Source organism: Glycine max, chromosome 6 (genome assembly GCF_000004515.6).
Source record: "Glycine max cultivar Williams 82 chromosome 6, Glycine_max_v4.0, whole genome shotgun sequence".
NCBI lineage: Eukaryota > Viridiplantae > Streptophyta > Magnoliopsida > Fabales > Fabaceae > Glycine > Glycine max.
This window is the reverse complement of record NC_038242.2, coordinates 4,846,220-4,990,398: the sequence shown is the minus strand read 5'-3', so window position 1 is coordinate 4,990,398 and position 144,179 is coordinate 4,846,220. Positions and strand designations below refer to the sequence as shown.

Here is a 144,179-nt window from a genome sequence, read left to right as displayed (position 1 = left end):
TATTATTTTGGATTTTTCCTTCAGGGAAAATATATATAATCTAGGTTTTTTTTGGACAGAATATAACTCATTTTTTCTCATATAATGCAAAAAAGATGGTGTTAGCATTATGTTAATTTTTTTTATTGTTGATTATGTTATTGATGTCAAATAGTTTTTACTCGAAGAAATTATGACAAATCTTTCTCAGAACCATAAATAACATTATACTAATTTTGTACCACTACTACTTATTTTAGGAATGGAAAAAAAATATGTATTTGGTTTTTATATTTTTAGTCAAATTTAATCTTAATTTTATAGTTTTAAATAGACTAATTTAGTCTCAGTAGTCTATATTTTAAAAAATAGGTGAATTTAATCTTTGCGTTAATAATGGAAGAATCAAATAAGGATTAAATTTAACTATTTTTTAAAATATAAAGATTAAATTCACTTTTTTTAAAGAATAAAAACTAAAATGATCGATTTGAAATTACATATACTAAAATCCAACATGTACTAAACATATTATTAATTTATTGCAAAATTAAGTAGCGAAGAGCTGATGAAAGTATATCAGGCAACTTCGTAATAGACGAACAATATTATTTAATACACATTTTTTTTGACTTATTTTAGATAATAATTTCCCTAATTTTTTTATAATTTTAAGAATTTTTTTCTGTGAACTAATTTAAAGTAAACGTATTTTAGTATATGCATTTGCACGTGATGAATCTTTATGTTTTATATAATTGAAATTTATTCTAAATAAATATTTTTAAATTTATAAATCATTATAATTAAAATTCGTAATAAATAAATATTTTTAAGATATAAATTATATTTTGAATTTAAAATAAATAATTTAATAGTTTATGATGTGATGCATTGTTATTTTTAATTATTGATAATTCTTTTAAAAATTATAGAAATTTAATTTAAAATATAGATAAAAAATTGAAAGAGATAAATAGTTAAAAAATATATAAATAAAGATAAATAGACAAAAAAATAATTTAATTAAAAAAATGTCAGGCTGCTCCACAAACCTCTAACCAACTTTTATATATATATATATTCGTATTTTGACATATTATCTTATAAATATACCTATGTTTTTTCAAAATAAAATAAAATAAATATATCTACATCAATTATACTATAAAATAACATGCATATTATCTGCATCAAATATTGAATACTATAATAGTTTATTATGCACTTATCATATCTTACTTTTATCCGACTCTTTTATCTATCTTATCATATCATACTATAATTTTTTTTTTACCAACAATAATTACACATTATGAACAAAATTAATTTTTCATTCAATGAGTTAAGTGATCTCTAACATTTATGCTATTAGTTAAGTGATCTCTAACATTTTTTTATAGCATCTCTATTAACATACTTCAAAACTTCAATTATGTTAATTGACTTTAGGAAGAAATATAATATGGTAATAGAGGCTGTCTATACGGCTATACCCATTTTTGTTGCTTCCGTGGCTCTTGGTGGGTATCGAAAGCTTCACACTTGATAAGTAATTGGCTGATCGACACTTCAAGCATATACCTTATTTTCGAAGCTATCCAATTCAAGATATATTATTTGACGAAATTAAGCAGTGAAAAGCCAGGAAAGTATCAAGCAATTTCCCCTTAGTCAATGACCGATATTATCAATACGCATTTGTTTTGAATTTTTTTTTTTAAACCAAAGAGAGAATTATATGATAGGATTGATAATAAAAGTTTCAAGGAGGAATAAGATCAAAGTAATGGTCATGGCTAGAATACAATCTTAATGTCCTTGCAAAGAGAATGAACGACCATGATGTTTGAAAGTAAAATAAGTTTATATCTCTATGCATATATCAATGATAGACACAAACTCGGTATTATCTATGTTGTGATTGGAAATGCTGTCAACAACTTGTTTACACTCCAATTCAATGACAACATCTTTTTACATATTAAATATTAAGAAGAAAAAACTTCTTTAAAACTATTCTAAAATAAATGTTTGCTTAATACCAAAGAAATTGTTGCTATGCCAAGTATAAAAAGAATAAAAATGCATAACAATATTTAAGCTGTTAATTTTTTTTAAAAGAAAACACTTATTAGGTATTATATTACATATTTTAATTAAAGGTTATTATAAACATATCAACCAAAAAATATATTATAAACCTATGTCAAGATTCTCTTTCATCTCATTTTCATTGCATTTTCTTTAATTTTGTATTTTTTTTCATCACAGCTGGTAGCATATCTGTCTCTACTTGTTTCTTCCAAGCAAATTCCCAACCGATCACCCAACTTCAATAGCTTCCTATTGAAGGCGTTTATGTGTTGAGTATTTTCCATAAATTAATCATTTGAATGGGTACAAGTTTCTTAATTAGAAAATTCTTATTCATTCCCTTCTTTGCGTGTATGCGGTAGTTTTACCACATTTTTTTATTCATATGGGATTATTTCTATAAAGGAGTAAGTAGGACTTTTTAGTGAGAGGTTATAATATCTGATATAACTTATAACTTTCTGAAATCGTAAATAATGATTTTAATTTATTTTTATTTTATTTATGACTTTAAAGTCATTAGTTATTTTTTTATTTTATGATTTTGAAGATGTAAATATTTTTTTTTATATTTTACGATTTTAAAGTGGTAATGTTTTTTTTTTCACGCTTTATTGTATTTTATTTTCTTTTGTTTTTAATTTTTTAAAAATTTTACATAATCTTTTTTATTTAATTATTAAATATTATTTTTATTTAAGATGTTGTATTTTTTTATGATTTTATTTAATGTGCTATATATATTTTTTTAACGTTTTTTATTTAAAATATTTTATATTTTTTAATATTATTATTGGATGTTGTTAATAGTAAATTCCTTTATACAAAATAAATAATATTATTTCATAAATTATAAGTTAATATTAATAATATTTTAATAGTTGGTTTAAAATTTTAGTTTTTAAAATTTAAGTATTTAAAATAAAACAAATATTCAAAAAAAATATTAAATATCATTGAGTTACTTTTTTATTTCATTTAAAAAAATTTAAATTCAATGAAATTATTAAAATATGATCTAAATTTTAAATATACAAAATATATTAAATAAAATAATATTAAAAAAATATATAACACGTTAAATAAAATAATAAAAAATATACAACATCTTAAATAAAACCAATAACAAGTAAAATTAAAAATATTTATTTAATAATTAAATAAATAAAATTATTTACAAGTTTATAGAAATTGAAAACAAAACTGGCCGTCTATGCCTCTTAAACTTAGTAGCATTTTATATTTTATTTGTAAGAAATGAGCATAAATGAATTCATATATCTATATCTGTATATCGCGGCTAATTGGTGTAGCTTTTTATCACTGCGGCAGAATTAAGCATAAAGATGTACAAGGTAGCAAACGCCTCAGAATACCTTGTGATCACTGGGGTTGGAATCACAGACATAAAGCTTGCAAAGAAAGCATGGGTTCTCCCAGGCCAGTCATGCACCGTTTTCGACCTCTCTCCGGTGAACTACACCTTCGAGGTTCAGGCCATGAGCGCCGAGAAGCTCCCTTTCATTCTCCCTGCAGTCTTCACCATCGGTCCCAGAGTGGAGGACGAAGACAGCCTTCTCAAATACGCCAGACTCCTCTCCTCCCACGACAAGCTCTCTCACCATGTCAAGGAGCTTGTCCAGGGCATCATCGAGGGTGAGACGCGTGTCCTCGCTGCTTCCATGACCATGGAGGAGATTTTCAGAGGCACCAAATCGTTTAAACAGGAAGTGTTCGAGAAGGTTCAGCTGGAGCTTAACCAGTTCGGCCTTCTGATTTACAACGCCAACGTTAAGCAACTTGTTGACGTGCCAGGTCATGAGTATTTCTCTTACTTGGGCCAGAAGACTCAGATGGAAGCTGCCAACCAAGCCAAAGTTGACGTGGCTGAGGCCAAGATGAAAGGAGAGGTTGGATCGAAGCAGAGACAAGGGCAAACGCTTCAGAATGCTGCCAAGATCGATGCGGAAACTAAGATAATATCGACGCAGAGGCAAGGAGATGGTAAGAAGGAGGAAATAAAGGTGAGGACAGAGGTTAAGGTGTTTGAGAATGAGAGAGAGGCTGTGGTGGCAGAGGCAAATTCCGAGCTTGCAAAGAAAAAAGCTGTGTGGGCTCAAACGGCGCAGGTGGCAGAAGTGGAGGCCGCCAAAGCTGTGGCTCTCAGAGAAGCGGAATTGCAGAGAGAAGTTGAGAGGATGAATGCTCTTACAAGGACTGAGAAGCTTAAAGCTGAGTTCCTCAGCAAAGCAAGTGTTGAGTATGAAACCAAGGTTAGATTCTTTCTTCTTAATTACTTTGTGTTCACTAGTTAGACAAATTAATTATCTGCAAGGATCAAACATTCGTATCGAAGAAGATAAGCAAAATAGTTGACTTCTACTTCAGAATATGACGTTGAAAATTGTGTATATACGTAAGAAATGTTAGCTATATATATACGTACTATTTATCATTGTCAACGATGAAACCAAAGAGTAGGAAAAGCATGTATCATGTATCCATGGAAATTGTGGAATATGATAGGTACAAGAGGCAAACTGGGAGTTGTACAAGAAGCAAAAGGCGGCGGAAGCAATATTGTTTGAGAAGGAGAAAGAGGCGGAAGCGCAAAAAGCATTAGCGGAGGCAGCATTTTTCAGTCGGCAACAAGAAGCTGAAGCAGAACTATTTGCAAAGAAAAAGGAGGCAGAAGGGCTTGTGGCACTTGGGCAGGCCCAGGGGGCATATTTAAAGACACTTCTTGGTGCACTGGGAGGCAACTATGGCAACCTAAGGGACTACTTGATGATAAATAGTGGCATGTTTCAAGAGATTGCCAAGACTAATGCCGATGCAATTCGTGGACTTGAGCCAAAGATTAGTATTTGGACTAATGGTGGAGATACAAATGATGGCTATGGAAGTGGTGCCATGAAGGATGTTGCTGGTGTCTACAAGATGTTGCCACCTTTGTTTAAGACAGTTCATGAGCAAACCGGTATGCTGCCACCCGCTTGGATGGGAACCCTGCCCGATAATGGTTCTTGAGCCTCTGCTTATTAATACCTCCACATCATCAAATGTGTGCTGCTCGCTTTTCCTCTTTTTTATTTTGCCGATTGGATGCATGTTTTGTAAATAAGGTTTCTTCAAGCTCAAGCTATCAAGCTTCTGCATTGCTGACAACTTCAGTTATTTACATTCGTTATCTTTCTCAACAAGTATAATTAGTCAACCGTTAATAAAAAGAAGAAAAGAGGTATCATGAGAGTAATAAAGAAATGAATCTCATTTTTCATAACAGAGGAAACTGTGATGACTTATCTACAAAACCCATAAGAAAATAGAAATGCAACAACACTTTAGCACTCAAAATGCAATTTCATCCTCAATTAACTTAAATATATTTTTAGTCTTTTAAATTTGAGTTACTTAAATATGTTTGTGGAATGTTAGTATAATTGTTTTGTAAAAAATTCCAATGTAAAAAGAATAGATATGAGTAGTAAACTTTATTAAAAGACAATTGATCGAATAACTTCCCGCATAAAATTATTGTACATTAACTTTAACTTTTAAGTAATATGATGATATAGAATATGTACATAATAATATATCACAAAGGATATTAAAGGAACAACGGTAAAAGCTTCATGCAGTACACATTAGGGAACGAGGTTTGAATCTACCAAAATAGGTTTCAATAGCTTTGAATGAAAAATAATTTCAAACAAACTAAATCCTCTCGAATCAAAAGAATTAGCATTTAGTCTTTTGGTATATTTTACTCCAAAACAGAAGTTAAGCCTGATTTTTCTGACAAGAAAATAAAACGTATGGAATGAAAATGAGAGACACCTTTCTCCCATGTAAGACATATATGTACATGCACAAACAAACTTGGTTGCAAAAACAATCATTTCATTATCCACAAAAGAGAGGAGGTCAATCGATATGTACACTAGCTCACTAAGAATGCCATCAATCTTTGATATGCTCACATCCGTGGCCAAACTTGACCATAGACATCTTTCTTGTTATATTGCCGGTCCCGAGACCAGGGGATATCAGCAGAAGGAATCAATATTAAAAGACATGAAACACGAGTCAAGCCATTTAGACATACGAGAAACAAGTGAGCGAGGGGTCACGACCTAGGGAAGAATAAGGCAGGGGAGGGAGCTCGTAAGGCAAAGGTAGAGGGATAATAAACTTCAGATGATGAATGCATACTCTCCTTTTTCAGCCCAGTTAGGGTTACTAGTTTTGTTTTCTTAATCTCAGAAGATTCTCGGGCTGGGCACTTATCCTGCAATTCTTAGTTTGTTAGCATGAGTCTCTCTTTCCCATTCCCACGGTTAGGGAGGTGACCGGAAGGTCCTTCCTTCTCCCTCAACAATTGAAGTTAAATCAGGTCAAGCATAAAAACCATCAAAGAGCAAGGATGTGTTTGCTACCTCAGATAGTGTAACATTACTGGTACAGGAAAATACAGATCCACGTTGTTTGAATAATGATGGTAAAAATAGCACTCCCAGCTGTAATGAAATGTTTATAAATATTTTTCAGTGCGACCTTTGGAGAACAGGATAAAATGTATTTGATTGCAAATGCCCCAAGTATGATAAGAAACAAATTAAAAACAATCAGGGTAAACACTTTTCTTGGCATCTTTAGATTCTTGTATGTCATTAGGCAAGGTTTGAAAATCATGAAGCTTGCCAATTCTTGGGTGTGAGCTTTCAGATAATAACAACACCGACAATCAGATAACATGACATACCTCATGAACGAATCATCAACTGAGTATTATTCTTCTGGAGAGCTCCCCAGGCAGCTTTGCTAAGATTAGGCGAAGTTAACATGAACCAACTATTTGGGAAAAGGGTATTTCCAGATAACTATCTACAGCATGACTTTAGCAGTGCAATGCCTGACCAAAAAATTTAACAAACATAAAAAGTTGAAAGGCATATAATAGTTCTGATGGAGCTCTTACGCAAGACTCTGATTATTGTGAAGAAAAAGGAGACAGAGGGACTTTGGGCACATGGGCAGGCCCAAGGAGCATATTTAAGGACACTTCTTGATGCATTTGGAGGCAACTACGGCAGTCTGAGGGACTACTTGATGATTAATAGTGGCATGTTTCAAGAAATTGCCAAGACTAATGCAGATGCAATTCGTGGACTTGAGCCAAAGATTAGTATTTGGACTAATGGTGGCGAAGCAAATGGTGCAAGTGGTGGCATTAAGGAGGTTGCTGGTGTCTACAAGATGTTACCACCTCTGTTTAAGACAGTCCAAGAGCAAACGGGTATGCTACCGCCAGCTTGGATGGGAACCCTGCCTGACAATAGTTCTTAAGACTCTTCTATTACCAAATCTTTTTTTTTTTTTTATTTTGCCGGTAGGATGCTTACTTTTGTTGGGACATCACTACGTACAAGATTTAATATGCATCAACAAAAAAGTACAAAAAGTTTTCTTTTGTTAAATAAAATGTTATTTGGTTGTTTGTGCGTTGTGAGACATTGAATTAGGTTATCAACACGTATTTAATGGGAGCCTGCTCATTAACTCGAGAACTTGAAAGGCATCCTGCAAGATACAGCCTCTCACGGTAAGTTCAGTATTCAACATAATATAAGTGATCTTCTCTCATACAACTACTGTATATTCAATACACCTTTATCAGAGATCCTCTCACACAAGTAGTTAGGTGACAGTGATACATTTACAACTTCAAAGAAGCTAGTGAGGGAAGATGGAAGAAGGAAATAAAAACTAAGAATAAAAGTAAAAAACCGTGGTACCCATAATTAAGCCAACTGTCTCTCAAACTGACTTGATTATGCAACATGGTCATGCCATGCGAATATTTATATGTGGCTTGAGGATGTAATTGAAGGGCATGGCTGATCAATCAATTTCAAGGTCATAATAGATAAGGAAGGTAAAGGAAAATACTACGTAGAGTTCAACTCGTCTCTGTCATTAATTAAATCCCAATAAGTTGGTTCAATATATACAACCTCACGTAGCTGGCTAGACTCGTTGATCTCACAAGGAAGATAAATTGTCAAACCAAAATAGGCACTACAAAGATTGACGTCCTCATTCCCCGTGATTTCCCTTAAACAAGCAAGTTTACTTTTCCTTCAACTGTCAAATAACCAAGATGAGCGTATTAAATAGCTTCATTCTTAAACGAAAACTTTTTGTCTTCTATATGTGCTAAATAGTTCAACAACAAATGCCCTGGACTTGCACTTCAAAAGAGATTACTCCAATAAGGTGAACAACATACAATTTCTTATCCAGCCGCAACTGGGTACATATTAGGGAACAAACAACAACCTCAATTGCAAATGTTTCCATCAAACTTGAACCTGTATAATGTTTAACTATTTTGGATTTTGATGCATATATAGGCAAAGAGAAGCATCAAGTATTAAAAGTCTTATTAGGCCTGCAGCGTATATATCGAATAGATTTTTCATCTCTTGCGTAAAGCCCTCGGTTTCACAACGACACAACCCTCTTGAAAAAACTTCTTTGCCTCCTTGTGTCTAGGATGAGGGAATAAGTGCATGAAGAAAATGCTCAACGACTCATCAGGAAACAATGCCAATTGCCAATATTATTTCCGTCTAACTATTTTCATAACTTCAGTTTCAGTGCTGATCTTTTCTCGCGGTACTTAATTATTTCTCTATATAATAACGAAGCTAATTTTCTTTTTGCGTATCTAATTAGACTACATGTTAATTATTTTTATCTATTAAGTTTAAATATGTTTCTATACCCAAAAAATTAATGTTTACCAAATTTATAAGAAAAAATAACTGATTTCACACATATTAAGAAAATTAAATAATTTCATTAAGTTGTCTCAATCTCTATTAAAGAATATTTTTTCTAAATTATCCTTAAAATTTGATATCAAACATAAATTTTTTTATTAAATGAAGAGTATTTTAAAGATAATCTTATTAAATATGTCAAAGTAGTTAAGATTTACTTATATTTATATTTGAAAACAAAAAACATTAAAAAAAATGTCTATAAAAAAACAATAAATGATACTAAGCTCAGTCTCTCCTTAAACAACTTCTTAATTAAGAGCTTTGTGGAAGAAATAAGAGATCAATTGAAATGGAATTAAAATTCAAGAAGTCAATCTTCAATTTTAAAAATTAATTGAAATGAAATTAAAATTTATGATATTTATTTATAGAAATTTAAATTTTAAAAATTGATAAAATTGAAGTTTAAAATATCTGCTTGCAGAAGATAATGACTAGAGGATTGATTACTCTATTCAGATTTTATTGGATGCAGTGGTCCAGAAAAGCCCGATAATTATTCCTTGGACATAATACAAACGTTGTCGATTGTTCTAATGGACAGAGTCCGACGTTTCATCTCTTTCCCTTAGCCTATCTTCAGTTTTTTGTTACTACTCTTTTTTATTGAAGATTTTTTTTGTTAATACTATAATGCACTCGCTCCCTTTATCTACTGATATTGTTATTGTTGCTAGGCTTTTGCTAGCTTCCTATATATTATATACAAAAAAAATTAAAAAATTGAAGAATGTTTTGTTACTGTTGCTTGGTGCTAGCATCCTATTATATATATAAAAAAAAAATTGGAGAATGTTAATCACTATTTTTCAGACTACTAAGTTGAGAAATTTAAAGAAAAAAGATCTTTAAAAAATAACATTTAATTTTAAAATAATTATTTTTTTTTCTTCAGTGGTTTTAAATATAAAAAGTCCTCCTTAAAAAAAACAGTTATTTTTTAAAAGTAAGTAATTCTAAACATATAATTAGACAAAAAAAACTACTTATTTTTTTTACGAATTACTTAATGTTCTTATTGCTGTGAATTATTAATATTACTTAATTAATTTCTATATAATAAGTTTGGCTATCAAAAGTCAAGAGAAACAAAGTGAGTGATACAAATAGCACATGGGGTCTGCAAGAAGCAAGCTTTACGAGGCCCAAAAGAAAGGTTGCACCTCCAGCTTACTTAAGGGAGTACGTCCAGCATGGGTAGTAGATGCCTCATGCATCATGCATCGTACGTCGAAGGCATCAGGCAATAGGTAGTAGGCTTGTGTGTGTGTGTGTGTGTGTGTGCTTCCTTCGGAATATAAGAAAAATACTAGAAAAGTTCCCTCTCTTCTTCTCTCTCAGAAGGCTTGTCTTGGTCCTTGAATTTCAAGACGTAACATTTGGTGTTTTCATTGAGAGCCCAATGGCTATCTTCCATGGATGTCATACTAGCTCCAGCCACTGCAACCCACACCACCCGCCGAATCACCCCTTCACATGCCATCCTTTCCACACAGCTATCCACCAGCAACCATTTCTGCAGCACCTATCCCCTTTGTTTCCGCACACCCCTCATCCTTTTGTACATCCAGTTCAATTCCTTGGGATTGATTTTGAGAGCACCCACAAAATGTTTGCTATGCTTGTTCGATATTGAGGGAACTCCTCCTTCATTTCAGCAACCACCTCTGTCCCTTTCATTTCAACACCCACCTCGAATGACGGACGCTGAACCTTCTCCCGCGGGCGTGGACCGCCTCGAGGCTGCCATGGCCAAATTTGTTGTAGCTCAACTCCGCCTCGAATCCACACTCGATACCCTTCTTCTAAAACTGCCTTCGAGAATTAGTCACCAATACCAATCTTCTTCCTCCGTGCAGTCACCACCGTCGCCTCCGCCTTCCAGGCCAACTACGCCTTCATGCCTCGTACCAATGCAACACAACCAATCACCCTTGCCGACTCCGCCGCCCATACCACCTCCGTCGTCCATGTCGAATCCACCTTCACTCCACGCACTCATACAGCCGCATCCCACACCCTTGTCGGCTCCACTTTTCATTGTGGTCGTTCCCCTCCTTGCTAACAGCAACCCCCACGCGTCCTTCAACCGCCGCTAGATCACCATTTCCCAAGTCCGCAAGGAGTATCCCAGTCGCTGTAAGGAGCTCGACCACTCCTTCCTCTTTTACGCTACTAGCGACGTTGCAAAATGGCTCGATTTCCACAACACTAATATTCATTCGCTCATTCCTTCACCCATTTTAATTTGGGATCTCGGTTCGAATTTGAAGCCATATTTTGAAACCCAACTCCTTGAGGACAATGTATTTTTTATGGGCTCGGGAATGATACAAATAACACATGGGGTCTGCAAGAAGCAAGCTCTACGAGGCCCAAAAGAAAGGTTGCACCTCCAACTTACTTAAGGGAGTACGTCCAGGGTAGCAGAGGCCTCATGCATCGTACGTCGAAGGCATCGTGCAGTATGTAGTAGGCTCGAATCCACCAAATTGTGCCTTTTAGTTAGTGGGAAATAATAGGAATATCATTCTGTTAGGATATTCGAGATTTGCACTTATCTTTTCGTTATTATTGTCGGGAACTTGTCCCCGAGTATCACACTATATATGTATGAAGCGCTTCCTTCAAAATATAAGAAAAATACTAAAAAAGTTCTCTCTCTTCTTCTCTCTCAAGAGGCTTGTCTTAGTCCTTGAATTTCAAGACATAATAGTGAGTCAAGAACGACATTAGCTTAAATAACAAAGAAAAAAAAAATCTAATTTTCTTAACGAATTCAGTATAAATTAGTTTCTTAATTTTACTAGGTTTATCAAATTATCAACGGAAAGAGAGGGATTCGAACCCTCGGTACAAAAATTTTATCAGTTGTACTTTCTTTTTTTCTTCTTCCTTTTTTACCATGTGTATTTAATTTAGTTTTTAAAAAAATATTTTTTATATGTTTTTGTGAGTTTTTTTTATGAAACATAATAATCAACTATTAATAAAAAGGGAAAAGCTTTCCTGAATTATGCTCTCCCACTTCATATCATGTAAACAAACTAACGAGATAGTTTGGGTATACGGCAATTTAAGCAACTTGTTTTGGTTTCCACACTAATATTGTTAGGCTAGACATTAGCCAACCTCTTGTTATACTTACAAATAGCCTCTTTTCATGTTTTATTTTTTGTGATAATTAGATGAGTACGGTCTCTACGTGTAAAATAGTTTTATAATATTAGTTCTGTGTAAATTTTTTTTTACTTTTTTCCGTATAATCATTTTTCTCTGATTAACTTCTGACATTTTATTCATTCATCTGTATAGTTGATTATCATTAATTGTTTGTTCTTTTGTATTGTAATATTACATGTCCTACATAGTACACTTTGATTAGAACGCTTATTAATTGAATAATTAAAAAAAATACTCCTCTTTTAAAGTTAGAAAACGTTTACTATTCTCTTTAATTTATTTTTATTTATTAGTTTTAGTTAAATTTAAAAATGTTGGTGTAATATAAAAAAATTAGTTCGATCTAGATTTTTTTTTGTGATCAAATTGTTTCTATATCTATATATTAATCATCTCACCCAATTTATTTATTTTTAATCGATCTCACACAAATTTTGTAAAAAGTCTAGTTTGGCTTTGGAATAAAACGTACAAAAAAAGATTAATGAATGTATCCAAGGAGGTGCAAACGAATGATATATAATGTAAATTATCTCTTTTGAAAAAGGAAAAGCATTGATATATAGTGATATCAAGGGAGTCGAAACTTATCCACATAATATGTAAACAATAAAAAAAATCATTTTGAAAGGATAAACAATATAAAGATCTGTTCGGCTCCTAACTGTCGATTAACAGACGCCACATAAGCCCCAGCTTCTGTAATCCGCGGTGGGCCGGAAAACGTAGTATTCATGTTTCTAACAAATGCCCAAGACGACAAACCTGCAGATAACTTATACACAAGTTCACCCGTCTGTCACAATCGGCAAAGAACAGTACAATCGAAACTCGACACCTCAGAAAGTAAGTCATCACGATCACCACGTGACATAAAATCATAGGTCCTTATAATTTTCAGAAGACCGCTTCGGTCACAAACCAATGCCTCGTATATTTGATCTACGTAACGAGTTCACTTATTTGTTTCGTATATCGAAGTGACAGTCTCTCTCTTCGTGCATGTGCATATATATATATATATATATATATACACACACAAATTTCACATTTGGTGATTGATTCATCAATCATTGTAACTTTTGGTCTTTGAAGAATGGCGGGGACTCCATCAAGGCTTGAAGAAATTATAGCTTCACTTAACTGTTTCCGTGTGCTCTACGCCCCACAAGGCCCACATCGATATGAATCGCGTGGGGAAGAGCAAGAAACGTTGGAGATTCGTCGAAAATGGTTGCGGAAGAAACTAGAGAGGGCGATGAAGGTGTTGTCAGAAATTTTGGTGTGGCCAAAGAAGAGTTTTTCTTTGCGGAGGTTGAGGACGTGTATTAGTGAAGCCAAGGAAATGAAAAGGAAAATGCAATTCCAGTATGATCCCAAGAGTTATGCGCTTAATTTTGATGATGGATCAATAGAGGAGGATGATGGTGTTTTTCTTGATTTCTCGGCTCGGTATGCATGTCCATTAGGGATAAACAAGCTATATTTGGAATGGGAGCACAGTGAAGCTTAAACATTCTTAATTGATTAATATTCCTGGGGATTAATTACCCAAGCGTTATTGTTCCTCTTGTAATTTTCATAATCAAATAATGTGTACATATATAGTTATATATAAATGCTTTTTCTCTTCTAATTCATTTGTTTGGGAGTCAATTTCTTCTTTTTCTTAAGTTGCAAATTGACCATTTGATCAATTACCCCATAAAATGCTTCTTCTCAACAGAAGTAAAATGCCATGACTAAACGCTGCGAATCATGACGAGGATATTCTAGGGAAGGAGGGAGACGTTTATGATTAATTCCTTCAAATGTTCCGTTGGCCAAAAAAAGATTGGATTAATGTGGTAAATCAATGATCCCACTGGAAACATTAAAATATCAATTGGAACGTAATAATAGATGATAAATATGTCAGCATGTAACAAAATAATAGAGATAAGACTTGATCTAACGTTCAAATTGACAAGGTAGGAGATTAAGAACGCAGTTTGTTATAACTAGTTTTTAGTTTGTGCATTATATAAAATAAATTTATATAATTAAAAAATATTTTTAATATATAAACTTTTTTACAATTAAAAATTATAATAAATAAATTTTTTTGAACATATAAATTATATTTTAAGTATGATATGTGGTTTAGATAAGGATTTGTCATACAAGATTATTTTTTATTATTAATAATTTCTTTTAAAAATCATTGAAAAACTTCAACTAAAAAATAAAATTAAAAATAGTAGGTTGAAAGATATAAGGTTAATAAAATCGAATATAAGATCCAGTATAAGTTAAGCATAGAAGGATAATGATTTGAGATGGTAGAGAAATAGTTTTTTTTTTGGACTAGTATTAAACCAAATTAATTTTTATTGCAGTAAGTAAAAAAAAAAATGATTTTGAATTCAAAGCATCATTGTTGAACCTACAGAAAAAATAATAACCTGTGTGTTTAAAAAAGCATATGGTGCTTGACAAGCAAAGTGTCCCAATACATATTTTATCAAACACGAACCTTAATAAGCAAAATTGGTTGAAGCAACTCTTTTGAGGTGGCCTTGCATGTCTTTATGATACATTAGAATTGTTTTGGAAGAGGAAGTATGCGTATGTGTTACCTTGTCTTTGTTTCTACATAGTAGGTAAGATTTGATTGAACTTACTAAATGAGGTAAGGGAATAACTATTAAAGGTCATAGATGGACTAAAATAATTTCCCGGTTGTACTGCATGACAATTGACAAGTGTTTGAAACACATAGGTGAAGACAATGTATTGCTGGAGTGGGCGCACTGAATCTCTTATGTCCTTATTGTCCTCTATATGCTTTGGGTTACGTTAACCATATATCATTCCAGGGTTGGGTTTCAAAGGGCCCAAAGGCTGAACCCAAGAGAAGACTAACGCCTAAAAACAACAACTCAAGTGTTAAATTACTCACATTTACATATATTTATTTTAAGTTGTAATTTCATTTTTTAATAAAAATCGTAAAATATCCCTTATTGATCCTTTAAAAAAATTATTACTTTTAATTTTGAAACACGATTTTAATTCTTTTTATTGATTTAAGTCTTAAAACTTGTCTTCTTCAATTTATTTTATCAAAATTGTGAAATTCGACCGATGTTAGGACTTAAAAAAATATAAAAATGATGAAAATCGCATAAAAAAAGTCTTACAAGCAACCAAAAATTGAAAAATCTTTTAAAACCAAACAAAAATATTACTTCTAAGATTCACTTTTCGTATAATTTTTATCTTATTTATATTTTATTTGGTGCAAACATCAAGTTCAATCCTATAGTTTTCATATAGTTAAATTTAATGGAAAATTTTCACGTATTGAATCAATAAAAAATTGTGCCAAAATTGAAAATAATCATTTTTTTTAAAAGTATCAACGTGTTATGAAATAATTATTTATGGAACTATTTTATAACTTTTAATGAATAAGAGATTAAATTATAACTTAAAATAAAATTAAGGGACAGGTGAGTAATATTTCAACTCAAAATTATTTGTAAAAGATTTAAAATTCTTTATAAACTAAGTTTTCAAAATTGATCTTTGTTTGTGGAAAAATATAAGTGTAAAACTCACTCATCTCTTTAGAAAAGAAAATGTAATTTTTAAAAATAAAAGAAAAGAGAGTATAATTTAAACATGTCTAAGAAAAAGAATAGTATATTATTCACACTTCATTTTAAAGAATTATTGAAGAAATTAATATTACAAAATTAATTTATATTTATATATGGCATTTTAAAACTGAATTTAGAAATATTATTTCCATTTAGATGTTAAATTAAATATTCATTAGTCTCACACCTATCCTATAATCAATTATAATTAACAAATTTTTAAAGTATCCATTTAATTCAAAATTAACTTTTATACGTACAACAATAATTGTGAGAAATTAAAAAAAACTTACACAAACACGGCCAGTTACTATGATATTTGCCTTCACTCTACAAAGAACATATCACTCACGGGACCACTTATAAAATGCAGTAATGCCCTGCTAGCAAGACTGCAAGAGCCATTTTTTTCTCAAAAAAATAAAAATAAAAATATTTCCGTTTGCTCTGTCAGTCTGTCTGTTCCACCCGAACTTTTCCTAACTATAAATACGTCTATAGGCACTGTCATAATTCATAAACCCACCACACCAACATTTACCCTCCAACCAGAAATTCCTATGAATTTATGAACTCTGTTTTCACCTTCCTAATTTCACGAAGTTATTCCATGTCTTGATTATGACTTCACAATCACTTCAAGGGGCAACAAGCCTACACCATGCCAACTCACCAAATTTCCTTTCTACAACAATATTCAACTCTATATTCCTCCTAATAGTTGCTGTATTAATTAAACAAAAAATTATTAAATGCTTCCTACATTAAATATATTTGCTTTCATTCAATACTTTTCTTTACTAGGTATTGGAAGAATACTTTAAGAAAACAAAATATCCAAGCTCCATGTAAAATAACCATTTTAAGAATAACAAAAAAAAATAAAAAATAGTACGATTGAAGGAAAAACGCTCAGATTATTACTATACACCCACAACCCCTCACTATTATATATATTTCACAAACATTAATGAGACTAAAAATATGCTCCCATGGAGGTACCCATTTTGATATCGGTATATAATTCCTAATTGAACTCCCTAATTTTGATGCATCACCGTACTACAGGCTTTTAATCCTCCACATCTGTGTTTTAGGCCTGTTCCTTGAGCAAAAACAAAATCTGAACTTTTTTTTCTATCATTGACTTTACTTGAATCCCTTGCCATGCACCATGATTGACCGCAGAGACATACTAACAGAGTACAGTAAGGGATTGGTTCTCGAGTTTTCCTCCATTTACGTGTACTGATCAGCACTATTAAGACCTGCATTACTTCTTTTTAAACTAAGATTGGTGCAAAGCTCATGCAAAATATAAATTAGTAAAAGCACATCTTTTAATATGAATACCTTTTGCGCTTGCTCTTCAAAACAGTAGAAGTTGAGGGACTGCTATGCCAGTTCCTCTTCCTTTGATTGATAAACCAATTATTGATCTGCTTTAACTGCAAACCCGTTTCCTGCACCAACCGTGCCTTATCCTCCTCCTGAAAAAACATTGAAGAATAAATTGTGAGAAATCATTTAATATTAATTTTGAAAAAGTCAATTGTTAAATTCTTCTGTAGTAGCTTACTATGTTCATTTGGTCAATGGTCAATAAGTGCAAACATGTGGACTGTCTAAGTGCATAGACAAATTGTGTAAAATCATTAATCCTTATTTCTTCTCTTTGAATTTGTAGCACAAATATGTACAAGGACATCTTTGTTGTTATTCATTAAATTCGTTCAAATTTGTTTGAAAGGGATTTCCTAAAAAAACATAGTAAAGTCTTGAGTTCTTACCGTAGGATAAGGCCACTTGGAATGTGATTGCCACCAAGCTTTAAGGACAGAGGTCGTGTCACCAGGAAGTTTCCCAGCTCGTCTCTTACGTAAAATTTCCTCTCTTATGTCCACGATTTTATCTTTATAACCCTACATAATAAATTAAAAGATAAAAAACATTGAGGTCAATCACATGGGAAGACATTCAAAATGATGGGACTTTTAAAAGCTATTAGTAACATTTAATCTCTAACCTGTTTCAATTCGTGCTTCAATTCATGTCTTACACGTTCCATGAGGGACCTCTCATTCTCTGTGGGAATAAGAGGACCGAATCCCATGCTATCAGGACCATCCAAAGCACCATCAAACAGATTGGCATCACTATCTACTTGCTCATCTTCGTCATCAGACATTGTTGCTCCCGTACCTTCCCCGGGTGAAACTCCTGTTAAATCATGCACCATGTGATAAAAAAAATACCATAACTTTAGTACTCGTCCAATTGCAGAAAGAGCTGTTTTATTTGTGCATAAAAAGTTAGCTAATCTAACCAAAAGGCTCATGACTACGTAACATTCAAAGTGCACGATAGTTTGGCATAACGTGCCAAAAAATATGGACAACTGGGCTATATGCACTTTAAAGTCTTCAATACTTTCTTCAAATACAGAAATTGTCATCATTCTATCTGAGACAATAAGTGGGGGTTTGGTATATTCTTTGCTATTTGGTTATATATGTTTCAATTTTAATAAAGTTAAGAAGCCAAGATTTGAAGTTTCCCAAACCCCCCAGACTTTTTTATAAGTGAAAAGATAAGGAAAATTGAATCCCTGTAGCCATGTTCCTCTTAGTCCAACAACCATTAAGGACTTGCATATCATTTATTGTTACACTGAAACTTGCAAAATATTGACTGATGGTTGACCTTGTAAGAAAATTTGAACATGAGGTTACAGCTCACGACAGGTCAAATCCCTGATTTTGAGAACTTAAGTACCCTCAGTCTGAATTAATTGCCAGAAACGACTCTGTCCCAAGTTCCTGACCCGAGACCGTATAGTTATTAGTTAATAGTTAATCGCAAACATACAGCAGCAGCAGCACATGTTACGCCTATTTTCCTATAAAATATTTGAGATTTCTTCCCATTAAAATTGTGAGTAAAAACTTTAGAGAGCCCCTTTTTTTTATAAATTATTGCAGTTTTCTAAAAATTGGTCATAAATAACTAAAATATTGTGTTTGGGAGAGTAAATTACAGGCTGGTTCATTGATAGCAGGAACATAATTGAAGTAACTTGAATCAAGTTATTTCCATTTTATCATGGAAGGGCAACTAACCTTTATTAGTTTATTTTTATGTTGAGATGCAAAAATCACTAAAAAGACTATCGTTGTACCTGTTAAACTTTGTAAGGATTGCTCGATCTCCCAACAAGCCATGACTGCTTCCATTGCATGGACCCGGACATGCTGTTGAAGTTGTTCTTTGAAAGAACAGAGCAACAGAACATAGTGGGACTGCAGCAACAAATAAGAAAATATAAAAAATTGTAAGTTGTAAATGTATCATAGCAGATAAGCTCTATCACATCAGAAATCACACACCATGAACTAGGGGTTATATTAATTCAGATGTCAAATTCGGCATAAAAATTAGCCCAAAAAGTCAAATTCGAACCACTTGTTTCCAATCTATTTAATTTCAATTAATAACCATCATTCTTCATCTGACTTAATTTGAATAATTTCCTTCTCCATGAAAGTATGCATTGAGCAAGCAAGGAACATGTCTGTTTCACTTTCTTAGCCGAGTAAACTTTTCACCGCAAGCACGTTCTGTGGATTGTCTTCAAAGACAATCCACAAAACGACATTGAATTCAAAGCACGAGTTTAAAATTAACCACAAAAGAAGAAAGTTCTCCATTGCACCCACGGAGAAGAAGAAAAATAACCACAAAAGAATAATAACTAATAATTTATATTTAATCCGAGGAAAGAAAAGAAAAAAGAAGGAAAAAGAGAAGGGTGAAATTAAGAAAAGGAAAATACCAAGAACTGATCGAGTTCTTTATCGTCGCCAACGATGGCTTGTCCGAAGGCAGAGTACTTGGCGACCACATTCTGGGACTGTGCGAGCTGAGCGTCGATCCTGGGCAACTGGTCGACCGGCGTGGCGATCCGCAAGCACGCCACGTGTGCCGACAGAAGCTGTTCGTACAGAGGATGCGTTAAAATCTCCGCCTTCAATCTCGCATTCTGCCAGTTCAAGAGGCCGTCCACCGGCGCCGTCTCTCCCTTCAAATCTCCGGATTCGGCGCCTGCGCCGGCCACGTCATCGATGACCTCGCTGTGGTTGCGGTTAAGGATCGGGCGGGCCTGCCATTGGCCGGAGTCGGAAGCGGAAGTGTGGAGGTTGAGGAAGTTGGTGCTGTTGTTGCTGTTGTTAGCAGCGGTGTTGGTGGTGGTGGTGGTGGTGGTGTGGGTGTAGTCCGTTCGGAGAAGGGCGTTGTTGAGCCAATTTGGCGCGGGTTGGTGAGGATCGGAGGCAGGTTTGGAGGCAGGGTCGGAGAGCAAGGAGTTGTGAGGGAGAGTATGGTTATGGTGTTGTTGTTGGTCAGTGAAATGGTGAAGTGGAAGGTCTTGGGGGTTATGGTACGCCATATACTTAAAACGAGAAAGTAACTTCTGAAAAGGTAGCAGCTATTGGTTCATGGACATGGTGAAGTGAAGGATTGTACTAATCTACTAGAGAGGAAAAGAGCCTCTTGTGAGTTACTACTGCCAACGTTATATTAATACTTACAAACAAGATTCGAGACATGAGGCGGTTTTCAGTATTTCTCACACTGGTTTTCCGCTTATTACTTACTAATTCCGGAAACTGCTTTTTTCTTTTTTCTTTTTTCTTTTCAGCTTGCCCCTTCGTGCATTCTTATAATACACCTATCCGTCTAGACTTGGTTAAACCAATTTCAACACTTTATATTCGCTTCCGGTTAGAAGTAAATTTTATTTTATAAAGTAATCTATATTTTTTTCCTCTCAAAATAACTATTATTTTATACAGACAAAATATTAATGAATAAATAACATAGAATATGATACTTGAGATCATTTTTTTCAAATGAAATACTTATTTTAAAACAGAAAAATCTTTTATGAGTTTAATTTTTATAAATGAATTTAAACATATTTTTTGCAGTAACATTGCTTTCATATGAATAAAACTGCACTTGAATTTTTTAAATAAGTTCTGTGAATAATAAAAATAATTACATACAAAATTTTTACTAAAAATAATTAATCGGATTTATTGAGATAGATTAATTATTGATAAGATGAGTACCGAATATATCTTACATTTCACATTAATAATATGATTATTAAAAAAACATATTTTTGACTTCAAAGGCCTGAAGTACATTGTCAAGAATTGATCTGTCTTCAATAAAAGTATATTGCATAACTTTTGAGAGATGCATTTTAAAAGAGGTTTGAGTCTATTGGCCAGAACTTTTTAGATAATTTTGTAAAGGACATTACATAATGAAATGGGTCCGAAGTCCTTCATGGAGGTAGGGTGGTTGTGTTTGGGGACTAAGGCAATGGTGGTTCTGTTTATTTGAAGGGGAAAGGTACCTGTCTCAAGCCAAGAAATACTTGTGTGGTACATTTCATGACCACAAAGATGTCATAACTTTTTGAAAAAAACTGGGTTGAGACCATCTGGGCCAGGTGATTTGTTAGAATCCATCTGAAAGAGTGCGAGTCTAAATTCTTCCATAGTAAAATGTGGTAGTAGTGAGTCATTGTCATAAGCAGAAGCACTGACTGGAATTTTATTGATAATTGGAGGAAAATCAGTAGTGTTGTTCCTCTTGGAACAAATTGTTGAAGTAAGAAATTGCAACATCACACAATTCATTATGACCAAAAACTTGAGCTCCATTATCCTTAGTGAGGGATTTTTTCCTTGCACTAGCAACTATATGGAAATATTTGGAGCTAATATTTTTTTTCTCCATCTTTCAACCAGAACATTTTTGCTCTCTGGCGCCAATTCATTGACCTTGTCGAATTTGGCAACTATATATGTGTTGTTTGATTGACGAATATACTCCAATTCCTTCCTGCAATCATCAATTTGGTCTCGGAATTTGTGTCTAAGCTTTCTCCCCCGAGAATTCATTTCAGCTAATCAATTTACAAATTTGGAGACAAAATCATTCGATGCATTGTTGGTCCACCTATTTCGAACAATTTTTTCCAATTCGGGTTCGAGAATCCAAGAATTCTCAAATCTGAATTTTTTGAGTTTTCTTTCTTAGAGCATTGTTGAGATAGATGAGGATTGGGGAGTGGTCGGATTTTGCTAAGATTCCATTGGTAAGCTTGAAGTTAGGGAATATGTATATCCAGTTCATCGTTGCTAGGCCTCTAACATGCTTATCTTCCATGAAATCATGTTTTCCCCGTCTCCTGGCCCAAGTGTATTGGTGACCCTCCATTGGCAGATCGTGGAGGTTGCAGTTAATGATTGTCTCTCGAAATCCCCTTAGAAGCCAAGTTGGGTGATCATTGAAATCTGCAAAGATGCACCAAGGTAAAGAAGTATCTGCTACTAAATAACGAAGGAGGTTCCAAGACTCCCTCCTTCTTTGCCTTTCTAGGTAGCCATAGTAGCCAGTCAATCTCCAAACTGGTGAGCTTGCCTCGTGAACAGAAACGTTAATGAAGTTTTGCGAGAAGTTGATAAGGTTGCAATCAAAGGGTTTTGTCCATAAGAGAACGAGACCACCACCTTGACCCACACAATCAACTAAGAAACAGAAGTCAAAACCAAGAGAATTTTTAATGTCGACAAAACGAGAGGAATGCACAAGAGTTTCACAAAGAAAGACGGTATCATGGTGATATGTCCGAACTAGGTCTCTAAGTGCAGGAACTGCGCTCAGGTTGCCCAGACCCCAGTAGTTCCAACTGATGATACTCATGGTCCCTGCGGGCTTGACTGCCAGGGCCCATCGTTGAAAAAGAGCTGGTTGGGTTTTGGTTGTTGAGGGTAAGGTTTGATGAGTTTGGGTTTTTGTGTGTTACTGTTTGGGGGTTTAAAGATGTTGAAGGGGTCGTGTTTGGGGGTGGGAGTGGTCAAGGCTGGGTTGGTCGAGTTTGGGTTAGGGGGAGTAGGGTTGAGATGGCTAGGGGTGGTGATAGGGTTTGGGTGATCGATGGTATATAGGTACGTGATTATTGTTGGAGAGAGGGATGATGTTTTTAGCGGCTGATAGGTCATGTAGTCTGCGTTTCTTCTTACCAATAATTAAGTCATGATTGTTGTTGTCCTCAACATTCATGGGGTCAATAATAGTGTCTGAAAATGACAATGGTTGTGGTTTAAATATGGGAGTAATTGGCTTTTGAATTTTAAAATAAGTCTTCCATAAATGTTGTACTTTGCTTCAAGTCCTCTTCATTGGCTTTAATGTTTCTATTGAATATGCCATGAATTCCTTCATGAATGATCTCTTGATTCGCTGGAAATTTCCACGATGCAATGTCGCCGGCCTCGCGCAATCACCTTGAACTTCCTGAAGTTTCCTGAGTGCGATTTTCTGTTCATAGTTCTGGCCCCCATCCGCTGTGTCCATCATCAATCTTCATACTTAGCAATTTAGCACAGTGTTCATCGTTATGGCCCATCAAGCCACACATGTAACAATAATTAAGCTCCCTTGCGTTCATACTTGAAACAGACTTCAGTGGCTATCCCTTCTTGCTTTTTTATCTTCTTTAATTTGTTTTTTTTGAGTGGCTTGCGAACATCCAGTAGGACTCAAACCCTCATATAGGATCAAAAGGTGTTCGTGTTTCCCTTTTCACATACTCAAGGAAACTTCCTACGTAATTTCCCAGGCTTTCCCCTACTATTTGGGTCATGAATCCCACTGGGAGATTATGAATTTGAACCCAAAAAAGGATGTTTTAGAGCGGTACACGATCAGGGTCTTCATTTTTTACGGCTCCCAAAATTAACATGTTCTTATCGAAACTGTATGGCCTACCACGCAAGACTCTCTAGAAATCTTGTTGGTGATAGAACTGGAATAAAAATAGAGCATGTGTTGATTTCTGAAATTGTCATTCCTGCCAATGGTGTCTCCATACATTGGACATTCAATTCGTTCCTTCATGATTGGTGTTCTGATAATGTGGTCCGTGAGGAAACGTTCTACCAGACTCAGAGATTGATCGTTGTTGGTTTCCTCATTCTACGAAATGTTAATTTCCATCTCAGCTTCATCATCTCCTAGATTTAGGTTCTCAATATCGGGTGTTTCCATGATGGGTGGGTGAGACAAGGTTGGGATCTCTCAGAAAGGAAATGTGGTTAGGGGTAGGATCTCTCATAAGACAAGATAAGGATCAAAGCTTAGCAAGTTGCAGACAAATCTCCCACAAGAGAGGAGAAATCTCTCACGCAGAGGAGAAGAAAAAAATGCTAATTAGTATCTTAAACTTTAGTTAATCATTTTTTTCTTATTTATAATTATGCAAAAAGTAGTATTACATATGCTTAAATTTCTTGATCTTTATTGAACTTGGTGCCAAATTATATATGAACAAGATTCTTATGTCTTTTGAACTTAGTAAAAAAGTCACTGAAAGTGATTTAAGTAAACTCTTCGTTTTACTTTTTACACATATTTATCTTAGGCTTTTGACTTTTTTTACAAGGAAAGAACTACAAATTGCTCTTTATTTTTAACAGATAAAAAAGTGAGTAAATAATATTGTCGTTTTAGAATGAACAGCTCGATGAACCTTCTCTTTATGATCGGATGTCATGAACTAAGATCTTTTAATCGCTGATAAGATGTTTACTTTAATTTTAATTTGATGCTCAAACACAGTAATATAGCAAAGGAAATAATGAATAGGAGCATGTAAGAAAAGTGTAACGAAAGGAAAGCTTTAGATTATAAGTATGGGCCTACAATAAGCAACTTGCCATGCATTGAAGCCACGTTTATTTAGTCTTATCAAATGTGGCAAACATTAAATTTTTATATTTCTGCTTTTAAATTCTATTATTTATTACTCACGTTAGTTTACATAATTTTTACAACATTTGAATTTTTTTTTCTTTACAATTTTTTGTTAGGTTCAAAACTGATGGTTGCTGCATTCCACCGTGTAAAGCATAAAGCCATAAACTGGCCATCGAAGAGTTTTGTAATTCTTTCCCAATTCAAGTCCCATACGCAATCTAATAGCCTAATGTTACTTTATGCTTTCACCAACACATTTCTTTCATGTTTCCTTCTAAGTCACTACAAGATTTAAGGGTTTAATTTATGCAACAAATTCTTCAATACTATCACATATATGTTACGTCTACAAAGTTCGAAAATATATTTCTCCCGCCGCTTTTTTGAAATACTGATAATATCATGATTTATTTCACACTTTTTCAACCAGTTAATAGATAATGGAAACGTTTTTCGTGCATGGAATGATTATTCGTAAAATTATATAAAATAATTATTTTTAATTGAATAAAAGTCATTAAAAGAGTAAATATTTTTGTTGTAAATAATAAACATTTTATTATATTAAATAAAAAATAATTAACAAGATGATTTTTCAAATTAAAAAATTATAAATAAAATATTTAAATACCACACCATGGCTATAAAAAATCATTAGCGATTCTAATTGCAAGTTCTTTGAAATGTTAATTGAAAACAATTAGTCATTAGCGATTTCTACTATGTCTTGGTTAATAAAATTATATTTTTTATGTGCATATTTAAATATTTAAACAAACTTATTATTTTTAATCTATAATATTAGCATTTTTTTAAATGAAAATAATATATTATCAACTAAAATATACTTAAAATAATTAAATAAATAATATTGATACCACACTAAAAAAAATCCATTCCCATTTTAGTAATTATATGTTTGAAAGTGTTTTACTTGATATTGTTCAAACAAGTCTTCGTTTTTTATAAAACTAATTTTAGAATAAAAATATTCAAGTATAAATATAGTTATATTAAATTTACTTTTAATTAAACTTAAATTTAGAAAGTTAGATTCAATTAAACTTTTTCCTTCATAGCACTAACAATAGCAAAACTAGCTTCGACTCTTCCTACTGATTGAATTGACTTAGAGTTGGGTGATTAGACTCCGAAATTATTTAATCAGTAAATTCGTTAGCTCCCCGGCCGTTATTGAGAAAGAGAAAGATAGACTTTAGGCTTTCTTCTTTTATTTAACTTTGTAAACTATAATACAAACACATACAAAAATGATATGATAAAACCAATTCAATCCACATTGAGTTGATGGATTATAAGGGTTGACTCACTTAAAAAAATTTAAAATAGAAAATAGAATATATATATATATATATATATATATATATAATTTGGAAAATTATGTTTACATTCCAATTCTATATTTTTCATATAGATTGAATGATATTTTGATTTTTAAATGTGAAAGTTGGTCATAATTTAATTATTGAAAGAATGAAAATTTTAATTTAATTTTTGAATGTATAAAAAAATAATAGTTATATTCTGTGGTTAGTTTCGTAAGATTATTTTATAATTAATAAGACTAAAATTACTAGTTGAGACGATGTTGATGATAAAAGGAAATACATGTGTCACGTTTATAATACAAAAGAGACTCGATTGCATTTTTTTCATTCTTCTTACAGTTTAAGCAATGCAAATGCATGCCACATCCAACATCGACAATTTAGCATGAAAAGTTAATTTCGTAAGAAATCATGCCAATGTCTTAAGACTTAAGATATGATAATATTTTATTTAAACTTATATGTATGTTTATATACATGAAATAAACTTCTTCAAATATGTCTATAAAAGGTGTAAAATTTAAATGTAACAAATGTCGGTGTCAACTTTTAAAAAATCCATGTCTATTTTAATTTTTTAAAATATCATGTTTCGAATTAAAGTATAAAGTTGATTTAAGAAGTGTTGGCAAATGATCAAAATTTCAAGTCAAGCTAGGTTCAAGATCGAAATCAAAGAAATCAGAAATTGAGGAGGCTATAACTAGCTAGTTAAGTATCAAAGGAAACAAATTTGAGGCAAAAGTCCATGGAGATGTGATTAGAATGTGTGGTGTGGTGTTCACGCCAATTAGTGGACCCTTCCTTTTTCATAAACGGCCCTACCTTTTGGGAAAATTGTTCGGTGTTCACGCCAATTTCTCCTCCTACTCCCCCCTCCTCTCTTTCTTTTTTCTTTAGCCTTTTTCAATTTTACAAAGATTAGAGTGTTTATTTTTTTATATAAAAAAAACAACACTTTCTCAATTTATAATATAGATGATTTTTTATTCTTAAAAATACATATTTTTTAATCTTGTGAAAAAAATATTTGATATTCAGTTTCATCAAATACATATTTTAATCTATATCATTAGATTTGTTTTTGTTAAAAATGATATGGCACTATTATATTACGTATCAATAATTTTTTTAGTCATTAATTAACAAAATTTATCTAATGACTGAACCACAGATTAAAACATATATTTCAGTAAAAAAAACATATTAACAAAATTTATTGAAAGTTTAGCGATATTGACCCATAAATTTTTTATTTATGAAATAAAAGTCTTAACGGAAAATATTAAGAGATTTTTGCTTTTTGTTATTTTTTTTCAGGAACTGATAAAAATCAAATTTTGAAAAATTTAGGATTTTTTTTTTTGTGAATAACTAAAATCTTAGTTAATCCAAGATATTAAAAAAGAAGAAAAAAATGATGATTTTTTATTAAAAAAAACTTGTTCACGTTGAACAACATTAAGGAGAGAGAGTAGAGGGTTCTAACTCAAAATCTTCATTTAAGATCTCTCTCTAGCTTTTCCCAACCATGAATTTGTTAACGCATTAAGAAATACATCAATTTCAAATTGTTTTCTAAAATAGTAAGATTGAGTATCGTTTTCACATGAATTTTGTTTGTACTCAATATGGTGTATATCTAATTTTTGTGCAATTAATGAATGGATTTAAGAAAGACACTTCGAATCATTTTGTTTGTAAATTAAATATTTGTATGATTCTAAACTAAGAATGAGCAAGGAAAAAAACACTAAAAATGGTGAAGAATTGTGGACACAAGAGTTGATTATATTGGAAGCTTTCTACCAAAACTTCTCTTAACGTAAGATAGTTATTTTTTCTCTATTTAATAGTACTCTAGTTATCACCTACATCCATTGAAATACTCAAATCGTGATTCCTCACATGAGATAGCCTAATTTCTCTAATTCCTTTCTTAATCCCTTAAGAACTAGATTAGTCGAATTACATGACTAATAGAGATGTATAACAGACTAAACCATCACCTCACATTATCCTTGGCAATGAAACATTTAGATGTTCTTTCCAGTTCTAAGAATTAACACCATTTTCCAATGCCTAAATCCTAACATAACATATAAATGGGTGATCAAACCAAATACATGGAAATAAGCATAAAAAGAGACAATGAAACTAGTAATAATATTAAAAAGATACTCATAATCATTACATCAAGAGAGTTTGGTGGAAAGCTTCCCAACAATGGGTTGTTTAACCTCTCATTGTCATGAGAGACTTAACTATACAAAAAGGGTGGAAATATGAAGGGAAATGGAATGAAGATGAATAAGTGGATAAGGAGTGACTCCCAATAGTTGTCTTCTTTTTCTTCTTTCTCGAGCTCTAGGGTTTTGTATGTCTCCACTCAAGTATATCCCTCTTTTTTTCTTCTATTTTTCACTTAAAACCATCCTAAGTTGAAATTTTCGCGATCCCACGCTAAGCGCAAGTAAGTGACTGGGTGCTAAGTGTGCAACATGCGCTAAGCACCCCTTCGCAGGACTTGAAGCTCTCCAAGCAACTTTTTCACGTTGAGCGGGGGTTTTCTCACTAAGCGACTACAACTCGCTAAGCGAGCCTGGCGCGCTAAGTGCGGATCCTCAGGCTTCAAATTCTCTTCCAATCCTTTGTCTATGTTTTTACAAAACAAAAACCACCAAAATAGTATAAATTTAAAAGTTTAGACATCTACTATACAAAAAAACTCAGAGGATGCTGAAATTCCAATGTTTCACACAAAAAGAAATAATAAAATAGAAGAATATTGATAATCGTTACATGTTTTAATTACAAAATCTACTTATGCACGTCAGTTATTAGAGGTGAACCATGTAGTTCGCCTCTTATTTATACATAGTGCTCTTCGACATTGTCGTCCACATGTTTTGTTTCCATTGGCCCTTTCGGGCACACCTCTGTGAGTCCTTAGTCTAGTTTCCTTGCGTCCATTATACTTTTGACACGTCAGGTTTCAGGATTGTCTAACCCAGCCACCATGCTTCTGTGATGCTTTCTATATGTTCATACCTTCAAGTATGATGTCGCCCGTGTGTCCTATAGCTCACTTGAGTCGTGCCTTATTTAGCCATGCTTGGTGCTTGTGTTTTAGTTGTCGTAAGAGGTGGTCATCCTAATTTTGAAATCGGCATATCGCTTCCTAATCATGTATTGATACCTCCTAGATGTCCATCTCAGGCGAAGTATTGGACGGTGTACAACCTTTCAAACATTGATTCTTATGACGTAAATGCTTAAGGATATGTCGTCCCTATTCACGTGTCAATATTTCCAAAACATTCCTCTCATATGGGTTCTTAGATGGAGTACAACCCTCCAAGCATTGAGTCTAATGGCATAAAATGCTCAAGGGTAGGTCATCCCTATTCAGTGTTGAGATTTCTAAGACATCCTTCTCGTGTGTAATTCTCGAACGAAATAGAACCCTGCAAACATTGAGCTTAATGATATAAATACTTAAATATATGTTATTCCTACTCACATATCAGAATTTCTAAAACATCCCCCTTGTGTGGGATTCTCCAACAAAGTATACTCTTCCAAATATTGAACTTAATGACGTAAATGCTTAAGAATATGTTAGTATTTTGGAAACATCCCTCTTATGTGGAGTTCTTGAAAAAAAATACAATTCTCTACACATTGAATCTAATGAAGTAAATCCTTAAGAATATCACTCCTAATCACGCGTCGGTGCCTCTGAGATTTTCCTTCGAGGTTTTTTTAAAGAATATTATAATCAATAAATGTTTGATCAAAGATTACCGACAAAAAAAAATAAACATAAAAACACGCACCAAACAATAGCTTACAATGATTAATATTAAAATACTAATAGCGAGTCCTGTATTGCTTTTTCGCTTTTTGACTGGGTTAGTAACAGTATACTTGGGATTTGGGGGAGCACTGATAAGCAGACATCACGAGGCCGAATAAACAAAAGTGGTAATTTTGGAAAATTTTGAATTAATATTTAAATAAGAGTAAACTATAAAAATTTTGACGATTTTTTATGATTTCTAGTTATAAGAAATTGACGATTTTTTTTATTGAAGTAGTTAAAATAGAATAATTTTAATCTTTTTTAGTTTTTTTTATATGAAATCATATTACGATTTCAAAGTCATTTTATTTTTTTAATTAATTATTTAAAGTTGTAAAATATTTAATCACTTTAAAGTTGTGTTAAATTTGTATCAACTCTTATTTATTTTATTGCTTTTAAATTCATTCATTTTTTTATTCATTGTAATTATTTATCTCTTACTTACAAATTGGATATTCGCAAGTACCAATAAAATCTCTTTGAATTTGACACTCAAATTTTCATTTTAAACTTTATTACTTGTGTCAAATCTGTACACCTATCAAGGAGTTAGCAAATATTAAAAAAAATTTCAACATAAATGTATTCCCCATCATAAATACAAAACCTGCACCCACCAAGATCGTTAGACAATAAATGTACAAAAAATATCCTCTATTTAGTGACTATCATGTAAATTAGGACCATACACCATAAGTGACAACAATGATAATGTTATTGACGATAATAGTAAAAATATTTGTTTCGCATTCAAAATAAATAAAATGTTATCATTAAAACAAACAATGTAATACCAAATATGATATAATAATAATAAAAATTATTAAAATATTAACAATGAAAATTGAAATATATTTTTATATTAATTTGTTATTACTATTGAGTATATGGATTAATTAATACGGATTATTCCATCTCAAATAATAATTTTGTTTTTTAATACTGGATATATAATTGCATTAATGTTAATTTATTATTATATTTGAAATTTGTTTATTTAACTGTTATTTTAATTTAATTATAAATAAATTATTGTTTTCACCATATTTACACTTTGTTTGTCTTGTATGAAAGCAAGACATGTGAAAGTAAATTGGTATAAAAAGCAATAAAAGTTATAAAAAAATGTCTATTTGTTAAAGGCGAAAGTAAACTGAAATATTAAAAAAAAAAAAGTGTAGGCTCCACACGACAAAAAATGCATCCCAAACACAAGATGAAAACAATGAAATACACATTAAAAAGTATGAGGAACCATTGTGTTTTTACCTTGACAAAAATATCCCTTTGAAGGCCCCCTGCGAATAATATGTCAACTGGTTTAAAAAAATGTCTTATGAATGCACCCGCTTAAACTTCAAGTTATCATTACTTTGCGTTAAAGTAACATTGATTTGAGGGAACACTTTTGAGGATGTGTCTGTCTTAAAACTCGAAGTATTACTTGATTCAAGTAACTAATTTGAGCAGTTTTTATGGGAAATATATTTCGTAAAACATTTTATGGGATAAAAAATAAACTTGATCAGAACTATAAATCATCGATTAAATAGTAGAATTTAAGAATATTTGAGGACGTGACAACATTGTGCTCTTAAGATAATGAACTCCCATGAATTTTTTTGCCAACGATATTTATACATAGAGGTTTCTTCTCACAAGTAATTTCTCTTTTACACGTGTTTACCTAATAATACTCTTTTTAACTTAATTGTTGGAATCCTTACCAGTGAAAACTACCTCGGCGTGGAATCCTTTGGGCCACCGTAATACTATCGTAGCACCATCGTGTCGTTAAGCCTTCCTTTGATCCCCGAGCTCATATCACAACAAATAGGAATTACATTAATGTTTTTTTTTCTTTTTTTCTTTTTTTCTTTATCTATTAACTTTAATTTAAAGGCTTCATTTTTTTTTATTTAGCTTGATGTGAACCCAACAACCTTAATTTCTACTTTATTTTTACATGGTTGATTTCTTTTCATTTTTCATTTTTCATTTTTCATACTTTTCTTTTGGCACTACCAAACACAATGCTAAGTTTAAAAAAATATTGGAGAAAAAGAGAACGACGAGGGTAGATGGCTTTGCCAAACTTTGTGGTTTGTCATTTGTCTTGTCTGGACTGCAGAACTCGACACATTGTAGTTTCTACCGACCCCAGTCATATGTACGGCACGGCAACAACCAAAACGGTCGGCAATCTTTGTTCTATTACGCAGCCTCGTTTCATAACAATCACTCCATTCTGGTCTAATTTTTATATACTGTTGTTGTGCCGAATTAGCTACTCAGATCCATTAGCTGTCCATTTCCTAAATAGTTGAGTCGTTAAACATGTTAGACATGAGTTTAATTTCTAATTATGAGGAGACCTAAAATAGATTTCGGTGAATTCTAGGCCTTGTAAACAATTATTGGATGGGAAGTATTTTTGGCTTTTTGGCGTAAAATAAATATAAAAAAATCATTTCCTTTTAATTGATTTGTATATAAATGTATATTTCACACATCCACAATTAGTATTTTTTACATCAATTATTAAACTTTTTTTTTTAATTTATGCTCATTTACACACTTAATTTTCTTAATTGTTTATTTCTTTCAATCCACCTTCTTTAATTTCTATTTTTTTATTTTTTAATTATCAATGGTTAAAAATATATATTACAATTTATATTATTTATTCTAAATTTAAAATATAATTTATATTTAAAAAATATTTATTTGTTGTAAGTTTTAAATATATAAAATAAATATTTATTATTTACGATAGAAAGATTAAAATACTAGTTTCTATCAAATAAAAATATATTGGTTGCATCTCTTTTAGATGTAGGGTTTATTTATTTAAATTTTTTTTTATAATAAAATAAACATTTTTTTTACTTCTTGTTTGTTGAAACATTTTTTCTTTTTCTAAAAAATTAATTTTGTTTTTTTGTTAAGAAATAACCCCTACCTGCGCTTTAAAAAAATTGATTTTTCAGAATCAATTTTTAACTTTAAACAAATTGGCATGGCCATGTTCAACTTCACTTTAAATCTTTTGAAGTGTTTATTTTAAAACAATATATTTGTGAAAAGTCTATCTAGTTAATTTGGTGCCAACTTTCTCTTCTGTAATTAAATTGAATACTTATTCAGTATCTTTTATAAAAGAAAAACCGGCGAAGGGGATTCTATGATGTTGAAATGTAGGGGCTCAAGTGTGAGGTACGGAGAATTGTTGTTCCACCCACAACATGTTTTTATATACAAAAACGAATACGCGATTGTTAGGTCCTAAGTTTCAATTTAATGACATTGTAGCCTTTTAAATTAATTAAGGTTTTATATTTTAAAATAAGATATTTTTAGTACTACTACTTTTATTTAAAAAATTAAATTCTCACTTTTTACTTTATTATTTGTATAAATTGAATATATCAAATTACTTCTCCAAATCTTAATATCATATGTTGTAAAATCCTTCAAAATTTATCACTTTTCATCTATATTTTTTACTTTTAAAATCATTTCATGCCCTAAATCAATGATAAAACCTCCGAATATATAGAAGATAAAATAAAATGATTCAAAGCATTTAGATAATAAACAATTTTAAAGGAAAAAAAAGGGAACACAACTAAATTCCCTTAATTTTTAAAATAAAAAGGCATAATTAGTTTGACAAAAATTAAGAAACTAAAATTACATGAAATTTAAATTGAAAGAGGTTAAAAGTACAATTAAATGCTTATAATATTTTACTCCTAATATATCTTTTTTTGGATTTATACCTAAAATATGTAGATCATTTGTTATAAATATTTTTTTTAAACTAATACAAAATGAATAAAATATTATATGAAGTAAAATGAGAAAAAAATATTAGAAGAATTAAAACAAAATAAACGTGTACTAAAATTAATTTTTATTTTATTTAAAATTCAACCTAATTTTTTTATTAGAGACAAAAAATGTGATTAATTTATCAAAAACTTAAAATATATTTAAGCTCATTTTATATAAAATATTATTTGAGATAATATGTGCATATAAAACGAATTGCTCATAATTAATTGGAATATGTAAAATGATAATATTACAATATATTTTAGACTTATTAATAAGTATCTAAAAAACACTAATTAAGTATTATCTAATATGTTCTATTAATTACTGTCAAGTAATTAAAAAGTAAATATTAAACATAATTTTTTTATGGTTTTAGTATAACAGATATTTTTTTATTAGCAAGGTTAACATTTATGTTTTTTTTTTTTACTGAACACATGTATGTTCTTCACAAGTAATCCCTATTCCTTCGGTATTTGTTAGAATTTCCACACACGCGTATAGTCTACTACTATACTAATAACAGTAATTATTCTTTCATCGTAATTATTTTACTTAGCATTTTTTTATGAAACAAATGATAAGGTTTCTTCTAACTAGAAAAACCACCATTTTCTTTTGGTTGATTTGACTCTCCTTGACGCTTGTGTGATTGATGTTGATTAGGTTACTATCTGTCAAAGGAAAGAGGTGTAGGTTCCGTGGAGCATATCTGCTAGGCGCTAGCCGTGTAAGTTGTGGTCTTGTGGAGTTACCAATCACCCTGTCACTTTTTTTTATATTCAGAATAAATTACTAAATACTTGTTATAAATTTTATTTCTCTAGGATGGGAGTTATAATATATATATATATATATATATATATATATATATATATATATATATATATATATATATATATATATATTATAGAAATAAGGATTAAAAATTTATAATAATTTATATATGTTTAATTAACTGAGTTACATTATTTTTACAATTATATTATTTTTTATCGGCCCTTGAGAGTATATTTTAAAATATTGAGTATGTATTTACAATTAATTATCTAAAATCAGTTATAATATATATATATGTATAATAATTATTGCAAGTCTATAATTTATTCTCTAGAACACGAAAATCATTCATTTCTATCTAGCTACTCTTTTCATTAGTAAATTTGCAAACATACATTGCATCATGTGATTTATAGCAATTCGTCAATTTGTTCCACGATTAATTGGTTGGTTACAAGTAGATGTTTGCAATAGAGATGCTTATGTGATTGATAAATGCAGAAAATTCTTTTTTGTGGGAACTAAATTGATGGAATATATTAAGAAGTTTTCATTTTCATTCACCTTAAGATTTGAACGAAATGAATCCTAACCCTAGCATAGAAATGATGGATGGTGGAGTTTCATATTCCCATTTTCGATAGTGCAGAAAGACCTGATCAAGTGCTTATTGGAATATATCTATCCATCCGATGGTAAATGAATTCCAAAATAAAGGGATTGACATTTGATTTTACTATATTGTGCGAAAATGGCAACCGCGCATACCTACAAAATACCAAAAGTTAAAATACTCCTTTATCCAAGCTCATTGCATAGACAACATACAACAAACAAAATGTACATATTAATCCATAAAACTTTAAACTTAGTTAATTTCAAATTATTCCTAAAACAAACTTTACTTCCTATTAGTTCCTGAACAGAAATACAAAATCAATTACTAATGCCATGCCAGTACTTTTAGCTTTGATTTGTGCTCTCATTCCGATCTATACACATTCTAACGTAGAAGGGGATTTTTCTTCTTCAATCTACTAGTTCTACAAAGTCAACGTGAGGTAGTGAATTTCTTTCTTTGTTGGTATATTTCTTTCACTGCAGCCAGTCTTTACTTTAGACAAGGTAAAAGAGAAGAAATATTTTTATTTGTACATATGTATATAAGTATAATGCATGACCATCAGTTTAGTTCCTCGATCGGAGTGAGAGAGAATTGTCTAAGTATTAATTTAGATAAGCATCGTATATAACACTTAATAAAGAAAGTTAATTTTATTTGATTTATTTTTACGTCCAAGTCATTAGTCATATATAATAGTGATGTTTTGTAAAGCATACTTTCGAGGGTTTGACCAATCCTATTTCACGCCAAAAAATAAACAATTCATGCAAGCAACGAGTGACAAATTTTCAATAAAACTTTTAGTCCCATAATAAGAGTTTGCTGATGTTAGAATAGAAGAGGCCAATATGATTTTTCAAATACTCACGCAACATTTTCAAAGTGGATAGGAAAAAAAAGTAATGTAACTTTTCCGCTCTCTTGGAAGATTCGTCATTGTAGATTATCGCTACTTTAATTTTATGCTCTTATCTTAAGGCCGGGGTGAAACGAAACAATTGGATGTAGAATAAGGACAAAGAAGCAGTTATAATCACAAACTTTGGACTGCACTGTTTGATAGAACCCTAAATTTTCCTAAGTGTGTGTCTGTGCAAACATTGGACAAATGGGCATTTGAAATGTCTTAAGTTTAGGCGTGACAATGGCGCAGCCCCCCACTCGAATGTGTGGTGGCCTTATCCAGATTAAGACCATCTTTTTTGAGTTGCACTTTGTCGTGGAAAATGATTGTTCGGGTCAAAGCAAAGCAAAACGGTATATTATTATTATCAGTATGGAACAATTACGAAGGAGGGAATTTGGCTCAAAAAGTGATACCCAAATAATGCTCTTTGCGCGGGTTAAAAGAGACGTGCATTTTGTTCTTTTATCATAAGACCAAGCATTGAAGACCCAATCTCAAGATGCTCCCAATGCCTTATCCTGCTTATATTGTCTTGTGAGTTATAAGTCCTTAACATATAAGATGAATTAAATGATTAAACGAGAAGAAAAAAAGGTTAGAAGTTGAATAATTTTTACTAATAAAAATAACATTCTAACAAGTTAATATTTGTTAATAAAAATTTGTGTGTTACACATCTTGAGGGTTAAAAAAATGATCAGTAAAATTTAATTTAAATTGTAAGATAAATAATCGAAAGAGATACACGGTTAAAAATATTAAATATAAAGATAAAGAAAAATAGTTGAGAGAATTTTTTTTAATTAGTTACTAAGATAATATATGAAATGTACATTTAAAGAAAAGAAGGAAAACAATGTTGAAAATGTTTGATTGAGAGAGTTATAATTTATAATATTAAGAGTAAAATTTATCTTCGCTTTTGTTTTGTAAAAGTGTTGTTGAACCAAGCTGAATTATTTCTCTCGTATGTGTCTTGTACTCAAATTTTACTGATAAATTTTCTTTCCCTTTAAAAAAATAATGTAACTTTCAATTCATATCAACATATCAATAGAAATATAATATAAAATCATTCACATTTTCTTGCTTGACAGTTTAAGTTTTTTAAGGATGGTTGATTCATGCATGACATGATATATCAAGGTCCGTGATCAAATAATTTACAATTCAGCTGATGGAATAATTGATATTTGATAAATCTAAAGGAACAGATAAGGTAATAATGTTTGGAACCTAATTAATTAGTATTGTCCCATGGTATAATGTGGCTTAATTACATAACCAAGGCCCCCCTCTTCCCACCATATCATGTTCCTTTCCTCCCTTCACCTGCCTCCAAATTAGGCTTTCCTCAACTGAACTCCAGGACCACAAAAGCACTTAATTACCAACACTGTTTCCTTCCCTAGACCACTTTTTCGCCCTACTCAATTTTTCTCTCTTCTTTTTCTTCAATTGGCTTTCCTCGTATAAGATGCTGCTTGGATAAAACCAGCAACCCATAAAAATAAAAAATCATGTGAAAGTGAAAAACACATGCAAATATGTGAGTGTATAGTTGCCATACCTCCACAACAAGGATCGATTTAGTTTAGTTCCACGCTCCAACGGAAGGCGCGTGTGAAAATAACATATAACATAAAGGATATAAGAGTGAAGCTATATATGTAAAAAAGAAGAAGAAAAAAGTGAATAGTAACACCAATCAGAATAGGTAACGGGGCCAAGTATCCCCACCAAGGTAATGTAGGTGACATGATAGATGAGGAAAAAAAGAGGGCATCAGAGACGTATATATAATTGAAAATACGATCAAGCATGCATTCAGACTACACAGATGCATCATAATATGGTCGATGGAATTCACTGTTTTATTTTCTTGCTTTCAAACTTATTTCTGTTTTTGTGTGGTTAGTTGGAACTATAGCAATTTTGATGCGAACGTGTTGTATCATGTATGTGTTCCTTCCTTCACGTCTTGTCACACCAATCTGCTCCTTGTTTTATTTTATTTTTTATTATTGATTGATGAAACTGAGAAAAAAAAAAGTCGGAATCAAATATAATAAACGTTATGAGAGAGAAATAGGGGGGTGGGTGGTAAAGTGAAGACTTGGGGTTAAGTTGTTGAACGTTTCTGTCATTTGCAATTACTACTAATTTGGAGGGTTTGTTTATCATATCCTTGCCCCTTCAAAAGAAAAATAAAAATGAAGGGTTTTCTTTTTTTCTAGTAGGTTTTGGGGTGAATTGTAGTTTGTGTAGGCGAAACTGAGTTTTATAGTTGTGAAAATAACAAATACAGTAGGATTGAGTTATCCTTTTTGTACTGAATGACACTTTATCCGAATTTCCTACCTGAGAAATTAAAAAGAAGAATCATAAAATTATAGAGATTAAAAAAGTTATTTTTAAAATTACATAGATTAAATAAAAATTAAAATATAAATTATAAAAACTAAAAAAATCATTTTCAAATTATAAAGACAAAAAAAATAAGAATCGTAGAATTGTAAAAAGTAAATGAATAATTTAATCAAAAATAAATTTCAAATTTTAGTTGCAAGTACAACAGACAGCTCCACAAAGTATCCAATAGATAAAATAGTCTTTATGCTTAGTCTATCGGTTCGTCTTCTTCTACCCAACCTTTGAGGTTTTAATAGTAAACAAGAGAGATTGAAGCACGGTCGCATAGTAACCACTGTGTGTATTTTTATTTTTTATTAATAAATATATGCTAATCATTTCAATAAATATTAAGAAATTTACTAAAAAAATAAAGTAAATATTTGTTTGAGACATTCGTGCAAATTTTAATCTATTAACAATTAATTAGATTCTTTAGCATTAGAAAATATAAATCAATCAATCACTTGATTAACTCAAATCAGAATTCTTATGTTAAAATGAAGTGGTCACTTAATAAGTAAAAAAAATGAAAATCTTATATTTATAAACAATTAATTATAATTTTTATAATCTTCTAATATATGTTCTTATTTATCCTAGAAAAAAATGTAAAAACATATAAATAAATTTGCTAACAAATTTCATAAATATTACAAAATTTTAAAACAATAAATTAAATATTTTCTTGAGCCAATCTTGTAAATATTAATTTAATCACAACTTATAATTGCTTGATTATATATAGGTGGGAAAAAAGCAAATGTATTAACAGTATTCAAAGAAAAAGAAAAGAAAAGAGAAAGGCATATTCGGAGCATAACTAAATGATGTCATCTTCTCCAAGCAGAAAAGAGCATATATGGTTATGGCAGCACAAAGAGTTTTATTAGGACAGAGATATTTATGTGGGTTCAATTACGGATAATTTAATTGGACGGTGCAAGACGGGCAACCAAAAATGACCGTTGGATTACAGATGATTAAATCGGACCATGTTGATTACTTTCACACCTATGAAACTCAGTTTGGCCTATGCACGCTAGAATTCACCATGTTTTGGAGCATAAATTTATTTGACAACTCAAGGCCAGGAAACAAAATTGGCTTGCCATCATCAGCTTCCATACTTTTGTATATCTATTCAATGTCCTGACAAAAACCTGAGTATTATCTTTTGAGTTTAATTTTAATACATTATTAATGTATTTTTTTTACATCACTAATTAATTTAAAATTACTATAGAAATTATTTTTAAAACAATTATAAGAACTTAATAAATTTTAATTACTTCACAATTTATAATTATACGATACTGTAAAGTCAGTATATTTTAATTAATTTTTTTAACTGGTTATTGGCTTGTATATGATTTTTTTTCCATCTGTTCAGATATTACTGGACATGCTAATTAATCAATATTATACAGAGATGTAATTGGTTTACACGGTTATAATTTATGACCTTTCGATCATTCTTATGGCAAAATCAATTTAGGTATATTTGAAAGTAACTGGTCAATGTGAAAAGGATGTATATAATCCAACAGGGTCAATGAGACGGCGCCATGTGGCAAAATCAGAGTAGGTTGGTGACATGATATAAAGTTATAAACTATAATTTATGAAATAAAAAAAAAAAATATATATATATATATATATATATATATATATATACTTGTAGGTTATAATTAAGAAGAGAAAGGTCAATGTGAAATTGCGCTGATTCCTCATTTGTATAAGCAACTAGAATAGGACGAAAAATGGATGGTTGAGGAAACCGTTTAAATCCTTTTTATACTTAAGGTCTCCTACTATACTAATTACTAACGAGGCCTTTCTTCTAGTTCTAGGGTCAATTGGACATTCAATCACTTTTAAGTGTGTGCCAAAGTACCATATTATAATTTCCTATATTCTTTTGGGTCACTTTCTTATTCCGTTTTGGTTACAATGCCCTGTTTCCCTTCTCCCAACCACGGTACAAAGATATTTACCCAATTTCCAGTGCCATCTCATCTCCCTCTCCTCTCCTTATTTTAAGTTGTTGAACGTTTTAATTTAACCTCATATGTCAATAATAATTCAAAAAAGAAGGAAGTAGAGGATTGGAGAGCACCGAACAAAACAAGGCCCAAATCCATTTATACATCCCATCAAAAAAGAAAGAATGTACTTGCTATTTGGTATTAAAAAAAAAAAGGAGACAAGCTAACAGAAAATTGAAAAATTAGTTGATTGAATAAAAAAATGTTTGATAAAATTAGCTACCAAATTATAATTGATCAATGTAAAATAATATAATCTATATAAAAGGAAGAATTCTAATAAGAATCTAAGGATGAAAATAGAAGACAAGAGTTTAAAATGTTTATACATTTGAATGCTGCTTGAAATAGTATTTCCAAAACAAGCTCTTGAAATGAACTCATTTTCCAAACAAGTTAATCAAATTTTTAAGCTAGTTAAATAAGTTACAAACTAACAAGAAAATCTTGCTAACTGCACCCTAATACGAGGAAATTAAAGACAACTAGGTTTTGCAGCAGAATAATTTATGAGCTATTGTGTGCAGGCTTCAAAATAGTGAAACATTTGCATTGACTCGTTTCTTTTTGTTGATATCAACTCAAAAAAAAGTTTTGGACTAGAGTTTGGCCCAAATAAATTGTCTTTACGAGAAGTACTACATTAGCTATTCATTTTTCTAACACACTCTACTATTGGCTAAGATTTATTAGAAATTATAATTTTTTGTGAGTCTTGCTTCTTATTTTATAACTTCATCTCTTAATTTTGTGGTTTCCAATAAGTATATATTAGGCAAAATGTGTTAGATAGTGAGTTATTAACACTCCTCTTGTCTGCATTAGTGGCCAAGGAGTTTTAAGAAAATCGAGTAAAAGTAATTTTCTTGTGAAATAACAGCAGTTTTACAACAACAAAACAACTATCATTAAGATCAAACCTTATGTTCCATGCCTAATCTTACCATCTTAAGGTACTTCATTTGAAAATTATTGGGGAGTCAAGTTAACGACATAAGATGTGGGGAACCGGGAAAGATAGGATTTCATTAGTGCCCGTTGGCCCTGTATTTCACAAAGTCCATTCTGGAATATAAATGAATGGACTTTCCAAAATCAATAAGAGATGTTCGAAACAATAATGAGAGTGCGGGATATAAATGCCCATGAAATATTATATCAAACCATTTGAATTGAGTTGGGCCAAGGGAACATATCCGTTTGAATCCACTTTTTTGCGATCCACTGGAGTATAGTACTATACTTTTTATCGAACATATCGGCTTAAAGTGTAGTCCATTTCACAGAATGATTTGGTCCATTACAAAGTCTAGTACTGTCTTCGTTTTTATTTTTGTAATAACAAGAATTTCAATGACATTTGATGTGAATTTCAAGAAATAAATTAATATTTTGTTCATAAACTTTAACATACACAGTTATATCAATAAATGGAAATAATGCATTTAATTTTAAGATGCTACAATTTATAAATACAAATTTACAAAAAAGAAAAAACATTGAAGAGTGAGACATATATGTTTCTTTTTGTGTAATTTTTTTTAAAGATTGAAAACAAAAAGTAAAACGAGAGATCTCGTCGCTGTAAGCATTAAGCAATAAGGGAACAAAGCTGTGCAACTTTTTGTGTTCTATTTCAGTATTTTGTTTCCTTATAAGTTATAACTATATAGTCTATAGTTTGGTCTCGGTTTCGGGTTTATTTTTGGATTTTTCGTGTGCAAAGGTCGAAAGACTTAAACCGAACAAGAAATAGACAAATACTACTTAAGTAATAAACCACAGTTTATTCCTTTTCATACATTGTTGTGAAAAAATATTTCAAATATTTTAGATTCACACATTTAAGCTTATTTTTCAAATTAAATTATATTTAAATAACAGTGATAATAATTCAATTCATTGAAGGATTTTTTTAAAAGGACTTACGCTTTTGCTAATAAATATAAAAATTGGGGTTAATTAATTTTAGTACTTCCGTTATTTTCTTAATTAATAAGGTTTAAAAAGTGTGTGGCGATCTCAAATTTTACGATTTGAGTAATAAAAATATTTCATACTTACGTGATAAAAATATTTCAAAAGCTATTACCAGCTCAATTTAGTTTTTCAAAATTTCAATCAAGTAGACCTGAGCTGACCAATTATTATTCATGATCATATTTACATATATTTCAGAAATCAGTTTCTTCATGACTTATTTAACACTCTTTACTTGAGCCTTTATCATTACACAGCCACAAACCACTGATGAACTGCTTATTTTAAGCTTTGGTTGGCCTCTTTGATTCCTAACATCTATGTTTTTTATTAATGATAATTTTATCCGAATTGACAAAGGTTGACTTCCAATTGACAAATTGAACAGTGTTAGACAAACTCATTTTCTTTAAATGGGAGAAAGATGAGTAACGCGACAAGTCTCATAACACCAAAACTCATCAACAATTTTTCTCACTCAAGTGTACCAAAAATCTCACTAATGGAGGAGGAGGAGTAGGTTTTAAATTTGTGGAGCCCACTAGTAGAAAACTCTTATAATTCTTCCCTATTATCATTACTCAACCAAACACAATAACTTTGTTTTTCATATCTCTCTTAAATCACCCATGTGCATTTCTTTCTCCAATATCAACTCAAACATAAAAAAAAAAAAAGATTTAGAGCGTGAAAACCTGCCCTTCTCAATCATGGGTGTATGAAATCCTTAATTTGGCAAAAAAAAAAAAAAATGTTGCCAACTTCAATTTTATTAATAGAATCGATTTGATTTTGTTATATATATGAAAATTTTCAAATTAAAAATAAATGCAAGTTAAAAGGGACCGAAATTTCAATTAAATTTTATTTAGTAGTGTAAAAAAAACTTGGAGTGCGTCTATTTGAAGCAGCACGCTACATTGTTCTCATTCATTTTTATTATTATTTTGTACTCTTTATTTTCTGAATAGGGAATTTTGTACCGATGTGAAAAGGTTGCAAGTGACTTAGTTATTGCATTTGTCTGTATTATGATCTACTGTTTCTTTCAACAACCTACACATGTTTATAAATGACAAAATAATCAATTGAAGAAAAAAAAGAGAGAAAGGAAAATTGAAGCAATATTTCTACTACAATAGGATTTAATTAGTTATTCAGTTGGACAAAACTTATTCTAAATTCGCCAATTAGGAGTCTACTAATTCACTACTTTTTTTTTTGGAGGAAGGAAGGTTTGACTCCTATGAGATACAACAAGTAGGTTTTTTTTACATTTTCGGAACAATTAATTTTAAAAATTACAAAAATAGGTAATTTTTTTTAAAAAAAGTAAATCTTGTTTTAATAACATATTTTGAAACACGACATACAATATTTATTTATTTTTATTTTAGATAAAAAATCATTTTTAAAATGACCGTGTGAATTTTTATTTTTTTATTTGAAGTCATATTGACTTTTTTAATTTAAATTAAGAAGTCGGGAATTTAAACACGACTTTCCCATCTGGCCAATCAAATAATAATATTACTATTATAATCAAGTCTCATCCCCCCCCCCCCCCCAATTCTTTTTTTCCACCTTGGTTTTATAAATGAAAGGAAGTTGGCTTAACGGCCAAATATTTTTTCTTGAGACAATGATATATATCGCGTTTCATTACACAATTTCAATTTTTAAAAAAAAATGAAAGTTGTGTCACTGTATGCGACTTTTTTAAAATAAAATTTGTCATATTTAAAAAAATTTAAAAAATGTTATGATTTTATTTACGACTAAAATCTGAATTAAAATGTGACTTCAATAAAATTATGTCAACAAAAAAAATATAAAGTCAATGTTTTAAAACATAATTTCTTCGTTCAAAATTATGTTTGTAAAATACGACTTATTCATTTGTGTAATTTTTTAAAAACTTACCAATTTTGATAATTTTCAAGTAAAAAAAACCGGTACAAGTATCAAAACCACACTCAGAGATCATATAATATCATATAAATTTTTTTTTATCATTATATTCATATAGAATATCAAAACAAGCATGTAAAATCATCGTAAATGATAATTCTACTTTTAAAGTTCTGTTTGGATGTAAGATATGCTAAAAGTAAAAGAAAGAAAATTAAGAAAAGAGAAAATTAATTTTTCATATTTTTTAGAATAAAAAAAGGTTCAAAGAAAATAATTATTTTTATTTTTATTTACTGAACATGAAAAACCAGAGGAAATAAAATATAATATCATATTAAATGATTTTAACATCTTTCTTAATATAACGATGAATAAATGAACATTTCAACAAATTCTCGTTTTAGATCTGATTCTTCTGGAGAGCCTTTATTCTGTCTCCTTAATCAAATAGAAAAGAAGTACTTTTTCTTTTGTTTGTCTCCATTTATATCTCATTTTCACTCCAACTTTTGCCTGGGCTGTTAAGTAAAGCCCTCCTAGTTAAGAGTTAGGGATTAGCATTAATCAAATTTTGTGATATTTCACCATATTGATTCAGTTTGTTTAAATTTTTTAAAAAATAATTAAAAAGTGATTTTAAAAAAGTATTAGGAGTTAGAGATTTCTCATTAATCAACTTCTGTTCTTTTAGTACGAACTATTTTTTATTTTGATGCTATTTTTAGTACAAAATGTATACACATAGAACTCTTACCAGGTAGCATTTCTCACGAGAGAGAAGCATAACAGGCACATGTTTGTTCAGCAATTTTAGATTAGACGCAAGCTTCCGCTACTTGTGCTTGGCCGCAAGCTTTTGTGAGTTTGTAGAGGGGCCCATAAAAGTTTTGAAACGGCAAAAAGAAATGGAAACAAAACTTACAAAGCAAGGTAATCATCAGCAATCAGCACAAGGAACAGGTTCTTAAATTTAAGATGTGTTTTACCCGTTTCTTTTATGTTCTAATACACCTTATAATGAGCTTAGGCAGGATGAAAATTGAATATGTAAAAGATCTAACCTCGTAAATAGCCATAGTTAGCAGTCCCCTGTACTGGCACTACACACAGTAGGGGACCACTAGAGCTATGTATGTTCATCTGGTTGGATGTATGCTTTTATCCCCATTGCACTGTCCATTGTTTTGACATGGAGGGTGAGTCATTTATCAAATAGAATAAAGAATAGTACATACATGGTGCCAGGATCTTGTGTTTCACCAGTCACCACTAAGATAAGAGAATCCAGCACATGATGATCATGGCAGTGCCGAAAGATCCTACAAAAAACCATATGAAGTGGACCGACATCATCTTTATGTCCCTTCATCTTCCACGAGGGGCATGATTCACACAACACATTCTCAAAACAAGAAATGAAGGAGCAACCGATGGAACTGATGAATAAAAATATAAAATTGTATATTGATTTTAGATTTTAGATACCTTCTAAGGGAATCCAAGAGCGTTTAACCTACAAAAGAATTGGTACATCTGACATGATTGACGAATTCCGAAATCGGAAAGGTTTTTAAGAATTTCGGAATCGGAGGAACCTGCGAACTTTTTAGCATATCTCTCTACTCTACAGCCTAATGGCTAGAACTACCCAAGAAAATTTTCCCATATATATGACTACCAATTTCTTTTCCATTCATAAGAATTAGTAGTCAGATCAAGAAACGTTTCTAGTGCACCACGATATTCATTGGTTTTCTATTGGATAGAGCCTTCAAATAGCTCTCTGGGCCTGTACATTGTTCAGATTTGTATCCCCAACACACATAGTAAGAGAAAGAGGTCTCAACTCATTCCACATAGAGCGTCAGTGCAAGAAACATCCTCGGACGGCACCATATTTAGATCTGGTATCAAGAAAAAACTTTCCCCGGTTGATTTTATCCTGTTTGGCCTAGATTCTGATGCAAGTGAATGAGTATCTTCTTGAATGGGACGTATGAGGGCCTCCGTAGATACCACTATTCTCTGATGGGGTTGACCAGCAGGCAGACGCTGCGGTTCAACAGATGTTGAACTTGGATTGTTCTGATATTTTGATCCCACATCAAGCTGAAAATACCAAAAATAAAAATAAGGTAAGCAAGAAACGAAAAGGACATCTTCTAAAAACTGACCAACAAAAACGGTGATTCACAATGTCAAAGAAAATATGGACATGCCTTCATTCTCTTCAGACTCTCATTTTTAGCTCTCTGTGCCTCAAAGTTTGCATTTACAGACGCTATTTCCTGCAAAACAAGGGTGATATTAATATTCATGCATGCCCATCTTAATATATGCCTAAATTATAGTTATGGTACTTCACATTTTTTTTCATAAGACAAGGAAGATACCTTTTTCAGATATATGCTTTCCTTTAGCAGGGAGCTCTCCTCTTCCTTTAATTCTGCAAAGGTCTACAAAATGGCAAAAAGAATCATGATTAACACTCATATATAGGCAAAGAAAAGCCATTGCCTGTACCAGAGATCATTCACCAAAATGTTTGAAGTAAAAGAAGAAAGTAGCTTTATTACTACTAGAAGTAAGAGAGGGTAATTTTACCTTTTTTCTTCTGCACCTCTTGGTAGAAGCAGAGTTGCCAGTGTATCCACTTGTAGCAGTAGCCTGAAAATTTGTTTCGGTCATCAAAGATTAGCAAAATAATGACATGAGATTCGGATCAAATTACAGTTTTAATAGGGACCTCAAAGAATACAAAAATACACGACTTGTAGCTAAATCAGATATGAGCAACGAACAAGCAACACAGAAGAATAGTAGTAATATTTTATTTTATTTAGCCTTAAAAATTAGCTTACAAAGGTTGCTTGAATGCTAGATGTTTGCAACCTAATGAACTTATTAATAGTATCAGTAAGTAATTATTAAAAGCAAGTACTGGCTCCGCCTGATTAGCACTGAATCTGTTTGTGTCTGAGGTCACTGACAACGAATTGGTCATACTCTCACCCACCCTCAGGCCCAATGGTTGAAACAACAACCTGCTTGCCTATTACGACTCACACTTCAAACTACGTCATCACAGCACGTGATTTTGGGATGGTCACATGACCTAGCCCTTCAATTTCATTGAGCTTATCTCCTTCTGTTTCTTCAATTTAATTAAGAAAAACAAAATGAGGCACAGCATGGAGTGGGCCAAAGGGGCCGAAGATACTGCGTGGTGCCTGTCTCATCCCATTTCCCACCCCCAAACCAATCCTAATGTTTAAGACACCAACTTTAACTACCCTCACCCCCGTGACACTGATACCACATCCACCTCATAATAATGCTACTGTGCCGCGGTGTTATGTTATGACTGTCTATCACATCTCTACACGAGAAACCCCTCGTCCATACCAACACCTCTCTCAATTCTAATTTTAATTCAAAACACCTAAAAACCATTCATTATGGCTCTTTATTACATATTTGATATTTAAAATTAAAAAAAAAAAAGTAACAATACTTATAAGAGAGAGAGGGAGAGAGAAAAAACAAAGTGAATTCCCCGACCCAGGCCCAGAAGCAGAACTGATTCAACTGAATCATTTAGGACACTAACTTCAACGAATCTCAGGCCCGTCAGCTATCCATAACATGAAGAAGCAAACCTTCCAAATCCACAGTCGGCTCGGTCTTTTCTCCACCGTACCCATTCCCATCTAAATCATGGGGACCCCACAATCCCACGATTTACATTGACCAATATACCCACGCTACCCACTCCCAATTTTCAGTGAAAAAATGGATCCGTGATTCTCATCTCGGTTATCGCTGCCGGGAAAATTGGTGGAAATTGTCAAATTATTGATTTTTGTTTTTTCACCTTGACAACAGAAAAAAAGTGGTGTCAGCGGAATGTTAGTTTGACCTATGAAGGGCGTTTTCGTCAATCCGTCGAATGACCGGCCAAACAAAAGCAGGTGAGAACAAAACACCGAGCCTTTTTTCCAGTGGACCTAACGCCCCCACAAACATCCCAGCATTTCCGTCACCACAATTTCATAATGAAAAAACATTTAAAAAAACAAAAAAATTACAAGATCAACCAACCTCCATAAGAATTAAAAGAAAATCGAAAGGAGAACTAATTAGCAAGTTCAATTTAATTAAAAATTAATAAGAAAGGAGAAATTGACAGATTTGCCCGTGATGTCAGCGAAAAATCGAAAAAGATGCGAGCGATTGGAAAAGGAAGAAAGGAAAAACAGTTAAGACTTAAAAACACCGCTGGCCTAGTGCGAGTGAAAAGTGAAAACAGAGATGAAGGGCAAAATTGTCAGAAAAGAAGGAAACGTCATTTGGAAGGCAAGAATGTTTCGTGACGCACGCCAAGCCATCTGAACCGCCCCAAACTACCACAGTTCTCCGACAGCGGAGAGAGTTGCGCGCGGTTCGTAGTTCGTAAGGGTATTTCGGTAAAAAAAAAACTCAAACTCTGACGCACACAAACAGAGATCAGGAGAAAACAGAGAGAAAGAAAGAGAGGGAACCTTGGATACGGCGGCGTGATGGTGGTGGTGGCGGCTGGAGTCTTCGTAACTGTCGGCGCCGGCGCTCCAAGAGAGGGGCGTGGTGGGGCTGCATCTGGTGGAAACGGCGGCGTCGCATCGGGAGACGGCGGCGGAGGTTAGCCTTGATCTTGAGCGCGGCTGTTTGACTCCCCAGGAGAAAGGTAAAAGCTGCTGGTGGTGAGATTTGTGTAAAACGGTACCTTGCTTGAGGCGTAGCAGAAGCTCCACCACAACGGTGTCATCCTCCATCGCCGCACGCACCCACTCGTCGTCGTTCACCATCTTGGCCGTTCAACACTCATCAAAGGGAAATAATCTAGCGTGAGTATTGAAGAGAGAGAGAGAGAGAGAGAGAGAGTGGTGGCGGAGGTATTGGAGGAAAAGATAAAGAGTGGAATGAGCATAGGTTTATATACTAGTATAATTTTAGTTTTAATAATAAAAAGAAAAAATGAGCGAAGGGGTGAGGATATTGTGTGGGGGTGAGGAAGGAGGAAGGTGGAAGATGGAGTAGATTCGAGTTATTCTTGGTTCGCCGTTCTTGGTTAAAAAGCAAGCTAGTGGGGTCTCACTCTCTTTTCCAATCCCAGACCCCACCTACTGACATTTGGCAATGTCAATTTCCTTTTCTCTCTCCCTTTTTTTTATTCCCTTTCCTTATTAGTATTACCCATTGCAATCTTCAAATCATCAAAATCTAATTTACGGATTTCATCCCTTCATATATCCTCTATAATATGTTACAATTTTAAATTTTTTTATTAATTTTTTTTATGGGATTTAGATTTTGGGACTCATCAAATCTTCACGGGACTTTAAAGAATATTTAGAGATATACTTGCATATTATCATAAGTAAGATTCTCCCTGAAAACAATAAATATTTAACTTATATATTTTTAATATATGAGTTTATTTCTTACTAGTTGGAATATTTTTTATGATGATTAAAATTTTGTATCAAGAACATTGCACTTTTTTATTTGACTCTATTCTATTAGAATATTTTAAAATAATTGCATTTAGTAAATAAACAATACAAAAATATTTCTAAGTTTATCTCATTTCTTTAAAACTAAATTCCTCTATAAAATAATTTTTGAATTATCATTGACTTCCTTGTCCGGCAAAAATTACATGTTTATTTTCTAAATTACGACATGAATCCAAAATCATAAATATTGGCGTAGGAAAAAAGATAAAGAAAATCAAATATTTATATATGGAAGGACATTGATAACTTCCTTATCTGACAAAAATTACATGTTTATTTTCTAGATTATGACATGAATTCGAAATTCATAAATATGGGTGTAAGAAAAAAAAAGGAAATCAAATATTTGTATATGGAATAACATTGAGAGAGATAAATTAATTTCAATATTTAACGGTTAGTAAAAAAATACTCTATGTTAAGAAAACAATCTAAAAGATAGGCTTATTTAATCTTTTATTAGTGGCAATGTTTAAATTTATGAATAAAATATTCTTTTTTCTGAGTTAAAAGATCATAAGTGTTGTCTGATTTATAGAATGAGAGATCAATTTTTTGAGTATTTCAAAAAAAACATTTTAATTTCAATAAAGTATTAACCCCTGAATTAACTTATTTTGTTTGTTTGCTTTTAGTATTCAGAAAGAAAAAAAATATCTTGCGTAAGGAAGATCATTTCAAAGACTCAAACTATAAGTTATTCCTCTTCTACCAAGGGTGCATTCAATTCATTGTGATTTGTTGGCTATTCAGTTATTCCTCCTCTACCCAGACGGTCTCGTTCCACTCGACAAAGTTTTAAATTACTATTACCTCTTCTGTTTTATGAGAATCAATGATTAATTTTTAAATTTATTAAGAGTTAATTTTTTTTATATTCTTAATTCATTGTTAACTCTATTTATTAGGTATTTATTGATTGGCCTATCAATATTAATATTAAATAAGACCATCAATTATAACATTTAAATTTAAAAATATTTTTAAAATAAAATTTAAATTTATGATAATATTAAATGTGACTATCTTATGTTTCTTATATTTAGGATCGAAAATAATATTAACCAACATTTATGATAACTGTGAAATATAAACTAATTTGATAGTGAATTTGAATTAATAAGTGGGTGTAATTTCTTTACTTTATTATTGTTTTTAATGAAATAATAAAGAAATTAACATCTTTGTTATTTTTTATTAGCAAAATTCAAAAGAAAAATATTTCAAGTGCATTAGAGAAAAAATTGATAAAAAACTAGAAGAAGAAACCTTGAAGAAAAATTAGAAGAATTGAAAAGCCCGCTTAATGCGCAAGACAAACTCAGTGCGCAACACACGCTTAGTGCGAAAAAGGCCCACGCTGAGTTAAATGCTCATTTGTTATTTTCTTGCAGGAAATCTCTCCAAGTTTGAGCTCACATTGTAATTTGGCTCCTTTCCGCAGGCGTTTCACTTCTTTACAACGCATTACTGACTCTTTAATTAGGGGCAGATCCACATCAGGTGTTCAAGGAAAATTACGTTGTCTGATTATAGCAATTACAGTCTACTGTATTTGGTTGTCTAGGAACAAGCTGATTTTTGAATATTATCAATTTTCTGTAATAGAGGTTATTTGCAAGATTAAGTTTCTTATGTATAGACTAGTGCACCTGTTGCATTTGTTTTAGCATTTTGATATAGGTCTTCTTGTATTAGGGAGACTTTTGATTTTCTTTAACTGCGGGGTATGCCCCATTTATTATTGTATCATTTTGGGTTTAATATAATTTACATTTTTTCCCAAAAAAAAAAGGCCCACGAAGAAGTTCAAAGGCACACTTAATGCGCAAGCCCGAAGTCAGCATGAAAATTAAGCTATCTAGTGTCTACATGACAATGAGAGGCTAAAACCTCATTTAGTTAGGGTCTGACAGGCCTAAAAAGCCAACAGATATATTGTAATGTTTCATATCTATCAATGCAATCAGGTGTTTTCTTTCCTATTATCCTTTCTTATTTTAATTTCATCTATCATTCATTATTTTATCATCTTTAGGGGTTAGTCGCTCGGGAAACGGTAATCTTTAACAAAAATACAAGGAATGTCTTACTTGCATATGTTTTAGGGGCAATTCATTGGGAAATGGTAATGTGTACAGAACTGGGAAAAGGTATCTCAACATTGCATTTCTAGGGATAGAGTTACTTTGTTGTGACTCTGCATACATCTTTATACTTAATGTTGTTTATGATTCCATTTTTGCAAAGGAATCTAGGAGAGATAATACATAAATTAGGCTCTTGATCGTGAGGGATCCGAGTTGAGCATATTAATAAATGTGGGTAGGAAACATTCACCAAATTGATAGAGAAAAATATAAAATAATACATCTTAGGCAAATAAGTTAGGTTAGGTCCCAACATTATTATCACATTTTGAGAATTTATCTTCATTTATCTTTATCTTATCTTTTACTTTTCTTATCTTATCTTTCTTTATCTTTATCATCTTTTAATTCAAATATTTTATCTTTTCTATCTTTCTTTGTTTATTATTTTATTTCTTTATTTCTTGCTTTTTAATTTGGGTTTGCATCGTACAAAGTCTTTGTGGATTCGACACTCAAATAATTTACTATTTGTCACAACATTAGTTCACTTACCAATTGGTTAACACTTCAGTATGTAAAAACTAAAAAGTTGTAATCTCATAGTCATGGACCATGGCTTTGAAACTCAAAAAACTTATCAAAGCAATCACAATTACGATTTAATGCAGAATATAAAAGTTCGCTTAGTGCGCAAGACAAACTCAACGTGCAACACACGCTTAGCATGAAAAGGGCCCACGAAGAAGTCCAAAGGTGTGCTTAGCACGAAAGCCTGCGCTAAGCCCGAAGTCAGCGTGAAAAATTAGCTACTTAGTGCCTATATAAGGAGGATGGAGCAGAAGAAAAAGACATGGAGTTTTCTTTTTTATTATCCTTTCTTATTTTAATTTCATGTATCATCCATTCTTGCATCATTTGTACGAGTTAGTCATCCTTAATAGAAATACAAGTAAGGTCTTTATTGTAGCTCTGCATACATCTTTATTTGATGTTGTTTATGATTTCATCTTTGTAAGGAAACTTGGGAGGGAGAATACATAAACTAGGTTCTTCATTGTGAGGGGTCCAAGTTGAGCATATTAATAGATGCAGGTAGGAAATATTAACCAAATTGATAGAGAAAAATCTAAAATAATCTTAGGCAAATAAGACAAGCATAGTTCCCAACATATCACATTCTGAGAATTTATCTTCATGTTATCTTTTAGTTTTCTTATCTTATCTTTCTTTATCTTTTGTTTTCTTTTAACTTTATCATATTTTAATTTAAATATTTTATCTTTTCTATCTTCTGTTTTTTATCTTTAAATCTTTTATCTTTTCTTTTAAATCTTTATTTTATCTTATTTCCTATCTTTCTTTTTTATTATTTTATTTCTTGTTTTTTAATTTGAATTTGCATCGTACAAAGTCCTTATGAATTCGACACTCAAATAATTTACTATTTGTCACAACATTAGTTCAGTTACCAATTGGTTAACACTTTAGTATGTAAAAACTAAAAAGTTGTAACCTTATAGGCATGGACCATGGCTTTGAAACTCAAAAAACTTATCAAAGCAATCACAATTACGGTTTAAAAATGTAAATCTTTTTAAGAAAAATGTAAGTTTCAAAACTCGCCAATAAAATCTTCATATATCAACAATTAAATTTGATTCTATATTTTTGTAAAATATGATTCTGATGCTTACCAATTTCCCTAAATGATTTGGATCGCAATTTCCATGAGTTTGGTGAATGAGGTCGTGACCATATATGCATGGACATTGGAGAAAATCAAATACACGCAGAAGATGGAAAGTGGTATTGACAAAAAAAAAAGACATGTATGGAAACTGAAAAGTGGTAGCAAAATATCAAGAAGAGAGGAAGATGAGAAGGACAAGACAATTGTTGCAGCCAGATATGATGGGGAAGGGTTTCTTGTGTGTGTGGGGGCGGAAGGGAAGCTAAGCAGGTATATGGTTAAGTTATAATACAGTCCACAAATATTTTTTTTTTAATTTTTATCGGATTATCTACCTGTCTGAAAAGAAAAATCTTAAAGATTAACACGGTATTCAATTGAAAAGAATCAACTAAATAAAAAATAATAAAAATGGATGAAAGACAGCAAAAAGAGATGAAAAGTGAAGTAAAAAAGAATAAAAAAATTAAAATGATTTGGTAAGTAAAAAATAAAATAAAAAATTAAGTATATATACAATTTTCATTTTACTTCACGCATATGCCTTTTTTTTTTGTTAAGATTTTTTTAAAATTAAATAGATATAATCGATTATGTCTAAGCATAAGATTTTTTTATGTGTTGTGGATTTTTTTTTATCAAAAAAAAAAAAAGATACATAAGCAATTATGTCTACATTATGTTATAGGCACAACCGATTAAAAAACAGCTACTTCGTCTTTTTTTATATTTGCAGCCACGTGTTTTTTTTTCTTAAAAAAAAAAACCTCTCATCTTTGAACCTCACGAGGAAACAATATAACAGTTTCAAAAATATAAACCATGCCACATATTTACTGTACACTTTTGATACGCTTTCACATTTTCATTTTATTTTGAGGTGAAAGTGATATCCGTTCGTTGTAACTCTTTTTCTTTTCACTACTTTTAATGCTCATTTTAATCGAACCGAACAACTTTTCACTTTCACTTTTATCTTGTTTCATTCTACTATCCACTTTTATTATCTATTTTCAACACCAACTAAGATGATTTATGGTCACTTGATAGTAAGAAGATTTTGCCTGCATAAAAATTAAACTCTAAAAATGTATAATTGTTTTATCAGACTCTAAAAATATATAATATTAAGTTATTACTAAGATAATACTTATTATATAAAGCAAAAAACTCATCGGTTACTAATTACATGGAGAATGAAGTTTTGTTTAGCTATTATGAGAACTAAAAAAATATAAAATTTCAAATTATATTTAAATGATTAATATTAAAAAATGCATATGATATTTTTAAGTAACTATGTAACTATTACTGTTGTTTTTCACTTTTTCTATTTTTAATAATACATAAATAATTGAATAAGTTAGATGTATCATTTTTATATTTCCAAATAAAAATTATTCCTAGTACGCCAAAGCGAGGAAAGAAACCAAGTTACACGAGAGACACGAGTGAATGATTAGAAAGGAAGAGTGCGTGACAAGCGTTACTCCTTTCGGCGACTTCAACTCTTCAAGCTTTCCCTGTCACCATTGGGATTTGCACTAACACGGCAAATTTTGAAACCCTATCACAAATTCACAAGTAATACTAGAATTTATTCCTCTTTTCGATCTAAATTAATTAATTTTATTAAAGTTTATTAATTTCAATCAAACTAATTTTTTTCTTAAATTATATTTCATTAAAATTTGATATCAAATATAAAAAAATATTTAGCCTATTGAATGAATGATATATTTGAAAATAGCCGCATTAAATACGAAGAAATCATTTAAGATTTGTTTGCATTTGAGAGTATAAAAAAATGGATTTTTTATCATGTTATTTATACAAAATATCTATTTATTTTATTGATGACTAATAAATGAGAATTTAACTGATCACCTTTATTAGAGTTTTTTCTCTTAATTGTGGTTTTTTTTCATTCATAAGATTTTTTACCCAACATGCTGGATCTAAAACCCTAGGGGACAATTCATTTGAAAAATAAAAATTAATAATTATTATCATGAAAGAGGAGAGGAATCATGGGTAGAGATTAAAATAAAACAAATTAAGGAGACAAAATGTACATACTCAAGATATTTACATGAACTTTTTTAAAAAATGAGAGTGTGCATGTGCACCCATAAAGTAAGTGTGGATCTATCACTCCAAACCAATAACTTGTTGATAAAATAAAAGATTTTAGTTTGTTATCTTTCATATCGGAGAACATATAAGATTAACTAAAATTTTAGTCAAATAAACGTTTAAAAAAATTCAATCTATATTTTCTAAATAAAAGTTTGGCTGATGAAAGTTTGTAAGATTTTTTTTTTCTGATATAACCTTTAATGGGTAGGGATTAATTTGTACGTTATAATTTCTTATCTTTCATATCGGACAACATATTAAATGATATCTCATGATATGTCTGCATGTTAGTTTTAAAATTATTTAATATGGTTCATTTTTTCCAAGTTAAAAACACACAAAAAATACTAGGCGACTTTTTGAAAGCATTTAATGTTTTATGGTGGCTAAAAGCCGCTAGAAATTTTTTGCAACCTCTCACTCACTCTCACATTAAACCAAAACCATCCTCTTAAAAAAAACAATCTTAAAATTATTATATAATAAAAAAACCTATAATTTTTAACTTTTTATGAAACATAGAATCGAATTTTTAAGTAAAATTTTAGTTTAGAAATTTTAAAATTTCTGAAATTGAACGAAAATGGATTTTTAAGTAACAATATGATACTTATATGATTATTTTGTAACGTGATGAGTGTGATTTTTCCCTTGTTTCTATTGGGCCCAACACTAGTTTCAGGCATATCACACTTTCTATATAGATCTCATGTCATGTTATTGACACTTGCTGCTAAGTACACCCCTTCCTCTTCTCTCTATATATTTTAAATTAGAGAGACCACGGATTTGGATTGCTTCATAGCGAGTAATGCTATAGCTGCCGAAATAAAACAACCGACCAATTCTTCGAACCGCACTAAAATAGTAAAATGACACTTGCAAACCTTTTTGACTGAAATATTCATTTAATTTAATCTTTAAAAATGTGTTTTACTTTCCAAATATATCCCTTATTATCTCTGAATAATTTTTTACGAATCAAACCCAGATAGACGGTGAGGTACAATAGCTTCCGACTGAACTCAACAACACAAATGATTCAAGAATAAGAATACGTAAATCTAAAATCTTTCATGTCAATTTTGCAACAATCAAATTTGAATTTCCTCCAATCCACTCCTCATTTAAGAATTAGATTCGGCAAATCAATACTTTCTAATTAAATGAGATTTCCACTTTCCTTCGTCCTCTTAGTTGTTGTTCTGCAAAAATCCTAAACCCAAGCTCAGAAAACGAAGATGAGGGAGGAAGAAATGGTGGAAAACATAACATCAATTTTGCAGAAAAAGAACAAGGTAAACGGAGGAGTGGAATCCTTCATCCCTCACCCCTCTCATCCTCTCACGGAAGCCCCTTCACTCCGAAACCACGCGCCACCGTCCATCCGTTCCTCTGAATCGCCGCCCTTCTCCACAATGCCGTTCACAGTGGGACAAGGAGTAAGTTTGAAATGTTTAACTCGAACCTTCATCTATATGCTTGCATTCAACTTTTAATTTTTGTTCACATGTTCTGTAATTTAAGGTGCATATGCGTTGCTCCATTTTGATTTCTTTTACCAAAATCCAAAATTACTTTCCAAAATTAGGATATGTTGTTCGATATAATAATTCAGTACTTTTTTTTATTTTTCTTTCCAAAATTGTGACATGGAGTTCACTAGTTTAATTAGCAAGTTGACTTGGTCAACTGTCAAAATAGTTAATATGTTCAGTAATATTTTTAAAATAGTACTATTTTAGTATTTTGTTCTTAAGAAGTCTTTATTGCTGTTGAAAATATTATTTTGCTCAGTTTCAAAAGCAATTCGTCATACTCTTCACCATATTATATTTTTAATATTTAAAATATCTTCTAATATTGTAAAAAATATCAAGCTTTTGTTGAGAAGGGCCAATCTGCGCGCATAAGTGGGTCACTTCGGTGCAAAAGCGCTGTATCAGCTGATTCAGCTCATGTTGCAAGTGTCTATCAAAAGTTAACACTTAAACGTAGAATTTCTAAGATTTGCTCGTGAATAGTGGACCATATTTCGATCAGGAATAAGGTTACCCTATTATTATGCAAAAACATATATAGTAACATTGTTTCCAAGAGGCTTTGGATCTTGTGCCAGAGAATCTAGCACATTTCAGATCCTAATAAATTCCATTTTTCCCTACATAAATGACATAATCATTTTGTGGATAAAGCTGGTATGGATCACTAAGGGCCTATACTTGTCATTTCAAGTTCCTTGAATGTAAACACTTAAATATAAACAAAACCTTATGTTATGGTCAGTGCAATACGCCAATACATGTTCTTTCAGAAATGCTTGTGCAAAAACATCTAAGGAGTAGACTCAAATAATGAACATGATCGTGATTTGATTATGATCCAGCAAGTAATCAATAGTCTGAATGATTTTAGCACAAAAAGATGTGGCCAAAGGATTCCAAGCCTTGATTCCTGCAGATAGTCCATTTTGTCTTGACAGGTCATTAGAGCTTTCCAATTGGTATGTATGAATCTATTTTTTTGGCAATTTATGCATGGCAGCAGCCTAATTGGGCCCTTTCATTTTAATTTTTTGCTCAACCTTTATTGCTGTTGAAACTTATATGTACATGTTTACATTAGTGATCCACACCAGCTTTATCCACAAATGATTATATGGGGAAAAAAACAGAATTTAAAGTGTTTGGTCACAGTGGACAGAGATTTTTGTATCTAGCAGTGATGAAGGCAATGGAATTGCTTAGAACTCCTGGGTAAAACTCTGGATTATGTTAAACACATACACCCAGAGATTTTACAGTTTTTGAATTTATGACTTGATTCCGATCGAAGCAGAAACTTGTTATACTAAATTGCTGTACAAATCTTATTCAAAACACTACAAGAGAACAATTAATAACAATTATAACAATTAGATGCTGATTAAAATTAAGATTAAATTAGGATTTTTGTTTCCCTAATTTCTCAAATTCATGATTTTGATCTCCATAAATTTTAATTGTAATATTTGATCCTAGTCTTATAAATTGATGATTTTGGTTATTAACAAATAATTATGATCAATTGAGTTGTCAAGTTAATTATAAATTAATTAAAAATATTATTATTGCTAATTTTTTATAATATTGTGCTTCTCCTCTTCTCTCCAAACACCTATTCTATTTTTATTGTCGCATGCAACTCCACTAATAGTAACATTACATGACTTAATAGTCTTTTATTAATTTTTTTAATGATTAGTAATTTTTATTTAATTTATAATTAATTTAATATCTCTAATAACCACAAGTGTTAGTTAATAATCTATCCGGGAAATCAAAATAGCAAATTTATAAAACTAGAGATCAAATGTCAATTAAAAATCAAGGGGACAAAAATCATGAATTTGAAAAATTAGGGGAACCAATTAAACCTAAAAATAATAAACAATTGGGATTAAAATATTTTAAAATTAAAATCAAAATCTAATACAACCATTAAATCTCTAAAAAATTCACCAAACAAATTAGGTCATAAAATATCTCAATTCTCGTTAATCCATCATCATCACTATCATGATTGTTACCACCTTCGTTATCATGATCATCATCGTCATCGCTATAGCCACTGCCACCGACGATAACAATGATGACGACGATGATTATGACAACAGAGGTGGTGGTGATGATGATAATCATGATGATGATTACAACAATGGCCATGATGATTGCAATGACAATGACGAAGAAGGTCATGACGATAGAGATGGTGAAGGTTGATGACAGTGATAATGACGATAATGATTATGGTGGTGACTTTAATCATGATGAAGACAATGACAATCATGATAATGATGAAATAATTGAAATATTTTAAGGAATGATAATTGATATATTTATAGATTTATTTGTTGTTTGGTTAATCTTTTATAAATTTGATAATATGTTAAAATTTAATTTAAAATTTTAAATATTTTAATCTCAACGGTCTATTATTTTTATTCTTGATCTGATAATTACTATTAGTTATTCTCGTATTCTCATATAAAATATTATTCTCATTTTCTCACAAGAAGTTGTAATTAATATATATATATATATATATATATATATATATATATATATATATATATATATATATATATATTAATTAAGGAATGTTTGCATCACTCCTTTTAACACACTCCTTTTTAATACATTTTCTATTATTTAGTAAAATTTATGTAAGTCCCATTAATAATAAATGGACTCATTAAAAGGGTAAGATCCTTAGTATTTTTTGAGATTCACATGAATTTTATCCAATTCAGAATGTATTAGAAAATACTTGCTACTCTTAACACTACTAAGAAAATCATGGCTGTAATATTGTGCATACTAACTTGAATCTTGGATGATGCATAAATTATGTATTTCTATTTTCAGGAATTGTGGAGGTAACGGTGCTTTGAAGATGTGCAGGAGACACAACTGGATGCTGTAATCAGACATTTGTAAATATCATTCATATTCATTTCTCATTTAAATCTAGCTAGAGTGAGTAACTTGTACAAATGCAACTGATTCATGTGAATGCAATGGATTTAGACTTTTTATCAAGAGGTTTTTATTAATTTTGCAGTAGTTGACCTTGTCCTACGTAAAGAGTTAGAGTTCTATCGTGCCACTTAATCTTTTTTCAGTTTGATTTTGAATTTGGAAGAAATATTCATATGAAAGTCTAACTACATATTCAAGTACTGATAATTTTTGTTGTCTATAAGTTTATATATATATATTACTAACTTCTTTCGTGTATGATCTTACGATGTATGCAAATAAATGCGTACGTAGCTTAATTACTGCTTTGGGGTTCTCTTGTCTCTTGATGATTGAGTGACCCATGTATGAGCTGTTTAATGATGGCCTATAAGTTCAATCACATGAAATGATTCAAGAAATTAATCTTCACTTGTTCTCTCCTGAACTTTGAAGTTACTCTATTTGGGGTGCTTTTTGTGAAGATATCATGAAACTGCTACGTGAATTAACACTGCACAAACTCACGTTATTCTACCATATATAAATAAACACAAGCACATATGGAATATGTTTTACGATTTACAGTATGGAAAATTTCTGAAAAGAAAATTGAATTATTGACTACACTACTTGGGCCACTAGGTAATGGCAAAACGTTTCTATAGTATCCATGCCTGGCAATATAAATATGATATATAAACGTTTGTACTTTGGCTTAGCAATGATTGTGATCATGATCTGACGTTAGAGCAACTTCAGAATAGAAATGTGTATTTTGCTAGTTAGCAACATACATACCAACTGTTTTAAATGCTAAAAATGTTAGCTAAAATTGGTAAGGAGAATAAGATGCACGAAACCTTGTTAGTAAACGGCGGTCAAGTATCACTATCAGTTGGCCGTTCCTCTGTTAAAGGAAGATCCTTCCTGTCTCTAATTCTATGTTTACATGGAGTGAGTTTACTCGGTGGAGGATATTACTTTCATATAAAGATGAGACTAATGAATATAGATTATTAGATTTTAGTTGAAGGGTTTTTTTTTTTTTACCTGAAATATCTTATGTCAAATTCATTTTCAAATTTAGTTATTTATATATGTGGTGATGATTTAAATTTACACTTTTCACATTGTTAAATGGTAATTACTTATTTTATTTAAAAAATATTTTTCAATAAACAAGTTTAAACAAATATAACTATTTTAATTACTCATAAATCATGTTAACAATGACTTTTAAGTTATATAGTTATTGTAAAAATAAATAAAATGATTTTATTAGTTGATAGTATAAAAATTCTTTATAATATTAATGTATGTACTATTTTCACTTTATTTTATTGTCAGAAATTTAATTCTCGTACTTTTCAATAAAAATCATAGATTCCAATGTAATTTCTCTCAACTTTTTAAAAATCAATTCTACCAAACTATACTCCAATACTAAAACAAACGGGCACTTAAGGTAAAATAAAGAGACACTTAAACACTTTTATACTACTTACCTAATTAACAATATATATTAGTCCCATAGAAGAGCATCTAATTTTAGCTTTCATACCGAAAATAATATATATGGAAAAAATAATGTGAAAGGAACTCTTACCGATAAATTGAAAATATTTACCCACCTTAATCCGTATAGCTTAATTAACAGCAGCGAGATTAGTAGATTACCGACAGAAATTTTATCTCAATACTTTTCCTATCCAACTAATTAATTGAACATCCACTGGCTGGCTCTACATCTACCATCTGGTTGAACACAATTGATTCAAATTGCAGTAAAAAAATAATAAAAATTGATTCAAATTAATTAACTCTATCGAGAGACTCACTAGAATTTTTCACAACTTGTCAAACAATTTTCTTTTTTGCTATACATTATATATTGTTTTCGTGTTTCCTAAACAAGCATTCTGTTATCACCGATTAAAGACTAAAAATAAAATATATTAAATAAAAATAAAACTTATATAGTTTTCAACATATTAAATATATATTTTTTTTGGATAAAGAACATATTAAATAATTTGTCATTATTTACTAAAAACTTTCCACATATATTATTCTCAAAGCTGGAGAAATGAAAACAGAAACCTTGTGTTGTGTCAATATCATATCAGGTTGTAGTGATCTTTTTCCATCTAATTTTGTTCATTGAAAATGTTTGCAACATTATTTTTAATTGTAATATATTCCTTTGGTTGCAGGTCAGTGGTCACGAGCTTGTAGCTTAAGAGTTGTTAGTTAAAGACGTACCTAGCTCAACCGAAAGCCTTCCTTATACTTCCCGCAATAAATTCAAATCTTTAATTTCTTGGTATGAAAAAAAAAACACACACACACAAAAACTAGACGTTGCTTCTCATCTCTCATTGTCTGTCTCTGAATGTTACCTTTGTGTGTGAGCCAAACAATGAATGACACCAACCTTCTAACCTCTGAAAATGATCTCACTCTCACCACACTACTATCACCAAACAATGAGTTTATGTTCTTTCATATAAAAATCCATAAGAGCATAGACTTAGAAGGCAAAGGGTGAGTGAGAGAGACATTTTGGTCCTTGAACATAATTTGGACCAAAACCAAAAGATGATGGAATCCGGGGCTCACTTCTGTAACTCTTGTGGTGAACAAATTGGACTTGATGCTAATGGGGAGGTGTTTGTGGCTTGTCATGAGTGTTATTTTCCAATTTGCAAGGCTTGTTTTGAATATGAAATCAATGAGGGGCGTAAAGTCTGCTTGAGATGTGCCACTCCCTATGCTGGTAACCCTCCAATGTTTCTATTCCTCCAATTATCTTGTCACTCACTTCACTTTGAAGATTTTTTTTTTTTCACCAGAGATTTTTTTTTGTTCAAAGAATTTATGTGATACATTACATCAATATAGTATTTCATAATTCCTAAAATAATGATTCTTAAGGGTAGATTCATCTTGGGTCATTTTATTTTGTATCATAAAGAGAATAATCATATTAAATATCAAATAAAAAAATGGTCCAAACATTTATCAAAGACCAATCTTAGGTGGAAGAAAAGGTTCCTTGAAAGTTGGAACACTTATTTATTTATATTTCAGTATATTGGGTCTCTTTCTTTCATTTCAAAAAATTTATATAATTTCTATTTTGAAATGAAAGAAAAGGTATGGAATAAAAAAGTGACATGTATACTAGTTCATCACATGTTATTTTTGTGTGAAATAATAATGTATATATTTGATAGATAGAGCAAAGGATAATAATGACACCAAGGTTTATGAAAACCAATCCACAACAGCTGCCCAGATCAATGTTTCTCAGGTAATTAATTAATTATTGGAGGTGCAAATAGTAATTAATTAGGCTTAATTTTTTTATTGACAACAAGTTGTTGTTGTTTACATTTGCACTTACAATCTCTGCTTGCATTATGTAGGATGTTGGGCTCCATGCTAGGCATGTCAGTACTGTGTCCACAGTGGATAGTGGTAAAGAAAAGAAAGACTTAGTTCACACCTAGTACAATTTCTTTAGGACTGATCGTTGATAATCATGATCTGTTTTTTCCCCTTGTAGAATTAAATGATGAATCCGGGAATCCAATCTGGAAAAATAGAGTGGAAAGCTGGAAGGAAAAGGATAAAAAGAAGAAGAAGAAAAAGTCTGCACCTAAGGCTGAAAATGAGGCACCAATTCCACCAGAACAGCAGATGGAAGAAATGCAGTAAGTTCAATGAGATATGCCACACTTTTTTTGAAGGGAACAATACGAAGTGTGTATTGAAATAACATTCTTTTGGAAAGTTAAAATTATTTCAGCCTTAACTAGGTTAAATTTAAGAGAAGCTATAGAAGAAATTGAAATAGTCCCTTGTACATTGCTCATTTGGTAAAATGAGATGAGGATGGGGTAGAGCTATTTGATAAAATACATGAAATCAGATACAAAAGGTTAAGAAAACTTATATATAAGAACTAAAACAAAATATCATTTGAATTCTTCCATTGATTAATTTCTCAATCCTGTGTGCATTCATGTATTTTGTTTGGGGCGTGCTGGTATAGGCAGGATTCTGATGTGGAGAATAACAAACTCTATCTTGAAATTAATGACCAATTTTTCATCAAATTATTAATGGTTGTAGCTGGAGGACTAGCAGTACTTTGATCATGAATATTTTCATGTAGCTATTAATTTTGGTGGCCTTGCTCTATCATTTTAAAATTTGTCATAAAGATTCAATCATATTTTTATTCTGACGTACATGGCTTCATGCTGATATATTGATGTCTTTTGCAGGTCCTCAGAGGCTGCTGCTGCTGAACCACTTTCAATGGTTATTCCAATCTCAAAAACAAGACTCGCGCCATACAGAACTGTGATAATCGTGCGACTGATAATCTTGGGTCTTTTCTTCCATTATCGAGTTACAAATCCTGTTGACAGTGCTTTTGGTCTGTGGTTGACATCCATCATATGTGAGATCTGGTTTGCCTTTTCCTGGGTGTTAGATCAGTTCCCTAAATGGTCTCCTGTCAATAGAGAAGCTTTTATTGACAGGCTTTCTTTAAGGTAAATGCACAAAGTTGTCATACATTTGAAAACTTTGTTCCTTGTACTTCAAGATTTGAAATGAAGAATCATATTGTAGTGGATTTAGGAATTTTCAGTATTTCTTTCTTTCTCTATTTAGAATTTGTGAAAGGTAATCTATAAAAATGAAATGAATGGATAATATATGGTAAAGTAACATCAAAGTTGAATGTGAGAACTGAGAACTGAAATTCTTTCGGTAGTATTAACTAGTCTGTATTTTGTTGGATGCTTGAATGCTCACTTCTGTGTTGACATGCCAGGTATGAAAGACCTGGTGAACCCTCTCAGCTTGCTGCTGTGGATTTCTTTGTCAGTACAGTCGATCCTCTGAAAGAACCACCATTGATCACGGCTAATACAGTGCTTTCTATTCTTGCTGTGGACTATCCTGTGGATAAAGTATCCTGTTATGTGTCAGATGATGGTGCTGCAATGCTGTCATTTGAGTCCCTTGTGGAGACAGCTGACTTTGCAAGAAAGTGGGTTCCATTTTGCAAAAAGTTTTCAATTGAACCACGCGCACCTGAGTTCTACTTCTCTCAGAAGATTGACTACCTGAAGGACAAAGTACAACCTTCTTTTGTGAAGGAACGTAGAGCAATGAAGGTAAGCATTTGTAGCTGCTTATATTCATGACTTCAGAGGCAGGACAATCTTGATGTTTAGAATATATCTGATATGTCATACTCAGTACCTTGTTTTTTTTTTTTTCAAATCGAGTATCTTAGAGAAACCTCTTCATTATTATCTTTAATTTCTTTCAGAGGGAGTATGAAGAGTTTAAAGTGCGAGTTAATGCTTTGGTAGCAAAGGCTCAGAAAACACCAGATGAAGGATGGACTATGCAAGATGGAACTTCATGGCCAGGAAACAACTCACGTGATCACCCTGGCATGATTCAGGTACGTCCATTCATTTTGTGTGTAATCAAATCTCAATTCTGATATAGTCAGATATCTGATTTCTGAAAATGTGGAAGTTTAAAAATGCCTAATATTTTAATTTTAATGAATGCTATATAAAGCTAATTATCTACTTTGTGTGGAAGCAATTCAACACATATTCAGCATACAATATGTTTGTTTTTAAATTAGTTTTTAATTATTGCATCGAGTTAAGCCTTCTTGTTTTTCTTCAATGTCCACAACATTTGTTCTTACTTTTTCTCTTGTTAAAAATGAGTGCTCCATTTGAACATTCATATAAGCAATTGATTGTTCTTGTAGTCGTTTAATCATTAAGAATATTTTACATTCTGAGCAAATAATATGAAGAACTTTTAAGTGCATGTCATACTTCTATTGCCTCGTCATTGCAAAAGCAGAATTTTTAGGCAAAAATTCTGTTTGCCATTTCCAGGTTTTCCTTGGACACAGTGGTGCCCATGACATAGAGGGAAATGAACTTCCCAGGTTGGTGTATGTTTCTAGAGAGAAAAGGCCAGGCTACCAACACCACAAAAAGGCTGGTGCTGAAAATGCACTGGTATGGATAGTGACTTCATATTAACGTTCCATATAAGGTTATTAAGATTTATAATGGTTGATGCTTTTTTGGATTTATACAGGTGAGGGTGTCTGCAGTTCTCACAAATGCTCCCTTCATTCTCAATCTTGACTGTGATCATTATGTGAACAATAGCAAGGCTGTACGGGAAGCAATGTGTTTTCTGATGGATCCAGTAGTTGGCAGAGATTTGTGTTATGTGCAGTTTCCCCAGAGATTTGATGGTATAGATCGTAGTGATCGATATGCCAATCGAAACACAGTTTTCTTTGATGTAAGTTTAAATAAAATTAAGAGTTTTAAAACTTAATAACTATTGTAGCCTCAGTGTGGAAGAAATATTGACCCATCAAAGAAGCATTCAAACCTTTATGTGTTTTCTTTTTGTGAATGATAAAAAGTCCAATTAATTTGGAATTTATCTGCTTCTATGTCCAGATAATTTTTCTTTGTTAACAATATTAAAATGGTGGCATAACTTGTATGAAGTAAAAATCATGGACACAAAACTTATTGTAGTTTCCAACCTTGATCACTTTCAGGTTAACATGAAAGGACTTGATGGCATTCAAGGACCTATGTATGTGGGAACTGGATGTGTTTTCAATAGACAAGCACTTTATGGCTACAGTCCACCATCTATGCCCAAATTACCAAAATCATCATCCTGCTGTTGCTGCCCCTCAAAGAAGCAAACCAAAGACGTCTCAGAGCTTTATAGAGATGCAAAGAGGGAAGAACTTGATGCCGCCATTTTTAATCTCAGGGAGATTGACAGTAAGCACAGCTAGCTAGTTTTGTCTACCAGTTTTACTTAAACACGTAGCAGAATCTTCAATGAGGAAAATGCTTCTTGTTTCTTTTTTACTTCTTGCAGACTATGATGAATACGAGAGGTCAATGCTGATTTCACAAATGAGCTTTGAGAAAACATTTGGTTTGTCCACTGTTTTCATTGAATCTACACTAATGGAGAATGGAGGGCTTCCTGAATCTGCTGATCCCTCAATGCTGATCAAAGAGGCCATTCATGTTATTAGCTGTGGATATGAAGAGAAAACTGCATGGGGAAAAGAGGTTAGACTCAAATGCTAATGCTATTTACCAATGATGGTATTTCTGTTACTATACTTATACCAATGAAAATATCATTCCAACTACATTTACTACCTTTCACTCTACTTTTTTTAATCACATGTTTTCCTGTTTGTTCAGATTGGTTGGATCTATGGTTCAGTTACTGAGGATATCTTAACGGGGTTCAAGATGCAATGCCGGGGATGGAGATCAGTTTACTGCATGCCCTTAAGGCCTGCATTCAAAGGATCAGCACCAATCAATCTTTCTGATCGTTTGCACCAAGTTCTTCGATGGGCCCTTGGATCAGTTGAAATTTTCTTCAGCAGACATTGCCCCCTCTGGTATGGTTTTGCGGGAGGTCGCCTCAAATGGCTGCAGAGACTTGCTTACATAAACACCATTGTCTACCCCTTTACATCCCTTCCTCTTGTTGCATATTGTACTTTGCCTGCAATTTGCCTTCTCACAGGAAAATTCATCATACCAACGGTAATCTCCTCATAAGTATTTTCATATAACATAATAGTTTAATTTCTATGCAAAGTTAGTATAAAGAATTTTATACCGCTAACCAAATAAGAAATCATTCTAAGTATGACTTTTAAAGTGATAATCATAAAAATCAACAAACTTAACATTCGTGTCAATATGTGATTGCACTGTCAAGGCATTTAAATTAAATTCATAACATAAAGTGTTAAAAGATATATATGGTATTAATTCATTCATTCAATCCATAGGAGAAATGTCATAATTATTTATAATGTGCAATTACACAACAATGAAAACAGTTTATGACAAGAGATCATCATATAGATAAATTAAGGTCATTACATCACACTTGTATAACATTTGCTAATTTGATGCAGCTTTCAAACCTTGCAAGTGCCCTCTTTCTTGGACTTTTCCTGTCCATTATAGTCACTAGTGTGCTCGAGCTGCGGTGGAGTGGTGTGACCATTGAAGCTTTGTGGCGTAATGAACAATTCTGGGTTATTGGAGGAGTTTCAGCGCATCTATTTGCCGTGTTCCAAGGATTCCTGAAGATGTTGGCAGGTGTTGACACCAACTTCACTGTCACTGCCAAAGCTGCTGATGACACCGAGTTTGGTGATCTATACATAATCAAGTGGACCACACTCTTAATTCCTCCAACAACCCTTATCATTATTAATATGGTTGGTGTTGTTGCTGGATTTTCTGATGCACTCAATGGAGGATATGAGTCTTGGGGACCACTTTTTGGAAAGGTTTTCTTTGCCTTCTGGGTCATTTTCCATCTCTATCCATTCCTCAAGGGTCTCATGGGTCGCCAAAACCGCACCCCAACCATTGTTATTCTGTGGTCAGTGTTGTTGGCTTCTGTTTTCTCTCTGGTTTGGGTCAAGATTAACCCTTTTATCAGCAGACCTGACAGTGCAAGCATTTCCCAGACCTGCATTTCTATAGATTGCTAAGTCATCTGCCTATATAAAAAGTTTTGACCATATGTTAAAAATATGGATGATGATGATGATTGATTGTGATTTGAGCCGCAGTTGAAATGTGTAAGCACTTTAAATGTAAGGTTGCAAACATGGTTGTTACTTCTTTTCCATGCATTGGATGAAATTTCCTGTGTAAAGATCAACCGTTGACTCATTATATCAATGTAAAATAGTGATTTTTCTTTCCATTTAGAAATTCGAATGATATGCAGAAAATAAAGATTATAATAATACGTTTTTACTCTCTTAAATTTAACTTATCACTTCTCGAGAATTTGTTACTTTCAACACTCTCATTGATACTCCCTCAAAAAAAAAACATTCATCATTGATACAAAAGCACACTTGCTCATTATCGAAGTAACATAGAATTAAGAGCCCTATTTAAGACTAAATAAAAAAAAATCAAATTTACAAGATCTTTATGTTATTTGGATTAAAAAGGAATGAACAAGAAGTAAAGAACTGTAAGAATAAAGACATAATAAGATAACGAGGAAAACATTAATGACCGTAAAAGAATTCACTAATATCAAGATGTTTTAAGTTTTCATTTAGATTAATATTTTAGCGACTAAGAAATGGAATGATTTACCAAGATCGTCAAGTTGAGACAATTCCGTTCAGATCGATTGAAATGGTCGATCGAGTTTTAATTTCTTCTACGGTTATGGAATGAAAATCTCACTCGTTATAGAAATTGAGATTTTGTTTCCTTCTTTTTTTTAGATTTTGTATTAAATCAAATGATAAGAAATAAAATAAAATCCATTCTTTTATGTCTCATTTAATTTTATTCTAATTCAACACAAATGTTACAATATTCAAATTTCATCACATCTCACCAATTCCAACATCACATGAATCATGTATTGAACATTTGAACCCATACCTGGGAAAACAGTCATTTCATTCTCCTTGTCATCTACTTTTTATCTTGGCAGACATGTTCTTGTAGTAGGCAAATCCAACGAAGGACAGTATCAATAGATTGTCGGACTGTCTTCTTTTATAAAAAAAATCCTCTCTTTTCTCTCACGGCAATGGACTCCTTTGAACTCTTCTTTCATTTTGCCTACCTACTCCCTTTCCTTCTACCTCGAGATGGGTCTCACCATTTTTATAGATTTTCCTGGCTCATCTCCATTGGATATGGTTTGGCTCTCCCAATTGTTTTATAATAATTCTCTGTTTCTTAATATATTTGGAGGGGGGCTATTTAGGGGTTGTTGAAGTTGGGATGCCAACATAATTGAAATGTCAATCCTCTCATCTTTTTAGAGGATTTGCAAACGAAAGATTTGTTTGTGAGGAGACTTCGTTGCTAGGGAGAGCTTACAAGTTTACCCAACTTGCTTAAATTAGTTTGAACATTCCTTTTACTCTGCTTCATAACGCATAATTTTTGCATGCGGAACGGTATAGTATGAATGAATATCATGTCCCGATAAAATAAATCAGGAATTAATTCACAAATACAAAAACATCATAAATTTATCCCCATTTCCTTTACCAGGAAGCATGATATTTATTCAGTATTCATTCATATTGTACCAGTTTTGCACGCAGAAACTAAGCATTATGAAAATAAATAAAGAGAATGTCTAAATTTGAAATATTTGCTCTAAGCAATTTGGCAAAAGCTTTAAAGTCTGCTTAGGTACAGTGTACCCTAAGTACAAATAAATCTTTGGCTAACAAGTCCTCTAAAATGAGACACCCGGAGAGAAGCATCATAAGATTTATAACCCTGGAAAGAGACCCAATCCAAATGAAGGGTTTTGATGCATGGAAAATCTATGTAGGAAGATCGTCAAGGCTTGGATTTTTTAATTTGAGAACAGTGAAGGTGGTTTAATTGAGAATGCTGGGAGGCAAGTTTAACCATTTCATTTGGGCCCCTCATGCCAATAGGCAATAGTAAAGTTTTTTTTTGTTGATGGTTTGATTTTAGCTCTTAAAAATACAAGGAAAAATTTATTTATCACACGCCAAGTTGTATACTACGATGAAATGTAATTATATGAACGTTTTTAACTTTGTAGGATTTATTGGAAAGATCGATTTACCCCAAAAGGTCCAACAGGATATGTGTTTTCTTTCTGCCAATGTAGTCATATATTATCATATGCCAACTTGGTTCCCTGGCCGTACAAAATTAAAAACGACCATCGAGATAAGTTCTAATTATTGGCAGTGTCTATCTGTATTGGAATATTGATGTCTTATTTATTAGATGGAAAACAATATGAAAAAAAGAGAATTATAAATTCTCGACATTTTTAATTAAAGTTTTAATTAAATATTGAAATAAAGTAAATAAATTTCACTTATGTGATAAAATATCTCTACTTAAAGTGCATTAAATAATTCACGATGCCTTCCTTATTTGGTAGTAATAATAATAATCCACGACTAGTTGTTCCTTGTTTTTCTATGCTATTTTTATGAAAATTATTTGCAACTAAATTCTTATTCTAGTATAAGGATAATTGAAGTTTGATTCTTTGAAATTCACAAAAAAAATCTTTGAAAGTGGTGAGATCTAATTATCTTTACTTTTTTCATTATATTTATATTTAAATGTCTTCGATAAATCTATAACATATGTAAATTTATAGAACCATTTTACTTGATTTTTTAATTAAATTAATGAGATTTAATGAGAAAATGATTCAACAGCATAAAATTTCAAGTGATTCATATTTTTTAATTAAATTATGACTCAACAGCATAAACTTAATGAATTTTACTTTATTTTTTTGGATTTTTCTTTTCGATGTTAGGAAAGATGAGCAAACGAATGGAATAGCACGTGAGCCAAATAGAAGGGACTTCTAGCGGAAAGGAAAAGAATGAAAAAAACAGTAGACCCGATACTGTAAGTAGTGTTGGGTGGCACTGTAGCAGCGTATAGCATCCTATTTTTTTGTTTTAGATAAATCGAGCCTAATGTCTTTTTGAGGTCCAAATTTGTTATTTAGTTGAAATAATTCATAATTGAGAGTATTTTTTGCTATCTATATATAAACCTACATTTTTCACAAAATTTTATCTCTTAAAAAACCTTAATAACTAATTTTTTAATGTCGTGCACAAAAGGTTGAGTGTAGTCAATGAAAGAAGAAGATATCTTGTAAAAGCAAAAAATAGGCGTCAAATGGATTTCTAAAAAAAGCTAACAATTGTCATTATATTAGAAATAAAACACTTCTATTTTTCATCACGGCATTAGAAGTCATCACACTGGATAACGAAGAAGGCGAATAAATCGACATTACCCTATATCCAAAAATGAATATTCAGTCGTCTAAATCTAAATTATAGGCGTGAGACCAATTATATAAAGAAGTCCACGAATATAGACAAGCGAGAAAGAATATTTATTGTTGGGAAATACACAAGTCTCACATCGGCTGCCTCACTCCTTGAAGTGCAGTTTATATATATATATATATATATATATATATATATATATATATATATATATATATATATATATATATATATATATATATATATATATATAATTAGCTTTAAGATGAAATTTAACATGGTATTAGAGTCTGATTGTTCCTGGATCTCGCCTTTGCTTCCGCTGCAACCACCCACCATTTATTGTTCACATACCAAGTCCCACATCGGTTGTATTGGATGTCTTTTGTGTTTGTTTTGCAGTAGATTCTTTACTTAATTTTTACAAATAAGATCTATTGCCACCAAATGTAAAACAGACTCTCTCTCTCTCTCTGTATATATTTACCTCAACATCAAACAAACTCCAAAAAATGCATCCAGGAAACAATTTGACTATCCCTTGTCAAGCTGGTAATTTCTTTACATGGAAGCTTCACATCTAAAGGGTAGCACACCTTCAGAATGTCAACTTGGACATGTGGTTAATTTAAGCATTAACATCCCTCCAAAAAATGTGATGATACCTCATAGCATGTATGCCAGAAACCAATCATCCACTCACTATATTAGCAAGTTTGAAGAATTGAAGGCAAGAATAACAGTTTGATTCACCAGCTAGAACATATTTACACGAAAAAACCACGGCCGAAAAAACCCTATTACCAGGCATGCCATCAAGAAGTTACAAAATGGCTGTCCTCACCAGCATCCAACAACCCTGTGGGACGCGTTACCTTCGGTGTCCATCAATCTTCTTTCATTCCACTCTTCCATAAATCCATTAATAGTAACACCTGAAACATTTTTTGCTGCCTCACCACATATTTCACATAACCTGTGGTTATAAAAGGTAGCACAGGGCACTCACTTGGTGGAACCATTTTTCAAGTTTGCACTATACAATAGAACTATAACATAGAACAAAAGAACCTCAAGATTAAGCAATGAAAAGGTATTTGAGGTTTAGGGTTTAGAGAGAGCTTTTACCGGACTTAATTGAATGTAAAAATAGCTAGTTTTCTAGAAGTTTTTTTTGACTTGTTTCATTTAGTTTTACGGAGAAACTTGTCAAAATAAGTTCTTTCTAAACTAATGAAGCTTTCATGTGATAAGCTCTTATTGAATAAGTGCTTAATTAAGTTGTTGATCCAAACAAGTCCTTTACATATGATACAAGAAATAGTATTTACGTAATCAGTTATACTAGATTGTAATACAATAGTTTTCACTTGATATGGAACCAATTTCCGTATTTGGTCTTTAGCAATAGAGCTGACTTGGATACAAAAGAAACTCTTGGATACTATTTGGAATTAATGATCATCTGAAATTGTTGATAATTAAGGAAAGCAATCAGGATCAAGAGACTTGATCTATGGAAATCAATCAGAATTAATGCGATCTGATTTGTGCAATTAGTAATAGGATTTGATGTAATTAGAATCTATTGTATTTCCTTCTTTCGGTTTTTTGGCTATGGCATTTACAGGAATAATTATTTCCCTGATTTTTAGGCCTATATTAGTTTACAGAATTAATCTCCTATTTATAGCTCCTGATTGTATCAGTTTCATATCAGTGAAATATATCCGCTTTTCCAAAGAAACCTTAGAATTATCCAATGAAATACTACTGTTCTAGGAAAAGGAGGGTTGATGAATATGTCCCTATTATATCTAAACAAAATTCATTTTGTGGTGATAAGACTATCCACTTAACTTTTGCTAATCCATACTCCATATGTCACCTGAACATAGAAACATCATATCCAAAAGAATCTTCACCAAGACACTTTTTCAAACATCTGAACAAGAGCACTTTTTCAAACATCAAGGACAACGAACAAGAATATGACAATCAAATGCAATAATTTACTAGTTGCCAAACTAGGATTTGATCACTTGATGGCATCATATGGATATCAATTAAACTCAATTCACAAACACTCGAAGCAATTTGCTAATTGTGTTTATGTCTAATCCATAATCTTACATCCTAAAGGAGGAAACTCCACTGGATGCATTTGTCCAATTCACCACTCATAGACCCATACCGATATGCAAGGTATGGCTATCAGGCTATGTATGGGTGCAGTAATGATGATAGTGGTTCTCCAACAAGAGATGCACCAATTCAAAGCAAATAGCAGTGAGCTACACTACCCAGTTCACCAATGGTAATGATAAGCAAATTCAATGCCAAGAGCTCGACCTCCAATTAAGGAACCTTATGAAGGCAAAATCAAGCATAAGCCCAGTCAAGAATCTGGAAAGGGTTTGAAGGAATACTAATAATGATTTTGGAAAGTCCTACTTCTAAAATTCTGTTCTAGTCTAAAACCACATTTACAATGATGCCACAGACCTCAAAAAGATTTTAAGACAAGTCATGGAAAGACAAAAAGATAAAAAATCTAACCAATATTGTTGAAATTACAAATGTTCCATATTATCAAGGTAACTGCAACATGCACAAACACAGAGCAACAGAAGGGCAAGCGAAATATTTGCTATCAGAAATTGTGGCAAACTGGATAATTACGTGACAGGAACTTATAAATCACTATATGTTTAGGAATTCAAAATAAGTAGACAATACCAGGAACATAATAAATGTTAAAAGGTTCAATGCAAAGCCTAAAAAATAACACTAATGTTATTGTTGATAATCAAACTGATATTTGGCAAGAACAGATACATGTTCCCCTTAAGCTTGAACCACGCCAGAGCACAATGAACGTGTGCAATGCCTGGCTTGCCTTTACACGCACAACCAAGCTGAATCAAATCTGCGCTTGTAGCACTATCAGAAGTGCCAACAGTTGTTGCATCCGATGACTGCCCAGAAGTCAGATGGCAAATCCTACAAATTCTTTCACCTTCAGAACTCTTGTAAATTTTTTTGCGGCTGCTGCACTTTATATCAATCACACATGAATTTTTATCAGTTTCAGACACCCCTTTTGGTGCTTTCATGGATACCAAGCTCAACCCTGATTCATCAACTTTTGCTTCCAGTTTCGTATTATCTTCATTGGCATACTCGGTCTGAACAGACTCAATTACAACCACAGTTTCTATCACTTCCTGATTAACCAAATTGTTTGAATTATAACTAGTCCCCTGATCAACCCCAGGCAATTTATCACTAATATTTTCTTGATCATGCTTGTCTTGACCCTTAACATCGTCCTTTAGTTCCTTATCAGATCCCAAATCCTCATCCACCTCTCCTACTTCTCCACTTATACTAGCTCTTGCAATTGCAACACCTTCAACCGAATGACTCAAATTCCTATCATGAACCGGATCCAATACCTCACCTCTATGTTGATCCATTAACAAATTGTTCACTCTCAAGATACTCCTGACAATGCCACAGTACAAAGTACAAACCCCACCTAAAAAAGCTCGTTTTTTTTTTCAATTACAGAGGATGAAATATGTGATCAAATGAAAGGAGTGAAATACATATCTTCCAACAACCCATTTCCTGATTGGAGACATAATCTCTTAAGATATTCTTAAAAATAATCAAACTTTAAAAAAAATTTGGAAACCTGGGATGCCACCTATGACATGGATGACCTTTCTCCCCAAGGAAACAAGCCCCCAAATAGCCGCAAAGAGATGGGGTTTACCTTAAAATATTAAATTCCACTAACCAGTTCAAACCTGACATGTTTCAATCCAACCCACGCCAGGTAAAACCTGCGTGATTAGTGGGGAAATAGGAGCAGGATTAGGTGAAGAAAGGGAATGGGAAAAACAATAGAGACTAGGAGATGGAGTGCAATTGAATCACTGATGAATTGGATTAGTGATCAAAGCAAAGGAAATTAAAAGGGTTACTTTGTCTTTATTGAGCAGATACCGATGACACAAAAGATGAGTATTTATTTATTTACTGTATAAATTTTTATTTATTATTAATTTAATTGCAGAATTTTGTCATTCAACTCTTCAAGGTTATCTGGGAAAACAGTTTGTAATGAGCAACACGAGTGGGTTATGTGATGTGTTTATGTTGTTTGGTGCATAGTGGGTGAGATGTGTGTGTCTACTTTATATGATAGTGAACCTCCAACTAAAGGCAGTGGTGAAGTATGAGAATTTTCATGGACCTTAAAAAACGATACTAGTAACTAACTAGAAATACAAAACACTTTTGTACTCATCCAGATTCTTACATAATGCTGACTGCTACTGACCACTGATATGTTAGCCACTCGAGAAATATTATCCATTAATTTTGTTCCCTTTACTTGTGTATGATGTTAATTTGTTTTTTGTGTGTGTGTGTGTTTCTTGTTAATTATTTTTTTCCCTTTATGTTTGTGTCTTGTGTGTGTGTGTGTTTGTTGTTCATTGTTCTTTTGTGTGTGATCGTATGTTGTTACTTTTATTTTATCTATTATGTTATCAGTTTGGAGAATTATGAAAAGAAATTGTATTTTTTAATTATACATTATATCAAGAGTTGCATCTTCGGAAGAATTGTAATTTTTAATAGTGTAAAATAACAAATAAGCAAACTACATTAAAAAAAATATATAATTTCTATTTATGTGTTTAATAAATTACTTTAAGAAACTACAATATTATATATATATATATATATATATATATATATATATATATATATATATATATCAATTTTAATCTCATTAAAAAATTATTAACTAATATTTTTAATCTTAACAAAAAAAGACACGCATTATCTTGAAATTATTATTACAACAAATCATTTATAATTAATCATAAATTAACCTCTTAAAACATTTTATATGTTTAAATTATATTTATTTTTATATTCAAATAAGTTGTATTATATTTAAGTCTATCACCAACCACATGGATTAATTGGCGGCAGGATTATTTTAGTTTAATGAATAATCTCAAATTTAAATTCTAAATATGAAGTTGTATTAAATATTTTGAAAAATTAAGAGAATTTATGATCTATAATAATTTTACTGAACTCGAATAAAATTCTCTATGTACTTATGATTAAAAAAAGATTACAAAATTAATCTGAGTGGTTAAAAGGAGAATATGAGATCGTGAGTTTCAATTTTTCCAAAAAAAAGAATCTAACAAAATAAACAATTAATATCCAACTTTAAAAAAACATGATTTAGAAAAGGAAAAAAAAAGAATCACACTTAAGAATGTTATTTTCTGAGTTCTGATCGAGACAGGAAAGAATGATTAGACTCTATTCCATTTCCATATTAGACACGATACCTACAAATGAATAAACCGTAAATTACCTGAATAATTAATTATCCATTGTCTTTGACAAGGTATGTCATATGGATATTCAACTTCAAGAGCTTGTCTTCAGGGACCCAAATGTTTAGTTTGATTCCATTTCAGTCTCATTTAAAATTAAAAAAACTTATGCATGTTGATTGACCAATGACATCCCTAGAAAATTCAAGAGCAAATGGGGCCTGCATGTTGTGATGTGTATTAGTAAGATATACACGTTTCCAGCTATTGGTGAGGTCTAAAACAAGTGGCATAAGATGTGAAACAAATGGCGGGGCACAGCCAAAACAATTGCATGTGACTGCTGTTTGACTCTAATGCCTACAGCCACAAACCCCTTTGCATTGCATTTGCAGGACATCCATTGTGCAATGTGCATCAATAAAATTAATTTTGATGTCTTTCTTTATAGAATTATGGAACCAGAACCTCGCTTGTCAGACATATAGATGCACTACCAAAAAAAAATCAGCACAAAAATATTATGCTTAAAATGTTAGAAGAATCTGATAAAAAAAACCAAATTTAACGGTGATACATTAAAAATTTATACTATGAATTAATTATAAATTAGTGTTGATATGACTTTAAAAATGATTATTGTAAAAATTAACAAACTCATCATACAGTAAATTATAATTGAATTGGATGATAATATTTTTTTTTTTTACATTATCGGTGAATTACTTATTTTTTTCAAAAAAATAATAATGTTTATATTATAAATCGATGTCTTCATTTATGAATGTGAGGATATCTTTTATTTTACTCTTTTATTATTTATAGTAAATTACTCCATCATTATTTAACATATTATGTGTGTGTGAAAATATATTTTAAAATTTCATTTTCCCCTTAAGTCGTATGTTAATTTTTTAAAATGTTAATATATTTTTTATTTTTTATATAATTTTTTATTTTTTATCCTTGTTTTTTAAAAAATCCACTCTTTTCCTCTTAAATCAAAATATTTATATTTTTAATTTACTATTTAAAAACTATAAATATTTTCTTATAATTTTAAAACTATTTATATTAAAAATAGTTGTGCACCAGATACTTGCTAGTATTACTGTATATAAAAGGTTAGTTGTTAGGTTTGTCGTTCTTAATATATTTTTTAACTAAGAAAAATAACATATCAGTATATAGTTATTAAGAATTTACTTAGTATAATGTACCGATAAAGATGTATATTAAAAAAAAAATTTGGTGAGTTTCATTTTTTATTTAATAATTTTGGTAGTTTTAAACAATTTTAACTAATGATAACAAGTATATTAAAAAAATATATAAGATAATGTCTTGCCGAGGCTGCTCGCAAAAAGAATCTATAAGCTGCTGCTCTAAACATCGAGGTGAAGAGTTCAACTACGGCATCATCATGAACTAAAAGAAAGAGTACGACTCTACGAGTTACCAAATTTGACCACACTACTCCTTACACCACCAAAAGCAAGGTTTGAACTTTGACCAACATTATGGCTTTCAAATCCACACTATATTTACTTTGAATATTAAATTAAAATTGTCGAATATCTCAACGCATAATAAACTCATTCACATAACATATAATCAGCATGCTAAAAAAACACTTCACATTTGCATAGACAGTCCATCTTTAACAAAATCTATACATATTTCACACTAGCAAGTGAGTCTTAATGAATCCTCCCAACTAAAAAAATGAAATTGACATGATCAAATTTATTTTTTTAAAACCTCAACTTTAAAGTAAAGATATATTATTTTAATAAAATTTATTGAAAGTCTAAAATCTCATAGTGATATAGAGGATTCATTCTCCTTAACTCTTGAGAAAGGATTGCATCCAGTGAAAAACAAAAAAGGAAAAAACTTCACATGGTCAAATGTAATGATTTTATCATTTACTTTTTGAAATCTCAATTTTAAAATAAATAAAAAATGCATATTTGCATTAATATAATTTATTAAAAGTTATGACCCCATGCAGTAGTAGAGTCACTTCAAAAGATTCATTTTCTTGACTGAGATATTCAAGGGCAATGTGCCTTACACTACCCTGCAGTGCTGTAGTAAGTAACATTAATGTGAATTCCTTTCCCTACTGTCACTTTCATGGCTGCATGGTACTTTAGTCATCAAAAACAAATTATACAATTGCATTAAATAGACTGCGGTGAGCAATTTAAGAATAATACATTTTTTAATCCTTTATTTACATAGTTGCATTATAGATTACATATTACTCGAGTTTAACTCATTGTCAGAGAAAAAGCTCAAGAAACGTCTAACATTTTTTAAAAAAAATCATATATAATGTCTACATAAGAAATTACGAGCTCTGTTAGTACTTAGCACCAAAAAGTGCTGGAAGTTAAGAATTCAAATTCAAGAAATTAAAACAGATTAGAAAACGGCGTTGAAGAAAAACAGATAGATACCACATTACATTTCACAAGGAAAGGAACTGGTGTGCATTGTGCAACATTGCAAATGAGGCACATATTAACAAGAGGAAACAAAAGCCAACCAACAAACCCCACCATCAAAAAAACTCTTCTCGACCCTCCCCTCCTTCCAGCCAAGGCTTTAGTTTTCCCCAAACAGAAGCATTCTGAGTTCTGATCTGTGTGACCATTTCAGGTCAAATATTACTATGACATTGTAGACGTTTACAATAAACAAGGCTATATATGCCTGGGGAAATAAAGATCCACCAGTTAGCACAAGGGAATCAAAAGGTACATATACTGACGGATCAACTGCGGCCATCCGGCATCGCGAATCTCAGTCTCGGTTCAGCTTGAAACTACATTCGCCAGGTCACAGAACATGGTATTAAGACAAAAAATAATGGTGCCACTTTTTTTTAACTTATCAGCTAGTATACACTATGTCCCCTAAGCTTTATCGTCACGATCCTCCCAGATGCATAAACTGTATCCCCATTTGCCGCTTCACATGGTCAGGTATCAACTTATTAACAAGCTCGGAAGATGCTCCAGATAACTGTAAACAGGGAGAATTACAATATAGTTTGCCATCAGTTATGTTCAGCTTTGATGTTTACGAGGAACCCAGTGCATAAATATTTTTCAATGCATTGCTTTGTGTACCCAAATAGACTAACACAAAAAGACAGTAAAAACACTTAAAAAGTTATTTGTGTACACACATGGTTTCAGAATGAGCAGCACTTTTGTAAGAACCTTTTGAAGGCTTCTTGATTTTTTTCAACTTTTTGAAAAAATAGAATCAATTTTATTCCTAGCCTTTAAGATTGTCAGTACAAATAATTTACTGCCAAAGCACCAGTATGACCAAGAAAGAGTTTTAAGGACTTACTTCCTGTTTGAAGTTAAATAGAGGGGGAAATGGACGACCATTTGGCAAGCGAGCATTAGGTTCACGAAGTTCATCAAAGAAAGGATGTGCACATGCTTCAAGCTGCATAGGAAAATAATTTAGTCTAAAATTGTTGAGCAAGTTTTTCTAAAGAACAACATCCATTGGCGGGAGAAATACAGGATGATATACATAATGCAATACTAAATTAGTCGGAACACAGAAAGCGGGGTAAAGCCAACCACACTTACCGCAGTGCACCGGAGACTTGGGGAGTATTGCAAAAGCCGGGATGCAAGATCAATAGCTTCTGGAGGCATCTTTTTGTGGAATATCTACATAAAATTTTGATGTGTTAGAATGCCCAGGAATATTTTTCATGTTAATCACATTTTTTATCATCTGAAAAACCAACTGTCTGAAGGAGATAAAATTATAGACCTTGTGCCATGGGTGTGCTTTTATCTGTGGAAACCTAAAGTCATTGTAATTGGGATTCATACAGCGTACTTCCTCTCGGGTGGGTGTGCCAAGCACCTGCAATACAAAATTTTACAAAGGTGAGTTATGATGACAAGGATGGCATGACTAAGGAACATGCAATACGTGTTAACACCAATTGTACCTTTATAATATGTACAAGCTGGTCTACTGCATTTTCGCCAGGGAATAATGGCTGAAAAAGTTTAGATTGTTTTAGATAACACATGGGTGGCATATAATCAAGAAAACATTTACATTGTTTCGTGGAAAATTTATACAATATAGTATTGTAGTAACAATAATTAATGAAAACAAATCAATGACACAAACCTGGCCCAAAAGAAGTTCAGCAAGAACACAGCCAGCTGACCAAATATCAATCGAACTGGTATACTCTGTGGCCCCAAATATAAGTTCTGGTGCTCGATAGAATCGTGAACATATGTATGATATATTAGCTTCACCTTCGACCTGATGATACAAAATTGAAGGTTAGTAAATGATCCTGGATATTGTAAGATGGGTAGTAGTCTCCCTCTCACAAAAATATAAGTTGAAATCATACAGAACATGACCAAAAACTCAAAAAAAAAATGCTGTTTCCACAAAAAAAGTGAAGGAAAAACAAATCAAAATATTTAATTTAATATGGTATAAAAGAAATCTTTAAAAAAAAGAAAAGAAAGAAAGCTCCACAGCTTGATGTAGAGCAAACCAAGATAAAAAAACATCAACACACGAGACTACAATCAAAACAATGTAAAAATTAGACCCTCTTCATCCAAAGTCTAAACTAAAACTTTATGACGATTCATAGGTTATTGGTTGACATTTTGAGTTATTACTTTGTCAATATAAAAGATAATGGTGCTGGAAAAGTTGGACAAAAAATTAAGTACATCAAGCAAAATAAGGAGGTCAACATACTAGAACTTTTGCACTTCCAAAATCACATAGCTTCACTTGGTGTGTAAGAGGATCCACCTGGAATATACACAGAATGATATCAAAGCCAGAAACAGTTACCACTTTTAAGAATGAATTGAATTTGAATATATATATATATATATATAGGGAGCATATCAAGCAAGAGTAAAAAATCTCAATCATATAATTCAAATGAAGGGTTAAGATAAAAACTTAAAGTCACAAGATCACTTAAAAAGGTCAAGTAACTTTTTTTAAGAACTCAAACGACTTGTGTTTAAATCTCAACCATTCATGATAAGATCTAATGGTCAATATTTATTTCTTTACCCACATAAAAAAAAGGCTCTCCCGATAGATACACCCCCGTGTACACACACACACACACTACAACAACAATTAACATATAAACAAACCAGTATATTTTGAGGCTTCAAATCTCTGTGGCAAACTTTGGGACCAGTGTGGATGTAAGCCAACCCCCTGAAAATCTACACACATGCCATAGACTTTTATCAGGCACTGAGCAAATAAATCAGAGATATCTGTGAATTACCAAAAAGTACGAGGCTTACCTGGTACATATAAAGTTTTACGTAGATGATTGGCATTCTTTGATTAGCATTGCTATAGTGCTTTAAGACTCTATACATGGACTCTGGAACATACTCCATCACCAAATTGAGAAAAAGTTCATCTGTACTTGTAGTTGAAAAGAAACAATGCTTCAAAGAGATCACATTTGGATGATCCATCACACGCATTAACTGCAGTTCACGATTCTTGTATCTTCTGTCTTGTAAAACCTTTTTAATTGCCACTGCCTCCCCAGTTTCCAAGCATTTTGCCTGAGAAAAAATTATCAGCATTTGGCAAAATAGGTGGCGACAGCAAGAGTAAATGAATCTAGTATTAGGCCATTAGCATACCTGGAAAACGATTCCAAATGATCCAGTTCCTACAACCCGTTCTGCCATGTAGCTAATAGTCTACAAAAATCATTGTACAAAACATTAACTTACAATCCAGGATAAATGCCATAAGGCAATTTTAACAACCCAGCAGATAATTTAAAATAAGAGTAATATTATCGGCATAATGGAATTTACAAAGACAATACCTGTTTGGGTTCCCCATTTTTGCCTCCAATAGTTGTAGATATGATGTGACCAGTTAGGGAATCATTCCCATTGATGACAGAGGTAGACATCTCCTGTTAAAATTGTCATGTTTAAAACAAGGTTTAATATTAGAATTTAACTTTTCACAAAATAATTCAAAATGGTTGGTTTCACTAGGAAGCTAAAAGTTGGAAGAATACATTTAAACATTTGGCAGGCATATAAAAAACACTAAGTAAAGAGTACAAAGATCAACAAGATACAAAATTAAAACTTCAATTTTCAACAGCACATCAAATAACTCAAAAATGAAGTTTCATAAAAGATATAACATGAGGAAAATCAGGTAAGCAACTTAAGGATGATATCACGGAAATCAAGTGGTGGAAATAAGCTGCTAAAAAAAGTAAAGACAAGGAAACAAGAAAAATAGCAGCACTAAGTTGTTGAAAGTAAGAACTAAAAGAACACAACGAGTTGCATGCAAAAATAAATTGAATTGTTTTTTAATTTAACGCAAACAGGTAGCAGCAGAGTACAAAAATCTGGATAAAAATATCTTTATCAGAATCAGAAACCAAAAACAATAAAAATAAAACGAATCTGGTGAATAACTGGCAAATGATCACAAGTTCGTGACAAACAAAAAAACTTAATCGACGACACTTTAAAGTCCAACATCAAAATAAGATCATAACAAGCGTGATCAGATTACGATACAAGTGTCGGCAACAAACAAATCTTCAACCCAGCTCAGAACCTCCCTCCAGAAAAAATAATAATAATAAAACCTCACATAAACCCATAGATCAACACGAAAATAAACCAAATGGATCTTCTACTTTAAGCTCAAAGACCAGATTTTCAGCAAGAAAACCGAATTTCCCCAAAATAACAAACCCTAAATCTCCCCTTTGTTAACTGAGCAAAAAAAACAACAGAGAAACAAAAATTACACATCCCAGAGATATCTCGCTTCATCCTCTTAACAAAAACAACGAAAATCACAAAGAAATTTTCAACTCTACCATTTCTAAGTCACTCAGCTTTCTTACCAACCAAAACAACAAGGTTAAAAAAAAAAAAAAAAAAAACTTTTTTTCCCGGGAAAGTACCTTATCCTCAGCCATGGCGGAGGGGAGAGAGAGAGAGGAGAAGAAAAAGAAGAAGAAGAGAATGGTCAGAGAGAGAGAGAGAGAAAGAAGGGAGAGAAGAAAAATTTAATGGAGACCCAGAAAGAGAAAGACAAGTCCATGTGATTCCAGCTCTCCTTTCTTTCCTCTGTCTTCTTTTTTCTTTTTTTTGGACTTTTCCCAATTTCCTTGACTAGCTTTGCCCCTTAGGAAGACCTCGCTGTTAATCACAATCATTAGGTGTGCTTAACTCAAATCACAAAATGAAAATTAATATAAATAAAAAAAGGTACTACTGTAATAAACAGCAATAATGATATCTCTTCTTTTCTGTTCTTTTTTGAGGAAGAACAATAATCATACTACTTGATTGAGTTTCATGTTTTTTTTTTTTTTTTGCTTTTATCATTTTCACGTCGGCGGAATTCGTCTCAAAATGAGTTAAGGGATACAATGATTGTGGCATATATGATATCATTGGGTCCAATTTCTAACATCAGCCAGATCAATTTTTAACATTCGAAAATTGTATAAGTTTTTTACACTGAGATGTTCTTGGGTTAGCCTATGCATCAATGCAAATTAAGCTTTTTCCAATTAATTCTTAATTGAAAAATGTCAAGTTAATTATCTCACTGTACAAAGTCTCTACATGAGGATGTAAATGTATAAATAGAGAGGTTAATATATCACATGACTCGTTAAGAGTCTGTAACGTGATCCAAGTCAAATGTAGACTGATTAATAAATCAGATTAACTTTTTTAAAAATGAATTATTCAATAAAAAATTAGACTTCGAATTTTTTTAAACAAGTTTGACAAAATAACTTATTTAGTTAATGCTGTAAAAGAAACTTATATAATTAATAATAATATGCAAACCAAACAATGTATTAAATTTTCAAAATAATATTTTGAAACTCTGTATTTGCTACTTTATTTTAAAAATTAAAATCGTTGACTTACATATAACTTTTGGTCTATCAATTTATTTAAAGATAATACTTTTACTTATTTAAAATACACAATAAAATAGTCTTTTAAGAAAAATAGGTTAAATCAATTTTTTAAAAGAAAAAAAAAGTCAGGCAAAAAAAATTGGGTGTAAATAAATAGGTAAAATTCAATTTTCAAATATAGATAAACAAATCAAGTTTGAACTATATAAATGTGTGCAAATGGGTGATGATCACTACACAGTGATGAAGAAATATCAAAGAAAAAATTATTGACCCTGATGGTTTTACAAGATAAAAAAAGGTAATTATTCAAACAGTGTGTAAAACATTAATCTTTAATTTCGATTTACACCCACCAATTTCTATAAAATTTGGATGCAAAAGGATGTTTCGATAAATCAGTCTCTTATTATTTGTATTCCTATTTTTTATGTAAATTGTTTTTATTTATAACTCATGTCTTCTAGTGAATAATTTTAACATTTTAAAGAGATGTATCTCGTGACTTTTGATGAAGAATTGCATCTCACGATTCTTCTTATCGGAGAAACATATCTTATTTCTGTTGGTGAAGATAGAAAAATCACATCTATTTATATTTATATCTTTACATAAATATGAATAGACAAATAATTTTATTGAAAAATGTCACCTCTGGTTACTTTTGAAGATCTCTTGCATATAAAACCCCAACATAACATTTTATTTGGATAAGAAATAATTTTATTAAAAAAATAGAAGTGAAATAAAATAAAAATAAAAAAACGTACTATTTGGATGAAATAAAAATGAAACTCCTCAATAAGAAAAACTAAGAATCAAAGAAATGGGAAAAAATATTCATATTCATTTGAATGAAAAATAAATTATATAAAAATATTTATGTGTTTTATTTGAAAAATTAAACTTAACCTCTAAAATAAAACTTTACTTTATATTATTAAGAATTTTATTATTATTTATTTTGTTATAAAAATATTTGTTTAATTTTTGAAACAAATAAATACGGGGAAGGATTTATTGGTTTCCATTAATTTAAGCATGGTGTGTGTCCATTTCCACCTTGTTTACAGTGACTAACAAAAGTCTTTTCAAAAGAATTTAATTTGTGCCTATTGTTATTATAAAACTTTCAGGGTATGAAAATTAAACAATTGATATATTCAGTGATATGATGTAATAAGGAAAATTTTAAACAAAATTTGAGATGTGTTAAATAAGGGGGCCTATCCAGAATAGTTTTTTTGTTGTAAGTTTCAAAAAATTGTCAAAATTCTTCCACTTTAGAAGAGAGAGCCCTTGTGTTAATGGTTGCATTAGAGGAATTTGAACCAAGGAATAGTGATAGTAATGTAGTTATCAACCTATCTTAGAATGTGAATAGTTCATCAAAACATTAGAGGACTCAGTAATGCCTAAAATATTTTACTGTTTCGGAAGAAATTTCTAGTAATTTAATACTACCAAAAAAAATTGTAGTGGTCTTAATAGTATTACACATCAAACCTCTAAAAACTTGTATATTTGATCTTCTCACTCACTTTTTTTTTAATTTATCATTTTTTATGTTTGTCTCTGTATTGAATTTTAATAATTTTTAAAGAGATATTGTGAGGAGTTGTTATGCCTTGTTTGGCAGCATAGAAATAAGATGAAGAGAGTAAAAATGAAAAGAATGAAAATAATGTTAATTGGTTGGTTGAATGAAAATAGGATAAAAGTTAGAATACACTAGCACTTTTTTATTTTATTTCTTACTTATTTTCATTCTTTTTATTTCTTTAATTATTTCATTTATATTTCTCTTTTACCAAGCACATTTATAATATTTACTTTATTTCTAACATTTTTGTTCACTTTTTTTAAAATTTTCATTCACTCTATTTCTTTCTTTACCCAGCATACTCTAATGAATTTTTTTTATTAGAACGATACCCTTCCCCCCTAACACGCTTTAAATCAGCACAACGCTGGAATTTACATTTTATGTAACATAAAGTTATATCATAAACTGTATATAATCTCGAGAGTTTTGGAATGTTTGAGAAGTACATAATTTTTCCTTTGAATTTTTAATTTTCTTGACTTTGAATACTTACTAATAATTTTGGGGAGTAAGAGAGAGAGAGAGACGAAGAGGTCGTGTGAAGCATATGATCAATTTCTTCATTAAAAAATCACCAATATGATATCACTGCTTCACTCTCACAGCAACTAAATATATAACCTCTTTATCAGGAAAATGATGTTTTTCCTCTAACATCTTTTCTTGATGGTATAACTAACTGTTATTTATCGTGGAGGGAAAAACCGGTTGAGGTTGAAAGGAAGTGTATAGAACTCTTCATTTCGGCTATCTCCATTGAATGTTCTAAACTTGGCCCACCATGGCATTCCCCTATCTTTGGCGCTATCCTTGTAATCAAGAGTATTGTCCAAGAATACAGCAACAATCAATGCAACAGTTGGAGATGAGAAGAATATAGTATTAAGGAAATCATCGAACTGAAAAAGAAAAAAAAAGAGAAAATTAGTATTAACATTTTCTTTATTAAAACATCAAGAAACCATCGCAATTAGAAGCAGAAGATGCATGATTGTTCTGCCACTTAATAAGGATTTTTTTATGACACAAGCCATTTCGTTAGTGACATGATGGAGAATTCACAAAGATAAATAACAGTTCTTATAATAACTATCTGCCTTACTAGTACAAACCAAGTATATGGAATTTTGACATAGTGCATGTTTGGATAACCATTATATCCCTTCTAAAAGTAGGTTCAGAACAAAAGATACAAAGATTATCATTTTCTAAAAGTACTTTCAGAGTGATTACCTAAACATGCACGTAGTAAGATTTTCACAAGTTTTGTATTGATGAAACAATAAACTCACCCATCCAGCCCTTGTATGAGTAGGACCATGAAGGGCCTTTGAAGTGTACTCTCTGAAATACTCAGGAACAGAAAAACCTAAGAAAAGGGCTACACCAAGAATAAAGAGGTTCCTCATTGAGTTCATGTTAGTGAACTGCAAGAATGATAGCCCCACAGAAGCTGCAAATAGAGAAAATTGTCATAAAAAAGATAGAGGAAGCAAAGACATGCTTAAACTAAACCATAGGTGAAATGGTGATACTCACCCACAAGGCCAAACAGAACACAGTATACAGCTGCAAAAATGGGGAATGGTATTGATGCAAATAAAGCTCCAAATTTTCCTGAACAAGAAATATCAAATATGTGAATATCATAAAACCAGCAAAAATGGGGAATGTGCATTGTAAGTGAAAGCTACTAAAAAAAGGACGATAATATAGTTAGGACTAATATACTCCAAAGTTTGGCACTCACCTAACATTGAGAAGAATATCATAAAACCAGCTGAAATTTGAATTACCCTTCGACTCCCAACACGAGTGCTTCCTAGGAGCCCCACATTCTCTCTGTAATGGATAATCCTATGAGAATCAATTTGTGTCCACAAAAGTGAAAACCATGAACAATGAAGAGTAGCACTTACACAGAAACTGTTGAACCAGTCAGTGTTCCAAAAAGGCCATTCAGCAAGATTCCAACTCCTTGCCAACCAATACCACGGCTCAGAACATGAGCTGGAGGTGGTGTTGCACTTGCAAGTCGTGATGCAGCTTTGTATGCCCCAGTTGACTGCCACAATTTTTTTAATATAACTAGTCAACACTACATTTGAATTTCTATTAGGACCGTACGACAAATATTGGAATCATAAAATTTTATGTCTCACTTCTTATTTAATAAGTTTCACTCACGTGTAGTTTTCAATAAATTTTAACCAATAGTAAAGAAGTGAAGTGAGTTACTAAGACTCCTTTAGTAAATATGTAAAATACCTCAATTAAGGAGACTAAAACAGCAGCCATCATTCCAAAAGCATGACCAGCATCAAATGTAGGAGCACCCCACTCAAGAGGGTATGGAATCTTTATCCTGTAGGCAACATGTAGAAGAGTCATTGGCAACAGCTCAAAAGTGCTTGCTTCCTGGCACCTGAATTATGATTATAACATTTAACTATTTTAACAGATGCTTTTTCTGTACCAACCATGGAGCAGAAGAAATGAGGTTGGCCCTGTCTGTTCTGCAATTATGTTGGGTTAAATCAGGACGGTGTTTGTATGCTCCACTTGCTGTTAAGAGATGTGCATATGCCCATATCACTGTGGTTGATATTAGTAGAGCAAATCTCTCTAGTATTGGTAGTTGTCTTGTATGAAAATTTTTCAAGTACTGCAAACAGCAATAATCGTAGCATAGTTACTATATTTTCAATAGATAATAAATAGTAAATATTGGACATTCACAATGGATACCCTTCTTTGGCCCTCACCAAATAATTATCATATACATTTCAAAGTCATATCCCTCAAGAATGTTTATGTAAAAGCACTGCATTGGATTAAAAGTGAAGCATAAAAATTTCACTTTAGATAGTTGAAATATTCACTCCCTTTTGCTTGTCACATAAATGTGAATTTGATTAGTACCTGAGAGAAGACTACAAACAGAATTAACATGGGAATTCCAATTTCAACGCAATGCCCAACCTGAAAAAAAAAAGAAGAAAAGTAATGTTAGTCAGTATGAGCCAAAAAGAGATGAATTTGTATTATTGACCCGTGGGTTATTGTTATACCACAGGGAATCCTCGGTCAAATAATCCAAATCCAACTAATGCAATTACTGGGACCATTCCAAGTGGACTGAAAAACCTGATAAAAAAAAGTAAGAATACAGTAAGTATTTGATGTATAGATTAAGCTTAATTCTTTAATTGGAAGAATAACTATGCACTTCAGTTAGAAAGAGCTCACCTAGAACAAATGGCCCATAACTGACTAAAGCCCAAAATGATTTGTATGCTTGATGCTACTATCATTGCCCCTTGTACTGCTCTCATGGTGTTAAGAAATCTCTGGAGATAAATACAAGCCATTAGTTTAATCTATTGAAAATAAATTTAAATGCTTAAACCCACACATTCTATTAAATAGATTAAATTATTTTCCGCTTAATAAATGTCACGTTGCCTTAGATTTTGTCTAGAAGGATTAGACGTAATCTTACATTAGAATTAAAAATTTCATAGCGGTTGTATTGTCCACAACTAATAGAATCATCAACTTATTATAATTGAAATGTGGCAACCAAATAATATAGTAGTATTAGAGAAATGTACTAACCAAATGTGGGTCCTCTATCCTTGTCAATGAGGAATCATGAATTATCGATATAATGGGGACCATAAATGCATAAGACCCTCCTATCACTGTTGGTAACCGGGTTCCAAAGAGTGTCTGCAGAAGTGTATTAATTCCTTCAACAAAAAGCAGCGTCTGCACCACCCTCACTTTATCATCCTGAATCATCGTATCAATATTTGAAATATCAATATCAATTTTCTACATAATAGGACAATGCAAAGTAAAACTAAAGACCATGAGGAAATTTCACTTTCAGAATCAACAATTTTTCTTCTCTGTGGGACCCACACGGCTCATTTCAGCATATGATATGTCAAAACAAAAAACAATGTAAAGGCAAAACAAAAAGTTCCTCCAATCCACCTCAGTAGAGAGATTTGGCAATATCAAAGAATTTCATTTCATGTTACATAATAATATAAAAAAACTAACAAAGAAGAAGCAAGGCAAAAGGAGTTGAAGGAAGAAGTATTGGATTCGAATCCCCAACTAACATTTTTAATCCAAACTAACATTTACCAATAAAAGAAATAATAATATAAAAAAATGAAGCAAAGCAAAAGGAGTTGAAGTTGGAGGGAATGACTTACATCACTTCCACCCATCAAAGGCACAAGAAATGAAGGAATCATGACTGCAGTTCCTAAGGCCAAAATGTAATGCTGGAAACCAAGAACTATTGTCTCCACTGTTAAACGGTTCAAAAACACTCATTAAAACCAAAATGTGCACAAAAAAGTTCAATCTTTTAATGAAGCTGAAAATGCAGTTGAGGAAGTGAGCATACCCCAGGAAGGGTTTGAGTCGATACAGTACTCTAAGCCTTGAAGTTGGTCCATTGGTGGGTGGCTTATCTCCTCTGGCTTTGGAGCTGCCATGATTCCTTTGCAACTCTACTTTTACCTCGAAATCTTAATATCCTTATGAAGGACGAACTTGAGAGAGTGAGAGAAAAAAAGGTAGATAGAAAGCTAGAATCTTTGGTCTAGTAGAGTGTGAGAAAACTGAGAGAGGGAAAGTTAGTCAATGTATGAAGTTGAAAAGGAGAAAGGAAAAGACCAATAGAATGATGGAAGCAAGAGAGAGAGAGAGTATTATTTTTTGTAGAGAAAGTATGTGAGAATGCACAGTTGAAGAGAAATGGTGTGAGAACAGAACAGTGCAACAAAACAACTGAGGAAGAGAAATTGCACTGTATAATGTGGGATTTGGCTTTTCTTCTATCTCTTTTGTCTCTTTTGATGTTGTGCTTGTGTTGTTTCATTTTTAAAATTAAATATCATAATTAAATATTAACATATATTATTATTTTAATGGAACAATAAAAAGACAGCCTAAACAATGACAGCAGAAAAACTAATTTCGTGTGTAGTTGAACACACAACCTCAATCTTTCTCTCTCTTTTTTTTTTTTCTCTCTTTGCTTTTTATTTATTTAAACATTATAAATATTAAAGGTGCCGTTAAGTTTTCCATATCCCCAAAATGGTCCTTGAGGAACTTCAAAAGTTCTGAATTAACATGTTACCGTTGCCTTTCAGTTCTTAGTAAACTTTTACAATTCAGTTTTTGCCGAACTAAGTTTGCAAGTGCATCATGATCCTGAGATTATTAATTAAAAATTAAGAAGGGTAAAAAGGGTAGGGCTAAAATTAATGTGAGGGATGAGAGGCAGTTATCTGACTGCTGCTTAAATATTATTCCAAGATGTTACTAAGATATTCACACATATCTTAATGCACACAGGAAAAAAAATGTCTTAAGAAAATGTACACAAAATTTAATATTGTGAACTGAAAATTCAATTTGAGAGGATTCATTTTCACTAAAACACAGCTCTCTAATATTCTTTTAAATAATGTATATTTTTTATTATGAGTTGAAATTATTCAACATTATAAAATTACGAGTCTCACTCATTATTTAATGAATTTCACTTGTAATTTTTATTTTTCAATAAATTTTAACTAATATTCTCTCTAAACTTAAGTTGTTTTAAAAAAAATCAAAACTTTGGTTGTTTTATAATTTCAAGATATAATTGTGCAAGAAATTATTTTTGTATAAGTAATATAGTAATTTTTTTAGAGATTTAAAGGAAACATAATTTAATAATGAAATAATGAAGGGAAAAAAAGCTTTTAATAAACTTTTGTTAGAGTAGAGAATATTCAAAGCACTTTTTTTTCCTAACGAAATTGAGTCTAAGTTTATGTCACTTTAACGGGATATAGAGCAAGTTTTGATTAAAAAATTCAGCAAGAGATACTACCTCTCTACAATTATAATGCATTTCCATCCCACATGATGAAAGGGGTCTGAAAAAGGTATGGTAAGCTATCTTTATGAACTAAAAGAAATGAAGAAAAGAAGCAAAATAATGCTCCTAAGTTATCTCTTAAGGCACAATTCCTATGTATATCCTATTAACAACCAAAATCATTAGTTGGTCATAAAAAGAGGAGCCTTAATGCTAGCCTTTTGACGAAAAACAAAACTATAGTATATAATAGGATTTATGATTACTTGAAGAGGCTTTTTTCTTTTCCTTTTATGTGACTTTCTTTTTTTTTTTTTCATTCAATGGGCCTGCTTGCATGGGAAAAAAGAGGAAGGGAATGATGATTTTGAGGAGTTGATGTGGATACTGACCAAAGGTGGTTGAGCCTTGATAGGCAAATGGAAAGGAAGCACAAGCTTGTCAGATAATGTCATAAGAGATTGAAGATGAAGAATAGAAGATGTTGTTGATACGTAGGAACAAATGGGAGAGGATCTTGCATTGAAGATATTGATGGGGTCTTCGGTTCGGTTTTTAATTATTTTGTTGGTCGTGCAATGGCCAATATACGGTAAAAGTAAAAAATGATTTTTGACTTTGAGTTCCCCACAAAAGCTGGAAAAAGGGACAACGCAGAACTTGTTCCATGTAGTGTCTCACTGACTCTCACATTCGGATTGAACTTCTTTCGAGTACTGGAATTTTTTTAGGTGAGTCTCACACATTTATTGTGTATTTTTCTCTCCTACTAGAAAAATTCAGTAACTGAAGACAATCTGAACCCCCCACATTCTCTCCACCCTGAATCGGGAAGCTAATAACAGATGAGATGAGGTAATTCTAATGGCCCTTCACCAAAACAAAGAACAAAAGGTTTTTTCTGGTAACCGATTAACCAATCTCGTGGTTATATACGAGCAGGACGGCACAAGGATGATTGGTGAGTGATGCTCAAATCAAATTTTAATTTTTTTTTATTTTAAATAAAATAGTTATATGTTGAGTTTATTTTATTAATATATTTTATTTTTTTTTATAAAAACTAATAACAAATATATTAAAAGTTGTTAGTACAAGTGCGAGTCTCTTACATCTTAACTAAGGTCACGGATTTGATCTCTAGCTTATTTATTGAGTTGCAGCTGAAATTATACTACTTCATAATATAACATATAGGGATGAGTAAACGGGCTTAGGTCGGTCCATGGATTGACCCGTGGAGCCTGCAGTTCGCGCGGGTTACTAATCAATTTTTTTAAACAGTCTATGGTTATGTCATACTTTTGGGCCCGTCCCGTTTAACCCACGAACTATGCGGGTTTAGCCCGCGGGTTGCCCGCAGCTCGCATTAGGTTTACTTGGTGTGATCCTGATCCAATTATATTAGGTTTGATTTTTTCTTTTTCACTTTAAACTTTTCTTTTAAAATAACAGATAAATAAATATATTAGATAAGAGAAAGATATAAAGATAAAAATAAAATATTCAAATTAAAAGACGATAAAGATAAAAAAGCACAAGATAAGAAAAATAAAAGATTAAGATAAAAAAAAAGATAAGTGATAACTTGTTAAAAATCTTGTTTTTTGATATTTTCTCGATCTTTTTTTCTTTTAATCTAACATTTTTATATCTGAAAGTCATAAATAATAAAAATATCAATTCTTATCATTTAAGTCAAAAATAATTGTTAAATAAATATTTTTAAAGATATTTTAATATATTTTTATTATAAAACATAACTCATATCAGATTTAACAGTTATAACAAGCTAAGAACATTTTTTCTCCTCACGCGTGCTTAACAAATATCGAACTAGGCTTATTGTTGACAACGTACAAGCCTTGATATATACTAAAAATTGGTTACTAGTATTTGATATGCAGGGTAAATAATATGTAATAATTATTGTCTTTTAATCACTTAACTTGACTTTATTCTAATATTTATTATTATTTCGAGTTTTAGGAAAAGAAGATGAAGATATGGAGATGGAGAAGACTCAAGCTACTTCAAATATGAAATCATTTGTTGTTGGAGATGTTTAAATTTCATATTTTAGATTTATTGTTTGGATTTTCTTTTGTTAAGACATTATTTATTTTATTGATATAATTGACTAATTATTGAGATTTTATTTATCTTTGTATTGAACTTAATTTGATTGTATTATATTTTTATTAAAATTAAAATTCTTTTAAAACTAGGCCCGCGGATCGGCCCGTTTGACCCGCGGGGTCCGTGGGGTGGGGACGGATCAATTTATTTGGTCCGTGTAAGAAGCGGGACAGATTGGCCCGATCCGCTACCAATGTAGGCTTATGCGGGCGGGCCTTACATGGAACGAACCGGCCCACTTACCCACCCCTAATAACATACGAAACCAATGAGAGAAAATTAGTTGATTGTTAAATAAGAAGTTCAAACAACTTTTTAGTTAGATAAAAAAAAACTAGTAAATATTTTTTTGTTGGTAGACCTAAAATTTAAGTTTTAATTGTTTTATTCTTACATCTGTTTTGAAGAATTTGTTAAAGATTTGTAAAATATTGTGGATAATATTATGTGGATAATACATGAAAGTAAAATGTTTTTATTTTTAATTTTAAAGTATATTTTTGTGATGTGTGTATATAAATTATTACCACTGAAGTAGTAATTTTTTTATGTTTGAATGATAAAATGAAAAGATAAGAAAAATACAGTAATCTACATCTTACTAAAGCAAAAAATTTATATAGATCAACATAATAGGATTAACATGCATATTAATCCAAATTAGAATTTTAAGTAATATTGATCAAAGTAACTTATAAGTTAACCAAATGAGTTTATAAGCTCTTAAATGTTTTTACCGAACATACATAGGAGGATGATTGTGGGGAAAATATTACCATGTAAAAGTAAACCATTCTAAAAGAGCTCATTTCAATGATGAGCAAGTTGTATTTTTTAATTGTTTTTTGTTACATTTTTTAATTGGTTTGAGATTTAAAAAAAAACAAATTTATTTGTAATTAAGTCAAATATCTGAATTCTCTAGGGATAAAAAAAGATAACAAATAAGGGATTTTTCCGTAAAATAATAAATACTCAATTTTATGGGTTCACTGCCTTTAGTGAAAGATGCTGCATTTGCATATTTCCGACTCTTTTACAAGCTAAGAGAGTTTTACTAGAACCTAGGTGGAAAGTCGAAATGAACTCTCCACCTTGCACATCAAAATTCTGAGTGACAATGGAAAAATGAACTAGACCATACAATGCCATTAAGAGCATTACATATTATGTTTATTAAAACGATAAGATAAAGGAGCAAAGACAAATATGTGCACGGTTTCCTCTTCAGCTTTATCAAAGGAATATATATATGGGAAATGTTAGCAAAATATGTTTTATATTCTTTATAATTGATTAAAATTTGTTAAAAACTAAAAATTTTGATGGATCATATTTTTTATTTAATGAATATATTTTTTAATTTTAAATAAAATTTAACTAATGATAAAATACTAGTATATGTTAGAAAAAAAAATGTATTAAAAGATAGTGGTACTATATGGCTGGACCGCAGAAACCCAGTGCCACTTTTTCAACTGGATGGTGTCCTGCTAACACTCCAAGTCTTTTTGTCTTGCTAATCCTCGTTTTTTGTAAAATGTTTTTTTTTTCTTTTCCAAATTTTGCCATAATTTCGTGCTGAACTACGGCAACCACTGATTCTCTCGGAGAACTACTGTCGTAATTTTTATTGAAATTGAACGGGGCCCAATGCCATTAATTTGTTTTTTCTATGCGTTCGATTCTTGTTTTTGAAAAGCACAACTAGCATTGATAATTTCTTTTCCTGAAGTAGCACTATCTATATATATGGGAAGATAACAATCAGAATCTCTTAAAAATGGTGAGACTTGAAAAGAGTATCACTGCTCCAAGCTTCAGCTATAATTATTTCTTAAAACTATTTAAGTGTAGTGGGTAATCAGAGGCCTAGACGCATGCGCTATTGTTGCACATTCTCATTCACATCCTTTAAGGGACGCCAACTACTTCAAATTATTTTCTCAAAGTTTACTTTTAGTGTAATTTTTTTATTTTTATAAACGGTTGAAGAACCAACTGTGAAGGATATTGGATATTTGCAATATTTTTTAAGAAAATAAACTATATATAGAAGAGCCCCCATCTTTCCAGAGAGAAATACTCATCAGAGGAAGTACGTCTGGGTAGTAACTTTACTCGGGCATAAGATACGCGGGTCCAATACTGAAAATCTTCACACAAGGATGAAGGATCCATACTGCTACCGCAAGGTTGGAAATAATGACAATAATGAAGGTAATAGACTAATAAAATATGCAAGCACTAAAGCAGTAAAGCTTATCCCACAGGATGAGGTCGCTGCATAATAAAATATGCAAGCAATAATCAAATAAAAATTAGGCATTAGCAACGAACCGATCAATCAACCATATCATGGGACACAAGTACTGGAATTGGAAGAATTATTCCAGCTAAGGGCACGGTTGGAGCAGGAAATTTCTTTTCAAGTTCGAGATATACAGTGTCTGCGATCATTGCCAAAGTTATTTAACAGACAAAATGTTTCAGAGAAATCTCTGCCACAGCTTATCCGCAATGTTCGATACTACAGCCCCACACTGAATGGCTCACGACCTTCTCTCTAACCTCCTTTCAGTGGATCTTTTCTCCTCAGCCTCCCGTCGTTTTTGTTGCCTGTTCAACAAAATGAGATTATTGTATCAAACATAACTATATCAGCTAATTGCCAATTGTCAGAACTGGATATTCCATCCATTTGACTGTCAATTTCATGAAATAACATCAAACACGTTTCTTAAGTATAGATGACTGACTATTCAAAATCAATATTTAAATTTGGAAATCTCTGCAAGTAATATGTTAATTTAGATTCTAGTTTTTTCAGTAGATTTGATAAGTTCAAATTGGAAAAATGCAAACACCTAAAAAATGTCTACACAATAAAACGTGTCAACCCAAAATCAAATCTTAGAAATTGAAAGCATAACCAGAATCAAAAGATAGAAGTAGAATGCATATGAAAGTTCATGGTTGTTTATCAACTTACGCAAATTGCATATATCCACCGCCGGCATTAGCAGCAGATAAAATGGCTGCATGAACCCCAATAGTAGATACAGAATCCTGCCCCGCAGAGGGCAGAGGATTTTTTTTATCACCATCCACCTATCTTTCACAAAAATTTCTTAAGCACAATGAAGAATGTCCCTAAAGTTGCTATTGCATTTGTTTAGATGAATACCTTATCCCATTTTGATTTTTTATTCTGTCTACCATCCCGATTAATAGAATCGGCTGTAGGAGGCACCAAAGGCAAACCACTTGCAGTCACAGCAGAAGCACCTACAGCAAAAAATCAATACAAAACACCACAAGAATAAAGACTTAGGTGGTTTCTGAGAAACAGCTTCACAACTGCATAAATAAATTAGGAGGTTTCTGAACCTGCAATGGGCATGCTAATCCTAGAAGCGCTAGCTACAATTCCCGGTTGTGCACCCCCCGAAATAAATTCAACCTTCTGTGCTTTCTTCTTTTCTTGCTCTTTCCTCTCACTTTCGCGCCTCATATCAGCTTCTGTTTTGTTTTAGTTAAGACACGTGGGCAAAAAGGAGTATATAAAGGAAAAAACAATAATAGCTGCAACATCACTAACATTGAGTAATCTGTAAATAGTTTTGAGACAGGGAAAGTACTACAAACAACTAAAATTATAAATGGATGCCATGAATGATGCTAAATCTTGACATACCAAAAATAGTTGCTTAAACTTAGGAAGTATTTAGTTTACTTGGTAAAGACCAACAAAATTTGACTATAAAAGGGGGCAGGAAAAAAAACCAAAATCAGAGGCATATTTAAAGTAGTGCGACAAAAGAAATCGTGATTTCTCTGATTTATCTAATAAGTTAGCCATGAATGTCAGCCAAAATGATAAGTTACCTTTGAAACAGGGAAAACACATTCTACAAATAAAAATTAAAAATAATTATAACATTGAAATCCAAAAAATATAGGAGGTCCGCAATATACTTGAAATTAACAGTTGGTTTACAGGAACAAACAGCCAACAATCACCTAATTCTCAGAAGAAGAAAATGTAGATAAATATGTATTATGTACAGAAACCACAGTAGATTCGATGATATATTTAACAAAACAAATGTCAAAAAGGAGCAAAGTACACAAATACAGCAACCAACAACAAAAAAGACAGAGAAGTTATCTACCTATTTCATCATAGAAATCACTTGGATCATATCCATGAGGGTCAAATACATCTTTACTGAAGCAAGACCCTATTTGATCAATATCCTGGTACCTCACTGCATGCAGTAAGAAGTCAGGGTTTCGATAGTCCTTCCTGTTGCGAACTTCTGCATTAAAACTTTTTCCAGCCTTCTTATACTCCAGGAATTTGTTTATTTTTCTCTGCCATGACATAAAATTAAGGTAAAGACAATGATGTCAAGGGAATGTAATGTCTAAATACTAAACCATCAAATAGAAAGCTAACAATTGGAAACATCCTACATCCTACCCATTACCAAGAACATAAAGACGAATCAATGGCTCTAGGAACCATATTGAATTGGATATGAATCTTATGATTCTTGTGATTCTAATATGATGGCCGCACAAAAAACAGAGGAAAGGACCAAAGCAAACCAGCCTAAGCAATGCAAGCTACTTTATAATATATTAAAATGGTATTCAACAATTGATAGTAATTGAACCATTTTAACGGAACTTACTTGTAACTCCTCAGAGCATTTAGTTTTTGATGGGGGAGGGAGAAATTTATCCAATGGATCTACATATTTTTGCTCATCTTGATCTGCTTCTCCAAATTCAGCATCATCTGATCTGATCATAGCATCTTTGTTCATGGTATCAGATTTCAATGGCTCAGAGAACTGGGGAGTGTTAGCTTGATTGCTAGGTGTCAAAACTTGGACTGTTCCCAATGGTGATCTGTCTTGCAAATCACCTGCAATAACATATTCCATAAGGTACTAAGACAGAAAAGAAATGCCTCTACAGCGATAGTAATGTAACCGAATAAATTGAATAAGGCAATAGCATATTCTGAAAATTGAATACAAGCATGCTATTATTCCCTTTAGTATTTACATACCCATTCATAAGCATAACAAGTAGTGAAACAGAACCATCAATGCACTCTTTCTGCTCAACCTCATTCACAAAAACCCAAGTAAGGACACAGTATATGGAGTACTTCAAAAGAAGAAAAAATTAAAATAACCCAAACCTTAATATGATCATAAGTGGCAAGGCAGAAAAAAAATTGCAAATATACACAAGTGTGCGTTATAAATCCCGGATAGTAGTGCATAGCAGCCAGCCCCAAAGATGCTATAGAAGGATAGCAGATAGTGGAATAGCCACTATTCAGAAATTTTAAATGTAGTTTATATCAATTTTATCAAATCAAGATTCAAATCATGAATGGCTGAGCTAATTTTTGAATCGCAAATAATAATTTGTATTGAATCATATGATTCACAGACAATGAAAAATTATTCAAATATATTATATAGATGGTATATAGTGTTCAATGTAAAAAATTTAAAGTAGAAATAGATAAAATAACTTAACTAGAAGTCTTATAAAACATAATTATTAGTTGTATATAAGTTTGTGAAGCCTTTATTTTAGAAGAATGGAAACAAAACATTTAAATAGCTAAATAGAATACATTCATTGAATGAGTGAGTGACAAATAAAGTAGTGGAATAATCAAATAGGATAAAAAATATTTCTTTGATTCCTTTTCATTTAACAACTTAAGATTATATGAATTTTCAATTTTTTTCACGAGAATTGATGAAAGAAAAGTTTATAAAAAATGTTAAATCGTGTGATCCGTATTGATGATACAAAATTGCACAAATTCATTCATGTATCGTAAAACAGTCATTAAGATTCATCTTATGATACAATTGGTAGGTAACTGAATTGTATCGAATTGTAAATTGCAAGATTCTGATAAATATGACTTATATAATTTATACTATATTCATATAATTAATAAAAATTATCCAAAAATGAGACAGAGAATGACAATATACAGAGAAAAAGAGGCCAGAGAAACCAGTCACCCGAGAAGAAAAAACACGGGCAGAGAAAGTGAGAAACCTGTTGTTAGAGAGACGGATCATGAGACATTGTACAGAAGTTAGGGTTCGGATGAGAGAAAGTAAGAAATCACAGCTTTTTGATTGATTTTATATATTGTTTTGGAATTTGAAATCCTAAAAATATTCCCCACCAAACAAGCCCTAACATTATTTTTTTGGAACACTTTTATGGAATCAAGAGATAGTGCTGTCATCCCGTTCATATTTCGCCGGCATGCTACGCCACTATAGTGACACTATAGCCCACTATTTGAAACCCTGACATGAATCAATTATATATATCATACAGAATTTCATAGAATTTATTTATAATAAATCAATTATAGAGCTATAACCATGATTACCCAGAAGCTTACGATTTAAGGTCACATTCAATATTATAACTTTATCAGCTAGACCAAGCCATCTATGACTAATAAGAACAATATAAAACTAATGTACTACCCTAGTGCCAGAAGGCTCCTTGCTTCACGAAGGTACAGGGAGGGTCATTATACGCATCCTTCCCCTTGTATATGCAAAGATGCTGTTTCCAGATTCGAAACCATGACCAACAGGTTGTGCCAGGACTCGCCCTTTTGATAAGAACAATATACTAGTGAATTTTTAAAGTCCCACAATTCCATTTGGAATAAGCAGCATGACAAAACCATGAAGCAAGGCAACATTGCTGAACACCAAAAAGACTAGCCAAGTGATCTCCCTATTATACCTTAATTATTAACACAAACAGGTGTGGGAAGCTTAAAAAAGGATGAAATCTAAGCAAATTGAACACTTCTTGGCAGTTTGCATATACAATAATCTCAACGCCAAACAAAAATTAAACTCACTATTGCTCACATGAAGCTGGTCCCCAATCATGACTCTACCGCTACCATATATCTCTCCCTCCTGCAATCAGAACCAGCAAACACCCATTATTTTACAATTCAAAATATCGATGAGTAGAAACCCTTCAATTTAAGGAGAAGGAGTACCTCAGGCTCAGGTGACATTGCCACTTCGTCATGCCCATAATCCACTATCGTAAGAGCCCCTTTCCGACCAATCCTCGGTTGCTCCAGCGGTGGAGAGATCAAATTGTTCGTCTGCGGTGTCGAAGTCCCAACCCTACTCTTCTCCGCCGGAATGAACCCCACATCCGCGCCGCCTTCGTTGCCGGAATCAACGGCGGCTGTTCTATTGGCGGAATCTTCCCCCGCCGAAAATTTCGCATCTCCGGCGACATCTTCTTCCATTCGCATCCCTGCATCAACTTCTTCTTCTTCGCCGTCGTCGTCTTCTGCGTCCTCCATTTCGTCGTCTTCCTCGTCGTTGTACATGGACAACAAGGCGATGCCCTCTGAGTGCTTCTTCTTGGACGCCATGGAAGCTAGCTAGGGTTTTTTTGGAGGGAAACACGAATAAATTATTTCGAAAAGGGGTGAATTCCGAAGAAGGAGAAGTGTCAATAAGCAACGAGTGGGGAAAAACTGTTGAAGGGTGTTTGCAGGATTGAAAACGGTGGAGAAGAAAGGTTGTGAACCGGAAATTTATAATCTCACTCACAGTGAAACGAACTGAAATATGAAACACCATTTTATTCAGGAAAAAAAAAAACACGTTCTTAAAAGAGATAAGAAGAGATTATTAAAAAAAAAAACTAATAAGAGAGAAAATTACTCCAAAATAAGTATTTCTAAGAAATATATATATTATATATAATAAAATTGTTAACTTGTATAATAATTATTTTTAAAATTGTATTTAAAATTATTTTTAATTGATTTGAGGTGAAATGTTTTTAGTAGTATGTAAAAACTAAAGTCTAATACATAATAAAATCATTTTTGCATAGAATGGCCGATTCTCTGAAAGAAAAAACAATTTTTAAATGTTTGGTTTAGAAGAGAGAAATGAAATAAATAAAAATTAAACAAAGATAATTTAAAAAAGAAAAAATAGTGATATGTATTGTTGTTTGATATAAAATAAATAGGTGAGAAATCAAATGAAAATAATATCGTAAAGTTATTTAGTACGAACAAAATAGGAATTATAATATTTTGATCCTACCAGCTGGTAACTTATTTGATTTATTTCCACTTAAAATCATATGCACACCAAATCTCGAGATAATATTTTTATTTTTGTCTATTAAATCGAACATAGCATTAGCATATCCCTTCCACTAGAACTACACGATGGATTGGCAAGAATACGATCAAAAGGTTTTGTGTGTGTTTGAACCCAAATGGACGTTCAAGGAAAAGTAGCAATATGTTGTTTCTCACAAAACAGTGCTTTAGAACGTATGCTAAACGGTAAAACAAACATAGTAATTTGTGGGATAAGGTGTTAGGACAAGAGAGTGACAAGATTTGATATAAAAAATATGGTTAAGATTGATTTTAAAGATGGAGATTGTTTGAAGTCAAAATGTCATATAAAGGAGAGCTTAGAGCATTCAACAGGAGTTATGGCTACCATGGAACATAATCATTACCTTAGCAAAATTCTTCTGGGATAAGCAACAACAAGCAAATAACCATATAAAAAAAAAAAAAAATGTCAAAGCTTACAAAACCTCCCCTCTAACTTCATAACAAGGCTTAGCAACATCCGAAACTTAAATGAAATTCGCTTTCCATTGTTCAACACCTGCTTAAAGAATGAACAAACTTATTGGAATCGAGTAGCGGCCAATCAATATCCACAATTTCATCTTCCTTTTTTCTACATTTGTTTGATACATTCCCATTAAAAAGACAGAATAACAAATAACAAATGAATAAAATCATAAACTACTTTCTTCCTTGTATTCCATATTCCATTAATTAAAAGATAAAGTCGTAAATACAAATGCTAATAAAAGACATAAAAATACATAGTTGAGAGAGGAGGAAAGTGCTTCTATATCCTAAATACTTACAAAGCATTAGACAGATATACAGAAGCCCATTCCATTAAAGTAATAATTAGCATCACAAAGTAAGGAATCTAAAAGTATGAACCCTAATTCCAACAGTAGCATGTATGTACGGCAATCTGAAGAAAGTGCTAAGCAATAAGAGATTTGCACTCCTGACTCGACCTTCCCGCTGAAAAAATAAGAGAAGATCAAGCACTACAGCACCCCAATCACCAACAACCTCCGTTCAAATCCTCGTTCATTCACAAACCGACACAGGTTTAGGGAAAATCAAGTCGCAGCATTTCCCGTAAGTCACTTGTGGCCTCACTCAGGGCCGCGAACTTCTTAGTGATGAAAGCCGGTAACGGAACGGAGCTAGGAGGTGGAGACATCACCAACATCGAATAGCCTGCATACAAACCCTCTACAGTTGAAGTTAAGCCCTTTTTTACAACGGTTTCCGTCTTCTTCTCGACGGATTCCGTCTGCGGCTGTGGATCCGGCGTCGTTTGGGACAGCAGTTCGCCGCGTTTGAGTATTTTGACCTGACCCATGACAAGCTGCTGCGGCGGCTTGTTGTTGACTTGGGATTTCGAGGATGTTGTGGGCCGAGCTGGGCCGGGAACGGGCCGCTTCTTACGGTTTCGGGAAGTCCGATGAGACTTGGGGTTCATGCTGGGAAAGTGAGGGATTATGGTCTGGTAATGAGTAGATGGTTTGTGTGGGAGAGAATCTTGAGGGTAAAGAACGGCAACGCCCATCTGTGGAAGAGAGAATTGAAGCACAGAAAGATAGAAGGAGGGTGAAGAGACAAGTTGAAGAAGAAGGTAGGGTAAGGGTATTTATTTATTTATGAGGAAAAAGTTGAACACAGATCTGTTCTTGTTTTTTGGGCAGAGTGAATTATTGGTGCTTCTCCTTCGATTGGGTCCCAAGTACACGTTACCTTCTTCCTTCACCCTAGTCAAGTCAAATAATAATTCAAACTAAATAGAATCACAAAATATTTTAATCTTTAGATAAAAATAAATGATTTTCTATTCAAACTGTTGTCTTGCTTGTGGAACTTGCTTTGATTATCTTAGGGGCATACTTATTTCATAATATGTAATGATAAATCCTTTTTTTATTATTTTTTATGTGACGGCCATTTTTATTAGACATTTTAATTAATTTTTCAAAACAATCGTTCCTTCTTCTTTTTTATCTTAAAGCACGGGTATGTGCATTCAAGCGATATTGAACGACTATTTTATTCATCTTATTAAAGATTATAATAGGAATTAAGTATTAAATACTTAGTTTTATTTAATAAACTTTCTTCCTATTACCTAGTTTGTTTTAAAGATGTCGTTGAATAAAAAAATGTATTTTAACGTGTTACTGTCTTTGTTGTGGATATTCTGAACCTTGGAGGATAAACTTTAATTTTTCTGGGAAAAAGAAAATAATTATATTTGAATATTATACATTGTTTACTTCATTATAAAATATTTATTTCTTAAATTTAATTAGTATTTTTTAATATGTAATAATTAGTTATATATTCTCATCTTCTCACCTAATCAAATAGTTTTTTATTTATATTTTTTTCTTTTTTCTTTTTTGAGTGGGAATTTTCCTTACAATTATTGAGAACATAAAGGTTTGTTATTATCTGGTGTCCATTTTTATCCCCAATAATTATAATTTTTTTAATTTTCAGTTTTTTTTTATAAAAAAAACTTTGTAGAGTATACTAACAATTCTGAGATTTTGTGGAATTAAATAAACACTATGTTTTTTTACTCCTACAGTCAGCCCTCTTAAATTTTTGAAAAATATAATTTGACAACTCAGTAGACATTACACCAATCCTCTTGATTGTTTTAAAAGTATTATACCGAAATATCGATTGTAAATGTTTAAAAATAATATGGGATAGTATGTAATTTCACAAAACTTTAAGAGAGATTAGTTTAATATATATTCATGAATGTAACTTTCTAAGATATAAAAGATATCCGAGAAACATTTTAACTTTCTAACAAACATTAAAAAAATATTCTTACTTTTATATTCTCAATAATCTAAAAACATTTCATAAAACAAATATCTCCTTATATTTAAATTTCAAACTATTATTTTGCCTATTGATCTACTGTGAAAAAGAATAATGATGTACTATATGGCCCAATCCTGTTAGTAGGTTGCTTATAAGCCCGATAACAATTTAACTTTGACAAACAAATATGAGATTTGAACTTAATTTTAAAATAGTTCACATATTATTTACACTTATATTTATTTAAACAACTAAAAATTTGTTTTTCCTTTTGTCTATTGACATTGAAAAAAAATGATGTAGCGGGGAAGTGTCCGTGTAAAATTGTACTTAAACAAAACTTAACGTGTAGCATTAATGCCACGATGATCTTTAAACTTGTAATTATGTGTAAGATTTTTTATTAATAAGAATGAAAGATGTGACAAAAAAAAATTATAACAGTTACACCCCTCCTTTAATAATGAGGTGATTTGTGAAAAATATTTTTTGAAATTTTTATTAACCACAAATCTTTAAAAATAATGGCTGATGGTGGCCATTTGACTATGGGCCCAAGGCCGAAATGCCATGAAGATTTTCGTTTTTTCCTCAAAGCCAGGCCTTATGGTACGGGCCCATCTATGAAAAGCCGTACATTGGTGTTTGGTCCGAATGAGGCCTTAAAATATTATGATCCTGTTGGGCTGTTACCCCTTTCATATACATTTATAATCAACATAAATCCAAATATATAAATATTTATCTAAAATTATGATATTTTACCCGGGTTCTAAACGATCTAACGTGAATTCAAACACATCAATAATATCTCTTTAGAGTTACTTAAATACTCACATCAAACTTTTGTTTATTGTGTGTTTGGAAACACGTTAGGAATCAATAGACTGTATATTTCTAAAACAACTAATAATTTTTTTTTGTTAAATTTAACGTGATTTTGCACTGAACATGAATGAAAATTAATACTGAAACAACAAATAGTCATTTTTCATACTCACGTGTTGTTGTTGATGCAATGATGGAAACCTAAGTTGGTCTAGCTCCTGTGATTTTTGAATCTGTTTCACTGGGTCTGATCAAAGTATGTCGAATGGAGCAGATTGTTATTATTTTTGGGATTAGCAACATCATTCGAGACATCAAGCTGCTATATATCTTCATATTTCAGATTTATCCAATTACTGAAAACTCGAATTAAAGGAGAAACTTCGATTGTGATTAAGAGCTTCCATATTGAAAATTTGTCCAATTGTAGAATTGTCTATTTTCTTTATGCATTTATTTAGATATACTCAACTAAAGTAGTTGAATGAATGATATATATATATGTAAAAGCTTTAAGTACTAGGTCATATTTTTTTTTCAACATTAATAAAAATTGGCATGTCTTTTATCCCTCACAAAACACTCATATGGATTTTTCTTTTCAGCACGTTGTTGAAATTACTCAAGTTTATGACGTTAATCAGATGATATCACCTATAATCTAGTGTAATTTTTCTATAAAAAAATGTTGAAAAACACACAAAAAAAAAATACTAATGCACAAAACTGTGTCAGCGATTGATGTTGACTGTTGCAGATACAAAATAATTTGTTTGGTTTGTTAATACTGCATCTATCATTGCGTGTTTTGTTTGGACGAATAAGAAAGAGATTGAATTCAATGGCTTGTTCTAGTTGAGTGTAGCTAGCAACGGGTCGAACTTTAAATGAATGGGGTTAGGATCATTTAAAGCATGACAATCTGGGTATGTGTTGCATTGCATGATTGAATCCGCAACAATACATGTATAATTAACTGTAATACATCGTTTCTTGTCACTTGAATAAAACTCGATTGATTGCTTTAATGCTTAATCTCTTTGATTTTAATTCCTGTGAAAAAGACAAGCAAGGCGTCTTAATCTCCCGAAAATTAAGCAACTGATGAAGCAAACATCGATCAAGTCCTCTTAGACTCATATCACACACACACTACGGGTTCCTCATATATATTTAATGCCTCAGGACAATAGCTCTTGTATAAGTGTATAGTATTACATAAGAAATAGATATGTAACTTATTTAAGAATTATATTTTCATTCAATTTTGATGTTATTATTTATTATTGACAAAATATCGTCATCACAGATTAAATATTATATGTATTGCTGTTTTTTTTTTTATTAATATACTAACTTTTAATTTTAACTAATATTTTAGCTTGTGCATTTGACACACTAGATATTTTTCTCATATAATTATAATTATATATAGTTCATAAGAAAAGATATTTCTAGAACTTTATATTATAGTATTGTTAAATTTTATAATAAATAAATATGTTTGAACATGTAAATTATATTTTTAAATCTGTGAAAAATAATTTAAATTGTAATATAACGTTTTTAAATTATTGTACGGAAACAAATCCTTTTATAATTTCAATTCTAGTTAGTGTTTCTTATCTTGTTGAAAAATAAAATCTGAGTATTATCATATGCTTAGTACATATTAGTATGAAAGTAACACGAAATAATATATATTTTACCATACAACTATATAATTATTTTTTGAAATTTTTTTGGTCCCTCTCAGTTATGGATCCTGAACCGTGCGTCCTAGACTAAGACAAGGCTGGCCCCAACTAAAAAATAAAAAATAAAAAACATTTGCTTTCTACCGTGTTGAATTTATATAATATTAAACACCAAAAAATGAAGAAAGCATTAAAATGAGAGGAAGCTAACAACAACTATTGCGTATGTTCGTAAATAAGTGTCAGGAACTTGTAAGCTACCAACAACTATTACTTATTCAATAAAATTATTTTTGCTGGGAAAAAATGTTCATAAATAGGTTACGTTATTAAGAGGAAGAAAAATTATATTCCGTGTGAAAATAATTATCGGTGGGGTTTTATAGTCGGTGCTGTACTTAAAAGTATTTCTCTCCAATATGTCATTGTTAATGAGAAAATATTGCAAGAATAGAACAAATGAGATAGATATAACAATTTGTTTAAAGTACAAAATTTATTCATCTACGTGTACTCACCTACCACCATTGCATTAATATATTTGTAACTTACCCACCAAGCCACCAACCATTACATTAAAATGGTACAAATACTATTTGATATAAATACTAATTTTGTCTCTTATTCATTCTATTGTATAAAAGGAAGAAATAATATTTATTACTTTTTTCTCACCTTTTAACAATTTAACCAAACTCAATTAAAACAATTAAGTTCAAAACGTGACTTTTACATACCAAACATTCAAGAAAAAGAAAAAACACAAGTAGGAAAAGTGCATTTGAGAGGAAGTGAATATTTAAGATTTAGAATTAGTTTTTTCACTTTTTATTTTTAGTAATATTAAAAATTAAACAATTTAATTTAAATGTACTGACGTAATAAAGATTTTTAAAAACTGTTTTGCGGTTAGAATTGTCATATATTATAAGAATGATACTTTTTATAATTTTTGTAACATAAGATAATTTCTAATTATTTACCTGATGCAACTGTGTGAGTGGTCAAGAATGAGTAACATTTGATCTAATTTAAGATAGATATTTTAATTAATTTTTAATTTTTTATACTAGATGAAAAATCATTTGATTATTTTGTAAATAATTTTTTAATAATTTCTAACGTCTTTTAAAAACGTTACTTAAAAGTAGTTTTTTTTAAATACTAACTTTTAATTTTTAGGTTTTTATATTTTTTTTCTTTTTATCCTTGATATATTTATCAAATTTTTTATTTATATTTTTAAATAAATCATGATTTTATTATCTTTTAATTATTTTATACTTTTCTGTTATTTTAAAAGTTAATTTTATCAAATAATAATTATTTAATAAGTTAATTTTTCTATTAATTTTCTGCACCATAACTTTAATCTAATAAAACATGATTGGGTTGAGTTTGTTGTTTCCATTCCAACCTTAATATTAGGTTAGGTTGGTAGAATAAATAATAATATATTTAGAAAATTATAAAACAACAAATCACTTGTCCCCAAAATCAGAAAACAACGAATTAATTAAAATGTAAATTCATCTATCCAATCCAATACTATTACAAGAGAAATATATGTCTGGAAGGCATAATATACATCTCAAACAATACTAACAATTATTTTATTATTAACATAACATGTAGGTCATATTAGGTTGGATTAAGCCAGTTGGGAACTCATTAACTCGATACCCAACGTAAATTTAGTCGAGTTAATCAGAATAAACAAACCGTTACAATTGTTACAAGTTTTTTTATTTTTGATACATACAATTGTTACAAGTTTGCTACAGCGTTTCAATTGTTTTCATTTCTAACAGTTCTTACAAAAAATCTTTAACACATACTTAATTTTGATTTGAATTTTGAGGCATTTTTTGAAATATTTTATTTGAAAAATAATTTTTTAAAGATTTAAGTTTTATATTTTGTTTGTGTGAAGATTTTTATGATATGAAGTTATTAAAATTCACTAAAATTATAATTTTAAAGTAATTATTATAAAATTTAATAATTTTATCATAGCAGTTTTTTTACCAGATAAAAACCTTTTACACTACTGGTAAATTCTAATTAAATTATTTTTTAATCTAATAAAATGCGTTTTTCTATTTTTTATTGAAAACGTAAGTTAAAATGTAGATGAACCAAACAAGACCCTAGATTGTGATTTTTTGTCAACATTCGATATGTATGATTTATTCGATTATGACATAGTTAGCTACGGGGCACTTTCTATCACTATGCCAAGTTGAAAATCACGTTCATTGCAGAATAATGATATTTCACTTTATTTTGAATTGGGGGCTTGCATAATTTTTTTTTAGGGACGGGAAATTAATTTCTACACTTTTTAATAATAATACAATTTCTAATATAAATTTAATAAATAAGATTTATTTAAGCACAACTTTTAATTTTATTTAGCTAATAAAACAAAAAATTCTAAAACAAATGAGTCCCAAAGTAAATTGATTAACGTGCTTCGTTAACAAAGTTCAAACCCATCCTCTACCTTTTGCAGTTCGTTTTTTTTTCAACGAATAAGAATAGGGCACTGGAAATACCCAAGTAAAGATACAAAGAAAGAATGTATATACAATACTTTTTTTCGTAATTAACTTTACATTGAGATCAAATCTAATAATTTCAGTCAAAAAAATAAAATAAAATAATTCTCTTACCTGAACACGAATGCATTTGTTATAAGAAAATCATTTCATTTTTATTTTCGTTCAATTCATATTAAAAGTGAGATTCCGACTAAACAAAATATAGAATTTAATAATTAAGGATATATAACTCGATTGATTGAACAAAATATTTTGAGTTGTTGAGTAAATTTTCTTATATATTTTTTCAATTTTTAAGAATAAAAAATATTAAAAAAAGGAGAGGAAACTTGAAGTAAAGTTTTCGGATGATTAGATGGTAAAATCAAATTGATTTTTTTAATAATTTGTTTTTGGTGAATATCAGATTCCAATTGAACCCCTCATAATGAATTTATTATTTGAGTTTAATTAGTAACAAATCTGTATAAACATTAACAACCTAACATTCAACCAGTACTCCAGTAGGTGTATATATCCTTGATATGAGCGACTTGAAGATGTTAGGTGTAGCACCATTTTAAAATTAATTATAGCATTTTCTAAAAAAAGCAAAAGAGATATAAATGTTCAGCATAAAATGAATGCATGTATAAGAATTAAGAAACACGACCTCCTTGAAAAAAAAGAAGAAGAAAACATATAATTTATTTACTCTGTGACTCTCTGTATATGTATATGTAAACAAGGGAGTAAGATTAGCTTCATAGCTTCTTTTTTAAAAATAAAATAAAAATAGATTCATCGTACACTCCCTTTGCTACTTTGATTTATCGATGTCTTTTATGATTTTTGGGATATATTTATTTTTTCCATTAACTTAACCATTTAAATATAATTTAATGTCATGTATATATAATTATATATATAATTATAAATACAGGTTATTAGATTATATTTAAATGGCTAAAATTAGTTCAAATACATGTAATTTTAAATAATCATATAATTACTAATTAAGTTTTAATTTTAACCATTAATATATAACTATATTTTTTTTAACAGAGAAAAATAGGAAAGATATGCTTTCGGGTATACGACTATGCGTTCAAAATAAGCGTTAAGGTTAATTATATTTTTTTCCCTAAACTATTTGCAAAATTTCCCTTTAGTCTCTAAACAAAATTTTAAACTATTTTGATACTTATATTTTTCACTCATTAAAATTTTTTGGTGCGACTAACAACATTGATGATTAGCTTGTGACTCGTCACATAAAAATTAGATAAGAGTAATCATACATTGTTTTTTATAAACTGTGTTTTTAAACTTTCATATATTTAAATTAATTAATGATATCATACTAGTTGATGAGAACTTAAAAACAATTTAAAAAAAAATACATATAATTATTTTATCAATTTTTTTATGATGTAATAAATGACTTGATTGTTAATGTGATTATTAAGTCATTGATTAACATTGTCACTCAATAATAAGACTAAAATTTTTAATAGAGGAAAAATATAGAAAAAAAATTAAAATTTCTGTTTAAAGACTAAACTTAAAATTTGACAAAAAAATCTAAGAATTAAAAATATAATTAACCATAAGCGTTATGTCACGTCCAAAAAGAAATTTCGCCGAGTCTTTATATGTGAAAACAAATATATAGGTTGAATTTTATAATAAATTACAATTTTAAATTATTTTGAATATCTTAAAAAAAACATACACATTATCATAGTATATACAAAATGGGGGTCGATAATAGCCATATATCATTTTACTATTTTTCTAATTAGCAGTGACCTAATGTGGCATTTTGCTTAAGACTTTGTGGTTCCTTTAAATTAGAAAAAATGGTGGACGCATGTGATTTCTTGCTCGTCAACGGTAAACGATTAAAATTTGGTTAAATTACATAATATATGATGTTAAATAAACATGTATAGTTGTATGCACAATTGACCAATACAAAAGTTGGACAGAAAAGCACAATGTGAACTCTGGAGTATGGATTATTTACGAGAATGGGTGGTATAAACAGTTCGTCGGGGTTTCTCTCCACCACCACCCACTCTTTCTATTTCTTTAATACAGAGAACAAGAATTCCTCGCAATTGACTTTCATATATAAGTGAATGCTATTTCTAGCAACATTATTTGAAACTTTTTTACTAAGCAAATTTCGTATACAAGTCACATTATATAAAACATGAATCCAGTTTATCTAGTCAACAAATTAAAAAGGCACCAATGAAAAATAAAGAAAAAGTTATGCTATAGCAGTAACTTAGCGTTTCCCTACACTAGCTACTACAAAGTAAAACAATTATCTTGTGTGACATGTTAATTCACTAAACATTGAGATCCAGATAAGTTTGAAATAGCTTTCATGTTTTTTTCTTAAAAAAATTATTTGATCGTACAAACCCTTAAACTAAAAGTTAAAATAATTTTAGTTGTTAATGAAAAAATCAATAGTTAATATATGTAGTACATTACTACATTAGTTACTTTTTTCACTTTTTCTTCGTAAAAAGGAAAATAAAAATAAAAAGACATGCATGCAATGATGATTATTAGAAGGCCACGAAGACAATGTCCAAACGGTGACATGTTCAAAATAATCATTTACTCTGTCATTTTATTTAAGAAGGTGCAGCTGTTTGCAGTTTCTTGATCAGCATTTTGGAACCGCCAAACACTTCCAGTCTCTGACTCTTTTCCTTCTACCTTCGCTGATCGACCACTGGCGGTGCATCAACCTTATAATAAGAAACCAAAAACACAATTGACAAAAAAATAAAATAGAAAACGAAGAAGAAGAAGATGTTGGTTCATGTTTGCAGTTGACAAGAACAAGTGCACATGTTTGTCGTGTGATTGCCGCTTCACCTCAACATTCAATTTCCTCTCCCCATTCTTCCTTCTTTTTTCCTCTGCACAGACAGCGATATAATAATGTCACATTATCAAATATTACCGAACACATACATTAATTTGATAGAGTTAACATATCTTAAACAATGGTATAAGGCTGTGATACGTTTAGATACAAAGGAACAATCTATTTAGTATAATTTGTGTTTGATTATTTTTTTTGTATAAAATCTATTTAGTTTAAGATTCATAATATATGATCCAACATTTTTTTTAATAAGAGTTATTTTAATTTAATCAAAGACTGTTAGAATTTATATTCTCATAAAAAGAGTATTATTACTCATAATAATTTTTATTTGGCTGACGCAGAATTATCTTTGGTAGATTTGGTCTGTTTATAAAGATAAGTCTCAAATTAAAAAAAAATCAAGAAAGAAAAGAGAGAGACACTGAGACAAAGAGAGGTCTCAAAAGAAGATTCAAAAGGTAACAAAAAAAGAGCATGCTTTTTGAAAAACCAAAAAGCAGTTGAAACCTTGGAGATCCAGAACAAAACAGAACACCCAATTAACATTAACTTCCAAAGCCTTAACAATTCACAACACACACACACTCTCGAGTCTCTCCCTGTCTGCTTTTGGCTCCACATATCTCCATCTCCATGTTTTCTTACAGCAAACAATGAAAATGAAGCTTCTCCTCATGCTTCTTCTTGTTTTTCTTCTTCTTCACCAACCCATTTGGGCTGCAGACCCTCCTGCTTTCTCTCCAGGTACTCATTTCATTCAACTCTCTCTCTTTCTCTCATCATTTGGATCCTTAATCTTTGTTAAATTATTGGTTTTTAGCTATGAATATGATTCTTTTCCTTTCTGGATTCTCACAACTAAACTACTGAAGCAGGGGAGGAACAGCATCACATGAATAAGAAAGTGGTAATAGCCATCGTCGTAGCCACCACTGCACTTGCTGCACTCATTTTCACTTTCTTATGCTTCTGGATTTATCATCATACCAAGTATCCAACAAAATCCAAATCCAAAAATGTTCAAAGTCCAGGTATGTATTTATTTATTTATTTATTTATATTTTCCAATGTTCCATTTATCATATTCCTGTTTTTTTTTTTTTGTTTTTGTTTTTCTTTTTCAAGAAGCAGCTGGCTTCGATATCAAATTCATTCTAGATTCTTGAATTTGATTATTATTTTTTTCCTTGTTTCGCTTTTTTTGAATGCGAAGATGCAGAGAAGGGGATCACCTTAGCACCGTTTTTGAATAAATTCAGTTCCATCAAGATTGTTGGCATGAACGGGTCTGTTCCAATAATTGACTATAAGCAAATAGAAAAAACGACAAACAATTTTCAAGAAAGTAACATCTTGGGTGAGGGAGGCTTTGGACGTGTTTACAGGGCTCGTTTGGATCATAACTTTGATGTTGCAGTCAAGAAACTACACTGTGAGACTCAACATGCTGAGAGAGAATTCGAGGTAATAATGATCACATATTACTTATTCATTTGTCGGTTCTCTGTTTTCACTCTCTCTCTCTCTCTCGCTATCTCTGTGTCTCTCCCCTTTCTATCTTGTATTGAATGGTGTGATGAATTTGCAGAACGAGGTGAATTTGTTAAGCAAAATTCAGCATCCGAATATAATTTCTTTACTGGGTTGTAGCATTGATGGTTACTCGAGGTTCATTGTCTATGAGCTGATGCAAAATGGATCACTGGAAACCCAGTTACATGGTAAAATATTGCATTTCATGCTTTATCTTTATTTGCGTAGTAGAGACACTTTAGGACCTGATTTTGTATCCAAAATCTATTAAATTTTGAAAATCGTTTCTAAAATATTTTAAAAAAAAAACAAAAATCAGAAAAGGCTATGAGATGTTTTCTTTTTTTCTTCTGAGGATTCAAAGGATAGTATTTAGAAAACACAAACGTGTTCCTGAAGCAAACACTTCCAAATGTGTTCAAAAGACAAACAAAATTTAGAAAACAGAAATGTAACAGTAAACAAACAAAGCCTTATTTTCAATTACCAAATTCTTATAGTGTCATTCCTTTCCAAAATCTTATGCTGAAGGACCTTCTCATGGCTCGGCATTGACTTGGCACATGAGGATGAAGATTGCTCTTGACACAGCAAGGTGAGTTTCCTTAACAATTTTTTTAAAATCTTTCTGATGTGTTTTATTGCAATTATATTAACATACTTCTGATGACCAGAGGATTAGAATATCTGCATGAGCACTGTCACCCTGCAGTGATCCATAGAGACATGAAATCTTCTAATATTCTCTTAGATGCAAACTTCAATGCCAAAGTAAGAAAATCGTGCTAGATTTTTTGCTATAAAAATTTATCTCCCTTTTCCATCACCAATTATTTTCATCTTTTTAATGTATTCACCTAAGTTTCTTATGTATTGGCATGCACGTACTTATTGGTGGTGGTGGATTCAGCTGTCTGATTTTGGTCTTGCCTTAACTGATGGGTCTCAAAGCAAGAAGAACATTAAACTATCGGGTACCTTAGGATACGTAGCACCGGAGTATCTTCTAGATGGTAAGGCCAACTAAACTTGTTATCATTATACGGCATATGCCAGATTATTTAATCTATTGTTATATATTTAATGTATTGTTAAGCCTTTAGCAAACCAGATTCAAGAAATTGATTCTTTTAGTCCTCCTTGATTTCAATGACGTCACTAGTTTAGGGTGGGTTTGAAACATATAACCTGTATATCTTGTTTTCATATTGGACATATAATCATATACCTGCCCTGTTGACATGCCACTTTTATACATTATTAAAATTGACTATGTGATAAAAATTGAATACATCTAATAACAATTTTTGTAGTTACAATGTCAAGCTTTTATTTTCCAACCAATGTACTACACTTTATCTTGTCAAGCGTATGTCTCTCACTTTAGGGGTGGAATTTGATTCTTGTCTGAAAAATGTGAAACATTAGAAGGTTTTAGTTTTACTCAAGGGGGAACACCTATAAGCTTTCTATTATTCATTTTAAAATTTGAGATGATTTCCTAATGGCTCTAATATGTTTTTAACTGTTGAGAGGGATTTCATTTCAATTGAAGTGGATATTACTATTTCTTTAGATATAAATGATATGGGGTCACTTTTCCAATGATTTCTTAATATTATCATGGAGAAATTATGGCTTGGATTCATACGAAAGCAAGGTTCATGTACCTACGTGAAACTCATCCATACCAAAAACTTCTAGAATTAATTATTGAGGAAGTTGCAATTCAATTATTTTTTACAGGTAAATTAAGTGATAAAAGTGATGTGTATGCTTTTGGGGTTGTGCTATTGGAGCTCCTACTAGGAAGGAAGCCAGTGGAAAAACTGGCACCAGCTCAATGCCAATCTATTGTCACATGGGTATGGACTACTTTTAATTTCATGAAGTCAAAAATTCAATTGGGTTGCACCCATATAAGTATGGAAAATAACATAAGGTACATAACTATTTATGATTGCAGGCCATGCCACAGCTCACGGACAGATCCAAGCTTCCAAACATTGTGGATCCAGTGATTAAGAATACAATGGATCCCAAACACTTGTACCAGGTTTGTGAGCTGGAAGTCAAAACTCAAGACACATTCTCCACTTTTATTATTTTATATTATATTATCAATGATGTTGCTAGTATTAAGTACTCTCCCTAAACTAAACAAATTCACCTTAACATCGTAAATCAATTGACGTGGAGTTATTCTAATTTAATTAGAAGTCTCAGATTCAAATAATAAATATGTAGTTGTGTTAAATATTTGAATGATAAATTTTGTAGTTCATAATATTCTTACTTAATTCGAACATGATTATTTTTAATAAAAAAAAATACATGTTTTTTAGACCAAAAAAATGCAGGATCTCTTAAATGGGTTTTTTTGTACTTTTTAGGTTGCTGCTGTGGCTGTGCTGTGCGTGCAACCAGAACCTAGTTACCGTCCACTGATAACAGATGTTCTTCATTCACTCATCCCTCTTGTTCCGATTGAGCTTGGAGGAACACTAAGAGTTTCACAAGTAAAGTGATACACGCTAAACTGTGTTAAACAAGGATATGATTTGAGATTATGATGCTCTGCCAAAACAGATTGGTTTTGCCAAATACTCGAAATTGCAAATAGACCCACGTCAAACGTACTATAAGGAGATTCATTCGGGAAGGATGTTTAGCTTAAATAGAGAAGAGCATTAGATTGTTAATAACAAATGTAAAGAAGAAATTAGTTTCGCTTTGGTGGGGGGAAATTGCCTAGAGTATTGAATTTGTATAAAATTGGATCTGATTGTCTTCCATTCCATACTTTGGGTGTATGAAATTCAGTACATAAAGCAAAATATTACTACTAAACTCTTAATCATTAATCATAATATCATACAGGTTAAATTGTAATTTTATTCCTTCAATAATGTTAAAATTGTAATTCTAATCTTTTTATTCTTAAATCAAGATATTTAATTTTCTTATTTTTTATACTAAATAATTTTGGTCTTTTAATATATTAATCATCTAAAATCAACGTTGATTTTGATATGAGATATTGATATTGATGTGGAGTTTATATAGGCTATTGAGTGTTAATGTGAGAAAGATTAAATAAAATAAAAAATAAAAAAATTTATTGTCTTTCATTCTACACTTCGAGTATATAAAATTGAGTACATAGAATAAAAATAATATTACTAAACTCTTAATTATTAATCATAATATCATAAAGGTTAAATTGTAATTTTGATCTTTTTATAATTTTAAAAAGGTAAATTTGATCTTTTCATTTTTAAATCAAGATAATTAGTCCTCTTATTTTTCATAATAAGCAATTTTGATATGATATATTAGTATTGATGTGAAACTTATATAAGCTATTGAGTGCTAATGTGAGAGATTAAATAAAGTAAAAAATAAAAAAGTATATTAATAATAACAATTGAACTCATAACTTTTACATTAAAATTATTTTCTATGTATCATTAATTAAGTGTTATTATTTTTTTCTTCAAATTATTAAAATTTATAAATTAAAAAATATTTAACATATACATTTTTTTAATATCACTATATGTTTTTATTTTGAATAATGTACATATTCTAATTTTTTATTTTACTAATTTATAATTAAATTTCATAAATTAATATATAAATTATTTACATAATTTTATAAAATTAATTTTAATGCACAAATTATTTACATAAAATTAAAAATATTTATATATATTAAATATTTTTTAATTAAATTTTAATCATTTGAAAAAAAATAATAACTTTCAACTAATAATACAAAAAATAATGTTAACATAATTAATTAAACAAAACAAATATCTTAGTATTTTATTGTTTTGTCTACAAATTAAAGCTTACAAGTTCAATTTTTATTAAGACACATTTTATTTTTCATTTTTTTTCACATGAGCATCATGTTAATCCTTTATATAAGTCTGTTTGACTTTAAATAATCAATTAATAGAATGATCGAAATTGCTTATTATATAAAATAGAAAGGCTAAATATTTTGATTTTAAATAAAACACAAAAATTATAAAAAATTAAAATTACAATTAAACCTATCGTATAATACAGTTACACATACAAAATATTGTGATGAGAAAGAAATCAGAAGTCGAAAAATTATGGTTCGGCTCATTCTGTGCTTTTTTCCGAAGCCCAAGTTTATGCTCACGATAGACAAATTAGGAAACTTGATTGGAGTTCTAACATGATAAATAGTCCAAAGATCTGGTCGAGAGACCCATTCTGTTAGAACACATTAATTATAATCCATGTGATTTTAAGTGGGGTTAACAAATATTGGTTTATGTACTCATGGATAGGTCCAGATTTTGCCACACCTTGTGATAAAACTTGATTTCTTGTTTTAACATGTTATATTTATCCTTTATTATAAGATTTTTTATAAAATTTGTTTGTCTCTTGTTATAAGATCTTTTACTAATTTTTATATGTATTTATTTATTCTTTTATATTTTAATTTAATTATTCTCTCTTCAAAAAAGTAATTTTAAAATCACAGCATTAATAATTAACAAATTTAATACAATATATATATTATGATCTTATAATTAAAGAGAGAGAAAGTAATATTTTATTTTGCCACTCAAAAAATATTGGGGTTGACAAATAGTGTTATGAAACCTGGTTTGGTTCGGTTAGTCGGATTAGTCCAACCGGGATTTGATGACTTAACCGGGGTGGATTCACTATTAGATCGACCCCACAATTGATTCACGATGACCTGATCAATTCGACTGGTTAGGTCATCGGATTTCAGTTGGATCGATTCGACCCAACCGATTTTATAAAAAAAAAATTGATTACCTGCACAACACCGTTTTGATATCTTATTATTATCAACAATTGTTATTTTGAATTTTAGAGTATGAATAAATTTTTTTAATCAAATAATGTTAATTTTAGAGTATGAATACATATATATAATTTTTAATTTTTAATATATACCAAATTAAACTGACCCAATTACTGATCCACTAGTTGAACTAGGGACCCACTAACTTATTACCTCAACTAAATTAATGACCAAACCAAAATTTATTACATTATTAACAAATAAGACATCTGGTACACAGTATGAAACTCTAACTACAAAATACAGAATGATGCCACCTCTATGCACCATTCATTTACCTGAGTTTTTTTAGTTTTAGTTTTTAATTTTTTTTTCTGGTAGATGTATGTACAATTTTTTTTTCATTTTTTTTTATCCTGGTATATATTGCCCAAATCAAAATGAATAATCCTAGATAACGTGATTCTTTAATCCATGAGTAAAATTTCTGCATCTTAACATCTTAATGGTTAAACATGATACATGAATAAGTTATTATAATTTTTTTGTTATTTGTCTTTAATTTTTACATATAGTTTTTTTCTTTACAAAAATCTATGAAATATTTGAAAATTGATTACTTAAAAAAACATTTTAAAATAATTCCAAATACATTTAATATCCTGTATTTGAATTTTCTAATCATCTTATGGAAGGTATTAACTAAAATTCCAATATTTCATAGAAAAATTTATCAAAATAAATTTATTGAATTAAGTGATTAATTGAAAAATAATTAAATCAAATTATTCATCTAAACATTCCTAAACTGTCAAAACTTTATTTTTGTTTATATAGAATAGTATTATTTATACTTAATAAATATTGTTTTTTAATGCAATCAATGTTATTATTAAAAATTCACTGATGCATTTAATGTTATTGTTAATTATTTGTAATGACAAATTATTATTATTATTATTTAATAAATGTTGAATATTTTTTTTGAAAATTGTTATTTATACAATAATTTATACTATAAATCATACAATAAAAAGAGAAAGAGTGAGAGGAGAGACAAGTCTAAGATGAATCAATGATGTGAAAGAGAGAAAAGGAAAAAAAAAAATAATATCATATTAATTGTTATATAAACAACAAAACTCTTCTTCTTTCCTTTTTATTTATTGCATAGCACAATCTAAATGAGGTCATTAGTTAACTTATATTTGTAGGCGTGTAAATTTTTTTTATATTACACGTTTATAATTATAGTATTGATGAAAATATACTTGAAACAAAATTATGAATTAGAATTTGACATATATAAAGTCTCATTATTATGTTCACATAAGTAAAAGCGATTTATTTAATAGGAGAATTTATATTAGATTTTTATGATATGTAAAATTCTCTTGAATGGTCAATAACCACACATCACAAGCAATATTAATCTTTAACCTAGTGGATTAGAAGATAACCATAATTTCTGACCAAACATAAAAAAGATATACATTTAATTGAACTTTTGGCTGCATGTATGATTTTGATATTTTATGTTTCATCTGTAATAATTAGATCATTTGTAACATAATTGTGTAAGTTTAACTCCATTAGTCATTGGATAAATATTTAACAAATTTCCCGTCATTATTTTATAAGGAAAAATGTTTTATTTATTTAAGATTCCAAAGTCTAAAATAATATTTATTACAATTTTCTCTATTAAACCCATCAAGAGTCTGAAATAATATTTCAAATTCAAATAATGATTTCATTTTTAATTATTTGACAAAATGTATTCCAATTAAATTACACTTGAATTAGTATAGGATGCACCTTAATTATATTTTGTGTGCTTTACGCGCTTACCAAGTATAACACAGTGGTTTGCTACTAATTCATGGTCGTGAATTCATATCTTTCTCACCCTCAATATTCTAGCATTTCATTTTCTCCCCTTCTCTGCTAACAAATGATGCCCTTCATTACTAAGGAAGAATTCTACCAATTTTACAAAAAAGACCGTGAAGTTTTCTCATGCTTGGTCATCAAATTGGCTCGTAACCCAGCCCAATCTCTTCTAGTCATGGCCTTGTGGCTTAGGCTAGAAAACACAGGATTCCCTAATGTTATTTCCAAATTGGCCAGTCTTTTAGACACACTATTCAACGCTCAAGCCAACGAAGCTGAGACTTGCTTGAAGTGGTTGGAGTTAGAAAATGCTCCTGTTCCAAATAGTGGTAGTTTGTCGCTAACCTCAACCTTAATTCATGGAGAAACCTCTCTTCAACTCTTCAGTCAGAAAAGGTTCACTGCCATAACTGGTATTAAGAGTATTCTTAACAAAATATGTGCTCGAATTTTCACTGATATTTTACAAAATATTTTGTGTAGCACTGGCACAGTACTACCTAATACTTATAGACCTTCGATTGTCCCTGGTTTTCCTCATCCACTATTTGGTCCCTTCACTATACCACCAATAAATTTTGTGGAACTAGATTTGTCTGACCCAAAAATATGGGAAAATAAAGGACCATGTGATGATGTCACAGATGATGACAAAACTATGTTTGTAACATTTTCTAGAGGAATTCCTGTTACAGAAGAGGAGGTGAGACATTTATTTACAAACTATTTTGGAGATTGTATCAAGGTTTTAAACACGGGGAATGCAGACACAAGTGACCAAGTTTTGTTTGCCACAATGGTTCTGAAAAATGTGGAAACAGTTGATAGAATTCTGAATGGAAAACATATTGCAAAGTTTCAGATCAATGGAAAACACATCTGGACTCGCAAGTATGAGCAATGAGACTAAAATTAAAGTTACCCACAACTAGAGGCAAAGCACATATTTTCCTTGTTAATTTTTTGCTCGGTTTAGTAAAACACTACAAGGGGAAAGACATTGTGTAAAAGGTGTGGCTCAATACACAAAAAGTTTTGTACTAAATAAATTCCTCTGTTCTATTATATAATGTTTTAATTTTTGTTACACCTTATCTTTAAGTGATGGAGCCACACATGCAAACATACTGAGCTTTTATATGTTGCTTCAATGAATTTTTTAATTTATTTCTAGGTTGATATTAGAAGTTGAACTAAATCATATTGTCCATAATTAGCATTTGACTACATTCGGGATATATAATTATAATTTAAAAATCTTTCACAAATTAATATTTTAATGTATTATCTTGTACAAAATTTACTGCATAATTATTAGACATATAATGTTCCACAAGATAATTACAAGACATACAATGTTTCATAGGATAAATAAGACTTACGATCATAGGAAATTATGATCTCTATTCTGAAAGCCCCTACCACTGATGCAATCTTTATATCCAGACTTGGTAGAGAGCAGCTGCATAGAACAGCCAATCCAGACAAGCAATTGGGAATGAAGATGCAATCCTATTTCCGTATTACTGATTTTGTGTAATGATCGTATGCAATGCTATGACACTGAACAAATTCTCAAGCAAGTTCAACAACTACAATCTGAGCATAGCGCCCCATTCAACCACAAATGGAAGTTCCAAATGATACCCCCAACCGGTATTTGTCAACAGTCATGGAGGAGAAAGAAAATATAGGGATAAACAAATTGCAATTTACAAGAACAGGATTTGGATTGGTGTCAAGGAAGAGACCGTTATCTTAATTTCAAAAGAGTAGCACCCTAACAATACCACGGAAAAGGAAAACATGGGGTTAAACGAACTAATATTACAAAGACCCTAACATACAATAGATTTGAATTGGGGTCAGGAAGAGCATCCCGTACTGATTTCAACAGAGGGTAATAAATTGGCAGAGGAAAATACCACGTGAAACATTTAACCAACTAGTCATGAATGAACATGTAATTTGAGCACCTACTTGAGACAAATTAATCAAAATCTGATCCATAATATATTTTAATTAAATTTCTGACATGCATGATACATAGCAAAAACAGAAAGTAGAATTTGGAAATTCCAGTTCTAGTAACTTTGTATACCACATAATACTAACACATGCCAATCAAAACAGCAATAATCTAGTGGAAGATAAAATATGCACAAAATATCACCAAATCAAGTCTAAACCACAATCCATGATAAAACAAGTTGAGAGGAAGAAGAAGACACAAACTAGTTGTGCTCAAGATTTATGAATTTGGAATTGAGACAAAACCCCAAACACATTTGTTAGTTGACATTTTACAATGTCTACATTACCGATAAACCAACTTCGCCTCCAACCCATAAACCATTCACATAAAGTCTATATCAATTCATCAAATTCTAATACGTAAAAAAAGAAGAATAAAACCTAAAACAAAAAAAGAGTGACAGATCCTAGAAAAAGGGTACAAGAACAGAAGACCACATTTTCAGTAAAGACAGAACACAAACTATATTGAAATATGAAAGCATAACAATTCACAAACCAAACTATCTCATCTCATAGAGAAACAAATATTACTTGCATCATGCCAGTTGTAATTGAGATCTTACAAATCACGATGTCAAAAATGATGAAGAATCAATACATCGTAGCCTACCCATTGAAGTCAGTTTTGTGAGATGTTTAGATTTTGTCAAAAGCATGTTTCTGCGTAAAAATTTGCCAGAAAACTCAATTTTCTAGAAGCGCAGAACTTAACAAGTTTAACCCAATCTTAAGTTTGAAAACTTAAATCCAAACAGGCACTAAGTCTCGTATCTATCATATGATAAGCGCAAAAAACATAGGAATAGCTAAAGAATATTCAACGCGACAAAAACTAAACCAAACGCAAAGAATTCCAAAATACTTTTAAAAAAAGGTGACCAACACCACCATTAGTCTGAACTACAATAAGTTCCTTACACAATATAGTCTTGGAACAAAATGCAAAATATTAAAATCTCCAAAGCATTGTTTTTGGCTCAAGAAAATAAAACACTAATTAATTGGATAAACAGAACCGAGGCAAAGCAAGCACCTCAGAATCCAAGCTTGGTGCGACGCCAGTGACGGCGCTTCGCGTTGTACCTGAAAGGAAAACGGAACCGTCAGCGAGAAAAGCGAAACGTAACGGAACCATTAAAAGGCAAGAGGTAGCTTAAGTACCTGATGGTGTTGTCGGTCCTCATGCGGATCCAGTAGGGGATAGGCCTGTTCTGCCTCATCTTCTTCGCCAACTTCTTCTTGATTCTGAATGTCTTGTGCGACGGCTTGCAAAAAAACATGTCACAAATCGAATGCCAAAAGCGTAACAGGACCGTTATCGCTGCAATTACAAATTGAAAGTTAGGGATTGAGATTTGGATCGACGAGTACCATTTTCGCTTTTTCTTCGGGGGCTCGACTGCACACCGGTGAGCGAAAACCCTAATAACCAAACCCTACGGAGGTGCACTAACTCTCCTTCTTTTATACCTAAATAGTGGGTTTTATTGTTATTATGTTTTTTTTTTATTGTAAATTAAAAGTAAAGTAACAGAAAATGAATTTTGCTTGGCAATTGGGTCGGGCTCACAAGATTCACTTAATGGGCTATGGGTTTGATCTTACGAATATTCATCTATAAAATAAAATTAAAAAATTGTTTTTATGTAAAAAAAAATGCAATCAACTTTTATATACTATGAAAACGTGTTTTAAAAAAAATTAAATTACTTAAAGAGTTGTAAAATACTAAAATCTAATAAATTGACCTTTAATAATAGTATTTTTATCATTGTTTTATCATTATTATTGTAATATATCAAAAAAATTATTTATTACTTTATCTAAATGCTTAAGTTAAATAAAATCCATTCAATTTAATTATCTGAATTATATCTAAACAAAAGAAGTTGTGAATGCGGAAAAAATAACATACAAGTAACTAAAAAACTTAGAGTGATAAATCAGATTAATTTTGAGATAAAAATTGTATCAATGTGTCATAAAAAAGAAGTTAATATCGATGTAAGTCTATAAAAATCTTTCTCTCTTAACTCATCGAGACACTTTTAAGTAAGGATAAAATTATGACAAGTCATCTACCAATAAAGTGGAGAATACCTTGATGAGGTGACTTAATAATGTCTTGGGATTTGAGATCAAAATATTAACACTAGAAGAGAGCTTTGGCCACTCCCACCGTTAGCTTATAAACATCATTCTTCCTTGATTCACCAAGGTACAAAATCCTTACGGGCCATCAAGCATATAATACCTTAGACGAGATGACCTTAATGACAAAAAAAAATAAAAGAGAAAAAGGGAATGGAATTGCAATTCTTTTTCATTTTGGTAAAGGAACGAGATTGGCTGAGTCGTACGGGTATCCCCGTCCCCATCCCGTATTTGAAGGGCGAATTTTGTAGTTCATAATATTCTTGCTTGATTCGAACATGATTATTTTCAATAAAAAAAATACATGTAGTTTAGACCCAAAAAAATAAAGGATCTCTTAAATGGGTTTTTTTTTGTACTTTTCAGGTTGCTGCTGTGGCTCTGCTGTGCGTGCAACCAGAACCTAGTTACTCATCCCTCTTGTTCCGATTGAGCTTGGAGGAACACTAAGAGTTTCACAAGTAAAGTGATACACGCTAAACTGTGTTAAACAAGGATATAATTTGAGATTATGATGCTCTGCCAAAACAGATTGGTTTTGCCAAATACTCGAAATTGCAAATAGACCCACGTCAAACGTACTACAATAAATTCCTTACACAATATAGTCTTGGAATAAAATGCAAAATATTAAAAACTCCAAAGCATTGTTTTTGGCTCAAGAAAATAAAACACTAATTAATTGGATAAACTGAATCGAGGCAAAGCAAGCACCTCAGAATCCAAGCTTGGTGCGACGCCAGTGACGGCGCTTCGCGTTGTACCTGAAAGGAAAACAGAAACGTCAGCGAGAAAAGCGAAACGTAACGGAACCATTAAAAGGCAAGAAGTAAGTTAAGTACCTGATGGTGTTGTCGGTCCTCATGCGGATCCAGTAGGGGATGGGCCTGTTCTGCCTCATCTTCTTCGCCAACTTCTTCTTGATTCTGAATGTCTTGTGCGACGGCTGCAAAAAAAATGTCACAAATCGAATGCCAAAAGCTTAACAGGTTCGTTATCGCTGCAATTACAAATTGAAAGTTAGGGATTGAGATTTGGATCGACGAGTACCATTTTCGCTTTTTCTTCGGGAGGCTCGACTGCACACGGGTGAGCGAAAACCCTAATAACCAAACCCTACGGAGGTGCACTAACTCTCCTTCTTTTAGTGGGTTTTATTGTTGTTATGTTTTTTTATTGTAAATTAAAAGTAAAGTAACAGAAAATGAATTTTGCTTGGCAATTGGGTCGGGCTCAGGAGATTCACTTAATGGGCTACGGGTTTGATCTTACGAATATTCATCTATAAAATAAAATTAAAAATCTTGTACACATGCTTAATTTTGATTTGAATTTTGAGACATTTTTTGAAATACTTTATCTGAAAAATAATTTTTTAAAGATTTTAGTTTTATATTATGTTTGTGTGAAGATTTTTATGATATGAAGTTATTAAAATTCACTTTGATTAGAATTTGAAAGTAATTATTATAAAATTTAAGACTTTTATCATATATAGCAGTTTTTTATTAGATAAAATCTTTTACACTACTGGTAAATTCTAATTAAATTATTTTTCAATCTAATAAAATGCGTTTTTCTATTTTTTTATTGAAAACGTAAGTTAAAATGTAGATGAACCAAACAAGACCCTAGATTGTGATTTTTTGTCAACATTCGATATGTATGATTTATTTGATTATGATATATTTAGAGTGTCTTTGGTTTACATTTTCATATTCTGTTTTCATTTTCAAAAGATTAGAATTTTGAAAATATGTTTGGTTTTATTTTTTGTTTTCTGTTTTTAGGAAATAAAAACACTGAAAATTTATGATATATTGACTCCTTATCTTTTTAATATTTTTAAATTTGCTTAAGATTACATTTCATTTCATTGCTTATCATTACATTTTCATTGTTTCATTCCATTCTATTCCTTTTGAAAAATAAAACAGAAAATAGTCAAACCAAACGCCTCTTTAATCACCGGACATGTTCTATCACTATGCCAAGTTAAAAATCAAGTTCATTGCAGAATAATGATATTTCACTTTATTTTGAATTGGGGGCATGCATAATTTTTTTAGGGACGAGAAATTAATTTTTACACTTTTTAATAACAATATAATTTCTAATATAAATTTAATAAATAAGATTTATTTAAGCACAACTTTTAATTATATTTAGCTAATCAAACAAAAAATTATAAAACAAATGAGTCCCAAAGTAATTTGATTAACAAGCTTCGTTAACCAAGTTCAAACCCATCCTCTACCTAACATGTGAAGAGTTTTATTTTTTTAGTCAATACTCCATCCCAGAGTCCCCGTGTTTTTTTATTGTAAATTAAAAATAAAGTAACAGAAAAAATAAAGTAACATATATAAATTATAAATAAAAAATGATAGGTTTAATAAGTATTTACAGATGTAAAAAAATATCAAATTTATTTAATTATCAATTGTTATAAAAAAATATCTAAATACATCATTCAATTAAATATTATATTTATTTAATTTTTAATCATTATAATAAATAATTAAATACATCATTCAATTAAATATTAAATTTTAAATCATCAAATTTTGTAAATAAATTAAATGAATACAAAATTTCTAAAAAAATATTTTTAAAAAAATTAAAACATATGGATTCATAAATAAATTTTAAATCTTAAATTTTGATTTCAATATTTTTTATAAATACCAAATTTAATATATTTTTAAATTGATTTCAATCATTATCTTAAACTAGCAATTTTATCATATTTTAAATTTTGGTTTCAATATTTTTTATAACTACAAAATCAAATATATTTTTAAACTTGATTTCAATTATTATCTTAAACTAACACTCCTATCATGTTTTAAATTTTAAATTTTGTTTCAATATTTTTTATAACTACAAAATCAAATATATTTTTAAATTTAATTTCAATCATTACCTTACGCTAATAATCTTATCATATTTTAAATTTCAGTTTCCATATTTCTTATAACTAACAAATTTAATATATTTTTAAATTTGATTTCAATCATTATCTTAAACTAACAATCTTATCATATTTTTAATTTTTAATTTTGGTTTCTATATTTTTTATAACTACAAATTCAAATATATATTTAAATTTAATTTCAATCATTACCTTAAACTAACAATCTTATCATATTTTAAAGTTTGATTTCCATATTTCTTATAACTAAAAAATTTATTTAGTATATTTTTAAATTTGATTTCAATCATTATCTTAAGCTAACAATCGCATCATATTTTAAATTTTGGTTTCAATATCTTTTATAACTACTAAATTAAATATATTTTTTAATTTGATTTCAATCACTATCTTAAACTAAAAACTTATCCTATTTTAAATCTTAAATTTTAGTTTCATAACTTTTATAATTAACAGATTTCTTGTACAATTAAAAATCATGTTTCAATATTTTTAAAACAAATTTTAATTATTAAAAAAATTTGTTTGAATATTTGTTGTGACTAAAAAATTTAAATTATTTTTAACTGAGATTTCTATATTTTCATAAGTAACAAATTCAATATCTTTTAAATATATTTTCATAATATAATAATATTGAAAATTAATTGTTTCACCAATCTAATCTTAATTTTAGCAATGTAATCTAATCTTAGTGATAACTAATATGTTTTTTGTAAATAAAATCAATACTTAACATATAAATCATAAAAAATTATAAAATTTCACTATCATTACAAAACAACATTACACTACAAAACAATTTAAATCATAATTGACAAAACAAAAATTTCGAAAAACCAAATTTGGAAGAAAAAAATTATTCAACAAAAAAAAAAAAACAAAAAACATACGGATCAACAATCCGTCTGGGTCATACGGATTGTCGATCCATATGATCCGTGTGGGATTTTTCTAGAAAAATATCATTTTTTTTGTTGGAGACGAAGAATAAAAATCACAGTAGCACGAGAAGCAGAGAAAGAAGAAGAACCACGAGGAACAACAATGAACACGAACGGTGACAGGAAGAAGAAGCGCCGTAGGAAGAGGAGGACGAACAACAAGCGGAAGAAAAAGGCCGTAGGAAGAGGAAGAAGAAGATGAATGGACCAGCGGTGACCCTAGGAATAGGAATAGAAAGAAAAAGGTCGTATGAATAGGAAGAAGAAGGATGTGCGCGCGGTGGCCGTAGGTACATGAATAGGAGGAAGAAAAAGGCCAGACAACACTGTAGCTTTATTTATGTTATTAGGGTGAATGACATTTTTGCCATTTCACCCTACATGCTGGGTGCCCCAGCAAAAATGTTGGGTGTACCAAGTAACTCCCTTCACTTAATGTGGGCCATGGGTTTGATCTTACAAATATTCATCTATAAAATAAAATTTAAAAAGTGTTTTATGTAAAAAAATGCAAACAACTTTTATATACTTTAAAAACGTGTTTTAGAAATAAATTTTAAATTACTTAAAGAGTTGTAAAATATTAAAATCTAATGAATTGACCTTTAATAATAGTATTTTTTATCATTTTTTTATTATTATTATTGTAATATATCAAAAAAATCATTTATTACTTTATCTAAATGCTTAAGTTAAATAACATCCATTCAATTTAATTATCTGAATTATATCTAAACGAAAGAAGTTGTGAATGCGTAAAAAATAACATATAAGTAACTAAAAAAATTAGAGTGACGAATCAAATTAATTTTGAGATAAAAATTGTATCAATGTGTCATAAAATAAGAGTTAATGTCAATGTGAGCCTATAAAAAAAAAAAATTCTCTTAACTCACCGAGACACTTTTAACTAAAGATAAAATTGAGACAAGTCATCTACCAATAAAGTGGATAATACCTAGATGAGGTGACTCTAATAATGTATTGGGATTTGAGATCAAAATATTAACACTAGAAGGAAGCTTAGGCCACTCCCAGGGTTAGCTTATAAACATCATTTTTCCTTTCTTTTTTCATTTTGGTAAAGGAACAAAAAAAATGGATTGGCCGTGAGTAGGCATGAGAATGGGACGGAGCAAGGACACGTGTCTCCCCAATCTCTGATAGTGATTTCCCACCATATTTTCACGTTTCTGATATTTCACGAGTTAAAAATTATTATCTCATTCGTATCCGATTTAAATTAGAAAAAAATTATAAAAATATGATTTTAGAAAAAATATTTTGATTGCTAAACATTTAATTTTAACTACTTATATATCAATAAATTTATTATAGCGCATGTGTTTACTAAAATCGTTAAGAAAAAAATATTAAATTATGTAAAAATTCTAAAATAAAATTAACTAGTAATAAATAAAATTAAGACTAATACATTTGTCTAGCATCATTCCATTATTTTTTAAGGTAAATAAAATACACCAAATATGAAAATAACATAATTCAAATTCATAGACATTAATCCAATGTTTATTAGTTCAAATTACACCAAATTAGAAATAACTAAAAAATGAAAACAATATCCATCATCACAATAATCACCAATTTAATCAAGGATGTCATCAACATTTCTTCCTCAATCTAATATTTATAAAATCAAACATCATATTTTATATTTTAGATGTACAGATACAAATCACGAGTGTGCACAATCCATCTGTTTTTCATTTTGGTAAAGGAACAAAAAAAATTTGGATTGGCTGAGTCGTGGGAAGGATTTAGAGGTAACAAAAACCATCTTGTTCCAACTCCAAATAATAAATTTGTACAAGACGGCCTCCTAAAGAAACCCAACCTGCTTTGTCAAAGATCCATTCAGCATGAATTAAAAAAAAAAATGGATTCATTTGGTACCAAGTTCGGGTTGCCTTGGGCATCAAAGTGAAAACATGCTTCCAGACCCAAAACAAACCATATTTGGATTGGATTTGCACCAGGTATAACAATTCTTATTCCCCATTATATAAATAATTGGATTTTTCTTCATGTGCACTAAAAAAATCAAAAACACCATTAGCTATGGCCTATACTTAAGGCCATAACGGATTATTAAATGGTTTTGAACGTGTAATTATCATATTATTAATACGATACTCTAACCAACTAAACTAATACGTCAATTATATTATAAAATAATTAATATCGTTATATATAACACTAAAATTTCTAATATATATTTAATATACATAAATTTACATGATAAATTTTATAACAATTAATTTTGATCTAATGATGTATTTTTTTGCATATATAAATTTTAAATAAATATATACAACATTAATTATTTTATAATATAATTGACCTATCATTTTAGTTGGTTAGAATATCGTGTTAATAACACAAAAGTCATAAGTTTGAGACTTATATGGATCATTAATTTTAATTTATTTCATAAATATTTTTAACAATACCTATGGGTGCAGGGAAAAAACACCTAAATAATTTAGCGGTGGCCTTTTTTGTGTTTGTGAAAAATTAAAAGCTTCACAGGAATCAAGGCCTTAAGGGTTTTGAAAATAATCATTGTTACGTATGTCTCTTTAAGGTGATTTTGTATACTAATTATGTAGTTAAGTTAAATATGTAGTTAAGTTAAGTTAAATATTTGAGAAAAAAATTTGGTCACCCATAATTGGTTTGGTTCAAACAGTGTCATCTCCAGTAAAAACTACTTGTGTGGTATACAATTTTTTTATACTATTTTTTATTTCTATTAGGTGGATGTTACCCTATTAAGAAAAAAAGTATATATTACCGAGAGTGCCAAAACATTTTTAGTTATTAAAAAATAGTTTATGGATCGGATTCAAAACAAGGCAACAGTGATTGCCCACGGCTCACCTTTTTGCCCAATAGGCTCTACCCAATGAAATGCAGCCCATTGCTCCCATTGCTTTTTAATTAAGCATTGGACTTTAAAATTCAACGGTCATCGATTTTGAACAAACATTTTGGTTTTACGGGTTGGTCTGCTCATTTTCAGCCAGCTAAATTTGGGATCTAGTGCACAAAGTTAAATCAAATTCAAATAAAAAAAATTAGAAACCTATCCATTTATCTGATATTTAATAGTTTTTGTAAATTAATATAAAATTATGAAAACAATAAGATTTAATAATTTATTTAAATTAATAAAAAATTTAAAAATATCATAACATTAATGTAGAGTTATACTAATTTTATTGATAATTAAATCTTTCTTCTCAATCATTTTTTTAATCTATAAAACTGAAATTTAAAACCTTGTTTAAGGCACCCAAATTTAATCGCTTAGACTATATTTTTTATATTTCTTTTCATCTATTATTTTTAATATCTTTAATTCTAACTTGAATTTCCATACTTTTTAAAAATAAAGTATTAACAATTAAAAATAACACTGACTTTCCCATGGATTAGTCTTTGGAGTAAAGTCTCATCTCCCACATAAAAACTAACCCATTTAAGAATTGACCTCCATGGAGATTTTTACTGTATTAACTTTGACCGGATGATAATTTTTTTTTTTTTTTTTATCTTTGATAGCTTAACTTACTTATTAATATTTAGTTTTATACCTTAAGTTGGCTTATAGATGATCTTTTATGAAAACACCAACTGTGAAAACTTAAGTTCAAGAAGAGAGTCTAACAAAAAAAACTAGAGAATTAGGTAGGAGAATATCATTTCTTAAGTATCACATGGAACTTCTTATTCTATTGTGAGACTTTTAATAAAAATTAGTTTGTTAAATATATCCTATTATTTTTAGTGATTACTTTTTTGCTTTCGATTAAAAAATACTCCAAACTCTCTCTATATATATTCAGCACAATTACTCTAGCATCCAACTAGAAACCTTGCCAATTTCTCTTCTTGGTTGTCATTCAATTCCAAGAATCATTAACCACACCCAATTGACTAGCAATTAAGCCTGGCATGGCGGGAAAGACTAGTCCTCACACGCACATCAAGTCACATGGCAATAGGAAAATTCATACAGAACTTCCTACTTAGTCTTAGGATTTCCTCAATTATCGCTACTACTCCTAATTTCGAAAATTGCCGGTTTTATATAAAGCCATTTTATTAGAAGCTGTCTAATGATAGGTAAGTTGAACCTGTCTCTCATGGTTTCTGTTACCTAAATCTACTTAGGATATCTGAATAGACCATATCCAAGAGCAATTCAAAGCCTTGTTGATTAATTTCCTTTTTACGTGCCAAAAAAGTAGCTGCTTAACCTTGTAATTATCTGTTAACTAAAGCCCTTTTGATGCGTAGAAGGTGTTAGAAACAGAATAGTAAATACGCATTATTTAATGCACAACTCAACACAATGGCTTGGTTGTGGTTTGTTTGCCCCAATGTTTTGGCTTTACCAGTTTTGTACAGTACCCCAAGCATGTGCTTCATTTTGACTAACTTCTGTGGGGACAAAAACTACATCTCTGGCGCATTTAAGTGTCTTGCCATAGGGTGGATAAAGAACTACATGCCACACGATAAAACAAGTTAATTCCATAGAAACAAAATGTCAAAAACGGGTTTATCAAATCTATTTGCAATGGATCATAAATTCTCTCATGTTAGTTTTTATTATGTCACGAGAATAGAAGACAGAAAAAAAATGTGATTATAGTAAGACACTAAACTTTTTTTTACGTAAGTTCCATTAATTTTTTGATGTATTTGGTTTTTCACAAGACATTGTCACGATACTTGCTAATATTTGAAAGAATTCCAAATTCAGAGACAAAAATAAAAGAGAATTCAGGCTTGTCGTTTTCTAAACTCGAAGTTGTTTCATCTAAGACCATAATAGAGAAAGAGATTCGGAACAAATTTTGTATGATACATGCATATTGGAGCTGTTGAAATTTTAATAAGATTAGCTAGGATTGATTGATAAAATGTTTGGTAGAATAAGCACTCTATTATATGAGCAAATACACATTAGTGGTGGAGGAAAAATAGGAGCATGCACATGGAAATTGCATATGCCTTTTTCGTGTATAGTTCAGAAATTGAAAAGAAGTAAAAGAAGGGAAGGTTAAGGCAAAGTAGCGCGCATAGAATGCGGGAGGGTGGGGAATGGGTCACATCATATCTCTTAATTCACACACCCTCACGGCTCATACAATTTTGTTAATTTGTTTGTTTGCTTCCTTAGCAATGAAACCGCGTCAAGACTCAATGTTGAGAAACATTTATGCTTATCCACGGCAACTTGAACTCATGGAAAATGCAATTTGCAAACTTCATCTCCAGCTGTTTATTTCAATAAATGGAAATCTGTTTTAGTGGATAAAATAGTTGCCAATCTCGTCTACATTATATGTGTAACTAAAAGGAATGGAAACTTGATATTGCTTTGGGTACAAGAAAATAATTTCGTCTACCAGAAGGTAGGTTCACTGGTCAGCAAATTGCACTCACAGTTAATGATAAAAAGACGTATTTCAACAAATATCTTATTTAATAAGTTCTAATTAATTGATTAAGAATATGAAACAAAATAATAATAATAATAGCTTGTTCATAAACTTGGTTGTAAATAAAGTTTATCAAAAAGGTTAAAAGAGACAATTTAGTTTATTCATTAATCTTCAGTTCGAAAATAGTTTTAAAAATATTATAATAAACATGTAATTTAGTCCCTAAAAGTATTTACTCGACCTACTTTAATTTTTGAAAAAATTAATAAAAAATTCCAAAAACTACAAAGGTGAGTCCGTGAGTCATTTTAGTTCTTCTATTCATTGAATGTAAGAATTAAAATATTCAAGATTTATAATATAACGATTAAATGATTATTTTTTGTTAGGGTTCACAATGTGTCCTATATTTCCATAAAAGTTAATAAAATTGAAAAGGATGGGATTCATATTTTATGGGAATGCAGATTTGAATTCTATTGTTAACGTGAAAACTTGATGAATAATTAACATGATGAATAATTTGTAAGTACTATCATAAATTTTTTGATGTGCAAACTTTGTTAGTGAATAATAAATTTTTTAGAATTCAACTCATTTAATAATTTTTATTTCAACCACAAAACAAAACAAAAAATAAAAATAAAAAATGCCGCTTGTCAACCCGTTTTTTGTAAGAAAACTTAACAGTGTTGCACCATGCCCAAAAGGGATTTACTGAATTGCTGTGTGCTCCCAATAAAAGACAAAAGCTTCATCTGTAGAGATGACAAAAACTTCAATTTATTACTAGTTTGATGAGGAAATTCCCATGTTCTGAACTTATCCTCAAGCCACAGCTGACCCTGGGTTTTTTATAGTTAAAATTCAATGGATTGTGTATATGTTGGCATGTGAAGCATTGTGGGTTTGTGAGGAGAAAAAGAGTTCATAGATGACACGGGCATGATGGGTGTCAGAAACTTATTAAGTTGAAGGCAACAAACCATGGGAGGTTTAGATTATTTGCTCAAACAACCACCTAGAAAAATACTTGGAATACAAATTAATTAATTAGACAAATATTGCTTTTGCTCTCATCACCCATGTTATGTTTTGGGACCCATTTCACGCGCATGTATGGGGTCGGTCAAAGCCAGTTTATATATATATATATATATATATATATATATATATATATATATATATATATATATATATATATATATATTTCACTTTCTTGACCTTTTGTGCAAATCAATTCGACCATAGCTGTAAACCAAAAAATAATGCTCTCCTTCAAGAACAACAAAAATAAAAATAAGGAAAAGATAGAGACATGGATATATAGGGATATATTTATAAAGCTCCTAATCTTTCAATCTTGACATACGTGCCATTTGTTCTTTTGTCTCCCTTCTATTCTTTTTTTTTCCTTGTCACTGACTGCTATTGTTTTTCTTTTCCTTTGGTTTAGAAAGAAACAAAAAGCAAAATTGTACCCAACAAAAATCTAGAAAGTAGAAACAGTTTTTATTACCTTTCATTCCTTAGCTTTGTAAGGCAACATAAAACTGAGCTAAAAAGATTCCTCAACACAAGTTATTCTTCATGAAGAAAATAACAGAACAACATTGATCGTCATCTTAATTGTTGTTACACGTGGCACAAAGACTGGAGAACATCATCCTCTGCATTATAGACCCCACTATTGTTTTTTTATTTAAATAATATAAGAATATGTTTTGCCGTTAGTAGTTTAGCACATGGAACTGATCACAGACGCGATAGGAATGACCAAAATTACCACTTTAAAGTTCATTGAACCACATGTAAAAAACATAAAAGGGGATGTTCCCTTTATCTCATGAGAGACATAAATAAGCAAGCATAGTCACCAATCACTAGTGACTGTTTTTTTTTTTCAACCGAAAGGACAGAGAAGTGCTTGCTTAATTTGCCATGCAATTTTATTTTCTCTTTGAATGACTTTTGATATTTGATGCTTGATTATTGTTCATAAGCCCAATATTTATGGATTTAGTTTAAATACACTATTGTTGACTTTTGTACTTATTTTAAAAGTTATACCATGTAAATTTCTAGTTGATTGATTGTTACACAAATTTATGGAAGTTAAACTCACTCTATATCGTATGGTTTTTAAATTTATTTAGCTTACCATGTAGTATGGTCATGGTGAATGAAACTCTGGCACGTGGGTAAACAGTGGCTACGAGAAAAACATAGGTCGTTACTAACCAAAATCGTGAAATACTACTTCTCATGTCCTAACTCATACCGGGCTCCATATGCTTTGTTTCCCTTTCAAGCACCCTAAACACTAAATGAATAAAACTCTCAACTTCAATTGTTGATCAACCATATATTGTACTTCTACAATATGCATGAAGGCGAAGAAAAGTTCCATGACATAACATAACACCACTAGTTACATGTTTGAGAATCCATTATAAGATTAAGTTTGAGGCAAAAATAATTTTATTAACAAATTCTTAATTTGCGTTCATTTTATTTTATCCGTCGGATTTACATAGAAACACACGTCATAATATTTCTAACTACAAATCAAACACATAATAGTAAACTTTAATTGTTTTGTTGAGTGAAAAGCTAAATTGTCCCAATTACGGATACTTTGTTTCTGTGACTAGTGCATTTCATTTAATGCCTCCATCCCTCAACAGAAATTAAAGAAGAGGATGGTTTTATTTTGCTGATCTCATATGTTAGCGGATTGATCATACTAATAGTGAATGAGATTTGATCAAATGATTTGATATGTTAGGGTAATTATGATTGTCCAAGAATTTACCGTAAACCGATGTACCCAACTTGGAATTGACCCGATTATAAAATATACAAAGACACTATCATATCATATTGAACAAGGAACGGAAAATGCAGTGGTAAACAGTGTTTATCCATGTTTGTTCTGTAGCACTACCGATCGCAACAGCAAATAATTGCAACACATGATCAATTGATCATTATCTTGGTCGGCAAATGATGAAGACCAAAGTCTAAAATTTGATATTATCTGATAAAAAAAAAGAGGCTCCAATTAACTTTGAAAAAAAATTACATGAAGGCAATTGGTGCTTTTATATATATTTTAGAATGATATGTTCAAAGATCTAGTGGTTCAGATTTCACACAAGAGGGAACTACAAAACTAGTCATTATCAACAAATTTCTCCCTACGGATCAGTTTTCACATGAGCAGAATCTGCTAACCGTTATCTTGAATATTAGATTTTTCTGGCATCAAATAGGATTGCGAAGCATAACATTAACAAATATATAATTCTGCACCCAATGGACATATATTTTGAGACAATAGTACACATCATAGACTGAACGACATGTGAATCGTTTTATGAAACACTAATTCAATAATCATTACCTGCAAACTGCAATACAGCCAAGTTATAGCTAATAGGTAAAGAAAAAGAAAGCAAAACCTCAAAATCCCCCTTGTGGGACCCACACTTTGCTTAAATTGTTGCAAATTGTTTAGAAAAAGTGCCACACATAGAACTAGTCCAACTACAAAAACCCACCCCCTCCTCCCTCCTCTCCTCCCCCATTTGGTACCACAACAACTCTCTATCACTCACAACACTTTCACAAACACTTTCTGAAAAACAATTCGTTTCTTTTCCCTACCATGGCCAGATCACAACAGCGATACCGAGGCGTCCGACAAAGGCATTGGGGCTCTTGGGTCTCCGAAATTCGACACCCCATATTGTAAGTGCCCCTTTTGGTTTCACTTCCATTCACATTTCACTTATCTTTAGACTAAAATAAACATCAGTAACAAATGTTGGTCAAGCAAAAAAAATAAGTCTCATACAATATGGCAAACCAATGTATCAAGTATCAACATCTGTTAAATAAAAAATGTTCACATTTAATGTCTTGACAGTATCTCAAACCAATATTTGAATCTCTGTTAAAAGAGGTGTCTGCATTTAGTAGTATCTGACAGTGTCTTGAAATATTATTAATTCAAACTTAATTTCTTCTCTTGTGCAGGAAAACTAGGATATGGCTAGGGACTTTTGAAACTGCTGAGGATGCAGCTAGAGCCTATGATGAAGCAGCAAGGCTAATGTGTGGCACAAGGGCAAGAACAAACTTCCCTTACAACCCCAATGCGTCTCAATCTTCATCTTCCAAGCTTCTCTCAGCAACTTTAACTGCAAAACTGCATAGGTGCTACATGGCTTCTTTGCAAATGACAAGGCCATCATCACAGCCAGAGACTCAGAGAGTGGTGGCTTCACCAAATGTCATCACCTCCTCGGCAAGCAACTTCTCCATGAAGAGTAACGAAACTGAGACAATGTTGTTGCCACAGAAGAGACAAGAGGAGGAGCAAGAAGGAGAGGGGAATTGGGTTTTCAAGAAGGTTAAGGTGGAAAATGCTCAACAGTTCAAGCCTCTTGAAGAGGACCACATCGAGCAAATGATAGAGGAGTTGCTGCATTACGGGTCCATTGAACTATGCTCTGTGATTCCAGCACAGGCTCTTTGATTCACAATAATAAACTTGAGCATTGAGCAAGCATTTTTATTGTTAGTTCACATTCTTATTCAGCTAATTTAACTAATTCCCTTCGACAATTTCAGTCTCTATTATTATTAAGTGCTTTAGGTGCTAGATTAGACTAGAATAGTATCTTCTAAGTGACTCATTGGTGATTGGACAATGTTTTATGTACAGCCAGCCAGTGATGTTGAAATTGTGCATTTGTTTTGTTCTCATTTCTCAATTTGCATTTCTAGTTGCGGAATCAGTCTCTTGTCTGAAGTGTAAGAGGGTTTGTCAAAAGGGCACTGCTTTTTAGACAACTGGCTAGAATAACAAGTAAGAACAACCCTTTTATTTCAAACATTGTAGAGTTTTATGCACTGACATAGCTCTTAATTCTGACGCAACTTTTTGAAAAAATTAAATGGCTCTTTGAATTTAATTAAATAAAACTAACTAACTTGTCCTTCATTGCTTTAGCAATAAAAATAGCAGATATTGCCTTCTGGATTCCCTTTCATCATATCTTTCGTGTTTCCGAAGTCCATGCTTGGAAACCAATCACCCAGCAATTTTTATTTTTTACCCTATGCAGAATGTACAGAAAAAGAAATAAAAATTACTCTTTGACTATTGAAGTAACTGCCGGCCGTGGAGATTTTTTTTTTTTTTTTATCAGAAAACCACAAATGTATTTCAATCTATTAGATTATAGATTAATTTTAGTGACAATCGAATGTGTCTGTCATCAACCCTTTGAATTTAGTGCATATGCTCTTATTAGGGGAAATTCTAACCTATTCTACATGCTAATCAGCCCAGTGATATGACATGAAAACCAAATTAAATTTAGTTTAATTTTTATTTTATATCGTCAAAATTATAATTGATATAATTTTAAAGATAATTAGTGTAAAGGCTAACAAATTGATTATATTTTTTTATGATTAGATAATAGTATAAAAATATTTACATCATTGCATAGCCTATATTACCAGTTAAATTAGTTAAAGAAATTTTTCAACAACAAATACAGCTAAGTTAAACAAATAGTTAAGAATATTAGTTTCTTTTATAACATAATAGGTAGTATAAATTTATGTGCAAAACTTCATGTGATTGAACGTGTTTAAATGAATAATTTAATTAAGTATTTATTAAATAAAAATAATTTATAAATTTAACTGTAAAGTTTATTAGAATAACTTTATTTTATAGTTTTTCAATCAAAATTATTAAAATAAATTAAAGAAAAACGTATAAAAAGTCATAAACTACATTTGTAAATTCTAATGATTTTTTTTCACAAACATTTTGACTTATTTCTTTTAGTTTTTAATGGTTCATTGCTAAGTCATTTCGCTGTTTACGTTGACGTTATGGAATTAAAAATTGACTAAATCAGCTTAATAATTTATTAAAAATGTATGCACTTCTACCCTCAAGGGTAGGATAGTTCCACTCCTTTGTTAGCTTTAGTTGGCCATTTTGAAAGGTAACATCACATAAGTTTTTTTATTAAAGAGTAAAAGCTATTTTTAATTATTTTTGAATTTATGAAGTACTTAGTTGAATTTACATATAGTTTAAATTTATTATTTCATTTACCTTTTTTCACGGTTTAAATATTTTAAATCTCTTTTTCCTTCTATCCAAATTTCTCCAATAATATTGGAGAGAGAAAAAATAGAATGAAGAAAATTTTTACTCTCTATTCTCCTATTTCCCCATTCTAAGAATTGAATCAAACAATAAAATTTATAAAAATTCCTTTCTTTCTTTTTTTTTTTATTTCCCTCCATCAAAACATTATGTAACACCGTTAGAAAACATGTTTTCTACATCGGTTATTTATGATTTTCAACATCGATTTTTTAACCGATGTTGAAAGTATCGACGTTGATAGTATTATCGTTAATATCGGTTTTTTAAAAACTGATGTTAACGTAAAATTACCAACATCAGTTATATAAATAACTGATGTTGCTAATATGAATTACATCCAAAAAATGTATATTAATGTTGAAAGTTAACATCGGTTTTTTTACAAAAAACCGATGTTAACGAATGTGTTAATGTTAACAATTAACATCGGTTTTTTCAAAAAACCGATGTTAACATTAGTTAATATTGGTTTTCTGTAAAAAAAATCGATGTTAACGAATGTGTTAATGTTGACAATTAACATCGATTTTTTACAAAAAATCCGATGTTAACGAATGTGTTACTATTAACAGTTAACATCGGTTTTCTGTAAAAAAATTGATGTTAACGAATGTGTTATTATTAACAGTTAACATCGATTTTTTTATAAAAAATCGATGTTAACAAATGTGTTACTGTTGACAGTTAACATTTCATAAAAATCGATGTTAACTACGTTAACATCGATTTTCTTTAATTATAATTATGTGTGTGCAAAGGTAAGAGAGGAAGTAGGTATCAAGGTCTTAGTTCTGCTTACATTTGTCCATTTCCTTCGAATTTTACAAGTTATTATCTACATCATACCTATATTCATTAAACGGCTAATTATCATTTTATGTTATGGAAAATTATCATTCCTACCCTTGTATGTTATGCAATATTATGTACTAAATATAATCAATCTTCTATCACTAGAGGAATATATTTTTTTTATCCATCTTTGTGTACAAACTCCATTTGTTTATTCATATTCCGACAAATTACTGATAAATGCGGTCAAATACCGTCTCAATTACGATCATAAACAGTTAAAAAAATATTGATAATACAACCCAGATCACGGTTGCGGACAAACAACATAGTTTTGACTTGCTGCGGGAAATATACGATCACTGTTGCAGTGTAGGATGGAATTTGGAAGAAAAACAAAGTAGAACATCTTTTTATTACTTTGTTGCTTTTAGTGAGCATGGACACTGAATAAGATTTAGTGGATGTTCTAATGATTTATAAAGGGCCCATTTGTATCTCAAAGTAGCTTTCAAGATTATTTTTGCAGCTCCTTTAATCTTACCTCCCCGGCTCATCCATCTTTTCTTATTTACCCTCCCCACTATCAAACCTCAATATTTTCAGAAATTTATAGCATCTGCAATCTGCATGAAAATTTTGGTGGTCACTTCAGAATCCAAAATATCAATAATTATTTATTTCAATTTATCACTGCCACACATCAATTGATATTTAGATACTGAATATGCCGAGTTTAATATTGAGATTTAAATGTAAAAGCAGAGTTTTTTTTTTTCCTGAGAAAAAGTGTTTGCATCAAGAAGTAGAAGAATAAAAAGTTATTTTTCTCTTTTTCCTTTTGGTTACAGACTTAAAAGTATTAAGAGAATTAAATAAGAAACCAGAGTTCCAGTAGCTGCTGCTGTTACTGTGTTTCTTCAGTTAAAGGAATTCAGTAATCAGTATCTTAACAAGAATCTTGGAAATTGATTAAACACAGACATGAAAACGATAGTGGTATCAAAGTCACTGAATCAATTTAGTAATCCTGAAAGGGAGACATTGTCAATAGTTTGTACAATTGGTGGGGATTTTACATTTACGTATTTCAATTGGGAATACGTCGTTTTCATGC

The 144,179-nt window shown here is 31.0% G+C and overlaps 16 protein-coding genes across 25 annotated transcripts; 7 read left to right on the top strand and 9 right to left on the bottom strand.

The window, feature by feature from the left end:
• Window positions 1–2,261: 2,261 nt before the first annotated feature.
• LOC547522 (nodulin) lies at window positions 2,262–5,279 on the top strand. Of its 2 annotated transcripts, XM_041016039.1 has the most exons (3): window positions 2,262–2,379; window positions 3,409–4,349; window positions 4,603–5,279. In XM_041016039.1, exons 1-3 carry the CDS (start codon window positions 2,376–2,378, stop codon window positions 5,104–5,106), a joined length of 1,449 nt encoding a protein of 482 aa, XP_040871973.1. In that variant the 5' UTR covers window positions 2,262–2,375; the 3' UTR covers window positions 5,107–5,279. The 2 variants fall into 2 exon arrangements, with proteins under 2 accessions (XP_040871973.1, NP_001237748.1); NM_001250819.1 differs by lacking the exon at window positions 2,262–2,379 and having other exon boundaries at window positions 3,374–4,349; window positions 4,603–5,221.
• Window positions 5,280–6,896: 1,617 nt separating this feature from the next.
• On the top strand, window positions 6,897–7,425 carry LOC106798999 (flotillin-like protein 3). Its single transcript, XM_014776930.2, has one exon. It carries the CDS (start codon window positions 7,045–7,047, stop codon window positions 7,423–7,425), a length of 381 nt encoding a protein of 126 aa, XP_014632416.1. The 5' UTR covers window positions 6,897–7,044.
• Window positions 7,426–13,080: 5,655 nt separating this feature from the next.
• Window positions 13,081–13,746, top strand: LOC102660700 (uncharacterized). The gene has a single exon (XM_006581278.4). It carries the CDS (start codon window positions 13,207–13,209, stop codon window positions 13,621–13,623), a length of 417 nt encoding a protein of 138 aa, XP_006581341.1. The 5' UTR covers window positions 13,081–13,206; the 3' UTR covers window positions 13,624–13,746.
• Window positions 13,747–16,573: 2,827 nt separating this feature from the next.
• Window positions 16,574–20,487, bottom strand: LOC100810257 (homeobox protein knotted-1-like 3). 4 transcript variants are annotated; one of them, XM_003526236.4, is made up of 6 exons: window positions 19,587–20,487; window positions 18,933–19,053; window positions 17,781–17,974; window positions 17,545–17,676; window positions 17,108–17,244; window positions 16,574–17,022 (listed from the first exon to the last, which is right to left on the bottom strand). In XM_003526236.4, the coding sequence occupies exons 1-6, from the start codon at window positions 20,196–20,198 to the stop codon at window positions 17,016–17,018; spliced, it is 1,203 nt and encodes a 400-aa protein (XP_003526284.1). In that variant the 5' UTR covers window positions 20,199–20,487; the 3' UTR covers window positions 16,574–17,015. The 4 variants fall into 4 exon arrangements, with proteins under 4 accessions (XP_003526284.1, XP_006581338.1, XP_006581339.1 ...); XM_006581275.4 differs by having other exon boundaries at window positions 16,574–17,033; window positions 19,587–20,452; XM_006581276.3 differs by having other exon boundaries at window positions 16,574–17,030; window positions 19,587–20,452.
• Window positions 20,488–45,255: 24,768 nt separating this feature from the next.
• Window positions 45,256–49,479, bottom strand: LOC100785860 (uncharacterized). Of its 3 annotated transcripts, XR_005891948.1 has the most exons (7): window positions 48,851–49,407; window positions 46,914–46,976; window positions 46,703–46,765; window positions 46,529–46,597; window positions 45,795–46,418; window positions 45,570–45,628; window positions 45,256–45,481 (listed from the first exon to the last, which is right to left on the bottom strand). XR_005891948.1 is itself a non-coding variant. In XM_003527735.4 (5 exons), the coding sequence occupies exons 1-5, from the start codon at window positions 49,151–49,153 to the stop codon at window positions 46,152–46,154; spliced, it is 765 nt and encodes a 254-aa protein (XP_003527783.1). In that variant the 5' UTR covers window positions 49,154–49,479; the 3' UTR covers window positions 45,747–46,151. The 3 variants fall into 3 exon arrangements, 1 of the variants encoding a protein (XP_003527783.1); XR_001388591.2 differs by having other exon boundaries at window positions 45,256–45,628; XM_003527735.4 differs by lacking the exons at window positions 45,256–45,481; window positions 45,570–45,628 and having other exon boundaries at window positions 45,747–46,418; window positions 48,851–49,479.
• Window positions 49,480–62,812: 13,333 nt separating this feature from the next.
• On the top strand, window positions 62,813–69,138 carry LOC100806522 (cellulose synthase A catalytic subunit 8 [UDP-forming]). The gene is made up of 13 exons (XM_003526231.5): window positions 62,813–63,064; window positions 63,525–63,601; window positions 63,717–63,768; window positions 63,857–64,004; window positions 64,581–64,853; window positions 65,138–65,483; window positions 65,642–65,779; window positions 66,237–66,362; window positions 66,445–66,657; window positions 66,926–67,160; window positions 67,261–67,460; window positions 67,599–67,952; window positions 68,333–69,138. Exons 1-13 carry the CDS (start codon window positions 62,887–62,889, stop codon window positions 68,918–68,920), a joined length of 2,928 nt encoding a protein of 975 aa, XP_003526279.1. The 5' UTR covers window positions 62,813–62,886; the 3' UTR covers window positions 68,921–69,138.
• Window positions 69,139–74,909: 5,771 nt separating this feature from the next.
• On the bottom strand, window positions 74,910–76,354 carry LOC106798913 (uncharacterized). The gene has a single exon (XM_041016312.1). It carries the CDS (start codon window positions 75,703–75,705, stop codon window positions 75,004–75,006), a length of 702 nt encoding a protein of 233 aa, XP_040872246.1. The 5' UTR covers window positions 75,706–76,354; the 3' UTR covers window positions 74,910–75,003.
• Window positions 76,355–80,044: 3,690 nt separating this feature from the next.
• Window positions 80,045–84,920, bottom strand: LOC100799582 (shaggy-related protein kinase eta). Its single transcript, XM_003526218.2, has 12 exons — window positions 84,617–84,920; window positions 83,501–83,593; window positions 83,310–83,369; window positions 82,956–83,228; window positions 82,797–82,871; window positions 82,381–82,437; window positions 81,784–81,924; window positions 81,596–81,646; window positions 81,412–81,507; window positions 81,222–81,305; window positions 80,971–81,072; window positions 80,045–80,634 (listed from the first exon to the last, which is right to left on the bottom strand). Exons 1-12 carry the CDS (start codon window positions 84,629–84,631, stop codon window positions 80,539–80,541), a joined length of 1,143 nt encoding a protein of 380 aa, XP_003526266.1. The 5' UTR covers window positions 84,632–84,920; the 3' UTR covers window positions 80,045–80,538.
• A 2,656-nt stretch (window positions 84,921–87,576) lies between these two features.
• LOC100795365 (nucleobase-ascorbate transporter 2) lies at window positions 87,577–92,351 on the bottom strand. The gene is made up of 13 exons (XM_003526211.5): window positions 91,627–92,351; window positions 91,430–91,527; window positions 90,819–90,995; window positions 90,450–90,550; window positions 90,272–90,347; window positions 90,123–90,182; window positions 89,681–89,865; window positions 89,469–89,565; window positions 89,120–89,265; window positions 88,951–89,042; window positions 88,740–88,817; window positions 88,493–88,653; window positions 87,577–88,099 (listed from the first exon to the last, which is right to left on the bottom strand). The coding sequence occupies exons 1-13, from the start codon at window positions 91,715–91,717 to the stop codon at window positions 87,887–87,889; spliced, it is 1,575 nt and encodes a 524-aa protein (XP_003526259.1). The 5' UTR covers window positions 91,718–92,351; the 3' UTR covers window positions 87,577–87,886.
• Window positions 92,352–97,434: 5,083 nt separating this feature from the next.
• On the bottom strand, window positions 97,435–102,933 carry LOC100792733 (uncharacterized). 3 transcript variants are annotated; one of them, XM_003526207.5, is made up of 8 exons: window positions 102,326–102,933; window positions 102,179–102,239; window positions 99,939–100,174; window positions 99,414–99,615; window positions 98,629–98,760; window positions 98,426–98,526; window positions 98,231–98,349; window positions 97,435–97,857 (listed from the first exon to the last, which is right to left on the bottom strand). In XM_003526207.5, exons 1-8 carry the CDS (start codon window positions 102,713–102,715, stop codon window positions 97,791–97,793), a joined length of 1,308 nt encoding a protein of 435 aa, XP_003526255.1. In that variant the 5' UTR covers window positions 102,716–102,933; the 3' UTR covers window positions 97,435–97,790. The 3 variants fall into 3 exon arrangements, with proteins under 3 accessions (XP_003526255.1, XP_006581337.1, XP_040872238.1); XM_006581274.4 differs by lacking the exon at window positions 98,231–98,349 and having other exon boundaries at window positions 102,326–102,923; XM_041016304.1 differs by lacking the exon at window positions 97,435–97,857 and having other exon boundaries at window positions 98,227–98,353; window positions 102,326–102,923.
• An 890-nt stretch (window positions 102,934–103,823) lies between these two features.
• On the bottom strand, window positions 103,824–105,169 carry LOC100789033 (uncharacterized). The gene has a single exon (XM_003526202.4). It carries the CDS (start codon window positions 105,000–105,002, stop codon window positions 104,520–104,522), a length of 483 nt encoding a protein of 160 aa, XP_003526250.1. The 5' UTR covers window positions 105,003–105,169; the 3' UTR covers window positions 103,824–104,519.
• Window positions 105,170–114,043: 8,874 nt separating this feature from the next.
• Window positions 114,044–118,653, top strand: LOC100784795 (probable receptor-like protein kinase At1g80640). 2 transcript variants are annotated; one of them, XM_003527733.5, is made up of 10 exons: window positions 114,044–115,014; window positions 115,146–115,301; window positions 115,484–115,734; window positions 115,859–115,991; window positions 116,335–116,398; window positions 116,478–116,574; window positions 116,714–116,816; window positions 117,550–117,668; window positions 117,770–117,859; window positions 118,197–118,653. In XM_003527733.5, exons 1-10 carry the CDS (start codon window positions 114,924–114,926, stop codon window positions 118,329–118,331), a joined length of 1,239 nt encoding a protein of 412 aa, XP_003527781.1. In that variant the 5' UTR covers window positions 114,044–114,923; the 3' UTR covers window positions 118,332–118,653. The 2 variants fall into 2 exon arrangements, with proteins under 2 accessions (XP_003527781.1, XP_025984620.1); XM_026128835.2 differs by having other exon boundaries at window positions 115,143–115,301.
• A 4,040-nt stretch (window positions 118,654–122,693) lies between these two features.
• LOC121174976 (uncharacterized) lies at window positions 122,694–123,422 on the top strand. The gene has a single exon (XM_041016079.1). It carries the CDS (start codon window positions 122,694–122,696, stop codon window positions 123,420–123,422), a length of 729 nt encoding a protein of 242 aa, XP_040872013.1.
• Window positions 123,423–125,388: 1,966 nt separating this feature from the next.
• On the bottom strand, window positions 125,389–126,011 carry LOC100306305 (60S ribosomal protein L39). The gene is made up of 3 exons (NM_001361070.1): window positions 125,927–126,011; window positions 125,717–125,820; window positions 125,389–125,638 (listed from the first exon to the last, which is right to left on the bottom strand). Exons 1-3 carry the CDS (start codon window positions 125,927–125,929, stop codon window positions 125,590–125,592), a joined length of 156 nt encoding a protein of 51 aa, NP_001347999.1. The 5' UTR covers window positions 125,930–126,011; the 3' UTR covers window positions 125,389–125,589.
• Window positions 126,012–127,245: 1,234 nt separating this feature from the next.
• LOC100779071 (60S ribosomal protein L39) lies at window positions 127,246–127,924 on the bottom strand. The gene is made up of 3 exons (XM_003526187.5): window positions 127,760–127,924; window positions 127,552–127,655; window positions 127,246–127,473 (listed from the first exon to the last, which is right to left on the bottom strand). The coding sequence occupies exons 1-3, from the start codon at window positions 127,760–127,762 to the stop codon at window positions 127,425–127,427; spliced, it is 156 nt and encodes a 51-aa protein (XP_003526235.1). The 5' UTR covers window positions 127,763–127,924; the 3' UTR covers window positions 127,246–127,424.
• Window positions 127,925–139,593: 11,669 nt separating this feature from the next.
• On the top strand, window positions 139,594–140,820 carry LOC100819158 (protein PPLZ02). Its single transcript, XM_003526180.5, has 2 exons — window positions 139,594–139,818; window positions 140,107–140,820. Exons 1-2 carry the CDS (start codon window positions 139,736–139,738, stop codon window positions 140,606–140,608), a joined length of 585 nt encoding a protein of 194 aa, XP_003526228.1. The 5' UTR covers window positions 139,594–139,735; the 3' UTR covers window positions 140,609–140,820.
• Window positions 140,821–144,179: the final 3,359 nt, after the last annotated feature.

Excerpts from the sequence above, each read along its gene's own strand:
- LOC547522 (XM_041016039.1), top strand. Across the intron at positions 4,350-4,602 it reads GTGTTGAGTATGAAACCAAG|GTACAAGAGGCAAACTGGGA; the intron begins GTTAGATTCTTT and ends GGAATATGATAG.
- LOC106798999 (XM_014776930.2), top strand. The coding sequence starts at position 7,045 with ATGGAGCTCTTACGCAAGACTCTGATTATTGTGAAGAAAAAGGAGACA.
- LOC102660700 (XM_006581278.4), top strand. The coding sequence starts at position 13,207 with ATGGCGGGGACTCCATCAAGGCTTGAAGAAATTATAGCTTCACTTAAC.
- LOC100810257 (XM_006581275.4), bottom strand. The coding sequence starts at position 20,198 with ATGGCGTACCATAACCCCCAAGACCTTCCACTTCACCATTTCACTGAC. Across the intron at positions 19,054-19,586 it reads AAGAACTCGATCAGTTCTTG|TCCCACTATGTTCTGTTGCT; the intron begins GTATTTTCCTTT and ends TTGTTGCTGCAG. Across the intron at positions 17,034-17,107 it reads TTGAAGAGCAAGCGCAAAAG|AAGTAATGCAGGTCTTAATA; the intron begins GTATTCATATTA and ends TAGTTTAAAAAG.
- LOC100785860 (XM_003527735.4), bottom strand. The coding sequence starts at position 49,153 with ATGGTGAACGACGACGAGTGGGTGCGTGCGGCGATGGAGGATGACACC. Across the intron at positions 46,977-48,850 it reads ATCACGCCGCCGTATCCAAG|GCTACTGCTACAAGTGGATA; the intron begins GTTCCCTCTCTT and ends ACAAATTTTCAG. Across the intron at positions 46,598-46,702 it reads AAAGCATATATCTGAAAAAG|GAAATAGCGTCTGTAAATGC; the intron begins GTATCTTCCTTG and ends CTTGTTTTGCAG.
- LOC100806522 (XM_003526231.5), top strand. The coding sequence starts at position 62,887 with ATGATGGAATCCGGGGCTCACTTCTGTAACTCTTGTGGTGAACAAATT. Across the intron at positions 66,363-66,444 it reads CTGGTGCTGAAAATGCACTG|GTGAGGGTGTCTGCAGTTCT; the intron begins GTATGGATAGTG and ends GGATTTATACAG. Across the intron at positions 67,953-68,332 it reads GAAAATTCATCATACCAACG|CTTTCAAACCTTGCAAGTGC; the intron begins GTAATCTCCTCA and ends AATTTGATGCAG.
- LOC106798913 (XM_041016312.1), bottom strand. The coding sequence starts at position 75,705 with ATGGATCAACATAGAGGTGAGGTATTGGATCCGGTTCATGATAGGAAT.
- LOC100799582 (XM_003526218.2), bottom strand. Across the intron at positions 81,647-81,783 it reads CTGAACTTCTTTTGGGCCAG|CCATTATTCCCTGGCGAAAA; the intron begins GTTTGTGTCATT and ends AAACTTTTTCAG. Across the intron at positions 81,306-81,411 it reads AAGCACACCCATGGCACAAG|ATATTCCACAAAAAGATGCC; the intron begins GTCTATAATTTT and ends AATTTTATGTAG.
- LOC100795365 (XM_003526211.5), bottom strand. The coding sequence starts at position 91,717 with ATGGCAGCTCCAAAGCCAGAGGAGATAAGCCACCCACCAATGGACCAA. Across the intron at positions 90,996-91,429 it reads CTTTGATGGGTGGAAGTGAT|GATGATAAAGTGAGGGTGGT; the intron begins GTAAGTCATTCC and ends ACGATGATTCAG. Across the intron at positions 88,654-88,739 it reads TGTTCTGTTTGGCCTTGTGG|CTTCTGTGGGGCTATCATTC; the intron begins GTGAGTATCACC and ends CTCTATTTGCAG.
- LOC100792733 (XM_003526207.5), bottom strand. The coding sequence starts at position 102,715 with ATGGCGTCCAAGAAGAAGCACTCAGAGGGCATCGCCTTGTTGTCCATG. Across the intron at positions 99,616-99,938 it reads AATGCTCTGAGGAGTTACAA|AGAAAAATAAACAAATTCCT; the intron begins GTAAGTTCCGTT and ends ATGTCATGGCAG. Across the intron at positions 98,761-99,413 it reads TGATTTCTATGATGAAATAG|AAGCTGATATGAGGCGCGAA; the intron begins GTAGATAACTTC and ends AAAACAAAACAG.
- LOC100789033 (XM_003526202.4), bottom strand. The coding sequence starts at position 105,002 with ATGGGCGTTGCCGTTCTTTACCCTCAAGATTCTCTCCCACACAAACCA.
- LOC100784795 (XM_026128835.2), top strand. The coding sequence starts at position 114,924 with ATGAAAATGAAGCTTCTCCTCATGCTTCTTCTTGTTTTTCTTCTTCTT. Across the intron at positions 116,575-116,713 it reads ATGCAAACTTCAATGCCAAA|CTGTCTGATTTTGGTCTTGC; the intron begins GTAAGAAAATCG and ends TGGTGGATTCAG. Across the intron at positions 116,817-117,549 it reads ACCGGAGTATCTTCTAGATG|GTAAATTAAGTGATAAAAGT; the intron begins GTAAGGCCAACT and ends TATTTTTTACAG.
- LOC121174976 (XM_041016079.1), top strand. The coding sequence starts at position 122,694 with ATGGCCTTGTGGCTTAGGCTAGAAAACACAGGATTCCCTAATGTTATT.
- LOC100306305 (NM_001361070.1), bottom strand. Across the intron at positions 125,639-125,716 it reads AGGACCGACAACACCATCAG|GTACAACGCGAAGCGCCGTC; the intron begins GTACTTAAGCTA and ends TTTTCCTTTCAG.
- LOC100779071 (XM_003526187.5), bottom strand. Across the intron at positions 127,474-127,551 it reads AGGACCGACAACACCATCAG|GTACAACGCGAAGCGCCGTC; the intron begins GTACTTAACTTA and ends TTTTCCTTTCAG.
- LOC100819158 (XM_003526180.5), top strand. The coding sequence starts at position 139,736 with ATGGCCAGATCACAACAGCGATACCGAGGCGTCCGACAAAGGCATTGG. Across the intron at positions 139,819-140,106 it reads GAAATTCGACACCCCATATT|GAAAACTAGGATATGGCTAG; the intron begins GTAAGTGCCCCT and ends TCTCTTGTGCAG.